Raw genomic sequence first — 144,179 nt, forward strand, 5'->3', positions numbered from 1 at the left:
ATCAATGGGACCAGATGGTGTCCCGGCTCGTCCTACATGAACTCCAAGAAGAGCTAAACCCAAACATAAAACTACTGTTCAATCTTAGCCTTACTACAGGATATGTACCCAAAGAGTGGTGTACAGCAACAGTGGTCCCTCTCCACAAAGGTGGTGCCTCAACGGATCCTGGAAACTATCGCCCCATAAGCCTGACTAGCTTGGTCTGCAAAGCTATGGAAAGGATCATCATGGACCTCATAAATAAAGATATTGGGGACCTACAGACACTGGATCCTTCCCAGTTTGGCTTTGTTAAGGGCAGATCCTGCCTCTTAAACCTGGTCGATTTCTTTGAAACAGTCACCAAGGCTATTGACGAGGGGAAGGTGGCCCACACAGCCTACCTGGACCTCGCAAAAGCCTTCGATACAATACCCACTCGGGCATTATACATAAGCTCACCAGCTTAAATATAAACACCTATGTCACTAGATGGGTTGCAAACTGGCTCAAGGACAGAACCCACATGGTTAGAATTGCTGGAGCCATGTCAGACTCCAAACCAGTTACAAGTGGCGTCCCACAAGGCTCAGTCCTGGGACCTCTCTTGTTCGGTATATATTTCTCGGCAGTACAGGCCAACACGGAAGGACTGTGGCTGACCAAGTTCGCAGATGACTGCAAACTGGGCGCCATAATCAACTCTCCAGCCGACACAAGCATCCTCCAAAAGGGCCTCATAGAAACAGACAACTGGTGCCAGAGCCATGGCCTCAAGCTAAACGCCAAAAAGTGTATAGTCATCCCCTTTGGCAAAAACAAAGTGCCCACAAATTACCACATAGGTGGTAATCCATTAAGTACAGAAGAAGTCATTAGGGACCTGGGGACCCAAGTTGATAGCAATCTCTCATTTGACAACCACGTGGCCAAAGTGGTTAGAAAAACATTTTATATAGCCCACCTAATCATGAAGGGATTCACATCTAGATCAGGGAGGTCATCGTACCTCTTTACTCATCCCTCATCAGGCCCATAATTTAGTACAATGCCCTTTTGGGATGTGCCTTACCAGACACCTGCAGCAACTGGAAAGACCCCAAAAGTACCTCACCAAGAGGATCAAAGGGCTCAAACAGATGCCATATGCTGCCCGGTTAAAGAAACTCCAGCTCTACTCAGTGGCATACCGCCTGCTCAGAGGCGATCTGTGCCTGGCGTATAAAGCCATGTCCAACCCGGAATTAATGGACATGCTGCACCTCAGAAAATCCAAATCCCATCGAGCTACGCTCGAGACTTGAACCTCAGCACTGAAATAAATAGGACATGCTGGAGGGACAGATTCATAACCCAGAGGCTCCCTTCACTCTGTAATAAAATCCCAGTCCAGGTTAGGCAGAGTCCCACATTGACTCTCTTCAAGAGGAATCTTGATGAGTGGATGGGAGATCGTAGGTTTACCCCGGCTATCACTTCTGTGTCACTGTTAGACAGAGGCACAGTATACTAACCTCAAAAAAAGGCATAGCAAAATTAATTTAAAATGGGTGGCGAAAGCCAAACACACTCTGGCTAGGCTTATAAATGCCCTAGGGCAGATAGCCTAGTATGAACCTATGAACCTATGAACAAACTTAAAGAATGAGGCAGGCAGATCCGTTTATAGCCACTACATCTCTAAAATCTGGAACTCCCTTCCAGCCCACATAATAAGTAACAACTCCACAACCCAATTTAAAAAACTACTTAAAACACACTTCCTGAATCATAGATTATGTACCTGTACCACCCCTGGATAGTAACTCATTTTTCTCTGTTTTCAGCAACTAGAGTAACAGCTAATATACTGTCTTTTTTATTGTCTGCATGGGTTAATGGAAACTCTCAACACTGTAAAGTAAACCAAATGGACATAGAATTTCTCTCGTGTAAAAATGAGTTGTGTAAGTTATCTATTCTACCTTCTTGCTATACTTGCTGTTATATACCTCTATAAGGTGTATAAATAAATGTATAAATAGATGTATCCTGTGAATGTTGGCAAATATACCTTTTGTTAAACTCACTATCTTATATGTTCTATACTTCTATAAGCAGTATAAAAATGTATCCTCTGTATGTTGACTAATGTACCTTTTGTTAAACGTGCCATCTCATGTTAACAATTTAACTGCTCTGGAGCTTTTCTCCCCGGGCGTCCACTGAAAATGGACATATATCCAGTTGGACTCTCCCGGTTATCAAATGCAAAATAAATAAATAAATCTGTAACCTGGCAAGAGGAATCATGAGAATCACAGAAGCCATGAGCATTAAGAACCCAGATATTCCATGGCCAAAGTCTGATATTGGTCGGAGAAGCTCAGGAAAGTCTCCAGATAAAAATCCACCTTTTGCTAGGTAAGGAAAGTCTTTTGCAGAGAAGTATCTCAAAGGCAGCCCAGAAATATATTCCTGTGTGACAGAGACAAGGAGGACTTTTGAACATTTATTTGGAACCGACTGGTAAGGAGAGAAAAAACCCATGTTAAGGATGCCTTTTTTTGTTCCCTTCCCTGTATTAATGTCCCTCTTTTATCACATTATTTGAGGACCTGAGTAGCAGAAGGGCTTAAAAAAACTCCTTATCTAAAGTAGAGTTTAAAACTCAGAGTTTACGTCAAGAAACTTTTGATTACATACCAGGCATACCCCCTCAAAACAGTAGCAGTAGCAGTAGCAGTGCAGCGGCCCTAGACACAGTATTTGGACAATTATACACACTCCAAGGCATGCTTAGAAACCTGAGACAAGTTAGAAATGATAGGATATGAGCTACTAAAAATAAACTTCCACATATGTGCTTGATAGTTAAGAATTACATTTGTTAAAGTCAAAGAACAGAAAATTATCTTACCAAATCTGTCAAATATCTGACCTTCTTTATCTACAGTAGAAGGGTTAGTAGTGACTAAAAGTTTGTTTCCAGCTGGCAAAGAGGTTGAAATAGCTGCTGGATAAGATCTAAGATGAGAAAACAAGACTTTGTTAGCTTGATGTACATTATCAAGTTTATCTGCACTATTGAGGACTGAAGGCTGGGTAAGGGTTATTACTGGCAGCATTTAACACATTATCCAAGGCTGACAAAATAGAAACGATGGATCTAGTATCTGCCATATCCACTTGCAACATATCATAATATCTCCTCATTTTAGGGGGAACATCCACTTGTTCCCATAAAGGATATATCATTCATCCAAGAAATAGTTTCAGAAAAGAAAAACACCTGAAAGGAAGTTGGATAGGACAAACTTTCCTCATAATCAAATGACCAGGCTTGGAAATATCCAGGATAAAAAGCCCTGTTCCTGTCAATGTTATAATCCTCTGACAAACTTTTCTCAGGAATTTATTGAGATTAAACTCTGGTAAGGATTTCTGAGTTCTAGGATTAACAGTTTGCAATACACTCCTGGCTAAGGTAAGGGAATCATCTTTAAGAACTGGCACTATGCTCTTTAATGAACAATGTCTTATCTTTTGTTTGTTCTTTATTCCCTGCCAGAACTCAAGGTCTCTTTTCTTAAGTAAACTCCGGTTCCTCACCCATTCCAAAGACATACAGTAGGTGGATTGGACACTCTAAATATGCCCAAGGTGTGAGTGTGTGCATACGAGTGTGTGGTGCACCTTCTGAAGAGGGTTGGGCATCGGGCTAGCAACCCGATCCTGTAAAACCCATACCTGTTATGGAAACAAGTGCTGAAGGGTGCTCATTGCTCGATGTACTGAATGCATGGGAGTGAATCTAGTATCCAGGCTATCACATAACAAAACTAGAAAATGTTTCAACAAAAAGTTACTATGAAAGGTGTCAGCTGCTTAAAGGGACCAAACTAAATACTTATCCTTCCAGCTTCCCAGGAAATAATTTCTTCAAACAGAACAAAGATTCACTCTTCACATTTCTACACTTCTAGTAAATACAAATCCTGGGTATTGCATAGTTATCTCATACTCTAAGAGGGTTCACAGACGTGGAAATTGATAAAGTGAAGTAGTCATCAGAATGTGAATTTCTTCAGCCAACATTTGCATGCGAATTCACACACACATACAAACATGCAGATACAAATAAACTCGTGCACACACACACACACACACACACACACACACACACACACACACACACAAACATTACCTTACCTGTAATGTCCTGCAGCAGGCATACCAGCATAGGTCACCTGCATACTAAAACAAACCACTTCAACATCAGAAACTTTTCTTCAGCAGTCTCATGTCATCAGGTTTTCAACCCCCCCCACCCCTGCACACATACATACACAGAGCAGCTGTAAGTCCATATGATCTGCAGTTCCATTAACAGTGTGGGATCACAGGCATTATTCTCAAATGCATGAGGTGATCTCTCATTACTCAATGTCATGGAGCTAATCAGTCCTATTTATTTATAATGCACTTATTTTAATAATATGCATGTGTAAAATTTATTGTATGATACAAGGTAGTTCTTTTAACAAATTTGCTTTCAATATTTTATTTTCATATTAAGCATTCCGTATTAAAGCAATATTTTCACTACTCAGCATTCTATTTATTTCCAGACCCCAGTGGCATTAGTTGAAATGAGAACTAAATCAAGGATTAGAAATGTAGCACAGGCTTTGCCAGCAATAATGTGTCCTGCCTCAGAGTATTGTTAAGGTCAGCTAACTTTCCAAGGTTCTGTGATTGATAGGTCGCTAACAATGATTGCACAGATACATGCACAACAAATGAAAGTACATAAGCAGAAGCAATATAACTGTGGGCCATGAACATCAAGTATTTATAGAGTACAGTTCAGACCCAATAGCTCTGATGACTTCCTTTTACTGTCTGCATGCTCTGTGCCCCCCTCCAAATCCTAAATGCTGGAGTCAGTTAATTAGGGTCATGACAGTAACTGTGCCTGTTGCTTCGTTAAGGTCAAGAGAAATGGCATCACACATTTTTCTTTGATCCAAAGCAGTGAGGTATATGTCTGCAAATTGAGATGGAACGGTTGCAGAAGAATGCTATGGCTTGAAGCCAAAGAAGAGTACCTGTCACTTGGTAGATGATTCTGCAGTAAACAGTCATCGATCTGATTGTGGACTGCCTGCTCTATCATTTCAGACACGACGGGGAGGTAGGATAATGACAAAGTGCGGTGCATGTGTCATTCTGTCCCAGCGTGCAGCAATGTGTGTGCCTGTTAGTGCTGAGATTTGTACCAGCATGCACCTAAGTGATGTTATATATCTGTGTCACAGTTTGTGTATGCAAGATCTGCAAAACAAGTTCCACTGCCAAGCTAATCTGTTTATTTATCTGAAACAAAACATTAACCATAACACACATTTTAGCACAATCGAGTATTTGGGGTAGGGAATTTGTGAACAAGAAGCAATACAGATATTTTTAAAATAAATCCATTCATTGTTAAAAGCAGTGTCGGAATCGCCTCGGAAAGGACAGTGATGATGTTAGTGATGTAAGCGACATATAATAAATAGCATCAACACTTTACAAAGTCTGCATCTTAGAATCATAAACAGCCATTTAGGAAAAAAATAACTTTAATTTCTTGTTTCTTTTCACACCATTGCCTATGAAAATACTATTGTAAATTTCTCTAAAACATGCCTCATGATAATTGCTTTTCTATCTGCATTTAGCTATACCACATCTTTTTCTTTAATTGGCTACTTGGAGTTTTCTTTAGTGATCTTTCTACTGTTTCTGCAAGCAAAGAGTGTTATTATTTATTTGTAGGTGAACATAAAAGTGAAACATTTTTCTTATTAATGTCTGAAACAGTATATAAGAAAACATTATTCTTGAAAACATATTACTAGGTACTAGAGAAAAAAATGACATTATTTTAGGATTTGTTGTAACATGGCATATATTAGATTACAAATATATATATATATATATATATATATATATATATATATATATATATATGTATATATGCTTCTACAGAATGAATGATGTGTTCAAGTTTTGCACATTCTCCCATATACAGGGAGTGCGGGAGTTTGCTGTGCATTTGTGTACACACTGCAGTGTAAGTCTGATATACATGTTAAAGAATAGCTGCATACATGTGTGCATAGTGCTTTGGGGTGTGTGCTATAGGGCAGGCCTTACCACACTTTGTACAGTCAGGTTTTAGACTTTCCAATTCTATATGCAGCTATTACTCTATTCACAAAGCCTGTTCTTCAAAATGTAATATGCAGGTATCCTTCCCAATTATCCTAAAAATCCATTCATTCCTTGGTACACTAGACCTATAGCCTATTAACTCCCTTATGAAAAAATTCTAACCAGGATCAGGAGCCCTCATCTACACATTAGGAGGTGGGATTTTTATGTTGAGGTTTTCTTCGCTTTGCATGCTTTTTGCCATCCAGACTTTGGAGTGAAGTGGGCTTTTGCAATACAATCCTCACCGCCAACTACCCTTTTGGAAAGAAAAGTACATCTGTAAGATCGTTAGTCCACACTGGGAATTCTACCATGAAGAGTGAGATTCGAGCATACCCCCCATCCCCCTCCCATACATCTGTGAGATCCCTAGTCTACACTGAGAACTCTACCATGAAGAGTGAGGTTTGGGCATACTCCCCATTCCCCCTCCCATATATCTGTGAGACCCCTAGTCCACACTGAGAATTCTACCATGAAAAGTGAGATTTGAGCATACCCCCCATTCCTCTTCCCATACATCTGTGAGGGTCTATATTACCAAAGCGAAAAACCCTATTCCCGAATACCAAAACATTGACACCTATACCGCGAACTGTGAAAATCCTGAACGCACTAAGCCACGAAAAAAAATATCGAACTGTCATAGTCGGCCAACCCCACCACCTGCTACATACTACCTACCCAAAGAAAATAAATAAACCACACACATACACTAACCAAAGCCTACTTCTAACCTAAGGTAAAGCACCAAAACCCTACCTCTAACCCTACACTAAACCCCACATACACAACTAACTATGTACTATCCTTAACCCCTCCCTAACCCTAAGGTCCGTAACTACCGCACACACATACACCCAAACAAAATACATAATCCACATACATACATTTAACAAAACCCTACCTCCATCACTACACTAAACCCCACATGCACAACTATCTATGCACTATCCTTAACCCCTCCTTAACCCTAAGGTCCATAACTACTGCACACTTCCCATACAGACATACACCCAAACAAAATAAACAATACACATACATACACTTAAAATAACCCTACTTCTAACACTAAACTAAACCTTACATACATTACCTAGCTATACACTTACCTTAACCCAAATCCTAACACTAAAGTCCTATCTATCGCATACTTACCTTATGGAGCTATACTGCAGACGGGCCAACCAAAACAAATCGACATTTTGGAATTTGCGGTTTTGTACGTTCGGGATTTCCATACTTCATGCAATACGGGTCGACGTCTTCGTATTCGCTCATACACTTTTTCGTGTTTGTAATACAGACTCCATCTGTGAGATCCCTAGCCCACACTGAGAATTCTACCATGAAGAGTGAGATTCGAGCATACCCTCATTCCCACTCCAATACATTTCTGTTCCCAAGTCCACACTGAGAATTCTATCATGAAGAGTGAAGTTCAAGCATACCCCGCAGTCCCCCTTCCATATATTTGTGAAATCCTAGTCAGCATTGAGATTTCTACCATGAAGAGTGAGATTTGAGTATATCCTCACATTCCCTTCCCATACATCTTTGAGATCCCTAGTCCACATAGAGAATTCTAGCCTGCAGAGTGAGATTCGAGCATATCCCCATCCCCCTCCCATACATCTGTAAGATCCCTAGTCTACACTGAGTATTCTACCATGAAGAGTGAGGTTTGGGCATACCGCCCCCATTCCTCCTCCCATACATCTGTGAGATCCCTAGTCCACACTGAGAATTCTATCATGAAGAGTGAGGTTCAACCATACCTATCATTCCCCCTCCAGTACATCTCTGAGATCCCTAGTCTGCACTGAGAATTCTACCATGAAGAGTGAGGTTCGAGCATAACCCCTATTTCCCCTCCCATACATGTGTGAGATCCCTACTCTACACTGAGAATTCTAGCATGAAGAGTGAGGTTCGAGTATACCCCCATTCCCTTTCCCATACATCTGGGAGATCCCTAGTCCACACTGTGAATTCTACCATGAAGAGTGAGGATTGATCATACCCCAACATTCCCCCTCCCATATATCTGTAAGATCACTAGTCCACACTGAGAATTCTACCATGAAGAGTGAGGTTTGAGCATAACCCCCATTCCCCCTTCTGTGCATCTGTGTGAATCCTAGTCCACACTGAGAACTACCATGAAGAGTGAGGTTTGAGCATACCCCCATTCTTCCTCCCGTATATCTGTGAGATCTCTAGTCCACACTGAGAATTTTACCATGAAGAGTGAGGTTCAAAGATACCTCCCATTCCCTCTCCAGTACATCTGTGAGATCCCTAGTCCACACTGAGAATTCTACCATGAAGAGTGAGATTTGAGAATACTCCCATTCCCCTTCCTGTACATCTGTGAGATCCCTAGTCAACACTAAGAATTCTACCATGAAGAGTGAAGTTTGAGCATACCCCCCTATTCCCCCTCCTGAATTCTACCATGAAGAGTGAGGTGAGCATACCCCCCTATTCCCCCTCCTGAATTCTACCATGAAGAGTGAGGTTTGGGCATACCCCGCTCCCACCCCCTTTCAAAAAAGTGTACATGGAAAACATTGTTCCTGTCCTACACACCAGCTCCAGTGGGTGCCAGAGCTACTAACTGAAATTAAGTTATTGGGATCTTAATAAGGTCTTTAACCCTCTGCTCTAATTAAGAGGGATATGAGAAATATTAAGAGTTGTGGTAGGCATGGAGTAAAACTCCAGTCATGCCCACCAAACTACTCCTACCAGACTTATGACTCCAGAATTTATTAATGAAAATAAATAAACAAATGAATAACAGAAGCATTATTTAAAGCTGTCCTCTCAACCCTTCCACAAACCATTTTACAATGTACACAGTTATAACTTTAGGATTTCTACTCCCACAAAAGCAGCATTTGAACTAAAACTGCAACTCTTCCCCAGCCAGGAGACAAATGCCTCTACTGCCAGACCTACACTATAATCAGTGCCATAATTTAACTTACACATACAACGTCTCAAAAATACCAAAACAGAACAAAATATTTTAATAGTTTACCTATTAAAACTATTAACCAAGACAGTCAAGACATATTCCGAAAGCTGGCATGCCGATGTAAAACCCACTGCACTGTAACACACAAACCAGAAACTGGCAAAATGTGCACCAAAATGACACTAGTTAACTATGTGCAACTATTTATTAAAAATACAATTTAAAACATGAACATACAGAACTTAGTGCTTTCGTCCCTTAACAAATTTTATAATACAGGACTTCCTCAGAGTTTGTTAAAATGTCTGACATCACTTTCTTTTGTATATAAAACTACTAACCATCAAACTATCACATAAATAATTAATCTGTTTAAGGAATCCATCTTGATTGAAACCAACAATAAACTTTATGTATTCATAAAATGTGCACATTCCGCTTTTTGTGTATACCTCTGAGGCTATTTAAGTTCCAAGATAACATGGAGAGCATAGCCATTATGATAAAAAGCTACTGTTCTCAATTACTATCCATGAACATTTTTTTTCTGTTTTTCTTTTTTTTATTTCTTTTTTTATATCTGTATTTCTAACATGCATGCATTAATATTTGTCAGGATGATCTTTTACACAATTGTTTCTTCTCATCTCCATATGAACCTATGTCACATTTTAAAGACTTTTATTTTAATGAAAACTCTCATATAAAAAATAAAATACATTTTCAAAATACCCCATTCCCTATTCATTTAGTACACACACACATACACAAAACTATGTATATCTTAATAAAATGAAGTTTAACCCTCTAGATAGGAACAATTGCCCCAAATTAATAGCTGCAATGACAGGCATTACCTAACCTAAAATGAAGGTTACCTCTACTAAAGTGTTCCCACTTACTACAGCCTGTGTTCCCACTTACACTGACTGTCTGTTCTATTCGTATCTCCTTTCCCATACCAGGTGTGAAAAACAGCTTGTATGCTTTCAGAAAAAAAGTCATGTTAGCCACAAGAAAAAGTGCAATGGATATCTTTTAAAAAAGTAAATGTACATAATTCTAGTATTAAAGTATTATGCCTGTTAGATTGGCTGCTATCTTTTATTTGCTTCCCAGAATTTCAAACATTATTTTTCACTGAACTGCTTGCCATTGGACCTTTAAATTTCCCTCAGCAAAGAATGCTCAGAAATCTCAACATTAATTGCTTGCAGCTGCATAAAGCTCATTTTCATGTAAAAGTAGTCAGCAATGAATCTTTGTAAATTTCACTCACAACAAAATACACAGCTATCTTAAAAGAAGATGACATCTTGAGTCTCACAAACATTTGCTAATGGAAAAAAATAAGCTAATATCTTTGCAGATGTATGAAGCTTGGCATTTTTATACCTTCCAGCATTCTGTCTTATTTTTCAAGCCAACGTGTTTATAAAAACAAAATTTGTTCATAAAGTAATACATATAATATACTAAGTGCACTTTTACACCCCATTCAGCCCCCGTAATGCAAGATCACAGCACTTAAACATTAAACTTGCTTTTGCCCAGCCTGTTTTTCTCTTTTTATACTGATAAGCCTATATTTCTTATAACTTAACATGTACAACAGTCATTGAAAAGATTGTCCCCACATTTAAAATACCCCTGACTACACAGTGCACAAAACTATAAGTACATATGACATGTAGTTTATATCATGAAATGTTTTATACAAATACTAATAAGAACAAAAATGTTTTATTTACAGTTACCTTTCCCTTTTAGTGTCCTTTTAAACAATAATGACAGAAAGTGGGGTATATGCTTTATATTCCACCCATAAGCTTAACAAAGTCAACAAACGACACTTTTTCTTGCAAAGTCATACTTCACAAATGTGATTGATGTTCTGCATCAAAAATGTCTTTGACCCTCCAGGAAAAAAATATTCTGATGACAGTTAGATACAGCAACATGAATTTCACACCTGCCTCTTGACATTCTCTGATTGCTACAATAAATTTGCTTTTCATCTGCCTGGTGTACAGTGAATAATCATTTTCTACAAATGCTCTGCTGTCTCCAGCTTTTAATATTTTTCCCTCCTTCAACAGCTTTGCCAGGATCATCTCTTTCGGCTGGTATGATTGCATCTTTACTATTACAGGTCTTGGCTGCTTTCTCATGGCCAGGTTAGGAGAATACACTGTATGTGCCCTTTCACTTAACAAATCCTGCTGTGGAACACCAGTCCAGTTGCTTATTTGTGCTTTCATGAGATGAATTCAGTTTCTTCCTTGCAATTTCTCTGGTACAATAGAAAATCTTAGGTTTTCTCTGTGTGCTCTTTCTTCTAATTCTACCATTGTTTGAAACAATTTTTCTTTCAACCAGCCTTTTCTTCATTTCAGCCTCTGATTTTTGCAGTCTTATCAGTTCATCTGAATAGTTTTAAATTCTTCCATATTTTCCAGCCTTTTGTTATATGATTTGATATACTCCTTCAGTGCTTCATTTATTTAAATCTCCTCTGATTACATTTGATTTATTTTTTCCTCTAAATTACTGAAAGCCATCTCTTGTACCAAAGCTGAAACTTGAACTGTTTTAACTGAACAGCTGCAGGATTCTGCCCAGACAGTGTTTTCTATTCACCTTTTCTGGTTAATTTTCTTTCAGGTTCTCTAAATGCTTTCTTTGCTGGCATCAAGGCAGTTTACCTATGGCCAGTAACTGAATTTTACCCAAGTTGTCAATATCACTGACTTTTGGTCTCAGGTTATTTCTGTCACTGGGAGAGATGAAATTATGCTGTTGATCAGTGTTTAGATATCTTGGAAGTCCCAAGTTATTCGTCAAGTTTGTGATGTAAAAGGTGTGGGTAATTTCATTTTTTTGGATTTTATTTTGTTAATGAGATAAAACTTTTTTCAGAGCTGAAAACTCCAAAACCCACAATGCTTCACTACCTTTATTAATATATGGGCTACTGTGCTTCCATGCTAAATGCATCAGTATGGGCTTCTTACTTCCTAGTAAGACAAGTTGTCAACTAGGTCTTTGAGTCAAAACACCTTTCATCGAAAACTAACGTGATGATGTAGTATTGAAACTATAATGAAAGTAAGAAGCTGGCTCGTCTAAAGAACTAATCTTCTTAAGAAAAGAACACACTGTGAACAAGCACCAACACTTCACTCAGCTTGATGAAAAAATAAATATAAAAAGCTGTTTTTATTCACTTTAATACCAAAACAAAATAAAATTAAGCACTTTTCATTTGGGAAATATCCAAACTTCTTCAGATGTAGAGCAAGAACAAAAACAGTCAGCCCAGCAAAAATCCACTCTATATCATGAAAAGTTAATTGATTAATTGCCTACAAGTGGATCACAGCACTCATTTAAAATTACACTTCACAGTTGCATTGTTTTGCTAACAAGACCAAAATGAACCTAAAAACTTCAAGACTTTACAAACATCATGACACAATAAAAATTATTACTTTTGCTAAGAATAAATATAAATATATGTGCATATGTAATAAAAAATAAAAACAATAATAATACTAACACCCATCACTAACCTAATTACTATGCAGTATTATGAAAACATAATTTATACAAAACAAGGTATATAAAAGACATAATATAAAAAATTGTTAATTCATGACTTCATTATTTCATATTAATACTTTGTCAATAAAATAAATAACCAACCATCCAACTGAATAGCATGTGAAAATACCTAGGAGATTACCTAAAACATTATTACCTAAGCAAGCTTTTTAATTTTAATATACTTGCTAAAGAATAAATTGCATTGATACCTGGGGGGCACAGGAGTTTAGTAACAACTGCCATTTCAATTCATGTTCTTCGAGATGTAACTTAACAATGTTACTATCTAAATACCTCACATTCTCATGTGCAGCTATCTGTGTTATGACTCTAAATTTAAAACCATGGTCGTGGTTATCTTTACAGTGCCTAGCTAGAACATTATCCATTTTTTGTTTACTAATAGCATAGAAATAGCTTCTCAATTTAATAACCATTTTACTAAATCCATCTTAGTCCTGTCCAGTCAAATAACCAAAAACAGCCTACCTCAATCACAACCTAACCTATCCCACACCACCCCCTCTTTCAGCCTATCACCAGTGCCCACCTCAACTATCAAAAAACTCCTCCTAAAACTAAAGCCAACCACACTGGCAGCTGATAACATACCTGCTGCATACCTAAAACTGGCTAGTGACTCACTATCATATCCTGTCTCCATCCTTATCAACCGCTCCATACTAGAATCCTACATACCAAAACCCTGGAAAGTATCTCACATCATTCCTCTTCATAAAGGAGGTAATTCTTATGAATTCTCCAACTACCGACCTATTGCCATCCTTTGCCCCTTATCCAAAATTCTTGAGAAATGCATCCACTTACAAGTGATGACATTTCTTAACACACACAATCTACTATCTGCCACACAACATGGTTTCCATCCACATCACAGCCCTACCACAGGCCTTCTATCCTTCACTAATGATATAAACCTTCACAGGAATGATAACAAATATGTATCAGCCATTTTCCTAGACCTCTCAAAAGCATTTGATATGGTCTCCCACTCCATTCTACTAGACTCACTAACATCATTATCCTTCACCTCCTCTACTATAGCCTGGTTCAGAAGCTATTGTCTGACAGGCAACAATCAGTCCAGTGGAAAGCAACTCTGTCTACACAACTTCCAACCACCATAGGAGTCCCACAGGGCTCTATACTGGGCCCGCTATTGTTCTCTATTTTCACAAATAACCTCAAATGCTCTACACAACATGCCACACTCATACAATATGCGGATTATTCAACCGTGATCTGCTCTGCCTCATCTCCCACCACCCTACATACACTCACTCAAGATACCTTTATCTCAGTAGAAAAATGGATATTGGGTATCCAACTAATTCTAAATCCCAAAAAGACAAAACTGCTACTATTTACCCCTAATAGATAAAAAGAAACCCTCTCCTTTACCATAACATCTAAGGATGGCACCACCATCTCCCATTCTCACCACACCAAACTTCTGGGCATTGAAATAGACAATAATCTCCACTTTGATGTTCACATCTCAAATACCATAAAACTAGTACACAAAAAAACTAGGCTCCCTATACAGGTATAAGTCCTTTCTCTCACAAAAAGCAAGAGTCGCTCTTGCACAAAGCCACTTCCTCTCAACTCGATTATACGCAGCACCAATCTTTACCCAAATCAGACAATGTGACCTAGACAAACTAGAATCATGCTACAATAAAATAGCCAAGTTTGCTACTAACTCAACCTATAGAACTCATCACTGTGCTGCACTAAAAGAACTAAAATGGCTTGAGCTACCACAGGTACTTAACTATCACCAGCTGGGCACAGCTTACAATATTCTCAAATATCCTGAAAAAAAAACCTCATTATCCAACCTACTTACTATCTATACTGCAAACTGGTACCTAAGATCCAGTGAAAAATCTCTCCTCTCCATCACCAAGGCTAACAACAATGCAGGGAAAGCATTGTACTCCCACACCGTTGCCAGAAATTGGAACTCTCTTCCCTATCTGTGTCCACTGCCCCCTCCACATCCATATTCAAAAACTCCCTCAAATCGCACCTTCTTAGTACCTGGTTATGCCCTTGTATCACATAACCCTACCCATACTACTATTAACTCCCCAAATTCCTCTCTGATCACATGCTGGAGCTCTGATCCCCTGTAGGCTTGGTCATCTGAAAGGGTACTTTTAACTGTAGAATCTTACATGATATATTTTCTTTTCTTACCAATGTATAACTGACATTGTCTTTTTACCCATGTTACATGTCTTCTTTTACCTGGAGTGTTTTTATTAATTTCTTGTTATATTACTATGCTCAGCATACATGATTTAACCTGTTTTGTGTATTATGCTGGATGTATTGTATTTGTATAACTTGATGTTAGAGCCTTTCTCCCCGGGCCTCCGCTGAAAATGGCCCTGGTCCAGTCGGAATTTCCCAGTTAACAAATGTTAAATAAATAAATACATACATGTGCTCGTAAATCCTGTCACGCAATCTACGATCGGTCTTAGCGACGTAGAAAACCGGACAGGTATTGCACTGTGCAAGGTATACCACTGACCTGGAATTACAATTGAACTTGCCCTTAGTATAAAAATTGTAGTTCCTTTTTACCTGTTTCAGTATAAATACAATATCTGCATGCATCACACCTATACATTACTACGTGCCTATTGAATGGTTTTATGGTAGTTTCCATCAACTTCTTTAAGTTCTGTCCCTTCCTATATGTAATAGTCGGAGATTCCCCCAATTTAGCAGAGATCTCCTTATCCACTGAGAAGAGGTGCCAGTATTTTTTAACTATTGACCTAATCTCCTCAGCCTCAGGGCTGTATGTAAAAACAGATGAAATTGAGAAGGTCCTGTTCTGATGATTCCTTCCTTCCCCTAGTTCATTAACCACATTTGTAAGGGCAGGACTCAAGGTGCCTATATTAAATGGTTCACTTATAGGACAGTTGTTCAAAATAGGCTTGTATACATCTTGGGACCTTTTAAAATGGACATCATTTATAATACCAACCAAAAATTTGGAAGGGTAAAAAGAAGTTATGTACCTAACATAATGTACCATGTTAGTTGTCTTCATCTTGCCTTCTTTCTTGCTGGTCAGGAAGATCGGCTCCGACTCGGCCATCTTCTATAGCTTGAGAGCTGTTTACTGGCTTGAGGCTACCCCTTATCCCATGATGCCTACCGCTAGCTACCCAGATCTTGTTTGAAATAGCTAACCCCAGCCATAGCTATATAATGAACCCCTCCAAGCAAAAGGTTGAGCATACCTGTCAATCTCTCTATGTCAGTAGAGGAAACAAACCAGAAAACACTCAGCCAGTGAAACCTGAACTCCTCTCGGTCCAATAGGACAGGGGGATGGAGGGGGGACGCAAGAAAGAAGGCGAGATGAAGACAACTAACATGGAACGTTATGGTAGGTACATAACTTCTTTATGTTAAGTTGCCTATCTTGCCTTCGTTTTTTGCTGGGTTGGGACAGCATCCCTAGCACCTACAATCCTGGGCGGCTCATTGGAACAGACTTTTCAGAACAGTGGAACCAAAGTTAGCTCTACTTCTGGAGACCAAATCTAACTTGTAATGAGAAATAAAGGTATGAGGGTTTGCCCATGTAGCAGCTGCGCAGATAGAGTCCATGGGCAACCTAGACTGGAAAGCTACAGAGGTGGCCAAGGCCCTAGTAGAATGACCTTTCAGTTTGATAGACAACTCTTTGTTTCTCAGTTGATAGATGAAGGTAATAATGTGAGACAACCACCTGGATAAGGTCACTTTGGAAACTGGGAGACCTTGTTTGCCCCGAGCACAGGAAAGGAAAAGTTGGTCCGACTTCCTTATATCCTTCGTTTTATGCAGGTAAAAACGCAATTGTCTATGAACATCCATTTGGTGTAATTTGTATTCTGCCTTGTTGGTGTGGTTAGGGAAAAACACAGGGAGGTCTATAGATTGGTTCAGATTATTTTCTGAGCAGACTTTCGGAAGGAAAGAGGGATTAGTCCTCAGAGCAACCCTGTCCTTATGAAAAACTAAGTATGGAGGACGAACACTTAGTGCCTGAAGTTCTGAGACATGTCTGGCTGAAGTAATAGCTACCAGAAAGAGAGTTTTCCAAGATAGAAACTTAATAGAGCCGGATGCTGCTGGTTCAAAGGGGGGCATAATTAAGGAAGTTATTACCAAATTAAGGTCCCAAGGAGGAGGGGGATCTCTCACTGGGGGCCTAAGGAGAGCAGTTCCTCTGAGAAAAGCTTTACACAGCTTATGAGACATAATGTTTACATTAGACAATCCAACATGAAAGTTAGTGATGGCCGCCAATTGAACCCCGATTGTAGCAGAAGCGGACCCAGAATGAAAAAGTTCTGCTAGGAACTCCAAAATTTTGTGTACTGGGGCTGAGAAGGGATCTATGTTCCTAGCCTCTGCCCAACAAGAAAAACATTTCCATTTGCTAGCATAAGTCTTTCTAGTGGCGGACTTGTGAGAGGAGACAATAATCTCACAAACAGCCTGGGAAATGCTGGGAAGCCTAGCTAGGGTTGGAAGTGGAGCAACCAAGTTGTGAGCTGGAGTGTTTGGAGGGATTGATGCAGCCCGTCTGATTGATGAATCAGCAAGTCTGGAATAGGATCCAGAGTCCAGGGCTGCTCGAGAAGGTAACGGTGCAGGAACGGGAACCATATCTGTCGAGGCCAGTAGGGGGCAATGAGGATCATTTTGCAACCCAACAAAATAGCTTTCTGTATGATTTTTGGTATAAGAGGAAACGGAGGGAAGGCATAAAGAAGTCCCTGAGACCAATCATGGACTAGAGCATCTCTGGATGAGTGACCGGGAAGTGGAAGAAGGGAGAAGTAGTTGCTGCGTTTGCTGTTGAAAGGGGTGGCAAAAAGATCGCAGCAAGGCTGTCCCCACTTGCAGAAGATCAGATCCGCAACTACCTGATTCAGAGACCACTCGTGAGGCATGAGAATAGCTCTGCTGAGCCTGTCTGCTAAGACGTTGGACCTCCCAGGGATGTGCGTCGCAATCAGAAATCATTGGGAGGAGATTGCCCACTGCTAGAGTCTGAGTGCTTCTCGACACAGGTGGTAGGACCTGGTTCCGCCTTGCTTGTTGATGTACCACACCACTGACATGTTGTCCATTTGAATTACAATGGTCCCAGAAGGGAGAGAGTCCTGAAGAGCTTGCAACGCTAGGAGCACGGCTCTCATTTCTAAGAAGTTTATGTGCAGATGGTACTCGTGAGGCTGCCAAGTGCCTTGGACTGTCCTGCCCTGATAATCCCCCCCCCCACCCTATCAGGGAGGCATCTGTGGTCACTGTGGCAACCGGAGGGGGCTGAATGAATGGTCTGCCCTGAGACACTAGTGGGGAGACCATCCACCAGGAAAGGTGCCTTTTGCATGTTTCTGTAATCATGATCATGTGAGACATGGGCAGCTGTTGAAAAGACCACAGTGTGAACAGAAGTCACTGAATAATTCTCATGTGAAAGTGGGCCAGAGGGATTAGAAAAACTGCCGCTGCCATGGAACCCAGTGTTTGAAGGACCAACCTGACTTGGACCCTTTTGCACTGCATTAGAATTTGTACTTGCTGTCAAATTGTGGTCACCCTGTCTGGCGGTAACCTTGCGGACATACTCCTTGTGTCTAAGTCTGCTCCTATATAAGTAATAGACTGACAGGGCAACACGGCAGATGTTTCGAAGTTTATTGTAATGCCTAGCTGGGAGCAAATTGTGATTGTGTAGTCCCTGGCTTGTAGAAGTTGATGCCTGGTAGTAGCAGTAAGGAGCCAGTCGTCTAGATATGGAAACACCTGGAATCCTCAACGTCTCAGGTTAGCCTTGACCACTGCCATACATTTGGTGAATACCCTGGGGGCTGTGGTGAGACCAAAGGGCAGATCTCTGAACTGGTAATGACTGGCTCCCACCCGGAAGTGAAGGAATCTCCTGGAGCACCTGTCCATCTTGATGTGACAGTATGCATCCTGGAGATCTATGGAGCACATCCAATTGTCCTGACCCAGGAAGAGTAGAATGGACTGTAGCGTGACCATCCAAAACTTTGATCTTTGAACAGACTTGTTTAGTCTACTGAGATCCAGAATTGGTCTCCAGTCCCCTGTCTTTTTTGGTACCAAAAAGAACCTTGAGTAAGTTCCGGATCTGTGTTGGTCTGCCGGGACTTTTTTTCTAGCAGTTTTGAAACTTCTATGACTGCTTGGTCCCTCAGATTGGGTGGAACATCTGGAGGGGATTTGCTTGACGGTAAGGGGGGTTGAAAGAAGGGAATTCTGTAACCTCTGGATATGATTGAGTGTACCCATTTGTCTTGCATTAAATTCTGTCAGGCTTGTGGGTACAGTGATAGTCTTCCCCCGACTGCCTCCAGAGGCGGGCAGCCAGGCAACCCTTCAGGGATGCTGGAAGGGCTTCTCAGAGAAGGATTCTCGGCTGCCTGGTTCTGCGGACCCCCTCTGCCACGAGGGCGGCATCTGTTGTTGTTGTTTCCTCCCCTGCCTCTGGAGGAAAAATCGCTATGTGTGTCAGGTGAGGCTCCCTGGGATTTTCGAAACCACATTTTACCACTCTTCTGACCCTTGGGGTATGGTCTGGAAGGAGTGGAAAAATGGACTCCCATGGCAGAGAGAGAGTCTTGCATTCTTGTTCACACCTAGTCAGAGTGTCTTTCACCTATGGTCCAAAGAGAAAGGAACCATCAAAAGGGGTGTTGGTGAATGATGCTTTAAAGGGTTCCGCAAAATTACACAGCCGCATCCATGCATGTCTCCTAAGGGCCATGCCTGTACCTGCGGCTCTACTCACACCATCGGCTGCATAGGAAATGAGCCTCATGGAGGAGTTAACTACAGAATTAAGTGTCGCCAGCTGAGAAGCCACTTTAGCTTGAGCCCCTTCAGCTGATGGATCCTGAAGGGTATCTCCTAGTTCTTTAAGGAGATCCCTCTGAAGCCGGGTAAAATGGCATAAGTAATTCAGTGACCTCATAGAAAAGGTCGCTGAAGCAAACATTCACTTCCCGTATATATCCACAGTCATGGACTCCTTGTTAGGAGGATGGACAAACGAAGAAGTTTCCTCTAACTCTTTCTTAGTGGCTGCTGCTACCACCATGGCATCCACAGGGACACCTTTGGTAAGGAACTGCTTATCAAGGGGTGCAGTGATAAACTTGCCGGGTCTCTTCGGGGTTGGTTCCACTGTATCTGGGGCTGACCAAGCCTTTCGGGCCACCACTGACATGAGTGGATCAAAAGGCGGAGAAACCCAGGAGGTGAATGGTTGGGAACCGAACGCATCCAGGAATACAGACTTATCCTTGGTAGGGGCTAGGGAAGTCCAGTTCCCCCTCTGCTTAAGCATTTCTAGGATGTCTGAGAAGGAAACATCTTCAGAGGAGGATCTCAGGGACCCTTCCGATTCATCTAAGTCTGTATTAGAAGTGACAGACTCAGGGGAGTCAATGTGCTTCCTCTTGCACTTCTTCTTCTGAGGGGGCTCCTCTGAATGATCAGAGGAGGCCTCAGAAGAACAGAAAACACCCAATGGGTGCCCTGGAGCACCAGTTTCCCATGTTTGGGGTTTGGAGGAGGAGCAGAGGTTGACGCAGGCACTACAGGGGCCGGAGCCGGTGGGGTCGAATGTGGAGCTGACTCAGTGGCCAGGACACTCCTCATGACATCAAAGGCATCCCTGCCACGATGCAGAGAAGGCTCTGGTTCTGAGGAAATCAGAATCCTTCTCCCCACCGAGGGAGATGGCTCCGAGGCCAATGTAGGAGCCAAGCTCACCTGCGCCAAAGCTCCGAGAGGGAGAACAAGGTCGGACAAGGGTCCGATGCCACTCGCCCCCTTGGAGCCGATGAGGGAGCTTCGGCACCCAGATCTCTCGATGGATGGCACAATCGTGGGAATCGGAGCCAACAACGGAACCAAAGGAGAAATAGTTATCGGAGCCGACGGTTCCATGACTCGAACCCCAACTAACTCTGGCTCCGAGCTCAGGTGGACGGAGCTGACACCTGTTGAGGAGGGCTGGACAACATCTTGGCAAGTGCCTGCGACTTCAGCAACCTACTGACCACTCTCTCCACGTCATGATCTGAGAGCCTAGAGGACTGAGAGGAGTGGGAAGATCTGTGACTGCACTCACTTTGCAGCAGGGGAGACTGAGGAGCCAAATGTATGGATTCCAGAGAAGGGGACCTCAGCCTCTTGTGACTCTGCAATGGCTCTGAAGACACTGATGGAGCCAACAGGGAAATCCGGAACCGAAGTAGCAGGTAAAGTTTGAACCAATGATGGCTCCGAGCTTGGAGCTGACAATTTGGTTGGTCTTGGGGATTTCACAGGCTGAGCCTTAGCCGGTGAATCCTGGGGCTTAAGAAGACCCCTCAGAATAAGCTTATTCTTGCGCTCCTGCAGAACTCTTGGGCTAAATGCATGGCATATAGAACAAGAGTCCTGCAGGTGCACCGCGCCTAAGCAATAGACACAAGAAGTGTGCCCATCTGTCAGAGACATTTTCTGACAGCATGAGTCACACTTCTTGAATCCAGACACCTTGGATTCTTTAGACATATCCAACAAAGTACCTGTAAGATACTACACTGATTTTTGGCCAAAATGCCGAACAGCGACAACAAAATACCACAACCCTAACAACAAAAGGCAAAAACACACAGTATACTACAGCTAAAGATTGTTTTTTTTTTTTTTTTAAACTAGGAAGCCTCTAACTTAAACGGCTACCTAACAATAAGAAAGAAGGAAAGGCTTAAACTAAAACTCTAACCTACAAGAAGGGATAGGGGTGGGGGGAGGGGGAGAACTCTCTAATTTAAATGAGTTCTAAGGGAAAGGACTACCAACACACTAAACTAACACAACAAGTTACAAACTACAATTAAAACAACAAAATCCCAGAAAAGGCACTAATCTGACAAAAAAAGTTCAACACGAAACTTATATGAGCCTGAGCCATTAAGAACGACACCTCACAGCTGAAGCGGCAAACGAGATCGGGGTAGCTAGCGCTAGGCATCATGGGATAAGGGGTAGCCTCGAGCCAGTAAACAGCTCTCGAGCTATAGAAGATGGCCGAGTCTGAGCCGAGGATCAGCTCCGATCCCGACCAGCAAGAAACGAAGGCGAGATAGACAACTTAACATCCCTTGTTAAGGAACATATTCCTAAGATTTAAACAATACACGCAGCAACAAGAGATTATAGGTTTAGAAGTGCACAACCCAGCAGTGATGGAAGCAGTTCATCAATGTAGGACAACAGTAAATAAAAAAGGTGATTTTAAAGTGTTTAATTACACTGAGTATCCCATCGATGAACAACTAGTGGAACTTTTTGCAAAAGGAGTGACATTTGTACCTACAAACAAAAGTAATTTATCTGAATTATTGATTGATTTCAGATTGTTTACTAGAACATTAAATTTAACAGTCCTGTTGGCTAATTCTGCTTATAGTAATCAAGAATTAAGAGTTGCTAGCACTTTCAACCCCGCTGTTAATCCCTTAGTTGGTATGTTTGAATTGTTATGTGAACTTGAACTTCGAAAGTTGGTCTGTTGCAGTAAAAAAAGTGTTTGCAACCCTAATATTTCTCTTGAAGAAATGCAGTTGTTTTCCAATTTTAGGAGACTCCCTATTCGCATCATGCAACTGGATAAAGAGGGTTCATGGACATACTACATTGCAACAACAAAATTAATCAATTATTAGAGAAGGATACTTATGTGGAGGTCAGTTTAAACAAAATGAATATAGCTTATAACAGGATCAAAATGTTTATTAATGATTTATTTATTGATGGTTTAACTGACATTAATCTTAATCATTATTTGTCCATGCTAGCACCCAGGATTCCCTTACTTTTTGGCATTCCCAAGATCCACAAGGGGATCTCGGATCCACCTATGCGCCCACTCGTGGATGCCAGGCAATCCATTACCTACCCATGTGCTAAAGTAGTGGATTCCATCCTTAAGAAATCTGTCAGTAAGGAGACCCAGATTTGCTGGGATTCATGGTCTTTTTTGGAACAAATCAATGCTTTGGCGTACAAAGAGGAAAATAATTTCCTAACAGTGGATGTTTGCTATCTTTATTCATCCATCCCCCAGGATATAGGTACAGAATGGGTACTGGAATTTATCAGGTCTAGGGGAGCTACAGAAAATGAGTTATATCTTATTGAGGACCTTTTGGGGATCATCTTGAAAAACAATTACATTTTGTTTAATGACAAGTTTTACCTCCAAAGGATAGGAGTGGCAATGGGGTCCCCTTGTGGAGCCAGTTTTGCAAATTTGGTTATGGCCTCTTGGGAATCAAATTATGTATTTGCTAGTCAATGGATGAAAAACATTGTTTTTTATACTAGATTTCTGGACAATATTTTTATGATTATTGATGGTGATATGACCCTGGCTACCAATATTGTTGATTTTTTCAACCGTTCGGTTGAGTTTTTGAGGTTTACCAAGGATTATCAGGAATCTTCAGTCCATTATTTGGATGTGGAACTTACAAAAAATATTCAGGAATCAAATTACACTGCAAAGATTTATAGAAAGAGTACTTATTGAAACTCTTTTTTGCATTTCTCTAGTGCCCATCCTTTACAACAGAAAAAATCTGTTGTTAAGAGACAATTGGTTCGAGCAGCTCGGATGGTTTCTGGTGAAGTTGACTTTGAACAGTAATGTTTAAATCTTAGGAATATGTTCCTTAACAGGGGTCACCCTTCCAAATTTTTGGTTGGTATTATAAATGGAGTCCAGTTAAAAAGGTCCCAAGGTGTATACAAGCCTATTTTGAACAACTGTCCTATAAATGAACCATTTAATATAGGCACCTTTAGTCCTCCCCTTACAAATGTGGTTAATGAACTAGGGGAAGGAAGGAATCATCAGAACAGGACCTTCTCAATTTAATTTGTTTTTACATACAGCCCTGAGGCTGAGGAGATTAGGTCAATAGTTAAAAAATACTGGCACCTCTTCTCAGTGGATAAGGAGATCTCTGCTAAATTGGGGGAATCTCCGACTATTACATATAGGAAGGGACAGAACCTAAAGAAGTTGATGGAAACTACCATAAAACCATTCAATAGGCACATAGGAATGTATAGGTGTGATACCTGCAGATATTGTATTTATACTGAAACAGGTAAAAAATTTCGAGTAAGGAACTGCAATTTTTATACTAAGGGCGAGTTCAACTGTAATTCCAGGTCAGTGGTATACCTTGCACAGTGCAATACCTGTCCAGCTTTCTATGTCGGTAAGACCGATCGTAGATTGAATGACAGGATTTACGAGCACATCTATGCTAGTAAACAAAAAATGGATAATGCTCTAGCTAGGCACTGTAAAGATAACCACGGCCATGGTTTTAAATTTAGAGTCATAACACAGGTTGCTGCACATGAGAATGTGAGGCATTTAGATAGTAACATTGTTAAGTTACATCTCGAAGAACATGAATTGAAATGGCAGTTGTTACTAAACTCCTGTGCCCCCCAGGTATCAATGAAATTTATTCTTTAGCAAGTATATTAAAATTAAAAAGCTTGCTTAGGTAAAAATGTTTTAGGTAATTTCCTAGGTATTTTCACATGCTATTCAGTTGGATGGTTGGCTATTTATTTTATTGACAAAGTATTAATATGAAATAATGAAGTCATGAATTAACAATTTTTTATATTATGTCTTTTATATACCTTGTTTTGTATAGATTATGTTTTCATAATACTGCATAGTAATTAAGTTAGGGATGGGTGTTAGTATTATTATTATTATTGTTTTTATTTTTTATTACATATGCACATATATTTATATTTATTCTTAGCAAAAGTAATAATTTTTATTGTGTCATGATGTTTGTAAAGTCTTGAAGTTTTTAGGTTCATTTTGGTCTTGTTAGCAAAACAATGCAACTGTGAAGTGTAATTTTAAATGAGTGCTGTGATCCACTTGTAGGCAATTAATCAATTAACTTTTCATGATATAGAGTGGATTTTTGCTGGGATGACTGTTTTTGTTCTTGCTCTACATCTGAAGAAGTCTGGATATTTCCCAAACGAAAAGCGCTTAATTTTATTTTGTTTTGGTATTAAAGTGAATAAGAACAGCTTTTTATATTTATTTCTTCATCAAGCTGAGTGAAGTGTTGGTGCTTGTTCACAGTGTGTTCTTTTCTTCAGTTTTTCGTTTGTCAGTTCATTTTCAACTAATCTTCTTAACCAGAAAGCATTGCAGTTGTATTAAACCACTGCCCTATACCTACCATGACATCTTTTTATGGGTGCAGGTATATAGCAAAAATCCACACACAAACAATATATAAATAAAAAGGCACACTATATTTTCTTTGTTTTATTTTTTTGTTTGTTTGTTTTTTTTTAGCAAAATCATTTGCAATTTTGACATAAGGACTGTCAATGGAAATGAAATATTGAAATATAATTGAAAAAAGTTCCTTCAAAACTGACCTGTAAAATTTAACGTAACAAGAACAAGGCAAAGCTCAGTTGTTATGGTTGCCAGGTAAGACTGTTCTATGACTATTTTTGATTTTGGATTTATACCTTATTTGTTGTACTGCTTTCCTGATGTTTGCTCTTGTTTTATTGCAATGCTGCTTTACCTTTACATTTGTTTTTATTGCAAACTTATCATTTCTTGGTTAGAGCCAGAAAACAAAGTATTCTGTTCTCTGACTCCCAAAAGGAATAACTGTATTTGATTTGGGGAAAATCTGAAAAATAGCATTTTTATTTAAGGTAAAGAAAACAGGACAAAGTTTCACTGTGACAGCTTCCAGGTAAAATTGCTTTGTAACTATTTTTGATTTAACTCACCATAACCATACTGTCCCCGTTATATTCATAAGTTCCGTAGCTCTTGACCTGCCCACCTCTTATATAAATGTGGCCTAAGAAGCTCCTCCATGTCTTACTGCATCTGTCTGTACTAGGTAGCAGTGCAACGTGATATCAGGAATGTATTTGAATGACCCACTAACTGCAGAATACAATGACCATAGCACTAACTCACTTTTCAGCTTACTTTTAAAACATGTGACAAATATATATATATATATATATATATATATATATATATATATATATATAATGTTAGGGATCCAAGGCTGGAACATGAAAGAAGAAGCATGGGCTAAGAGTGATGGAGAGACGATGTGGAACAGCTGTTTAGCTCAGGAAGATTTGGGAAAGTTGAGGGTGTGGGATCTGCAGGAGAAAAGGGCAGTTTCACAGTACAACATGGGAGCTAGAGTTGAGATGACAATGGATGGGTAAGTCCGGCTTAAAAGGGTAGAGTTTTACTGGAGAAGAGGAAGCAACAGGAGGCCTGCAGACATGATGGAGTGGTAAACGCTGAGCAAAAGGCAAGAGAAAACAGGCACTGGCTGTCAGACAAGTACACGCAAGTGGGATGGCACAAAGTAAGATTTAGAGAAAAAGTGAGAGCTGCATCTATGAAAGGAAGCCAATGAGGAAGTAGATATAGAAATTATATTGAGAAGTCACTAAAAGTGAGAAAAAAAACAGGGATAGCCAGGCAGTTACTGGCACTGCACCCTGAAAAGAAGGGGGCTGTGCAAGGAGGGGCACTCAACAAGATGGTAGGCACAAAGGGCAAAAAAGTCAGATGAGATGAGAGATGTTCCAGAAGGAGCATAACAAAGTTAGAAAAGCACTTACATAAGCCAGCAGGAGGAAGATGACCAAATAATCCAGGGGATAGGGGTTGGCATAATATTTAAGGTGTTTACCTCACAAATACAAGGTATATGGTTTGATACTCACCTTTGAAAGGTAAATTGGCTAAGTGTTAAATAGCCTACAAGGACAGCTAGCCTAGTACTTATCTATGAACTTAAAAAGGGCAACAAGAAAGACTGAGAATGCTAGAACAGGGGGTAGAAATGTCACAGACAAGAGGAGTATTGGGCATGGGGCAGGGAGCAAAGGCCTTGGTTTATCTCACATTATTGTGGGGAAAGAGAAGAGGAAGACTCGGGCATAAAGGGGCTCAGAGCTGGATCATGGTAAGATGGGGCCCTAGACAGGGCAATGGACCAGCCCATCCCCAGTCATTCCAGTGTCCCATTACTTGGCTATCTCTCCCCAAATACCATAAACACTATTCAAACCTGTCAGTGTACATACTATTTTCTTCTCTACTTTTACAATGATTACAGAGATTTGCAATCAATTTAAAACTTTTATTACAATTTTTATAGCATAAACACTGATGGACATTTGCTAAACAAAATAAAATAGTCTCACATTGAAAACAGACTTAACATGTGCAACTGCAAACTTCTCTTCCCTTAAAACTCACATTAATTCAAATGCATTGAAACTCACATTCATTGAAAATGCATCTAGCAACCCATTAAACTACAGGAGATGCACGAGGACGCAAAGTCAAACAGCATATAGTGAAGCATTAATTATCAACTTTGTGAAGGGTGCAGGAATTCAAAAGACAACTGTCTATTGCATTTGCTAGCAGCCTTCCACAGCCCACTGGATGCAAGTGTCCTTTTTCAGGGATAACCCAGGAGTTATACATTAGACAATGTCTTGGAGAATCAAATTCTATACTACAGCAGCATTCATTAACAGCTGATAGCATAAACTCATCTTCACTAAGTAGCAGACAAACTGTTTTGTAACTCAGTGCAATGAGTTTCACACCCATCTGCCTGCAATAAGCAAGATATATTAAAACTGAATTTATAGCAAAAAATATTAACATTACATTTGTAATCATCATGCTGTCCAGTTTATTCAAAGTCAAATAATAAGCATACTCTTAACAGTCAAGAAACTAAGAAAACCGGTTATCCTACTCAAATAATATGGCTGATATGATGATTTACTCCTGTTTACTAGAACTGATTGCTTCCTTTTACACCATACAAACTGTGGGATGGTGGAAACAAATACTTAAAACACACACACATGCACATGCACACACACACACACACACACACACACACACACACACACACACACACACACACACACGTGACTATCAAATACAGCCCATTGTATGACTGCATACATCTCAGATGTTTGCTTGCTATCAAATGAATGAACAAGTAAATATAATATGACCTACAAGTATACTTCAGCTCATTACTGTGAGAGCCATACAGTGCAACTCATTGTACCCCATGACCTCCAATCGTTTAGTTCACAAATCAGAGAAAAAAGACCCAGAATCAGGAACAGGTTTTAAATATTAGTCTTATGTATAGAAAGTCACTAGTAAAACAGATTTTGTGTTGCCCTCTGCTCGTATGTATGGATACACAAACACACACACACACACACACACACACACACACACACACACACACACACACACACACACACACACACACGTGACTATCAAATACAGCCCATTGTATGACTGCATACATCTCAGATGTTTGCTTGCTATCAAATGAATGAACAAGTAAATATAATATGACCTACAAGTATACTTCAGCTCATTACTGCGAGAGCCATACAGTGCAACTCATTGTACCCCATGACCTCCAATCGTTTAGTTCACAAATCAGAGAAAAAAGACCCAGAATCAGGAACAGGTTTTAAATATTAGTCTTATGTATAGAAAGTCACTAGTAAAACAGATTTTGTGTTGCCCTCTGCTCGTATGTATGGATACACAAACACACACACACACACACACACACACACACACACACACACACACACACACACACACACACACACACACACACACACACAGAAAACCATCAATTACAATCACTTGTGTTACTGTACACCTCATATATTTGCTTCAGGTCAATTGAATGAATAAATTCATAAGTAGTAAGCCAGAAATGTATCTTAGCTCACTGCTGTCCAAACCACGTAGTGCAACCTATTTAAACTCTACTCCTTTCTCTGCCATCTCAAATTCTTAGCTGAGGAATCAGAGACAAAGACCCAAATGCTTATGAGCAGGTTTTAAATATTTCTCTTACTTTTTTATACTTTGTTAACCATGTTAGTCCCACTAGACCAATGGCCTTTGTTCAGGGGGAGTCCCAAAGAGGCATTCATATTAATTAGTGGAAATCTTGCAGCGGGTACTTTCTCTACTCTTTTCAAAGTTCCATAGGATCTTTTACATCCACCTGAGCTGCCATCAACTTAAGTAGATGGGACCTTGGTTTATCATCTAAAGAACAGCACACTATGGAATGCAGAACTCCCCTTACACTGCAGTAACACTATTGAAAATTAATCCAACTACCTGTTGTGGGAAAAGAACCCAAAACCTTCAGATCTTCCAGCACCAAAGGGAAATGCACTATTTTTTGAGCTACTTAGAAAACTGCTAGAGTAACAAGTTGCTAGAACAAGTTTTGCATTAGTAATCATTTTCTGAAGGATCCAAAGTCAGAAACTAACATACTTGTCATTATTTAATGACTGCAACCCACAGCAGTTTTCCAGAAAGCCACACATTTTACAAGGGACAGACAAAATACCTATTTCCTTCTTTGCTCAAGAATTCTGTACAGATCCAAAAATAATGGGGGGGGGGGGAACAAAGGCCCAATAAGGGATAAGTCTCTAATATTATTTTCTTTCTCAATTTTTTAACCAGGTAAACCCACTGAATGCAGGGGCACTGTCTCAGTGTCTTGCTCAAAATCACACAGCAGGCATATGGAGGTGGAAGGATTCAAATCCTGTACTTTTGACTACAGTGAGCAGTTTGTTAATAGTGTAGAACCTTAAGTGGCAGACAACTCTAATTCACTTAAAACTATTAACAGATCAAGTGCTGCATTGACCAGAACTTTGAAACTCTAATGACTGGCATTATTGACTTATTGTAATCCTCAGTGATTTGTCAAAAACTGAAAAAGTTAAGGAAAGGCTGGCAGTTAATTTAGAGTTTTAAGCCTATAAGCTCTTATTAAGATGCTTCCTGTAGTCAGGGTTAAAGGATTTTAGTCTTTTACTTCTATTTGCCTACTGTGTGACTCTGAGCGAGTCATTTGACCAGATATTAATCCTGGGACTTGAACATTTTCTGAACATTGTTTGCAGTGTGTATGGTTTGCAGTCATCTCTCTTTTATTTGCATCTTCAGGCTAGGGACAAGCAAATAAGGTCTGAAATTCTGTAATCATCTCTCAGTGATGTGTCTTTTAAGCTCAGGGACAAACAGAAAAAGTTTTTTGGAAAACACATACACACACACACACACTCACACACACACAAACACACACACAATTTTACCATGTTGAACACCTAATATCAAAAAAGAGATAGAACACATGTCTGCTTCTTCCATAAGCCTCCTAGTCTCCAACTATACTTCTCTGTCTTTCACCTTACAAAAGACTTGTGATCTTTCACCCATTAACGTTGGTATTATTTTCTGTAGACCACTAGCTAGTACTATTGTCTGGATTTTTGCACTATTTATCAATTAAATGTTGTGGAAATTGACTTGGTCTAACCTGTCCTGGCTACCCTTGGGGATAAGAACCACTATAGCCCTGGAATAGGACTCCAAGAGCAACTTTGTCCTTCTAGGTCCCTTAAAATTGTACAAATGAGCTTCAATGTTTCCTTATATACCCTTTTATAGAATTCTCCATTACATGAATTTTCCTCACAGCTTTACCTTTATTTAACTTGTTTTACTGCCATCACAATTTCCTCAACTCCAACTGCCTGACCAAAACTAGTCTACCATTTTACCCTCAAACAGGATCTCATCCAAATCATTCCTACTGCCATACTATTTTTATCAAATTCCAAACTCCTTTGCCTAGACAGACTTGGAAGCTTTGCTATAAAAGTACTTTATAACTTGCAGAATTCCTTTACTATTATAATTCATATACCCTTTCACCCTCCTTAAGACTAGAATATATATCTCTATTCTCTTCTCCTTCAAATTCCATGATAAGAACATCCTGTGGTTATCATCCTGAATTTAACAGTATGCTTCTGCCTCAGTCTACCCTTCTTCACTTATGAAGTTTCTAATCCAATTACCTTTTTTTTAATTGACTGTATCTCCAGGTCCAGCTTTCCTTATCTATTTCTTCCTTAGTCAGACATTACTATTCTGCAAACTTTTTGATCAGTCCTCCCATCCTGTAGTAACACCCTGTTCTGTTGCCTTACAGCAATGCTCTTTGATCATTATCCTGCTTGTCAATGCAAGTTTGACAGCACCCCATCAAACATGATTTACTCTACAATTTCTACTCAGAATATTTAAAAGGACCTCCTTGACAATTCTCCCACTTCCATTGTTCTGTCCTCACTTACCCACAACAATTGTTTTACCTTCATTTTTTTTTTTTTGGTCCTATTTCACACACACAACACCAACCAAGCATGTTCATGGTTTCATAAGAATTTCTCACCAATATCTGTAAGTTTTGCATCTAGTAAAATAGATCCCATTAAAAAAATTGCTACTTCTACTACTCAATCAACTACTGTCAATAGAAAAAGTATACTTGCTGTCCTTCGGGAATTGTCTTCTACACAAGTTCACCCAACTCTCTTCTTTCCCTTTTCAGCAAGGTCTTCGGAGCCTTTCTATGTGATGCTGCCCTATCAAACTCATGGTCTAGCCAACAATTCAGTATCATGCTAAAATGTCCTAACTAGAAACTCCAGAAACTGAGAAGATTCACAGTCCCCCTTCTTCAAAACTGGGCCAGCATTATCTGCTGTCTCCCACAAAACCTTTGTAGAAACTCTGAGGATATCACTCACAGGAAGACTGCTGATGAAGAATGTCGGGTGGACTCTAAAGTCTTACTGTGTCTACTACAGGGAGCAACACAAAGTCATTTGTCCAGCTCTCTCTCTCTAATGCATCATTTCAGGACCTACACAAACTTAAGTTTGGAGTCATTGGAGGTGGGATTGCATGAGTGTCATCATCCTTTTCATCATCAAGCTCAGGCTGTAGGTGACTCCATGAGTGTATCAATCTGCTTTTTCTTGCATGATGTCTTACTGTGCATCTGAAGTGAGGCTGAATCTGCATGGTAATGAAGACCTTCTCCTGGGAGCCAAACTGGTAGCGGAAGTGACTAAGAGCTTCAGTCCTTCTGTCTTGTATGGAAAACTGGAAGGCCTTTGTCTGAACAACAGAAAACTTGGAAGTTAATGATGAGGCTGATATCACCACCTGGTATGAGGAAGCACACCATATTACAGTAGTTGTTGACTCAGTAAGGATACTATAATCAGTCCTGCAATGACTCCAACCATGGTCCCAGCTATTAAAGCAACAGGCCTAATATCTGCACCAAAAACAAAGAGGCTGACACTGACATCGAAAACAGTATCAGGCTCAAGATCATTGACACTGCAAGGGTTAAGACAGATATCAGTATGTAAATCCTCAGCACAAACCCCAATGTAGCCAATATTAAGCTTGACGCCAATGTCTCAGTAATTGACAGGTGTTGATGTGTCAATATCGGTAATATATCTTTTGAAGCCATGATATGATAATGCATAAGCAAGCAAATTTTAACTGATGCAGGACTTTATCAATAGCCAGTTCTGTCCATCTATCCATCCACCCATCAATCCATCTATCCATTTTTTAAACAAAATGCTTATCCTGGCCAGAGCTGCAGTGGTATCAAATTTAGCATAGCAGATAAAGATGCCCCTATTTCCAGCAAGAGTTCCAGCTCACCCTGGGGGGGGGGGGGTGTCTAGGCCTTCACATGCTAGCTGAAGAGAGAGAGAGATATAATCTCTTGATAACATTTTTTTTTTTAATTCTGAAATTCATTAGTGTGAGTCCCAAAACAGCAAGGCTTAATGAGTGAATATACTGGTTTACATACATCATGTCCAATACTGCTTTGTGTCTCACATTGTTCCCTTTTCCCTGAGTTATGGTGATGTCTGAGTTAGTATATATAAGTAGCAGGGATGGGGGAGCAATAATCAATTTTAAAGAAGAACATATTTTTTTATAATTTGCTATTCTCCTGTATTTCTATTTTTCATAATTCCAGGACTGGAAAATCTTGCCAAAGTATACTGGGTCTGCCCAAGGTCCTCCTCTCAGCAGGTTGTACTTGGTAGTTCGCACACAAGAAGCACCCAAAGGGCATCCTCAGTAGATACCCAAAGCATTTCAATTGGCACTTCTCAATCCTGAAGAGCAGTGGGCCTACCCAACTCTCCTTCTGGTCTCCCAAGCTCCACACTCTGTCCCCAAGAGTTGCTCAGCCATTCTATGAAGGAACTTAATTTCCATCATTTACATCCATGACCTCATCCTCTCAGTCACTACCCAAAGTTCATGACCATGGGGTGGGGGACATAGGTTGATTGGCAAAGTGATATCTTTAACCAGGAGTCAGTTCCCACTTCACCATAACAGGAAAATACAAAATGCAGTCATTGTGTAGCCAATCTCTTGATGTATTGTACCTTTGCTTGAGAACACATTCCCAAAATAGTTATACTCCTCCACTTAAAGTAGTTATTGCCACTCACCTACAAAACACCATCCATTGTTTTCTGGAAGACAAACTGACCTCTGATTTATACATGTTGATTCCTATCCCATCTACTTCACACTCAGCAATGAACTAATCTAGTGCACACCAAACTTCATAGTCACTTGAGGCCAAGAGGACAACATCAGCTGCAAGCAACAGAGATGTAACCATCATGTTCCCAAACTAGATACTCGCTAAATCTAGGCTGCACCTTGATAATCTAGCCATGAAATTCTAACTGGTGGGAAGAGACGGCACATGCCAGGAATCTGGAATTCCTATTTAACAGTAGCCTCCAAACAGGCTTTGTGCCTCATGAATGGAGAAAGGCAACAGTCATCCCTCTGCATAAAGCTGGGCCATCTACAGACCCTGCAAACTACAGACCTATAAGTCTCACTAGTCTTCTATGTAAAGCCATGGAAAGAGTTATCATGGAGATGATTAAGAGAGATATAGTAAATCTCCAGACACTGGACCCAACCCAGTTTGGTTTCGTCAAGGGCAGATCACGCCTACTCAGTCTGGTGGACTTCTTTCAGAAGGTCACCAAAGCAACAGATGAGGGCAAAATCGTTCACACTGACTACCTTGGCCTGGCCAAGGCATTTGACACAATACTCCACTCAGGAATTGTTGACAAACTCAAGAGGTTAGGTACAAACCCGTACGTTATCCAGTTGGTAGCCAACTGACTCAAAGACAAGACACCGGAAGTTAGAACTGGGAAGTGCACCTCTACAAAGAGGCCAGTCACAAGTGAAGTCTCTCAGGGATCAGTCCTTGGACCACTCCTTTTTGGTGTTTACTTCTCAGAAGTCATAGCCAATGTCAGTGGTCTCTGACTGACTAAATGTGCAGATGATTGCAAATTAGGAGCTGTCACTGAATCTCACACTGACACAAATGTTCTCCAGGAGGGGCTGACACAGACAAACAACTGGTGTCAGAGTCATGGGCGAAACCTAAATGCCAAGAAATGCATAATAGTATCCTTTGGGAAGTCATCCATCCCTGTTAACTATCATATTGACAACACACCCCTTCGAGCTGACCCAGTAATCAGGGACTTAGGAACACACATAGATAGTAATCTATCCATTGACCATCACGTGTCTACAGTGATGAGGAAATCATTCTATGTTGCGCAACGTATAAACAAAGGTATGACATCTAAGTCCAAGGAAGTCATTGTTCCACTATATTTGACATTCATCAGACCTATCATTCAATACAGTGCCCCCTTTGGTATGTACCTAACTAGGTATATCCAACAACTGGAACATCCACAGACATTCATTACTAAAAAAATACAGGGAGTAAGTAAAATGTCCTATGCAGACCACCTCAATGCCCTATCCCTATATTCTGTGTCCTACAGGCTTTTGAGGGGAGATCTATGCCTGGCATATAGGGCATTGTCAGACCCCAGTCTGACAGACCTCCTGCATATCCACAAAACAAACAACACCAGAATTACCATTCTAAAGACTTAAATGTTGCCTGCGATATAAATAGGAACTGCTAGAGAGATAGGTATGTATCCCAGAGACTACCCTGTCTATGGATCAGGCTCCCCATCCATGTGAAGCAGAGTTGCTCCCTAACCAAATTCAAGTGCAACTTGGACAATTGGATGGGAAACTGGAAATTCATCCCTGGTTTAGCACCTATGTCTCTAATGGACATAGGTGACCTGTAAATGGTTAATCTTCCAGGCCCATGCTTACACTTATCAAGGGTATCAGAACTTGTCAGAGATTTGAGATGCATGGCCAGGCTTAAAATGGCCCTTGTGGTCATTAGCCCAGTAAACACCTATCAACCTATGAAATCCAATGCCCACTTTAAATGTATTTGACATATTACTGAGAATGTGGACCCAACCTTCTATTCACGAATATAAGGACTATATAGTATATAAAACAGTGGCTCCAGTAGCCCATACTCTTGTAGTACTTCCCAAAGAACATTCCAGGGCATATGATTATACGCTTTCTCTAGGTCTACAAAACACAATGAGACAGGCCTGACAAATCCCCACAACCCTTCCAATATCCATGCATGGGTAAACAGCTGATCTAATGTTCTATAATAAGGATGGAAATAACATTGGTCCTCCTGAATCATAGATTCAGCTATTAGTCAGAGTTTTTCTTCCAGCACTCTAGCAAAGATGTTCTCAGAAAGGTTGAGGATGCTAATCCTTATACAAATAGAGTAAATCCTCTGGCCAATCTATTTGAACATACCAGTTAGCCAAATCTGAGATGATTCTCAGCCTTCCATGCATCATTAAAAAAGAATGCTAACCACAAGACCGCAAACATCATGTAGTGCCTTCAGCACTTTATACAGATTTCATCCACTCCCACAGCTTTAATACTTCAGATTTGTTTAATGCCTGCAGTTATCTCATCAACAAAAATGGATCTAGTCTCATCAGCTGCTTCTGGCACTGCCTCCTTAGAGGAGGATATATCTACTGTATTCAATGTCTACTAGATTCAACATTTCCTCAAAGTGTTCCTTCCATCTTCTGACAATGTTCTCAGTTGAGTTAAGCATTTTGCTACCCTTGCTAAGAAAAGAATGAACAATGTTCCTTTTACCCCTCCTGAGTAAACAGATGCTTTGTCAGAACCAATATGAGACAATATGAAAGTCATTCTCCATAGCTCCATCAAAATCCTCCCACACCCATGCCTTTACTTCACTAACTCCACAACTGCTATCTTCTCTGCTTGTGGTTACCTACTAGTCACATCTGAAGATTCCCCCAATAACACCACATGGATGACTTATTTTTTTAACTTGATGGCTTCCTTCACCACTGGTGACCACCAGCAAATATATGGCTTACCACCAAGACAAGTTCTACCCATCTTTTGGCAACAGCTCCTTGCTGCTACTTCAACTACTGATTAATTGAACAGATTCCTTTCAGAGTCTATGTTCCTTACACTCTCCATAATAAAGGAGTAGATCATCAGGAGAGACAGTTGAACTCACCCAACATAGAAGTATATGCTAGACATTCCCAGGACACCGTCAATATTTATTTGGGTCTCCGGCATCTCTCCAGCTACTGCCCTGCCACCTGATCCAACTTAGTACCAGGAGATGATCAATTGAAAGCTCAGCAGCATTTTTGACCTGAATCTCCAGAACATACATCGCCAAGTCTGATGATAAAACTAGAGAATTTATCATTGACCTTTGTCCCAAGGTGCTCTGATACCAATTATATTTATGAGAAGCCTTGTCCTTGAACATAGTTCTCATTATAAGGCAGCCATAACTATCAAAGAGTAGAACAATAACAATTCACCACTCAGGTTTAGACCAAGAAATGTTTTCTTCCCAATCACACCTCTCCATGTAGCTCCATCCTTCATTGCATGAGCATTGATATCTCCTAGTAAGTCTAAACAGTCAGTAGGTAGGACCCTAATGAGAACTTCCCCATGGTTTCTAAGTAGGCAAAATAGTTCAGTAGGGGTAACCTATTTAGAACTATCCCTATGGTTTTCAGGAGCTGCCTCCATAGCTTCCAAAAAAGACAAAATTCTCTGAATACCCATTAAATGCATATACTAAACAGAATCAGAGTTTTCCGTTCTGCAACCAGCATCGACACTGAGGCAACACAGTCATGCACTGATACAAAATTGTGCAGTAATCTTCTGGGTACTTGTGAGTATTGCCCACACCTACACCAGATAAGAATCATGGAATAATGAAAGCCCTCAACCACAACAAGGTGATAAACCCTTGGAGAATGATGGTTTTGTATTTAAGTTAAATAAAAAGGTCAAGGTAACTGAAGTGTCCAAGAACAAATATATTTTTCAATAAATGTTCTTGGAAGGAGTCAGTTCTATATGAAGGATAAATGAGAAATTCAAGAGTTAGTTGAATAGGATATATTGTTTTTTTAGGTATTTCTGGATAAGCTACCATTTATCAAGTTTAGATTTATTTATTATATGCCCAGGATCTTGAGAAACCAATGCCCATTAATTGACAGCTAATTCCCATTCCTCCTCCTTTTATACAGCCTATCATTTCTATTTAACAGACATACTACACTGCTCTTCTGCAGCACTGCCCTGTGTTATCACATGCATTTCACAGCTCCTTCAGTTTTTGAACATAAGGAAAAGTAACTTTTCCTGAAACTGGAAATCTTACTGAAGGAACTAGATTATTTTAAATAATTATATATATGATACACATAGTAATTTTAAACAGATGGCCATGTTTTTATAGTACTGGTTCAAATATTATAGCAATAACGGTTGCTAGCAATGTAAATATTCTGATAAATTCTCTGAACTATTATCCCATTGGCACTGTTTTAATCATAATGGTGACAATGCAATGTTACCAGTCTAACACAATCAGATACGCACATTTTAGTAACACGTATTTCTTTTTGTCTTGAAGAAAATGCTTCAGGGGCCTTGATATCTCAAGTTGTCAGGATTTATTATAATATTTCTTACAAAACTGCTGGAAACTATGTTTTAGGAACCTTGGTATAAAAGAATGTCAGGATTTATTGTATGATTTCCTGTGCAACTAGTGGAAATCATGATTTAGGATACTTGCTATCTCTGTCAGGATTTATTGTATGATTTCCTATGTAATTCCTGGAAAATATGCTTTAGGGTACTTGCTATCTCTAACTGTCAGGATTTATTGTATGATTCCCTATACACCTGGTGGAAATCAGGATTTAGAGGCCTTGGTATCTCAAACTATCAAGACACATGTTAAATAAATTTGTTAGAATCGGACTGTAAAAATCATTGAGTTATTCAAAAACAATGTCAATCAATAACAAACAATAATGCAGGAAAACTCAGATATCTTATTCTCTAATGTACATTAGGAGGCAAAAAACCATACACAAAGTTGTATAGAATTTTGACTGCTTTATTGACAGAACACACCATTTTTATATATGTCATTATCAGTTTTGCCCACCTCACTGGCGTGGTCAGTGACAGGGTCTTTACATCATAGTAATTCAAAAAAGTGCTGAATTTGTGTTTTTCAAAAAGTCCTTTTCCCATGAGAATGTTGCAGCCTTGCAAGCAGCTGGTCAGTCACGATGACCTCCTGAGGATGTAGCCAATTCAAGGTTCTCTGATTAGTTCAAATACAATAGATGTATGTCTTCCTTAATGCCTCCCTTTGTCTTTCTTGTTCCCAGCTGCGCACTATCAGAGATAGTGCGCACAAGGCTACTCTCCTGGTGGAGGCAGGAAAGAGGACACACATGCGAACAGATTTATTATTTTCTAACTTTGCAAAATAATCTTTACTTGAAAGACATGAGCCAGACTGTGTTTGCAAACTGCCAAGGTCAAATTTCTGATTACACTGCAGCTTGTGCTTCAAGCAATAATATGCAGGTTTATTTCTACTATTATTCTAGTAAGACAGAATTAAATGCATTACATTAACTTTGTTCTATTATGGATTTAAGTACATTTATTTCTAACTAAAGCACACATTTCTCTATATATTTGATCACACAACTTATATGTGTTTGAATGTTTAAATACACATCTTCCTAAGCAGCACACATTGTAAATATATTTTTCTAAGCAGCATGTATGTAAATATATTTTTCTAAGCAGCATGTATAGATTTTTCTAACATTCTCCCTCCTGTTAATGCATTTTATTCTGTTTAAAACATAAACAATATTATTTCATTCCTCAGCCTTTCCCTTTCAAGGGCTTTCAGCTAAGTAAGTCATTGGTTTTATATTTCAGAAAAAGCATCATTTGAAATTAATCTTTTAATTTCAACACTTTGGTAAAAAGTTTTAGTAGCAGATATATCAACAAATTTTTGATTAATCTTTTCATGCAGGGAATTTCACAGTAAACACATGTTCCTATTAGGAGTATACCCACACAAATAGCAATTAAATGTTTAATAGGATGGAACCCCACCCCCCCCAAACAGATTCTGGAAAAAGTCCGTCAGTGGGTTTGGGCCTGGTTTAGTCATTGCTGATACTTGCTGAATTACCTCTAGGTGGTCATTGATTTCATGTTGGTTGTCTGGAATGTACGCACAGCATTCTTCTTCGTGTACCACCTCTTGCCGCTAGGGTGAAGTAAAGAGCCATTCGATTTTGTAGCACAACAGTTTTTATTGCATTCAGTTCATTAGTCACCAATTCTAGGGTGGAAAAAGTTGCATTGCTCATGACTTTTTGACAGCTTCCTCAGCTCCCAGATCGATTTGACTGCTCCATAGGCTGGTGGCATTCCTGCCCTGGATATAACACTGTTGCCCAAGTTCATATGAGTCAATTTACTTTTGTCTTTCACTGAATTATGGCCTTTTCAACCAGCTTCGATTTTACCAACTGGATTCACAGGTTTTTTTCACTGGACCTTCAGATTCTCGAGCTGTTTTCCTTACGTTTCGTATTTTACCCAAAGGTAATTCTGCAGTATGTCTTATTGCTGAAACCAGATAACCCAAAAAACAACTGCCGGACCAATTCTCAGGTAACCATTTATATGCCTTTTTCCCACAGATAAAATCATTACTTTGGTACTGATACGTGTTATCCCTGCATGAAACATTTTTCATTCTTAATAGACAATTGCTTAGTTAAGACTGGATTATCACATACTGCATTTAATGTAGTTTTCATTGAACTCAGATATGAATCATGGTTGGTATTACAAACAGTACCCCCACTTTTGACTTTAATGTAACATTTATAAGACATTGTTATATTACCATTACTCCAGCCCACCTGGAGGGTATTACTTTGTAGAGACATACAACTCCTTTTTGTGTGAACAGGTAAAATAAAGCAATTTTGTCCTGTGATCTCACAGTTTCTGTATAAAAAACTTTCCAAAGTCTTATTTTATCCCCAGAGGGACAGAGGACCTTAAAGTCTATTATATGTTGTTGGTATAGCTGTACAAACTCAGCAATCTGAAATGTGCATAGTTTCTGTATACACTTGCTTCATGGCCAGGTACGTGTTAAAGTTTGGATGCCAGTCTATAAACAGTTCATCACGTCTTTTCACTTTCACTTGTGTGGTTGAGTGCAGGAAAAACCACAATAAGAGAAAAATTGTCACACTTATAGTTAACAAATACATAGTTAAAATAATTATGCAATAGTTCTTGGGTTGCTCTGCTTTTTGTCTTCTTTACTCTTGGCCATTTTGCCCTTGTGTATCAGTCACAAAGTTTTATTCAGCTGAAAGTTCTTTTGTCTGAAAAAGAGTTAAACTGCAAAACAGATTTATTCATAACAGTTTCTTTATTTAATTAGCTAGTGAACTGTCAGCCTCCAGCCCTGCAGGCATGAGAGCTTTTTACTGAGGCACATAATATGCCCTTCCAAATACTACTTTAAAGGGGATTAAACCCTTCACATTTGTTACTGTTTTCATGCTCAGCAATGCTAGAGGTAAACAGCAAATCCAATTCTTCTGAGTCTTACTCATCAACTTTCTTAACTTGTTTTTTTTTAAAATCCCATTGTACCTCTCCACCAGTCCTGCTGACTGTGGGTGGTAAGCACAGTGATTCCTTAAGGAAAAGCTTCTACCCATTTTGAAAACATATCTATGATCACTAAACAGTATTTTTTTTCCTTCACATTTATTCAACTCTATGAAGTCCATACAAATAGTATGGAATGGATATGGTGGTGTAGGGAAACTCCCTTGCTTGTTTTAAATGCTCCTTGTGCATGGTGCTTGTTACAAGTATGACAAGCTGCACAAAATTTTATTGTATAATTTATGTATCCATATGTTTGGAATATTTTATTTACTAACTGTACCATCCCCCCTGTTGAGACATGGCTCTGCCCATGGCTCAACAAAGCTGCATTTTTAAATAAATTAGACGGTAATATTGTTTTTTTCCTTTGGAAATGTACAGTCCATTTTTAAAAATTGCACCTTGTTTTACCCAGTTTTGTTTTTTTGCTGTTGTAGTAAGCATTTGCATTGTTTTTAACATGTTTAAATCTAAAATCTCAAAGGGCTGTAATTTTTCATTAAAAAAAATAAAGTTTCTGAGTCTGAGGCTGCTTGCTTTGCAGCTGCATCAGCTCGTGCATTACCTTTTGAAATCTTATCCTGTTGTTTTGTATGAGCTACACATTTACAAATAGCTACTTTGGTAGGCAACTGAATAGATTCTAATAGCTCCAAAATAAATTGCGCATGATTAATAGGTTTTTCACTGGATGTAATCATCCCTCTATTTTTTTATTATTGTGCAAACACATGCACTGTAGAAAAAGCATACTGATTATCAGTATATATGTTTACTTTTTTTGCCTTTTACTAAAATACATGCTTCTGTCAAAATTACCAGTTCTGCTGCTTGAGCATACAAGTTGTGTGGCAAAGTTTGTGCTTTTAAATTTTTAGTGTCTGTAACTACTGCATACCCCACCAGATTTTTTCCTGTAGGACCCCTTCTGCATGAGCCATTCACGTAATATGTCACCTCAGCATTATTCAAGGGCATATCTGTAAGATCTTGTCTAGGTAAAGCTAACTGTTTATATGAGGTTGACTCAGCAGTATGGTCATACATGAAAGATGTCTAGCAGGAGAAAAGTATGCAACTTTTTCTTGTGGCAGAATTATTGCAACTGCATGAGGCATTCTCAATGTGAGAGGGTGGAATAACACCATTGAGGCTGAAGCCTGTACTGCCATTGCTGCTGCAACTACTGCTTGTACACAGTGAGGCAAAGATTGCACCACTGGGTCTAACTGTAATGAATAGTAAGCTATGGGGCATTGCTTATTCCCATGTTGTTGCTTTAATACTGATGTCATGTACCATTGCTTACAATCTATGGTCTAAAAAAAAAAACGTTTGTGATAACTTGGAAGTCTTAAAACTAATGAAGAAGCTATTAACTGCTTCAACCTGCAGAAAGCCATTTCTGCTTTTGTTTTTCATTGTAAAATAATTTGGTACCCAGTTCCAACAAAAATTAGTTGTACCTAGGAAAGACATTATTTCTTTTTTAGTTGTTGGTTTGGGTGCTTGCAAAATTGCTGTTTTTTTTTCCCCTTTTCTCTTTCCTACTATTTAGTATTTTACCTTTACTGAATATCACATATTCCAGGTATCTAACCTGTGTTTTTTTCCCAAAGTTTGTAACTTACTCTTGTTTACTTTGTGTCCTTGTATTACTAAAAATTTTAACAATGCTACTGTATTCACCCTGCACTGCTGCTGGGTGCTGCTAGCAAGATGTCATTTACATAAAGTAAAATTTGACTACCTTCTGGTGGGGCAGACCCTGCCAGATTGCTAGCCATTTTTTGTGCAAATATTATTGGGCTCTCACAATATCCCTGTGGTAGTCGTGTATATGTATACCTTTTACCCTGAAATGTAAATGCAAACCAATATTGACTATCAGGATGTATAGGTATTGAAAAGAAAGCATTGCTTATATCTACCACAGTAAAATACTTTTGTTGTGGCTTTAAATCATTTAACAAGGTATGTGGGTCTGGCACCGTAGGTGCTTTAGGTATTACTGCATTATTCACAGCTTATAAATCTTGTACCATCTGCCATTCCCCGTTTGCCTTTCTTTAACAGGAAATAGGGTGTATCACATGGTGAATCAGGAGATTCTACCAGTACTCCTTTTTGAGTAATGCTGCTTATTATAGGCTTAATTTTACTTTTGCATTCTTTCCCAAAATGTATTGTTTTTTCTGTGTTCTAAAAGCTGACTTTGGGGTAATTGTAACTGGTCCTGCTGCTTGAATAAGCCCTACATTTAACTTGCCTGTTGACCACAGAGTTGTTGGAATTTTACACAAGGCCTTTTCTTGTTCTTTTAATAAAAATGCTAATCAGCTGTCCTTACTAGATTGCAAGTGTACAGCTGTATGTGTCTGTGTCAACCAATTCAGTTTTGTTTTTATATCCCTTGTCCTGACATTTTTAAATCAGTCTGTTTTCCCATTTTGTTACCTTTTTTTCTAAGTCTGCCCATTTAAAACTTTTGTTTTTGTCAAGCTGACATGTGGCAGTCTATTGGACTTATACAATCTCATGAACTCCTGAGGTAATGAACAGCTTACTACACTGTTTCCCTCAGTATCCCAGCATAAAGTTTGTAATATTAATTTGTCAGCAGGATTTTTACTTACATTTTTATTAGGTCCTGGTGTGCTACAGTAGTATGGAGTACAATGTAACAAGTGCTGCTGATCAGTGTCAAGGGAGGGTACCTTACTGATGGCTACGTTTATCAGTTCTTTGGGTACTGCCCTGGACCAATCATAACTAGGTCCTGGCTGTACCAATAATAGGCTTCACCCTCTGATCACACCACAAGAGCATTCATTTGTCTTTGTGCTTCCATACCCTGCATGGTAGGAACTACTGCTATGCCAAATATCTGCACAAGGTCTTTTCCCAGTAAGTTTACTGGATATTTTGCAGAAACTACAATTTTACTTTTCTGAGTCATACCTGAAACAGGGTCAGTTATTGCTATATTATGGGAAAGTGGTTCCCTGTATAGCTGTCTATTTGCTGCTTTTACTAATATATAATTAGGTGATTTAGAATGTTTTGGTAACTTGGAGGGGTGTATCAAAGTCCGTGACGCTCCTGAGTCACACAGGAATTTGACCTTTCTTCTCTCCACCAGAAGTGTTACTTCTGGTTTTGTATTTGCTAGGTAGAGCTCCAGGCTCAACAATGCTAAATCTAAAATTTTATTTTCATTTTATTCTTTACATCTGTTTGTACTTCCTCTATTCCTCTACTACATTCACATTTTCTTTTTGTTTATTAACCTTTCCTGATGATTTTTGGTTATTATCACTATTATATAGTCAGTCCACATCTCCTTTATCTTCTGTTATTGCTTTCTTATTTTGTTTATAGTCCCTAGCTAGATGCCCTTTTACCTGACTGTAATACAAATACTTTAGCTCCGTCTTCAACAGTGAAGACTTGTGCCCTTTTTTTCTTTTTACTATTAAGGTGTCTTTCAGCACGTCTAGCATACTCAAGTAAGGCTTGCAGCCTGCTTGTTCAGTGATTTATCATATGCCTTGTAATAAAACTACTAACAGAGGCAATGCAACCTTTTAAAATGTATATATATATTTTTTTAATTGTTATTTTAAGCATTTTAATAATCTAGCATAATATCCATCTACTGTCTCATTTCCCTGCTGTATGCATTAATTAATGCAAGTCCAGTCTGCTCTAAGTTTTCATTTTTCAGAGATTTTGTCTGTTAGACCTTTCACTCTGTTGTCTAAAAATGTTTCAGAATTTTTTAAGCTTCTGTTTTTCTTTTGCCTGACGCCCTGCATCAGATTAAAGCTTGTTTAAGGAGTTTAACTAGTGAAAGTTTATCTAGTTTACTATCAAATTTATAGTTGTTAACACATTTTGCAAAATATCTCACATTATTTGCTTACTGTAATTGCATATGCTTCACATTATCCGTTAGGGGCGGATCTCGTGATCTCTTAGTGCACTGATTTCCCATGTCTTAAAAAGACTGTTACGTAACCCTTCTCTTGTACCACGTGGTATCTTATTTCCCCATATCCACAGTAGTGTCTAGAATGACTGTTTACTTTGCTTTGTTATTCCCTGATCTATGACTCAAGATACAATACTTGACTCTCTCTCTCCCTGCTATCACAAACCTTAGCAATAGCACAGTGTAACCTGGTCCCTGATCTAAAACAAAGACAAAGAGGGAAATTCTTCTTACCTGAGCCTCCTGCTCTTATTGTTTCTCCTTGGGGCCCAGTCTTCCGCTTTTCAGCCACAGATCAGAAAGTGGACAGCCTCTTTACATACAACAATTCAGTCGGAGGTCTTTTCACTTTAAGAAGAACCATTCTTTTTGGCAGCTTCTCCTGCGTAGATTTATTAGCACTTATGCACTCTGTGACCTGCAGCTTACCAAGGGAATTCCGGCACGATTAGGACCAAAATGTTAAATAAATTTGTTAGAATCGGACTGTAAAAATCATTGAGTTATTCAAAAACAATGTCAATCAATAACAAACAATAATGCAGGAAAACTCAGATATCTTATTCTCTAATGTACATTAGGAGGCAAAAAACCATACACAAAGTTGTATAGAATTTTGACTGCTTTATTGACAGAACACACCATTTTTATATATGTCATTATCAGTTTTGCCCACCTCACTGGCGTGGTCAGTGACAGGGTCTTTACATCATAGTAATTCATAAAAAGTGCTGAATTTGTGTTTTTCAAAAAGTCCTTTTCCCATGAGAATGTTGCAGCCTTGCAAGCAGCTGGTCAGTCACGATGACCTCCTGAGGATGTAGCCAATTCAAGGTTCTCTGATTAGTTCAAATACAATAGATGTATGTCTTCCTTAATGCCTCCCTTTGTCTTTCTTGTTCCCAGCTGCGCACTATCAGAGATAGTGCGCACAAGGCTACTCTCCTGGTGGAGGCAGGAAAGAGGACACACATGCGAACAGATTTATTATTTTCTAACTTTGCAAAATAATCTTTACTTGAAAGACATGAGCCAGACTGTGTTTGCAAACTGCCAAGGTCAAATTTCTGATTACACTGCAGCTTGTGCTTCAAGCAATAATATGCAGGTTTATTTCTACTATTATTCTAGTAAGACAGAATTAAATGCATTACATTAACTTTGTTCTATTATGGATTTAAGTACATTTATTTCTAACTAAAGCACACATTTCTCTATATATTTGATCACACAACTTATATGTGTTTGAATGTTTAAATACACATCTTCCTAAGCAGCACACATTGTAAATATATTTTTCTAAGCAGCATGTATGTAAATATATTTTTCTAAGCAGCATGTATAGATTTTTCTAACAACACATTATATAATTTGCTATGCAGCTGCTGGAGAGCATGCTTTAGGGGGTTTTGCATCTCAGATTACCAGGTTTTCCTATAATATTTCCCATACATCTGATGAAAAGCATGCCACATGGATCTTGGTATCTCAAACTGTTGAGATTTACTGCAAGATTTCCTACATAGTTTTAGGAAAACATGTTTTATGGACTTTCATATCTCAAACTGACAAGATTTTTTGTAGAATTTCCTATATATCTGCATCAGTCAACATTTCCCAGATGGTACCTCAACAGTGCATTGAAAAAGTAATTGTTTTAATTTTTATAGATTTAGACTGAAAAAAATAATCAGAATTCAATTCACCCTGTAAGTTTCCCTTTCATACCACCTGCAATTATAACTACCTTCATACTCACCGCACCTTAGATGAATGAATTATTCCCATATTGTAACACTACCCACTTCTGATGAATTTGGCTTTGTGCATTTGATACACTGGTTGAAAGCAGCAATATTACCAAGTAATTTCTGACCAACTCACTTACTTAATTACCAAACAACTACAGTAATATTCAAGCAAAAACAGAAAGACATTCTTTATGCCTTTAAACAGTACAGAAAAATTAATAACTGGGAAAACAGCTTTAGAAATTGTATCAACTAATTCTACCAGCATTAATGTATGTTAATTAAAAAACATCAATAACATTATTAAATATGACATCAAAAGGAAATCATACTCTGCTAAGCATCTTATCTTAGAAGTTACTGTTAACAAAAAAAGCTTTTGAGAAGTTGGGTAAGTATGCTAATTAAATACTTAGCCCTTGAGACACTGTGATGGTATTGTGACAAACAGGAAATACATAAATTTAATGCACAATTTGTTAATGTTTTTTATAGTAAGAATAACAGTAGATGTAAGTTAATGACATTCCTTGATCTTACGTAATTTGATGGTCTTGCTACTACTCATGGCATTTAATGAAGAAAAAGATATTCTTGTTTGTACTGGATGGGAAACAGCACCTTGAGCCGGTTGTTTACATAATATGCACAAAAGTCTTCAAATAGTCAGATATGTGCTTTTTATACAACCTTTGGAATTATCTTCCTAAATTTATTTGAAACTTGAAAAATGAGCAGTGAAAAATGTGTATACTTTGCACAGATATTTGAAATGCTACACTATTGCTTGCCTTCCATCTGTTATAAATTTGAATTACAGTTTATCAGTATACAAAACTGCAAATGATGCATTTTTGAGTTTGACTATATGAATGGCTAGGGAAATTCCTACCACCTAGTCACAGTAACTTAAGAATAAGCATATTAGCCATAGGTTCATTGTTGAAACCAGGCAGTAGTTTCCAAAATGGCATTTTCAGTGCTTTGGAGATATTTAGGAGATAACTGTTTTAAGCATTACTGTCACACTCCAGTGGCCTATATTATATCTTCTCAGATGCAAAGTACATGACACAAAACTCTTTCTCTCTCTCTCTCTCTCCCTCTCTGTCTCTCTCGGTTTGGAGTCTGCAAAGACAATGAGATGGTCTGTCAGTTTTGTAGACTGTATATCAACACCTACATTTATTACTAGTTCTATCTACACATTCCTTCTGTAATGCTGTGATAAATGGAAAAGTCACACTTGCAATTGTATAGTCATCAAACAGAACACATTGTTTGGAATCCAAGAAGTTCCACAGCCAGGGCTGCTTCTGCTTTTCCTCCAGATGTAAAGTTTGAAAGTTAAGGTTTGCTAAATTCACCATTTACTGATTTTAGCTAACTGGATCTTACATGCAGTTTAAAGACTACATTACCTTGAGAAGAATATTTTTTTTATTTTGGTGTAATGCTTATTATTCTTTAAGATTGTACATGAACATACTGGGAACTTTATCTGGAAGCACAGAAAATTCTCTGGCGTGGTTACTGTAAGTACAGTGTTAATAAAACCTTAACACTTCTGAAAGATTACAAACTGTTGGGACAACACATCCTATATGTAAGAGAAGAGAAAAACAGTAGTTTAATAGTTATGAAAGCTGTACTTAGGCCTGAAAGGCCATTCAAAATGCAAATAATAATAATAAGCTAAAGGACCCATCCAATTGTCTAGTGCAGTTTTAAATTGTGCAATGGTACTACTATAGGTTAGTATTAATGGCAACTTATTCCAAAGTTTAGTAAGACACTGTGAAATAAATCTTATATGAGTGATGCTTCTACAGTTACCAGGTTTAAAGGTGACTTCTGAATCTCCAGAAACGTGCTAACAATTAACCAGTTCCATGCATAATAACTGTTCTCCATCATGAGCTGCTCTAAATGCCAACACAATTTTCCTCTAAGCCAAAGATAACTAATTTAGAATTGAGACGTGACCAAGCTGCTCATATTTATTCTTTAAGATAGATCTTTACAATAAGCAATCCCCTCAGTGAATTTTCTCTGAACACCCTATAAACTTAGAAGATCAGATTTGAAGTAAGTGCAAAATGTAGATTTGATCTAACATGCATTATAAATAGTTTAACAAGACAATCAGAGCAGTGTTTATAAATGTTTTCCAGAATCCATCCAATAATATGTAATTTTTTATTTTAAATAAATAATATTTGCATTTACCTTGAATTTGAAGGTGCTGGTAATTTTCCTACTCAAGTCCTTATAGTACTTAACCTTACAAAATAGAAATTACCCATTGAGATTATAAACTCAGGATTAAACTAAAAACATGAAACTGATCTTAACAAAATTAATATTCAGCCTCTTTGTCATTAAGTCCTTTGGAGAGTTCAGATATGAATTTGTTGACATAACTGCATTTGCAGTCTTCCAGCATGCTATCATACCTTTACCAAAAGTACTCTCACTCACATAACCCACAGATTACAGTCTTATCTTAAACCTCTGCTCATTAAACAAAGTTTTGAAAAATAACTTTACAAATGGCTTTTCAGGCACATAAACAGCTATGACTTACTCTGCAAACAGCAACCTTTACAATTATTAGTGGACCTGGCCTCTAAGAAAAGTACTGCAGTGACTAAAACGGTAATTTCTAGTGGCAGTGACACTAAAATGGAGATGGGGCATGTCACTCATCCAGTCAGGATAAAATAGCCGAGTCTTTGTGGGTTCTGTTCAAGCAGCTTTATTATGTACAAACACATCAGGATTATGACTTAATAACTTTAACTCAGATAAACTTATAAGCAAACTATCTATTACACTCATACATGCTCACTCTCTGGCTGCACTCCCAAAATGGCACTGAAACTAGCATGTGCTTGCTATTTATATGCAGATGCCAACCTTGAAACACTTCTTAAAGGTACAACATGTAAACACTATTCTACAGGGCATAATATAGATTCTGGTCAGGACAAGGTGTTCTTGGGTAAGATGGCTCCAGGAACGGTGATGTCACATTTGAGTACCTTTACAAAGGACTTTCTTGATTAGGGAATATCTGCCTGTAACTCTCTGTGTTTTTAATTAGATCAAAGAAGAACCACAAAGCAACACAGTAACTAATAATAAAGCAGCTATTTCTGCTGATCTCAAAACATCTTATGATATGACCTTTGTGACTAAGTCATATCTGAAGGAAAGCTGCATCTTTGCTTTGGAGGTAAGTTCCCTCTGGCTGCTTGGTTTTCCACTACAAAAAAAAAAAAGAAAGAAAGAAAACATGATCGTAGCACTGGCAGTCTAGTACTGATGTTAACTTGGAGTTGTTATTCACAGTGGCCAGAATGACTATTACCACCCCACTGATCATAATGGCATGAATGTTTCATCAGCAGGATTCCTTAACTTAAAAGGAATGATATTTTCGTGTATGTGTCATAGACGTTTAAATAACAACTTGGGAGCTCATATGGGTTGTACTTGCTGACATTATTTGCTTTGTCAATGATAAGGTGAAGGTCTGCCTGTTTCTTTTCTTCTACCTGTATTAATGGTTACTCATGGTATCTGATATTTAATGCAACTCTTTGCATAACTGGTGCAATAGTTAGTGTCAGATTTTCTAGCTATCCCCTCCTGAAATGTACTTCTTTCCATATTCCATAGCAGGTCAACATCTATGGAAGAGACTGAAACTATCTTGAGAAACAGATATGTTTTAGTCAATGGCCTTGCTTCATTAAGAAGGGAATCAGATATATAAAGTAGGAGGTCAGCTTCTCACTCCATATAGGGTCTATCATTGATTTACCTACATCTACAGAATTCTTTGCCTTATTGAAGGAGTTCCATCTTCTTGAAACTCCTGAGATAATGTGAATAATCTTCAAAGTTAAGACAATCTTCTGTACTGTGGACACTTGTCCTATGTCCTCAAAAGAGTTTAGAATGACATGTCCATACTGTTACCCAGGCAATTCATGTCTGAGTAGTAGCACTGGCACTGGCAGGTCTGGACAGAGGGTACGATGGTAATGAGTGGCAAATGCTAACTCACCTGTCCTGATTGGAGGGAGGGAAGCTGCCTAGGCTCATTGCAATAGCAGTGCTAAGAGCCCAGCAAGGTCCTGGCTGCAAGTAGTACCCGAGTTGGTTGAGAAATTGTGCATGTGTTGAAGCATATACACCTCTTGAAGACATCAACTGCAGGGCTCACAAGGCTGCCATGTTTCATAGGTTCATAGGTCTATATTACACTAACAACCAGAGAGGTCTTTTTAAGCCTAGCAAGGCATCCCCAATTTTTCTGACAAGCTTTAAGAACCTTAAGATTTTTCTAAGGAGAATATGTAGGCTTAGGATTGGGTGATCAAGCACTTACAGGATGCCTCTGCCAGTTGGGGACATAGGTGCCAGATCAGGGGTGAATTTGTAATTCCCTATCCACTGGTCCAAGTTATGTATGAATTGGCATAGGGAAGAATGCTGCTTCACATGGATGGGAAACCTGTTTTTATTCCCTTGATCAACAGTCTGTAGGACACCAAATACAGGGATAGATCTTTGAGGTGCTCCATGAAGAACAAGTTGTTTATGCTCTGTATCTTTTTTATGAGCTCCCCTAGACATTTCAATTGCATGTAACTCGTCAAATAAATACTGAAAAGAACATTGTTCTTGATGACTGGTCTGGTGAGAGCCATATACAGTGAAAAGATGATTTCCTTGGACCTAGATATCACACCCTTGCTTATAGGTTGTGCAGCATAGAATAATTTCCTTACTACCATAGACACATGATGGTAGGGGTCTATATTAGTTTTCAGAAATTTTATTTTGGCGAACACCTATTCATCAACCACACTTCAGTGAAAATCATTTCATTGATTCGCTGAATTTACCAAGGTCAAGTAAATACTTGCCCTGCAGCACAACAGACCAACATGTAAGTAAATCGACCCCCCCCCCCAACTATAAATACCAACTCCAACATTGCACTACAGTGGAGAAAAAGGCAAAGTTGCATAGTTGGCCAACTACTTCTTTGTCCTTGGTAAATTTAGTGAATCTCTGAAACATTTTTTGCTGAAGTGCAGTCGATTTGGCAAACTAATATAGACCCCTACCATCATCTGTTTGCTGTAACTTAATTAACAAACATTGGGGGATACTCTTGTCTGATAATAGGTTAGCCCACGTATTACCAACAAATTGTGCATTTACATATAGACGGGGGAAAACTATTGGTAATTATCTGAATCATTTTTTAAAAAAGTGTTTAATTCTGATTCCAATGTGTAACTTTCTATTGAGAGGACACAAATAGAGGGTTGTTATCCCTCTGGACATTACTTAGCTTGCAAATGTGTTAATAAGTTTCATCTTTAAATACTTCTTGTGTATTTGATATACACTGTATGGATACTTGTGTATCTGAATGGGTAATATATCTGGTGGAATGTAGTTGCTCTGCTTTTTATGTGGGTCAAACCTCTAGACAATTTAAAGTCTGTATTTTTGAGCATCTAAGTGACATTAGGAATTGCCGTATGCCTAATGCAGTATATAAACATACCCTTGAGCATTCTGCTGCATCTTTTAGGTTTACTGCCATTAATTGCATTTGTTTCAAGGGACTAAACAACTTGGGGTGGCATGAATTATTAAACAAAAAAGAATGTACTTAGATTGTTAAGTTAGGAGCTTTGTTTCCTCCTGGGTTAAGTGTTACATTATGATTGGTTCTTTCAATTTGGGGGTGAGGGGAAAAATATATATACTTGTGACTCACTTTGCATTATTTTATTTATATCTTTTGTGGCAGTGAAGAAGGCCTTTGGCCGAAACTAGTTTGCCTTGTTTTCTTCTGTGGTTGGTACGTGTTTTTATAAGGTTTATATCACTGACATAGACTACTGTCCGCTTTTTGAATTTTGATTTTGCCTTTTTGGCCTATGGAGCATTTTTCATGTACGTAGGTCTCAAGACCCCCCCACCCCACCTACTTAAGTAAAGGTATCACTAGCTTGCACAGTCCTTCCTCTTCCATTATTGTGTCTACAAATGTGCATAGTGTACAGTGTCTAAGGATGGACTATGCAATCATTATGTTCTCAACTGCAAATGGGGAACCAAGATCTATTCTGAAATCTGAAGTGCAATCTGAAGAAAACAGGCTCATCAACATGCCTCATTCAGTATTACAGCATGTGAACTACTTTTGCATCTCATGAGTCTAGCTTGCTTGTGAGATCTTAGCAGTGCACTTCTAAACTGTGTAGCATGATTACATTTTGATGCCCAGGAGCCAACATGTACAGGGACCTGATACCAGCTACTTTTTATGTACCAGGTTTTAATGTTGTGTTATTGACCATAATGTGTGTGTCATCACGGGTTGATGTCTTCAAACATCGACCTTATAAAAAGACCAAAAAAAAGATACCCTAACGGGTTTAAGCAGGGGCAAGCCCCCCTGCACCCCCCACACCCCCCACTACTTAAATATACCAACTCCGAGACCACACTACACTGCAGTAAATGGAAATCTCCCCTTACGGAGATTTTCGTTTACACGCTCGAGATTCTGAGCGTTCGATATTCTCATGTCAACAATGTCAGATTCGACATTGTCGGCTTTTGAGAATATAATATAGACCCATCATCTCACACACACACACACACACACACACACACACACACACACACACACACACACACACACACACACACAGCCATAGTGCATCTCTTCTAATTGTAATTGTATATGTGACAGATTTGTCAGGCAGTTTGTTTCATGTGGCAGCACCATCTAGCTAATCTGTTTTGTTTGTCTGCTGCCTTGTGACAGTGTCCCAGAATTGTCTTGGGTGTTTAGCTTCTGTTGTAACATCAGGCTTGGAAGACTTCAAGGATAGCCGTGTAGGGTGGGTGCCTAGAAACAGGTACATGGAGACAGATAACTGATATGAATCAATCACTGAACAATGTCCTGAGGAAAAAGAACATTTTGATGGGAAGTTCCAGTTATAATTATTGGGATGGGCAAGTGCTACAGTTTTACATAGTTTCACTTGACTAATGCATGTATGGGTTGGACAATGACTGTTGCAGGTAATTTTTTACCTCAGAGTCCATAGGCACTCCCATTCCCAGGTTGTGCTGTGACAACTATGCAGGGATGCTGCATATAGTTGGTAAGAAATGGTGTATAAACTAAGATGTTACCAGGTTCTTATGTGTGCTTCTTTGTTAGTTTGTTTGTTAGAGGGAGATAATGGCCACGTACTGTAAGGCACAAAACTAAAGGCAGAGGCCCCACAACCAGAAAGTCCATTATTTCAATATAGCACCCACGCTGGAGTGCATTATAGCACTTTGAAAATGGGCTATCTTTTAAAATGCCTTGTATTTGTTTATCATTAGGAGATATTTTTGTTACATTTTTGATGCAAAACAATTCATTTGTCTCATGTTTGAATGTTGGGGTAAGTGTTATTTCTGGAAGAAGCATTTTACATGCAAAATCTAAATGTTATATAATAATTGAACAGATAATGCATATACTTTACATAATGCATAAATACACAAAGACACACAAAAATATACTCACATAGCACATGCGCAGACACATACACACACATGTATAAATATACACACAAACATGGAAAACAGTAGCATTTTTCCAACTACATTTGAGTGCCTCCTTAAAGAAGGCATCTTAAGAACATCCTTGGCATATGCAGCATCAGTGTATTATGTGACAGAATAAAAGAAGTACAGGAACTGCAGATGTGAGATGTTTTTTGTTTTTATCTTCCTGTAATAACTCTGAAGCAGTTCACAGGTAAACAGAAGGCTATTGGTCTGAAGACTATTGCAAGCCTAGCCAGTAACCGTTGGTCAGAATCAAGCTGTGCACCTTGTATCTTTGAGGTTAAGGCCCCACACTCTATGCAAATGACATGCTTAATGAAACATTTCTACAAACTACTGATGAAGTGCTGAGTTACTACTAACATTAGTTTTCCCTCTAGTGCTGTGATCACTAAGACCTGTGTGCAGAATAGGTGTTATGCATACAAACTAATAGCATGGGGCAAGTATTTGTTAGTTATTATTTATGCTGTGACTCAGTCTCGCAATTGAGCAGTATAAATCTAATGCTGGGTCTAGTCCTTTCTCTGCCAGATGAGATTCTTCTTGAATCATTGCAAACATCTTTCTAGGAGACTAATTTTAATATTAAAGTTAAAAGTTCAATGCTTGGTGGAATAGGTGAAAATTCTTAACAACTGGAGTCTTCCTGATAAAAAGGATTTCTGTAAAAGATACTAAAGGTCAGAGAAATGTATTTATCAAACTGACAACTGCTGTTCTAGAAGAATATTGCCTGAAAAGGTATGCCAGTTAACTGTATGAAAAATGTGCTATTTTTCACTTACATCTTGGTTTTTTTATTTTTGTTTTTTTTTTGCAAACTGTGAGACCTCACCTGATGGCTTGTCTGGCTACACCTAAATGGCCCATTTGTTCCAGCAGGACATGAACAGGTATTTCCAGGCTAGCTGACAGCCCTACAGCCCACTTGTTCCTGATCAAGAATCCCAATTAGCCTTCTTTTCCCCAGTAAGAGACAGATGGCAGGCAGCAGGACAGCTTCTTGCTGGTCCTTAGGGATAGCTTACCCTCATTTGTATGGAGCACCCCCTTCAAGCACTTCTGAACTCCACAACTGCTGTGTCCTGAAGGAAAGCATGCTTCCAGTGCTTTGTTTCTCTTGACTAACAAGTAAGAATGCATTCAGGCAGAGAGGGCTTGATAGGCTTGACTCCACCAGACCTCTCAACTATCACTGTTTTGGAAGAATGTTCTCATTTTCAGGCTTGATTTACCCCTTCACACAACTTCATGAATCCCTATCATCATGTGCAATTTTTGAAGCTGTTTAGCACACAGAAAACCATAGTACATGACCAACATATTTTACTTATTTATTTATTTTTATTTTACATTCGATAACCGAGAAAGTCCAACTGGACTAGCAGTCCTTTTTCAGCGGAGGCCCGGGGAGAAAAGCACCATAGTTATATACAGTCTTAGAACAACATAAGAACAGATATTAACATAGAATACATACAACATACTAGTGGCAACAACAATTTAAAGAAAGAGGGTACACGTTACATCTCCCTTTTTCTGAAGCAAAAATAAATGACACTGTGTGATAAAATTTTACCATGCAGTTCATGAAAATCTACAGATTTTAGTCTGTCTCATTGATAATATATTTATATTTTTCCATCATTTTTGCCAGTGTTTTTTAAAGATGTATTTCTGAGTAATATCTCACATTCCTACTGGAAGTGGGAAGAATTATGTGATGTTTGGAACTGAAATGTTAAGTTAATGAGAGCTGCATACTTTTGGGTGGATGCACTTACTTTTCATGTGCCTTTGTTTCCATTTTCAATGTCTGCAGCTTGACAGATCACTTCTGCTACATCTCACCTGTATGGTGAGTCAGAACCACCCACATCCCCACAGGATGGGCAAACCTGCAACAGCCACTAACTCCCATCTTCCCTGACCAGCTCCAACTTGCACCCAAGCTTGGGACACCTGCACAATAGTCAGGGTTTAACCCTCTATGCCACAAAGCTTGTACATCTTTACCTGAATCTTAAACCATGTCGGTAAATGACAAGCATTGCTTTACAAGTCAGAATTAAATACTACTGTATCATTTACCATGTTTAATCCCACTCAGAGATGTTAGCTGTCTTTCTTCCCATATAAGAGAAATAAAACGGAAAACAGATTTAACTGCTAAAGATGTACACAAACACACACTCACCCTAATCTTTCCAAAATTCAGAAAAACAAACATATTTGTTTTACTCATAAAAACTGGAAGACTTCAAAAGACTTAGACATAAGCATGCTCCATTACCTGTTCAAATAATGTTTTTTTTCAGCTTAAGTCTTGAAAAAGTGCAGGCTGCAGCTCTCATTAATCTGCCCTTTTGCTGATTCCTCAGTTAGTTCAATACAGGAGGTATTCAGAAACAAACGACACTGTGTTACATGCAATAGCATGGTGAGCAGTGACATGTGGAAGAGGAGCAATTCAAAGAAGAAAAGTAGCATGACCACAGGATGCATCACATGCTAATGACTGCATAATAATGAGCAACATGTTAATGAGAGCAATAGTGTATGCAAATAATAAACTCACAATATACAATAGCATGTGCAAATGAGAAACTCAAACTATAGTAGTGCAATTCAGAAACTACATGAATAGCTTGATGAGCTGCATCATTCAGCTATTGTTAACATAAGCATTTTCTGGCATACAGGGGTATTGCTTGGACTAAGAGGCTAGCAGAAGCAGCACCTCCAGTAACTGGTAAGCATGCAACAGTGGCTGCCTTGGGAGCTAGCCGCAGAAGGGTCCAGTAAAAGCTGACACTGCCATCACCTTTCTCACATAGAATCAAGGGGCATGCACAAACTGCCCAGCCCAGTGTGCACAAAGGTTTTGTAGAATTTACCATCCTTGCTATGGGAATCTGCAAGGTTTGCAGGCATCAGCCTCATGACTCCAACACCAATTGCTTGACTTGATGCTGCATCATATGGACAACATATTTGCCTTTGCACAGATGATTTCATTGTGCACTTGATTCAGTTTAAAACTGTCATGGTATATTGTACATTGCACAGTTAAAGACCAGCAGATTCAGTGAGATATTGGCACCAGACAGCTATACTTTTAATCTAATACCTTCATAGTATGATGCAGGCTGAATGGCTAATTTTGCAGCATTCAGAATCTGCTTAATAATGTCTTGGAAAAGTCTACATTGCTTGGCTGATTTGACTGAAAAGCAGTCGATTCATTTGAGCACTGGCATGGTGTGACATTGCCTAGGATTCACAATTGATTTTAAAGCACTTCACAGTTAGTTTAAAACTGCCAGAAATATTCTAAAGTGTGCTCTTCAAAAACAAATAATTTGGCCTAGAACTGACATGGCATACCCTAGATTGTGAGGCTGATTTTGCAGTCAAAATAAGTATATATTTAAGACTGAAAGGCTTTCTGTACAACAGAAAGTTTAAGTTTTTGAACAAATGTTTACTCTTCCTCGCTAATCCAATCTGGCAAACAATATTACCTACCCAGAGACTAAAAATAAAAGAACAATGTTTGCACAGTTTTAAATTATCTTACAGACTATAATGATTTTTCCTCAAAAAGCCATCATAGTTTATAGAAATCTGAATGATTTATACCACCTATTGGTTAGAAGGTGACATATTACTGGATGAAGACAGGAAAATAGCAGTCTTAAGAGAAAACTAAGAAGTTCATATTTGCCTGACTACTCCAGTTCACAAGATAAAAATGCAAGCAATGCACATAGCACAAAAGGCTGACAGAGTGTATCATTTATTTGGTTATCTGCATACAGCCAACTACATTCTTATTGCTGTTCTCCAAGTTTAAATTCATAGCTATTTTTGCCAGGACATAGTATGTATATATATATATATATATATATATATATATATATATATATATATATATATATATATATACATATATATATATATATATATATATGTATACATGCATGCCCATATATGCAGACAAAGAGACAGAGACTTTATTAGCTGAGAGCTGAGTCAAGAGTAAGGGACACAACAAAAAATATTGAATTACTAACACAATTACGGTTTCTTCTATAGCAACTAGCCATATTAAGATTTAACATCCAAGATGCTGTTAGCTGTAAATACATCTGAAGTATTACAGACCATTTATTAGTCAATAAACTGTCTGACTAGCTACAAAATAAATATAACACATCATAAAGCATTTATATGTTAATAAATTATCTGTCTATAAAATGTAAAACATGCAGTGATTGGAATTGTCTATTCAATTTTTAAAGCAATAGAAGCTGTCACATCTATACATATTTTATAGGTTGTGCTCTTTTTTGTGAGGATGGAACAGGAACCCCAAGTCTCTACCCTGCCATTAGCATGTTTTCATATTTCCACTTAATGTAAATTAAATTTCAAATTAAAACAGTTAACTGTTTAACTTCACGATGATTTGTTCAACAAAAGCAGATAAAACTAGTCAAATGAAAGCTACAATACTATTTCACAGATTCTTAAGTAAGGAAGTCATAGGTCAGAAGTAATTTTTTTTAAGGGGAAGCAAAAGGTAATGGTAAGCCAAAACTGCCTTATGAATTCACAAGAATATGTACCTAGGCAGGTAATCAGGTAGCATGGTTTTATTACCTTGGAACATCAATGGGGATAAGAATTCTGATCAAGATCATACACACAAAACATGCTTGATTTTGTGTAATGTTGTTATTATATGTATACATGCAGACATGTCAAGGTGTATGGTGTTTCGGAGGGAGGGGCTGAAGGCACTTGTGCACTGAGTGACACACCATTCCATACATGCTACTCTATGTCTATGTCTAAAGCCTAGGGCTCTGACAGTCTCCATTAAGATTCTGATACTGAACTGCTACAACCCTATGCCAATACCAAAATAGGAATCAGGTTTGCAAGGCAGAAACATTATGGAGTTGTACATTAGTAACAGTGTGCCCCATTGGTCAATAGGGTATTTCAACAAATTAACAGCCCCACATGTATGTGAAAGGTGGTACTGCAGGCAGTACCTGGAAGGAAGCCAGATTACTTGAACTAGCAATTTCAATGTACAGATGGAGCTGTACTGTACTGTGTGCGAGCTGTGTGATGGAAGGCTGGGGACTGGGACAATTTACAGCTGGGTGGTGTGCAAGTCATGCAAGAACAATTTGGAAGATGGCTCTCACAGACACATATGCCAAAAGTTGAAGACATTCCCAAGTAAACTGTTGGTATCACATGCTTGGCCCCCGCCATGGACAGAGAAAATCCGGGCATCGTCATAATGTTGCTTGTCATACATGCATTCTCCCATCTGCCCTACAAGAGGTGCTGCTCTGTACGATGGCCTCATGGCTATGCAGCTCTACCTGTATACCAACTCTAATATTGCAGGCAGGGTGGAGCTGCAGTACAGGTGGAGCTGTGGTGCAGGACATCTTCAGCCAGACTCAACAGGGCCACAGAGTCCTTGGGTAGGTTTGAACTGTGCTAGGCATAACTAACAAGCTTCATTACCCTAGGATGTCTTAGATTCTCATTACCTAGCATAGCAGGACTCCTAAACATTCAGTACCACCTGGATGATTTCAATTCTCAAGGGGGGAGGGTGGGAAAGGAGGTTTGGGGCAGCAACACCAGTATGGCCGAGAACTTCCACTTCACTAAACTCAGCATTATGGAACTTTGTGTGTGTGCATGTGTGTATATATTTTTATCATAATGGGAGATCAATAAAGGTTATAAGAAACACGTATCTGGTTCACTGGTTAGATCTTTATTTATTTATTTGACATTTGTTGACCGGGTTGGGCCAGCTAGAACAGAGCCCTTTTTCAGTGCAGACCTGGGGAGAAAAGCTTCACAGTAAATACATACAATTAAGATGACTTAGTACAAAGATAATAATACAAGATATCATGCAGACCTATGCAATAGCAGGTTTTATATACATGGCAATTAGAATCTACATTTCAGCACATGTAGGTACACTGCAGAGTACAGAAGATAATATAGATAAAATTTACAAGGCAAAGAATGCTGCTTACAGTGTAGTTAAAGGTAAGTGAGTAAAGGTTTCTAAGCTTAGTCATTTAACTGTTGAAAATGTATATACCAGAACAGATTAAACTGGCTGTGAATGGGAGAAGAGGTGGTCAAGTATGAAAATAATTTTATAAGAGTGTAGGTTACAGGCAGAAAGGTAGGAAAGATGGCTTGCAGTGTTGAAATGAAGAGTGATTAGGAGAAAGGCATGGTTTCCCTCATGTAGTAGAAAGGTGAGAGATAGGATAGCCTAGAGAAATGGGTCAGTCAGGGGGGAGATAGCACAGACATAGTTTATTTTTGCATAAGTGATTTTTTACTGCCTTTCCGAATTGGGGTTTGGGTCCAATGTGTCAGATGTCTAGTGGTAGTTTATCCAGTTCTCAGCAGGGTAACAGCTATAGGGGTGTTTTCCTATGTTGATCTTGGGTTTGTGAATGGACAAGCGATGTTAGTCAGAGCTCCGGAGTGTTCTTGCTGGGGTGCAGGGGGAGATGATAGATGTGATGCTGGGGTAGAAAGTGGGCTGGTATAGAACAGAATGAATTATCTTAAGCTGAGGGAGGAAGAGGTTATGGGGGAATTCATACCAGTTCAGTTTTCTGAGTGCTAAGCAGTGATGAGAGGAGTATGGTAGTTCAGCAGCAAATTTAGCTACCTTGTTATAAGAGGACTATAGTTTAGAAATAGGTGTGGCCTGTAAATTGATGAGAATTTGAGAGCTGTAGAGAAGGGTTGGTAATAGGTAGGCATGCAATAGAGCTGTTTTAGCTTTACTTGAAAGTTTTTGTTTCTGTAAAGGAGACCAGGTTTTTGATGGGTTTTCTTAATGTTACTTAGAATATGCAAGTCAAACTTTAGCTGGTCATCAATAATGACTCCTAGTAGTTTGGTGTGGCTTTCTACTGTAATGGGTGTGTTATTGTGGGAAATGATGGTGAAGGATGGTTTCAGGTGCAACACTGTTTTTGGTATGAAGAGAAGAGTTTGGTCGTCTTTGGATTTAAGATTAGATGGTTTTGGTTGAGCCAGTTTTCAATAGACAAGAATGAGTCCTGTGTTGTAGTATGGAGCTTGGGAAGGATATCAGCAATGGAGATGACAGTGGAGTCATCTGCATTGTGCACTAGTGATGAGTGTGGGGTAGAGGTAGATAATCGATTATTAAAAATATTAAACAGTATTGGTCCTAGAATTGACCCTTGAGGTACTCCCATCTGTATAGGGAGTTCAGGGAGATAGCAGAGCTCCATTTGATAGACTGGAAACAGTTGCTGAGGTAACTAGAGTACCAGGAAATAGTGGGGGCAGATAGGTTTAATTGAGAGAGTTTGTCTAACAGTAGGGGGTGTGGGCCTTTGAGAGGTGAAGAAAGAGACATGAGACTAGTTTATTCTGGTCTCTGGCTTGTGAGAGCAGTAGAGGTACTATGACCAGGGTGAAACCCATGTTGGGTGGGGGTAATTAGGTTCTCTTGTATAACTTATTGTAGAATTTGTATGTGTACACATTTCTTCAAGATCTTAGAGAAGGGAGATAGAATTATTATGGGCATATAGTTGGATAGTTCGGTGGAGCTGCCTCCTTTATGGATGGGAAGAGTGTAGAACGTTTTCCATATAGATGGGACTTTGGCTTCAGTAATAGATCGGTTGATGAAAATAGAGGTGGGTAAGGGTAGGAAGTTGGCAGATAGTTGGAGAAAGAGTGGACGGAGACCATCTATTGAGGGAGAACATGGTTTAAGCTTAAGGAGCAGAGATTTTATGTATCTGGTGGATACAGTTTTTAAGCAGAAAGCAGAGGAGGTGTTAGTGGGAATAGCAGGGAAGGAGGGTGGGGTAGAGTTACAGTTTGGATGGCTGATAAGTTTACTGATGGAGTCTAGGAAGTAGGAGTTAAAGTTAGTAGGAGTTTGGAGGGGAGTGATAGATGGGCTTGGTTGGGGAGTGGATGGGTTACCTGGATGAAGGATTTGATTAATTGTATGCCAGAATTTCTTTGGGTTATGTAGGTGTGCTTTGGGGGGATTTGAGTAGTAGTTTCTCTTGTCATTAATAATTGCTTTCTTAGTAAGGTTACGAAGTTGTCTATATTGTTCTAGGTGAATGGGCAGTTTGGCTTTGGTCCAGAGCTATCAATTTTTGTAATTATGTATGTCTTCACGCGTGGTGAGTCATCAAAAATGTTTATATGACCTTGGAGTAACATCATAGTGAATCCAGACACAAAATGCAGGCACATACACAACCCCAAATCAAACTAGCCCATCAAAAACAATCATCCAAATCTGCACTTAGTTTAAAAGACAAATTTAAAATTAAATAAGATAATGAAATATGGATCACATTGGTCATGAAGCTCAGCATAAAAATTAACTTTGCACATAAGGCTGCAGTCAGATATATTATAACATGCATTCCATAGCTTCTCTCCCCCTGCACCACCTTCTTCCTGTGTGCTAATCCTAACCCTACTTCCACACATAACCCCAACCCTGCACTTTACCTTCTGAAAAACCCTTTCCCTTATAATAGCATTACACTAGATATAACACACACTCACACACAAAAAATGCTAAAACTATCACCTTGTATAACCTTTACTCTAAATCTGACCTGCAAACACTTGTAGATAGATAGACTTGCCAGTTATCTCTGTTGAGAAAATTAGCTGTCAGTAAAACAAACATTTGGTAAAATAACACTGCAGCTCATTTTGTCAGGAAAACAAACCATCAATAAAGTAAACTGCATTGATATATTTTTATCTACATCTATATCCACACATGCACACACACGTATATGGTGTGTGTGTGTGTGTGTGTGTGTGTGTGTGTGTGTATATACATATATACATACACATATTAATATATATATATATATATATATATATATATATATATATATAATATAAAAAATATAAAAGTCAAAATAGTCAGTAAACCGGGGGATAAAAGCTCCGTAGTCACAAAAATAAACAGATAAAAATATGTAGCACAAACCAACTACAGAGCTACCATGTAGCAGGTAAAGCAGAAGGACACTTCCAAATAACAATCAGGCAGAATGGTACTCAGCTTCAATCCAATTATATATATATATATAAAGAAACGCAATCTGTCTAAACATCATAGTGATTCACTTCTCTACACAGCAACATAGGTATGCACATTCATTCTTGTTTTTTTTGTTTTAATAAAAGTGTTCATGTCTACTTTAAATTACTTGGACTCAACTGGCTTTGGTGATTTATATGGTATTTTATAGTTTTTTCAATGGGTAGTTGCTTATATAGGCATGCAAATATTTGAAATACTTACATATGGATATAGGCATGCAAATATTTGAAATACTTACATATGGTACTGGTATAACCCAGCCACTGGGGATGCACAAGCCAGTGCATTTCTTTGTGCCGGTCCCAAGCCCGGATAAATGGGGAGGGTTGCGTCAGGAAGGGCATCCGGTGTAAAAATTCTGCCACATAACTTATGGTGCGAAAATTTCATATTTCCATACTGGATCGGTCGATGCCTGGGTTAACAACGAACGCCACCAGTACTGTTAGCCAACAGGGTGCTGGCGGAAATTGGGCTACTGTTGGCCGAAGGAGAAGAGGAGGGTGAAGGCATGCCTGAAGGCAGGAAGACAGGAGGAAGGTTAGGAGTGTAGCAGTGAGGGTAGGAACTTTGAATGTTGGCAGTATGACTGGTATAGGAAGAGAGCTAGCCAATATGATGGAGAGAAGGAAGGTTGATATATTGTGCGTGTAAGAGACAAGATGGAAGGGAAGTAAGGCCAGGTGTTTAGGAAACGGGTTCAAATTGTTCTATCATGGTGTGAATGGCAGGAGAAATGGGGTAGGGGTTATACTAAAGGAACAATATGCAAAGAGTGTTTTAGACGTGAAGAGAGTGTCTGACAGAGTGATGTTTATGAAGCTCGAAATTGATGGTGTAATGATGAATGTTGTAAGTGCATATGCTCCACAAGTTGGGTGTGCGATGGATGAGAAAGAGAAATTTTGGAGTGAGTTGGATGAAGTTGTGGTGAGTGTACCCAAGGGTGAGAGACTGGTGATTGGAGCGGACTTTAATAGGCATGTTGGTGAAGTGAACAGAGGGGATGAGGAAGTGATGGGTAGGTATGGTGTTAAGGAGAGGAATGCAGAAGGTCAGATGATTGTAGATTTTGTGAAAAGGATGGACATGGCTGTGGTGAATTTTAAGAAGAAGGAGGAGCATAGGGTGACGTACAAGAGTGGAGGAAGATGCACACAGGTGGATTATATCCTATGTAGGAGGGCCAGTCTGAAGGAGATTGGAGACTGTAAAGTGGTGGCAGGGGAAAGTGTAGTTAAGCAGCATAGAATGGTGGTCTGTAGGATGACGTTGGTGATCAAGAAGAGGAGTAGGAGTGTGAAAGCAGTGCCAAGGATTAAATGGTGGAAGTTAAAAAAGGGTGATTGTGAAGTGGAGTTTAGGGAAGAGTTAAGACAGGCACTGGAAGGCAGTGGAGAGTTACCGAATAGCTGGGTAACTACAGCAGAACTAGTAAGCGAGACTGCTAGAAAGGTGCTTGGTGTGACATCTGGACAGAGGAAGGAGGACAAGGAGACCTGGTGGTGGAATGAGGAAGTACAGGAGAGTATACAGAGGAAGAGGCTGGTGAAGAAGAAGTGGGATTGTCAAAGAGATGATGAAAGTAGACATGATTATAATGAGATGAGGCGCATGGCAAAGAGAGAGGTGGCGAAAGCTAAGGATAAGGCATATGGAGAGTTGTATGAGAGATTGGACACTAAAGAGGGAGAAAAGGACCTGTACCAATTGGCTAGACAGAGGGACAGAGCTGGGAAAGATGTGCAGCAAGTAAGGGTGATAAAGGATAGTGAAGGAAAGGAACTCAAAAGAGAGGAGAGTGTGTTGAGTAGATGGAAAGAGTATTTTGAGAGGTTGATGAATGAAGAGAATGAGAGAGAGAGAAGGTTGGATGATGTCGGGATAGTGAATCAGGAAGTGAAACAGATTAGCAAGGAGGAAGTAAGGACAGCTATGAAGAGGATGAAGAATGGAAAGGCTGTTGGCCCAGATGACATCCCAATGGAAGCATGGAGGTGCTTAGGAGAAATGGCAGTGGAATTTTTAACTAGATTGTTTAATGAAATTTTGGAAAGTCAGAGGATGCCTGAGGAGTGGAGAAAAAGTGTTTTGGTACCTATCTTTAAGAATAAGGGTGATGGGCAGAGCTGCAGTAACTACAGAGGGATAAAATTGATCAGTCACAGCTTGAAGTTATGGGACAGAGTAGTAGAAGCTAAGTTAAGAAGGGAGGTGATGATTAGTGATCAGCAGTATGGTTTCATGCCAGGAAAGAGCACTACAGATGCGATGTTTGCTCTGAGAGTGTTATTGGACAAATACAGAGAAGGTCAGAAGGAGTTGCATTGTGTCTTTGTAGACTTGGAGAAAGCATATGACAGGGTGCCTAGAGAAGAGTTGTGGTATTGTATGAGGAAGTTGGGAGTGGCAGAGAAGTATGTAAGAGTGGTACAGGATATGTACGAGGGTAGTGTGGCAGTGGTGAGGACTGCAGTGGGAGTGACTGATCTGTTTAAGGTGGAGGTGGGATTACATCAAGGATCAGCTCTGAGTCCTTTCTTATTTGCAGTGGTGGTTGACAGATGAGATCAGACAGGAGGCCCCGTGGACTATGATGTTTGCAGATTACATTGTGATCTGCAATGAGAGTAGGAATCAGGTTGAGGAGACTCTGGAGAGGTGGAGATATGCTCTAGAGAGCAGAGGAATGAAGGTCAGCAGGGCTAAGACAGAATATATGTGTGTAAATGAGAGGGAGTGTAGAGGAATGATGAAGATGCAGGGAGTAGAGTTGGTAAAGGTGGACGAGTTTAAGTACTTGGGATCAACAGTTCAGAGTAATGGTGAATGTGGACGAGAGGTGAAGAAGAGAGTACATGCAGGGTGGAATGGGTGGAGAAGAGTGTCAGGAGTGATTTGTGACAGACGGGTACCAGTAAGAGTGAAAGGGAAGGTCTACAAGACAGTAGTGAGACCAGCTATGTTATATGGGTTGGAGACAGTGACACTGACAAAAAGGCAGGAGTCAGAGCTGGATGTGGCAGAGTTAAAGATGTTAAGATTTGCACTCGGTGTGACTAGGATGGATAGGATTAGGAATCAGTGTATTAGAGGGTCAGCTCATATTGGACAGTTTGGAGGCAAAGCAAGAGAGACGAGATTGCGTTGGTTTGGACATGTGCTGAGGAGGGATGATGGGTATATTGGGAAAAAGATGCTAAGGATGGAGCTGCCAGGAAAAAGGAAAAGAAGAAGGCCTAAGATAAGGTTTATGGACATGGTGAGAGAGGACATGCAGGCGGTTAGTGTGACAGAGCAAGATGCAGAGGATAGGAAGAAATGGAAAGAGATGATCCGCTGTGGCGACCCCTAACGGGAAAAGCCGAAAGATGATGATGATGACATATGGTAGTGGTATGCAGAATGCTGCCATGGACAGCTGCTGATTACAAATAGTTTTCTATGCTGAGTACACGACAATGCTATCAGCATCATGTATATGTGGAAAAATATGTATCAATAACCACAAAAGATGCCAACGGCAAGTATTCCTGTAAAAGTACTGTAATCTACATTAAATGGCTTCCAAACAAAGCCTGTCACAAATATGGGCAGTGTCGCAACATACAGGTTGTAGTACCCATGGAAGATTCCAAACCACTGCATACTAGTGAAGTGCATTAGTGATGTATGACACTGGAAAGCTAAATATGGTACTAATATGTCATACAAGCTTGAAATATTCTGGGACAAATATATGGGATTATACTTACACTGGGGATAGTGTGGTTGCCTAATAACAATGTATGTCCACTTATCTATTATATGACATCTGCTTGATTGCATCACATTTTAGATCTTTTGTAAATGTACATAACTATAGTGCTCTTACCATGTGTCAATGCTGAGAAACTCTTTTGCATAGAAGGTACAACCTGCATTTTGCTATTCAGGCTACATCTGTGAGGTCTCCTTTGGAAGGCATTTTAATGTAGATAGCAAAACTTCCATCGAATGCTCGGTGTGGGCACATCTTGTGGGAACTAGTGCATATTTTCCAAATATGTGTGTTCTCCATAGCTATGTTATCTTCTTAGCATATGAAGCAGTTTGATATCAATGACTCTCCATGATAGTGTGCTACATACCTGTTCCATATATCAGTAGTTGCATATCTATGCGGTCTGCCAGTTTAATGTCTCCAAGTCATTTGGGTTTTTATTACAATGATGGGAATGGACCCCATTCCTAAGTCAAGGTATGATTAAAGTTCATGAAAGTAGTATTGTTTTCATCTTTGATGTTAGCCAAAAATGCTATTTGCAGCACCTGCAATGTGCCCAGAACTAACTCCTTCTGCAATTCATATGGAGCTACATGTACTGGTAGCATATCTACATATGACTATAAATTCTTTTTTATGAGACCTATTGCTCCTACTACTATTGGAACTAAGTATCCTTCTTCCACATTGCTTTCATCTCTGCCTACAGATCCTGGTATTTTATGACTTTGTGTCTCTCTGTACATAAGACATTGTAATCGCTGGGTATAGCAATTTCAATGAGCAATGATACTTTTGTCTTCTTTTCATGGACTACTATATCTGTTTTTTCACATCTATTTTCTGAACTGTTGGTAATGCATGATCCTATGCGATATAAACATTCTGTATAATGCTTTCTAGCTCATGTTTCCAATGCTTCTCAGATACTTCAATATTACAGTGTTTGCACAATCCCCAGTGCAAGAGTATTGCCATATTTATGCCTTTCAGTATACAGGCCTTCTGCCATTACAGTGTGTCATACCCAGCAACAAGATGTTTAACTGTTTCTAGTTCTGTTTTATAGAACCAGCATTTATCTGTTTCTCCCACATGCCCAATGGACTTCCTAAACCAATGCGTACATAGTCTGCTATCTTTGGCCACCAACATTAACCTTTCGTCTTTTGGCTTAAATTCATCTGTCCTTAACCATTCCTGCATCAAATCATGATCAACATGCAACTGTGGAGAAAAGTCAATGACCATGATGTTCAGATAGATTTTTCTTACATATATATATATATATATATATATATATAAATAGAGAGAGAGAGATTGAGATTTAGGTATATGTCAGTACATATGCATGTGTACATATAACCATAAAGTAAGCAAAGCCAGGATACACTGCATTAATGCCTCAGACAAAAATTTGACTTGTCAGTGTTACAGCTTGTGTGCATACAGTTATACTCATGAATACTGTTTGTTACATTGCCTCAAAAACTTTGGAATACAATAGTGTAATAATTTTTGGTATTCCCACTTGTGAATATGTACATATAATGTAAGCAATGTCAACATACACTACATTGTCATTCAATAAACTCTACCTTGTCAGTTTTACTTTGCATATCACACATGATTACTGTTTGCTACACTGACCATTAACTACACAGAAAACTTTGGAATAGCACAGTGTAAGATGTTTCAGAATCCTACACCATGACTTATACTTTTCAAAATGATACCGATGCCCAGAATCAGGATACATTTTTAAAGAACAGGAAGACATTTGCTGTGGTTATAACCTTGTCACAGAGTGAGTTCATTCCAAAAACGGTTGAAAATGCAGCAGATAAAGTTTGTCCAGTGTTTCACTGCACCCATGCTCCTTCTGAGTTTGCATATCATCCTCACAAATATATCAAAGCACAAAGACAATGACAATATTGGGATAAACTTTAGCACTACTTTCCAGGCAAATTAAAGTCAAGGCCAAAGACAGTCCAACAATTGACAACCTACCTTCTGTGCTTCTGCACCAGTAGCCAGTATCAGAAATATCCTAACAGAAGAAAGAAATACAGCCAACAGAGCAGCAACTAGGTAATGTGAATTTGTAATTTATGCACTTTAGAAGTCTACAGCTTTCCATGAGTCTCAACAGCTAATAATTAAGTGCCACAGTTGTGTCGTAATTAAAAAAATACTACCGTAAAAAGCTCTTTCATGTAAAAAACAGGTGAGAAAACCACACAAATATGACCACAAGTGCCCCAGATTTGTAGACTGATTTCCCTTGTTTATAATAGTTTATGCTGAAAATGCTCAAATCTCATCTTAAATAAGACAATGACCCAGAATTCTTTGAGGTAAAACATGCAGTGTGCTGGGCTTATGGAGGTAATGACAGATCTTCCTAGCAATCTGCAGAATTTATTGTGCGATACACAATGATTTGGTGATTTACATGCTGCATCACCAGGACCTGCTTACACAGAATCTTCACTGAGGAAATGGTACAAGATGGGGTAACATGAACAGAAATGCTACATCTATTCATAAAACTGTGAAACAGACACATTTGGAGTAGAAAAGTATGATGTACAGGTCTGTTGGAGGGATTAGTATAAGTCTCATATCTATGTAAAAATCCTGAGCCTATTTTTATTTATTTATTTATTTATTTATTTTTGTAATCTGTATCTGCCAATCTATCTTTCTCTTTCTCTCTCTCTAATTCTCTCAGTATTCAATGTTATGCTGGTAAGAACTTTTAACAGACTATGTGTATCTATTAGAACTGTTCCAAGTAATATCTTAATAAATCACAGAGAACCTGAAATAGGAAAAGTGAACTTTTATATTATCTAACCTACTTTCCTACTTTTTTTTTGTTGCTGCTGCATTTTGAATGGGCTATTAGGTGTACTAGATGAAGAACTATGAAAAATTCATTCTATGTAAAAAATATCAGCTAATAAACAATAACGGCAGAAGACGTGGATGCGATAAGAGAACTCATTATTAGTCCCATCTGGTCAACACGGTTCTCAAGTATGCCATGCAAAAGAAAGGTCACAGTTTAATACAGAAGATCTCTCCTGCTGAACCGATAGTCATTATGTTCACAGACGAAAGCAGGGGCTTACTAGAATTTAACTTTATAATGTGTGCTGCATGAGCTGGTGACTTAACGACTCAAAGAAGTAGAGCAAATCAGAAGTCCTGCTTCTCTTCCACTCCCTTTCTTTTCGCTTTGCCTTCCAGTAATTTGTACACCTGCTTGTTGTCATCATTCTCACATTTCACATTGAAAAACGTAAAAACAGCTTAGAATTATGACTTCTTTGACAATATAATTTATCATAATATAGTTGCATTTAACAAATCATAAATACATAATGCAGTCATAAAAATCATATACTGTAACTATAGCTAAGACTAGCTAATAGCTACACTACTAGAGAAAAGGTGAAAATCCACTCCACACACTGAAAAAAGTTTTAAATGTCACTTCTACAAAGGCCAGAACTGCTTTCTTGTATTTTCAATAAAATAAAAAACTATGAGTCAGCAATGTGTGAAAACAGTTTAATAAGCCTTCACACAATTTATAATGCTTTGTTGTTCAAGAGTCATAAATATTTTAAATGAGTCACCTGGCAATTTATCTTACAAACATTACAGAATAAAAAAAAAAAAACTGTGGGCTGTACAGCTGAGAGTAGCTTAATGCATTTAAGAACAGCTTTATGGCTAACTGCTTTCTACTAGAGAATTATAAATAAGGAATACTACAAATGTTTCATGAATTAAATCTAAACTCTAAGCACAGGGAGATATATAATTCCTAAGGGTTAAGCCTAAGGAGTTTATTGGAGATTCCCACATCAAAAGCACAGTTAAATTCTCGTTTTTCAGATGTTTCTTCCAGTATTGTTCAGAATTGCTGGTTTGCATAATTTCTCCTTTAAATACTAACGAGCACCAAAAAAGACAAACACGTGCACTCTCACACATGTAACATGAAGACACACATATGCAGAGCTTCAGTTTTCTTGGCATCACTTTTAACACTTTCTGGTTTAGAAGAGAGAAGAGAAGAGGGCAAGAGTAAACACTGATTCTCAATGGACCGCAAGGAATCAACATCCTTCACAAGAAATAGAGAAAATATTACTAGGAAGAAATAAAGAAAATCATTCTTTCGTGAAATCAAAAATGTGCAGGTTTAACAAATATGTTTATCAGTGTATCAGTCAATCAGTCTAGCTATCTGTTTACTTACACACACACACACACACACATACACACATTGATATGTGCCCTGTTCAAACAACCATATTTTGGAAATAAGCAAAACTGTCCTTTTCATCATGATTTTCATTATATCTAAACCCACACATGATGGCACTGAGTGCTGAACCCCAGTGCCAACAGTCTGTAAATGTAAAATTGTAACGGGTAGTGTGCCACAGGGATCACATTCCATGGCTTTGCATATAAGGCTCGTGAAACTGAAGCTGATTTTCCTATAATTACCTGGGTCTGTGGAGTGGTTACTTTTGTGTAGGGGAGTCACAGTGGTTGTCATACTGGCATCAGGCACAATCCTTGCAGATCGTCTGATGCTGAACAATTTAAGTAGAGATTCAGAGAGTGCATATTTGGCATATATAAGAATGCAAGATGGTATGTTTTCTGGCTCTGTAGAAATATTATTTGTAGCCTTTGACAGGGATTCTAAGACTTATTCCTATTTTTCTGCACGGGGTCAATGTGTCACATCAACTGTCTCCATGTCTCTTGATTCAGTGCTGCTCTTGTACCTTCTTTGACCACCATAACTGACTATTACAGGTCTTCTCTCACAAAATCCATCCATCTGTTTGCTGGACATCTTAATTTCCTCTTCCTTTTCCTGTCTCTCTGATATTTTCTTAAACCAAATTTTTTTCATTACCACTAGAGGTCAAACAAAGTACCACTTTATTGCTAGTTTTAATGCCTGCATGAGTAGACACAAACTTACTTGAGGACTGTCAAGTACAGTCCTACTCAGTTTCACAGGTAATACTATTAAGTGCTTGGAAAGGGGACCATGAACTTTTAAGTACGTCCACTTAAAGGTGTATATCGCCACACATTTATGGTCCTCACAATCGCCTTCCTATGTTCTGCCTTCCTGCACATGTCCAAACATAGTATTATTTTTGGCAAACCGTAATAATCTGTTTTTGATCTTCTCCTAACCTGGGTCTACTTTGGCAACTGCTCTGATGTCTTCATTTCTTTATCTGTCCTACAGTGTGCATACTACCACCCATCTCAGGTACTTCATCACCTCAAGTTTACTCACCTGCTCTGTTTTTACTGCCCAGGTTTCTTTGCCATATAGAACTGGCAGCACCAAAGTTTTGTTTACCTTACTCGTCAGCTTCTTTGGAATTTTTCTGTCACATACTATCCCTGACACTTTGCACTAGTGCACTGCAGCACGTCTGATTCTGGCTTTGCCCTTCTTATTTAGATTTCCTTTCTCTTATGTATTTATTTATTTATTTATTTATTTATTTATTTATTTATTGGCATTTGTTGACTGGATTGGTCCAGCTGGGCTTGTGGCCCATTTTCAATGGAGACCCAAGGAGAAAAGCTCCAAAGGAAAAAAAAAAAACACAATCAGTTTACAGAGAATCAAACATTTAAGTCAAAGATATGCTCAAAATCAGTTATACAAGAATGTTAGAGAAACAAAGCAGAAATGCAAACACGATATATACATATCAATATTTTTACAGCTAAAAATATATATTTACATATTTACAAAAAGAGTTAAGTTCAACAGTTTGATTATAGAGTTTAATAAGTATCCACAATAGTGGAGTACTTAGCTGTATGTGGAGGGATTGAAAAGGTATATAGTACGGTTGTGGGGAGCTTAAGTAGGGGCTTGACAAGGACATATTTTGGAGTTGAGTAGATGAAGTTTGAGTTGTTCTTTAAAGTGGGATGGTTGAATGATGGATCAAATGTCTTTTGGTATTTTTTCCAGGCTTGGGCGATGGAGTGTTTATATAGGAGTTTGCCAGCTATTTTTTTGGGTTGATTTTGTTGTTATTCATAGGTTCATAGATAGGTGCTAGGCTATCGGCACAAGGGCCTACGTAAGCCTTGCCAACAAGGTTCCCTGGCTTATGCCACCCAAGAAAGTTATTTTCCTGTGTCACTGTCGAGCAGAGACACAGAAGTGATCCCTGGGGTGTATTTCCTATTTCCCATCCACTCAAGATTTTTCTTGAAGAGTGCTAATGAAGAACTTTGCTTGACATAGATGTGTAGCCTGTTCCAGAGTATGGGAAATCTCTGGGACAAGAATCTATCCCTCCGGCATGTCCTGTTTATTGTGGTGACAAGGTTTAGGTCCCTAGAGCATGTAGCTCAGAAGGATTGGGATTTCTTTAAGTGTAGCATGTCCAACAGCTCTCGGTTTGACATAGCTTTATATGTTAGGCAGAGATCACCTTGGAGTAGGCGATAAACTATGGAGTAAAGCTAGAGTTTTTTGAGATGGTCAGTGTAGGGCATTTGTTTGAGGCCAGTAACCCTCTTTGTGAGGTACTTCTGTTGCCTTTCCAGCTGCTGCAGATGTCTTGTGAGGTACATTCCAAAAGGGACGTTGTAGTCTATAATGGGTCTAATGAGTGTCGAGTAGAGAGGAACAATGACCTCTTTTTTCCTGGATGAGAACCCTTTTATGATGAGGTGTGCCATGTAGAAGGACTTCCTGACTACTGTGGCGATGTGGCTATCAAAGGAGAGACTACTGTCCACCTGGATCCCAAGGTCTCTTATCACACATTCGGTGTTAAGTAGATTGCTGCCTATGTGGTAGTTCATGGCTACCGAGTTTTTACCAAAGGGGATGACACTGCACTTTTTGGCACTGAGCTTGAGGCCATGGCTCTGACACCAGGCATCTGTCTCAGCGAGGCCCTTCTGTAGGATGTCCACATCATTTGGGGACTTGACTAGGTCTCCTAGTTTGCAGTCATCTGCGAACGTCATTAGCCCAAGGCCTTCTGTGTTAGCCTGTACTTCAGAGAAGTAGATACCAAACAGGAGAGGCCCCAGGATGGAACCCTGTGGTACTCCACTTGTCACTGCTTTGAGGTCAGATTTGTAGTCTGCAACTTTTACAGTGTGGGTTCTGTACCTAGTTTAGTGAGTTTAGCTATAATTCCAGAATGGGGGATGGTGTTGAAAGCCTTGGCGAGGTCAAGATAGGCTGTGTGAACCACCTTACCCTCATCTACGGTTTTGGTGACTGCCTCAAAGAAGTTGATCAGATTCAGGAGGCATGGTCTGCCTTTCACAAACCTGAACTAGGTGGGATCCAGAGTTTGGAGGTTACCAGTGTCTTTGTTAATGAGCTCCATGATGATACATTCCATGGCCCTGCAGACCAGGCTTGTCAGGCTAATAGGTCGATAGTTCCCGGGATCAGTGGTGGCTCCCCCTTTGTGGAGTGGGATAACTGTTGCTGCACACCATTCAGTGGGCACAAAGCCTGATGCTAGGCTATTATTGAACATGGTGCTTAAGTGGGGAGCCAGTTTGTTCGGAAGTTCATGTAAAACGCAGCCTGGGATGTTGTCTGGTCCCATGGATGCTGTGTTTTTGACTTCAGAGAGTGCAGCTTTTACCTGTGTAGTTGTGATTACAGGGACTCTGCATTCTTCCTGTATAGATATGGGCCCATTAGGGGGTGAGGGGGGTAAAGTTAGCACTGAACCTATCTGCCAGGATGTTGGCAATATCAGTTGGTTCTGTAATTTTCGTGCTGTTGTGCTGTAACTCAGAGCTGATCTGGGTGTTGCCATCGAGATTCTTGACATAGCTATGGAATGCTTTGTGGTTGTCTTAGAATTAGTGGCGATTTTGTTTTCATAGCTAGCTTTGGAGGATCTTATAAGGGATCTCAGCTTCTTACTGAGGCTGACCAGGGAGCTCCACCACTCATGGGATTTTACTCTCTTTTACAACAGTTTCTTCCTTCTGTTGTAGAGTTTGTTTATAGCAGGGGACCACCAGATTGGCTTCCTTTTTTTGGAGGATAGCGTCTTAGTTCTGTTTGGGATAGCATGATCCATGCACCTGTGTAAGTGCTTATAGAGTGCATATTTGTAGGATTCAGCAGTCATAACTGTATTGTCCATCTGCATGGGTGTCATGAAGTTCACCACTTCTGTCTTAAGAAGCATGAAGATAGCTTTGGAGAAATATTTTACCATGGTTTCCTTAATGAGGGGGTGGGGGCAGGATGTGGATATCAAGGGTGATTAGCTTATGGTCGGATCGGACCAACGAGGAGTTGACTTCAGGTGTGGAACACTGGTCACTCATGCTGGTAATCACTAGGTCTAGGATACTGTTGCCCCTGGTGGGGGTGTGGATAAGTTGATCCAGGGCATTTGAGTTTATGAATTCCAGAAAGTGTTGAGCTAAGGAGTTGGTACATGAGTAGTTTTCCCAGTTAATGGTGGGGTAATTGAAGTTGCCCATTATTAGGGTGTTTGGTTGAACCCTAATATCTTCCAGTACATCAAGAAAAGAGGAGTGGGAATCCTGGGGCATGGTGGGGGATGTGTAGCAAGCTACAATTTGGATTGCAGTTTTGCCCAGAGTTAGTTGCACTTGGGTAACCTTGGATACATTATGCTGTGCAACTAGCCTGGCGGTGTGGCTATCCTTAATGAATATGGACACACCTCCGCCTTTAGTGTTTCGGTCCAGGTTACATGGCTGAAAAGTGTGGTATGAGTTATAGTCTGGTAGTGCAGGGGCGCTCTGTGGAACCTTGAACCCGGTCTCAGTCACTGCACAAATATCGATTTTCTCCATTTTAAGGAGTACCTCGAGTGAGTGCATTTTGAGATTTAGACTTCTAGCATTGAGTAGCATTACCCTCAGTTTTTGCTTGCCTGTTCCTGCTATGGTGGTGAATTTGTCATTTGAACCTTGCCTAAAAAAGGCACTATAGGGGCAGTAAGAGCCTTAGCCAGTATCTGGAATCCTAGGGGTGACAGGTGCAGGCCATCTGTGGCAAAGCATCATGGTTTGTCGACCATGTCATCCCAAGCAGACAGATACTGGATCCCCTTAGAATGACACCAGAAGCTTAGCCAATTGTTGAAGTCAATAATTTTGTCCTTGTACTGCTGTATCATTCTGGGCGATGGCAGAATGCTACTCAGGGCTAGGGTCATACCTGCCTGGGCTACAAGATCGAAGAGCTCTTCCATGTCTCTTTTCATGTAGCCCAGGGAGGTATGTCTCAGGTCATTCACACCAACATGGAAAATGACGGAGTCATATTTGTACTTGTTGTGGAGTGACCTGAGTCCGTGGGTTATGTGGCAGATCCTGGCACCCGACAGGCAGCTGACTGTAACCTTCTCCTTGTTTAGCCTGGTGAGTGGGACATTAGTGTGCCTGACTATAGAATCACCTATGACTAGTGTGTTGGGTACGTTGTTTTGCCTTATTGGCTGTGGTTGAGTGGCTATGTGTCATTTGGGTTGTGTTGGGGGATGGAGGTTGCTTGCGTTTCTGCTTTGGAGGTCTCTGTTGCTTAGACAGATTATTATTGAGAGCCTCCGTGAATGTTTTTGTGTTACTATGTGTGGATTTTGGTGGTGTAGATTTAGTGAGACTATGTGATGAGTGTAGTGTGGTTCAAATGTTTACCTTCTCCTCATGACTGTCAAGTTCAGTCTTAGTTGGAGAGAGCTTTACCTCCAGTTTGGCTAGATAAGTGCATCTCTCACAGGTTGTAGTGTTGGTTGGTAGGAGAAGAGGGTTGTCTGTGTACATGAGCAATTTCTACATTGCCTCAAGATTCCCAGATTCATCAGATAGACAGGAGAGAACACTGGGAGCTGACCCTTGGGCATGCCGGAATAAAAAACTATTTTCCTCAACATAAGTGAGGAGTAGTAGTTTGTAATTTGTAGTAGTTGCTGATTAGAGGTATGGAGAGTCCACAGAGGAGTGTAGATAGAGACGAAGAAAGACAGAGCAGGGCAGGATGAAGGTTTGTAAAGGTTGAAGTGTAACATTTGAAGTTGTGACAGCAGTAGAAAATGGGGGAATTCTAACCAATGGAGAGTATTTAGGGCAAGGCAGTGATGTGTATTGTATGGAGAGTTTGTGATAAATCTAGCTATCTTGTGGTAAGTTTATTTAAAGTAGTAGTTTGGATGTGGTGAGTACTATGGCAGCATATAGAAGGGAGGGGAGGAGAAGAGCTTGTGCAAGGGAGAGTCTGACATTTGTAGTAAGAAATTTTTTGTTGCGATACAGTAAACCAAGTTTCTGATGAGACTTTTTTATGCTTTGGAGGATGTGCAAGTTGAATTTGAGTTCATCATCTATGATGACCCCAAGGAGTTTAGTGTGACCTTTAGGTTGGATAACAGTGTTATTAGAGGAAGTAATAGTAAAGGTGGATTTGAGGTGAGAGAGAGATCAGGGAAAAAATAAGAGTTTGGTCTTTTTAGGGTTGAGAATGAGTAGATTCCTGGACAACCACTGTTCAGTGGATAGGAAGGCCTGTTGAGTAAGAGTGTGGAGACATTTTCTGAGATGGAGATGAGAGTCCAGTCGTCTGCATATTGGATGAGGGAGGATTGTTTACAAGAAATATAGAGATCATTGGCAAAGACATTAAACAGGAGGGGACCCATAATGGAACCTTGTGGTACCCTGGTTGGGACAGGTATAAATGGAGAAGTGGAAGAGAGCCATTTAACAGATTGCTGCCTGCAGGATAAGTAACTGAAGAACCAGACAAGGGAGGAAGAAGAAGATAGATTGAGATCTGCAAGTTTAGATAGCAGTAGGGGATGGGAAACTGTATCAAAGGCTTTGGAAAGGTCAAGGAAGAGACAATATGAGTTTGTTATTGTCTAGGGCCTCAGCAATGGTATTTGCAAAGGATAACAGGGTGGTAGTTTTGCTGTGGTTGGGACGGAAACCATGCTGAGTAGGAGTAAGGAGGTTATGCTGGAGGAAATAGTTGAGTAGTTGTGAGTGGATACATTTTTTGAGAATCTTAGAGAGGGGAGACAGAATAGCTATAGGTCGGTAGCTAGAGGGATCTGCAGAGTTTCCACCTTTATGTAGGGGAATAGTGAAAAAGGATTTCCATAGGGTAGGGACAGTGGATTCCTGAATAGATCTATTGATTAGTATAGATACTGGATAGGCAATGGAGTCAGCAGCAAGTTTGAGGAAGGTAGGAGGTAGATTGTCAGTGGAGGGAGAGCAGGGTTTGAGTTTGTGAAGAAGACAACTGATGTAGGAAGTAGGAATCAGAAGTAAAAACAATAGATGTTTGTTAAAAGGATTGGGAGGGATAGGCAGAGAAGGTGTGTTAAAGTTGGAAGGTATGAGTATTTGAATGGTTCCAACAAAGTGTTTATTGAGAAGAGTAGCAGTTTCCAGAGGAGATGTATTTGGGTAGAGACAGGGAGTTGAGGGGCAGCCTGGGGAAAGAATTTTGTTAATAGTATATCAGAACTTGCAAGGGTTGGAATTGTTATTGAACTGGGCAGAGTTATAAAAGGAAGTTTTGTCATTATTGGTTTGTTTTTTTGTAAGATTTCTGAGGTGTCTATAATTATGTAGCAGAGGTAATTATTTTGTTTTGATCCAGGTTTTCCAAGCTATATCTCTTTTTAGCATAAGAGACTTAGTTTCTTTTGAGAACCAGGGAGCATAATTGGGTTTTATTCTAACCTTCCTAGAGGGAGCAAGGGAGTTCAGGGTATTCAGGAAGATGTTATTGAACATAGTAACTGCATCATTAACAGGGATTTGTTTAAGGATGGCCAGTCAATGGTGGAGAGAATAGAGTTGAATTGGACTACATTAAAATTAGAGAGTTTTCAGCAATCTCTATAAAGGTGGAATTTGGGGGGTTGGATGGTGTAACTAAGGACCGAGGTGGGGAGATGGTCACTAAGTTAATCTGGTAGAGTAATGGGGTTGTGGAAGTGGTGAGGGGAGTTGGTGACTATCCAGTCAATTATGGAGCTGGAAGATGGGTTTTTAAGGAGACGAGTGGGCAAAGATATCAGTTGATGGAAACCATGCAGGTTGATGCTGCGTTGTGGAGAGTCACTTTTAAGTTTAGGCCAATCTAGATTAACATCACCTAAGCAGAGGGCTTCATAGGGGATATTGTGGAAAAAACAGGATAAGATATTCTCTAAAGTGGATGAATTGTTTTCAGTAAGGATAAAGATGGTGGTAACAGCTATTTTTTTGTGAAGTTAAGGTGGCAATTAAGGAAGATGAGTCCAGCTGGGTGAAAGTCAGGGTTGGGTGTGGGGAAAGGTGAGATATTGGGGCTATTAGAGTGGAGGATGGCTACACCACCCCCTTTTTTGGGACTCTATCAGAGCAATATATATTATAGCCTGGTGGGAGAATTTCATTGTTAGTGATATGTGGCTTAAGCCAGATTTCAGATAAGGAAAGGATGTGAGAGTTTGTATGCATTATCCAGGCATGGAAATTGGTGATTTTGTTGGTTAGGCTTTGAATATTTAGAGAGCATATTGTCAGGTGCTTGGATATGGATGAGTTTAGTGTAAGAGGCTGGGTATGGTGAAAAGTGTTTGGGAAAGGAAGGGAGGAAGAAGATAAGGGGGTGTTTGATTGAGGGGGAGGGGCCTGGGTTGGGATGGACATCCCCAGATATGAGTAAGTTATTAGTGGGAAGGGGGAGTACAGCAGTACATAGATGCAGTTTGGGTAACTTGGGTTTAGATTTGTAGGTAGGAGGGTGGATTTGCAATATAGACAGTTTGTGAAGAGAAGAGGTGGAGAAGTTGAAAAGGGCTAGGGAGATATGAAAGTAGGAAAGTGTAGAATGAGTGGCAAAGGTATAGGGGGTAGGAGAGCATAAAAGAAAATAAGGAAGCTGTGACTGATAAGAGGTTAGAGCAAAGAGAAGTAGTAGGAGTGAGGTGGCAATGATAAGGTGTTTCATTTTTGATAGAGAGTGTAGGGGTTATAGACAGGGTGTAATAGTAGGGGAAAGAAGTGATGTTTTGGAGTCTGACAGGAAGTAGTTTGTCAGTGGATGTTGGGGAAGGAAGGGGAGGGAATGGATGGTATAAAGGAAATTGTAATGGGGTGGGTGGGAATGGGGGTAGGGTAGAGGAGTGGAGTGAGCCTGAGCGGAGCAAGGGGGAATGGAGTGGGCAGGGCTAGGTCAGCAGTGTGAAACAGCACTCTAGAATGTGGCTGGCAACATTAAACCTACATATACAGGAACTATTGAGAGTTAAAATGATATTAAACTAAAAGCTATTGGTACTATTGTTAATTAAAACAACAAGGGATATGGTAGACTGCTGGTGTTGTGCTGCCTCCTGGTGGCCAAAGTAAGTTACTACAACTAGAAAAAAACTAGCCTGCGTGTGTGATCATCTGCCCTTTAGTAATACTTTAAATGATAAGGAGCAGTTCATGCTTTAAAAAAAGGAGATAGTCTTAAAAACATATTCAAAGTGTGGATACATTACAATAGAATGAACACCTACAGTTGAGCTAGAAAGCTGTGGTTTTTAGTTTGTTTTTGGAGCTGCTTCAGGCAGGTAGCTTAAGCAGATTTATAACACTTCCACAAGGTATTTTGCTGAGTGAGTCTGTTGGGCAAGGGATGACCACAGAGTGTTTAACCCATTGGGAAAAGTTGCAACAAATAAGGGGGAACACATACAAAAGGTTATACCAAGAAAGTAAGAAAAGACATATGAGAGACCAGACCTAGAAAAACCCTACAGAATCAGAAGGATAAGTGAGGTATAATACAGACAAGAAATAACCTTCAACCACACCTCCCAGATACTTGAAGCTGTTAACCACTTCCACTATTTTCTCTTCTCTTGTCTTCTCTTCTCTTCTAAGCCTTCAACTACATGTGATTCTCCTATTTGTTACAATGACAACTGTCTTGACTATATTTAGTTCTGTCCCATGTGCCTTCAGCTTTGCATTCCAGTCCCACTATCTTTTACTGAAGTTCCTGTTCAGAGTCTGCTTGTAGAGCATACAGTAGCATTTATTTGCACCCTCCACCCTGTTTTCTGATATAGACTATTTCCAATATGAACAGCAGTGCGCTCAGAGGTGAACCCTGATGTACATCTATTCCTACTTGGAAACCCTCTGTGAGTCCAAATACTGTTAGTGCTTGTGTTATTCGGTCCATATACATTGCATACACTAATTCTACCAAAGTTTCCTGTACTTTGACCCATTGCAGGACTGTCCAAATCACTTTTCTGAGGCTTTGTCATATGCTTTCTCCAAGCCTAGCAAAGCTCAGTCGAACTCATTCCTCATCTTCAGTTTCTTCTCCACTATCTGTCTCACTGCAAACATTTGGCCAGTTGTACTATAACCTAATCTTAAATTAAATTGTTCATCTCCCAATTACTTTCTTCTGCTTTGCATATTCATTTATCGTTCACCTTCTCCTGAACTTTCTTACAGTATGACAGGAGTTTGATACTGCTCTACTGCCCACAATTGTGAATATCTCCTTTGTTCTTGTACCCTGGTACTAGACAGCTTACTCTCCAGTTTTCTGGGATATGCCTTTCTCTCTGTATCACAGTGAGTAGCCTCAGGAGTCATTTCTCCCTAATTCAATTAACATCTTGATCATATCTGCCATGACTTAATCTAAGCCTGCTACTTTTCCTGACTTAATTTTCTTTACTGCTGTTCTAACTACTTCTAGGGTGGGTTCTTCTTCATCTTTCATTATAGGCTGTGCATGAGACAGCACAGCTTCTGTTGGGTTTTCTTTATTCAGAAGTTACTATAAGTACTCCTTACACCTGCCTTTGATGTCCTCTGGACTGGTGGCATCCCTTATGTATGTGTCTGATGACCATGTTCTTGTCTTTCTGTCTATGCCTTCCTACCTGGTACAGCTTCTTTGTCTCATCTGCTGAGTCACATTCCAGAATCTTATAGAGTTTCTCTGATACCTTGCTCTTTTTCACTGCGACTACTCTCTTACCCTCTTTGTTAGCCAGGTCTGTCTTTTCTATCTCCCACTTCTTCCTGCACTTCTTTCTTTTGATAACTTCCTGGATGTCTGCATTCCATCACCAGCTTTTCTTACATACTTAATTTCCATATCTGGCTTGGCCACATATCTCTTCTATAGTTTACACACAGGCTGATTTAGTATGCTGCCATTCTTTGACTCTATCTGTTTCCTCTTCTTCTTGAGGAGCTAGGGCCATGAGTATTTCTTGGACTCTTGTGCTTTCACTTGAATCAACTTCCAGTTTTTCAGCATGGTCTCTTTTGACCTTAGAGCTTTCTCTGACTACTGATTGCAGCTGATTGTGGCTACTAGTAGTTTATGCTAGGGGCTAACAGTTCACTGAGGAACCTTTCTTTTTGGTTAACTTTAGCCTGTCTGTGTAGCTATAAACTTAGAATGCACGTCCTTATTAGGAAGCAAACACTTTTATTTGAAGATGTACACAGTTGTGTGGGTTATTGTTAAATTCATAGGTTTTAGGAGGGTTTTTGGGGTTGCTTGTTCTGTCTGAGGGTTTTCAAAAAAAACACAAAGTTATGTAAGAAGTGACAATAGAGATAGAAGAGGAAAAAAAAAGATAATAATGGAAGATACATAGTACTAAGGGGCTATTGGCTAGGGAGGAGGATTACACTTGAATCCATTTGCATCCCCCCTAAAACTGCTATAATGGAGCTTAAGAAAATTCTGGTAGAAATAATCAGCTTTCAGCAAGGAATATTACTTATAGGTGGAGCTTGATATTTGGTTTGCAATGATGAAGATGTGCCTGGGGGCCCTAGAAGAGAAAATATAACAAATGAGGGTAGATTTTTGAAGAAATGTATGAAAGTGTTTGGCATGGAAGATGTGAATTCAATACTGCGAGTTTAGAGTGAATTTACATATTACTCACCAAGATACAAAAACTGGGCTAGACTAGATAGATTTTATATCTCACAGGAACATGTGCATTTAATTGAAGGTCTTAAAATGCACCCAATAACTATTTCAGATCATACACCTATAATAACTAAAATTAAAACACAAGGTAATGAAATAAAAATGAGACACTGGTGCTGAAAAGAGAAGAATTTGTGCCTTCTGTGAAGGTTGGGTGCCAGGCTAGGAACTCAACACCATAAAAACAACACTGACAATCAATATGCGGACCGGTGATCCACTGTGGTGACCCCTAACTGGGAAAAGCTGAAAAACAAAGACATTGGTTGAAAAGAGAGTAATTCAAGGAATGGGTTGTAAAATGAATTCAGGAGCTACTAGAGAAGATAGAATTATCTTCCGATAACATAGCTAAGGAGTGGGAAAATAATTAAAGTGGAGTTTAAAACTAGGCTGGAAATAAATGAAAGGGAAATATGGTTAAACAGTAACAAGAATTATTTAGAGGGATTGACAAATATTAAAGTATTGCAAAATAGAGGGAATCTTTCAGAACAAGAAAAGGAGCAACTGCAGAATGTTAAACAGAAATAATGGATTACCTCGATAATATGCATAAGTTTAGAAAGATTGCTGTTAAGCAACTGTTTTTTGTAATAATTCTAGAGCACAAAAGCTTTTAGCACAACAATTTAGACAACAGAAAGTGGAAAGGGCAGTCAACAAGCTTAGGGAGCCTATAACATGTAAGATAACAACAGACCCTGCATAAGTATTAGACATATTTCAGAAATATTATGCAAATTTGTATAAAGCAGAGAAATATGGAAATCAAGAAAAGTTACAAATGGAAATGTTTATGGAAGAATTAAATATGCCAAAGTTAGAGGTAGATGAGGTTCAATTACTAACAGTTAGACTAGGAAGGGATGAGATAAACGTGGCTATGTATAACCCATCTACAGGGAAGTCCCCAGAAATAGACGGTATTCCTGTGGAAGTTTGGAAGTTAGGAGGGAAAAAACTAATAAAGATCTGGAAGGTTTGTTTAACAGTATTTTAAGAGGAGATGTACCAGCATCCTGGAAGAAGGCGGTGATAATGGTAATACCTAAAGAGAGTAAACAACCATTGGATCCAGCTTCATACAGGCCCATTTCAATACTAAACTATGATTATAAAGTGTTCATATCTATAATGGCTAAAGGAATGGCAAAAGTGATACCAAAATTGATAAATATGGATCAGTGTGGTTTTGTGGTGGGGAAGCAAACATTTGGCAATTTTAACAGAACATTGACGATCCAGAGGGAAGCAAAATGTAAGAAAGTGCCACTTTTATTGGTGGGTCTTGATACAGAGAAAGAATTTGACAGAATGGACTGGGAATTCATGAGCAGGGCAATAGAAGCATTTGCTTTCCTTGATACAATTATAAGGTTGATTAGAAGAATATATGAGGGATTGGAGGTGGAAATTAAAGTGGGTGGGGTCGTCTCCGATAACTGCTGCTTGAGTAGAGGAATTGGGCAGGAGTGACTGCTTCCCCTTTGTTGTTTGTATTTTATTTAGAACCATTGACAAAGAAAATAAGGGACTCAGAAATTCAAGAATATAATTTGTATGGTAGTCAAGAAAAGCTGGCTCTATTTGCAGATGATATTATTTTATACATGACAAAACCAGAAAGAGACATTACAGTGTTGTGGAGCATTTTAAGACAGTTTCAAATCTTTTCAGGTTACAAAATTAATGAAGTTAAAACAAGGGCAATAGCGATAAATTATGTATCCACACATGAATTGGTGCAACAATATCCATTTTTATGGGGACATGATAAAATGAAGTATTTAGGGGTATTGTATTAGAAATTACTCTGTGGTGGCAGCTAAAGATATGTGGGAAGACAGTAAACAAAAGATAATACAAAAATTGAGAAATTGTCTTATACACAGGTCAGGCGTACTTTTATCAACTGGTGAAGAAGTTGTGGATAGCAATTAAATAGGAGTTGAAGGGTTTTATCTGGGATGGGAAGACAGTAATCATGTGGGATAAGCTGATTCTACCAATAGAACAAGGTGGACTAGGATTACCTAATTTGAAGGGGTATTTTAGAGCAACAGTTAAGGATCTTATACATAGCACAAGCAGAAAACTATAATTCAAAGTAGAAAGAAATTATGCTGACACAGGGAGGAAGCTCAAGAAATAAGGAGAGATTGGGATTTTGGATCCAGACTCTTAAGGAGAACAACCAAAATTATACAGAGTATTTTATTCATAAAATAGCAGGGAGTATTCTAAGAACCAAACCAGCACGAGAATGTAGAAAAGAGATTTTGCAGAGAGGGATGACTGTGGTCAGGGATATAGATAATAGGCAAGAGGGGGCTGGGATTTACTGGAGAAAACTGGCAAAGGAACCAAGGTATTGGGAGCAAATAACTAGAAAGGAAAAGGTACTAGAGTGGGAAGAGGCCAAAAATTTATTTGGAGTGCAGGTTACAGATTGCCTTCCCTATCAAGGATTGATATCAGAGTATAGGCAAAAAGAAAGAAATAGGGGGCTCCTAAATAAAATACCAGCACTGGTAGAGTTTTTAATAGAATCTAGAAGAAAAGCTGCCATTAAAAAAGGAATGATTAGTAAAGCATATAAAATATTGCATGATAATTATAAGAATCAATCAGAGGAGCTTGGAAAGGATTGGGAAGAGAGACTGGATAAACAATTCACAAAGAAACAATGGGGATATATATATATATATATATATATATGTATATATATATATATATATATATGTATATATATATATATATATATATATATGTATATATATATATATATATATATATATGTATATATATATATATATATATATATATATATATATATATATGTATATATATATATATATATATATATATATCTCCCAAATATGCAACAAAGCCTAAAAGATTTAGGATCTTTGCCTGGAAGTGTTTACATAGGTATTTTTATACCCCAAGTAGATTCCAAAGATTTTTTTTCTCAGGTGGATAGCAAATGTTGGAGATGGTGCAAGCAAGAAAGAGATAGCTGGGAACATATTTTTTGGGAGTGTAATGAGCTGGTAGACTTTTGGGATTCCCAGAAGACCACTCTGTTGGAGATGCTAGGTGAGCAAATTGGACTAAATGAAAAGATGATTTTTTGAGTTATGCTACAGAATTAGAATTGCCTAGACAAAGTAAAGCCTTGCTGAGTCTAATTATGGTGGCTGCCAAAAAAGTGATTACCAGAAAATGGAAATCAAAGTCTAGTCCAACTTTACTAGAAGTAGTGAATATAGTAACAGAGATAAAACAACTGGAATTGGGGTCTTTAGAAAAGGGAAGGAGAAAATTACATAGGAAAAAATGGGAATTGTGGGAATAATATATTCAGAGCTGGAACAAGGTTTAAGAGGCAGGATTTGAATGAGCCATATAATGCTTAACTGACAATGACTGGATGTTTTATAAGTGATATATAATGTTTGCAACTCCTGTTGTTTTAATGGTGTCTGTGATGCAAACTGTTTGCAACTAAAGTGGTATCATTTTGTATGTTTTTCATTTATGTAAATGTAAGATTGCCTTTGTCATATGTGAAAATTTAATAAAGATGTTTGGAGAAAAAAAAACAGTTTCACTGAGGATGATTTTACAACCTCTGTTTCTACTCCAGTGCCCTTTCCTTACTAGCAGGAAGTCTATGTAAATTAAAGGTTGACCACTCTTGTATGCAATTTTGTGGCTATGAACATATAATATTTATATAAACAGAGAGACTGAGATAAGGAGAATTACAATATGCATATAGAAAGAAAACCTGCACTACTTGAACCTACAGTAATTCCTTTTTCTACACAGCTATAGAGCTACAGGGATATGCAAGTACTTACAGATGGGGTGGGGATATAGCATACTGTTATGGACAGCAAACAACTTTTTGTGCTAGGAATGCAACATACCTATATACAGTATACAGCTGTGAAAAGATATATCTCAATGTCCACAAAGATGCTGCCAAGTATTAATATAGACAGTATCGTAATATATTGGTATTACCTTCAATGCCAAGTCTTCAGCTTGAATGAATGCATGCCAGGAGCACTATAATGAAGAACATATTAAACACAGACCTAAAAAGTGCTACAGCACAACTGATGTGACATAAAAGAGGTGGATATAACTTTGTATCAGACAGCTACACTATTTCTCCATGTAGAGATAATCCTATACATGTCAGCATCTCAGAATACTACATACTTACAGCTTGCTCTTCATCACTGTATATCACTAGTGAAACTCATTAGCATGCAATGTTTCTGAATTTCAGGGACTGACTACATAATATGTCAGTGTTTGCTATCCCTTGTTGAATCTAAAGGTATATGGCAAAATACAAAAGCCTGCAGAAGAAGCCAATTCTGTTGATGTAGCGGGATAATATTATTATCATGACCAAAGGAGTCTGGTTTCAATTAGTCCAAGCACCTATAAGAGCTGGTGGGGGAAGAAAGGAATGATGAGGCTTTGGTTGCACATCCCTCTTCAGAGAAGAATAGGGATTACATATTGGTGTAAGGTAGACCTTTCTTAAAGCATCAGTGAAGCCCAGAGCCACAAACTGTGGATACAGTAGTTGAATATGCAGGTTATGAGGGGATGGCCCAACATCAGGAGGGGGTGGAGACATAGGTAAAGAGATGCTCATGACTAACAGCTTGTAGTGGTCCTCTGAATGACACCAACACAGAAGTTATAAGATTACATGACAGGAGAAATGTGATACTCGGTGTATATCAGTAGGTGTATACACAGGTAAAACAAAATATACTTAGCATGTATTATGTTTACACAAAATGTTTAACAACCACGTGTGTAGCAAATAATAATAATATGTAAAATAAAAGGTTGTCCACTTCTATTTATTCTCTCTCTTTTGGTGTTTTAATGTGACTTTGTTTAGTATGTGCTTGTAGCTAATGGGTTGCACTTATGGGGCTGTTGTTGGCCGTGTGCATCTGCCATGAATGCATGACTTCTAGAGGTATGCAAAACATTTATGCTCCTTTGACTTTGCTTTATGTTATGAAGTGCTTTATGGGAAGTAATACTATGCTGATGATATGTGGTCAAAATTTAGGGAAGAACCTTGAGGATACAACCTAACACTGAGTCTCTGAGGAGAAAAAACAGCACCAAAAACTTTTGAGCCATCAAGAGCAACCAATAATCACAAAAGTAGGCACTGCTGAGAAAAAAAAAACAGCACCAAAAACTCTTGAGCAAGTAGTCAGCTTAGGGGTGTCACCATTATTAATATGCATATTACTCAGGAGTCTATGAAACCTACCTAACACAATTTTCTTATAATATCAGTTATCTATCACTGTATTTCTAGCTTAGGGATATACAGTTGTATGTATGGATGGAATACCTTCCACATATGGTAAAAATTGAATTGTGTGGTCACCACATATATGATGTGGACTAAAATACATATATCAGTATTCTGTTAAAAAAAGTAACTTTTTTTTGTTTAGTAGTACTTAAATTGTTTAAAGGCTATTGCTGTTGGATAGTTTTGTATAAGTGTGCATAAAGTATAATGAGACTGCAGCTATTCTTTAAATGGAAGGTGCAGTCTTATTTCCCATTTCAGGCATATGTACTTTTGTCACAACAATATTTAACTACTGTATATATACATAAATACAGATACCATCATATGGCAGCCAATATATATGTAAAACCTTAAAGTAACAATAAATGATGCTTTTTTTCTTAATCAGCCTTACAGTTATACTTTGACTATATGCAATATTAATTTAAACTGTGATGGTGACATTATCTGATTGCACAATGCCTTATACTATACTCCAAAATAGTGGCATTAAAGTATATTCTGAATATACATTAGAATTATGCAAAATATTTCTATTGCATCTCTGTATTCCAACATAGGAGGCCCAGATGGATGTGTGAATTGTGCTACCTTTACTTTGAAATGAATGCCAAAATAATTTTAGTTAAAAAGAGATCCTAGTAACACAGCAATGCAACATCACAAATACCTTTCAACAACAGGTTTTAACAAATGTGCGCATCTATTAACTACACAAATATTTTGCAAACACCAAGCAGAATAAAATGACATAGTGCTGTTTAGAGCACATTATAGTACTATGATATTCAGTGCACATGTGGTTACTACTCTATTTGGTCAACATAATACATGTGGAACATACTTTATATTGCCTGTGCTTGCTGCTGCTGCTGTTATCACATTGTTTAGCACTTGTTTACTATTATGTAGTCATATAAACCTTTCTGCAAGTATGCGACTAGTACTCAACGATAAGCTGGTAACGCATTAACCACAAGTGTTAATGTTATATTCCAAGTTGCTAGTCGTATAACTACAGTTTACCAGCATGACAAGGCTATCATAATAGTTTTAGCTAAGGGATAATATTGCTTCTGGTACTGCTGAGGAATGGTATGTGAGAGTATTCTTACAGTTTCAAAATCCACCACAATACTAGCATGTATGAGCGTATGAGCCACAGCTGACGTAGTAGTGCATTGCTTACATGGTACACTGTTCAATACTGACCACACATGTCCTTCTATTCTTCAGCCTTTGCTAACAGATAATAGTTATACTTGTACCCAGGCATGACTATGCTCCAGGGTAGTTTATCTGTGACACTGTAAACATATCTGCATAGTCCAGGTTTGTGCAATTATGCTCACTCTAGTTGTAAGTCCTGCATCACATGCATATTCCTCTACAAGAGTGTTTTTTTCCCTTTGCAAACCTATGCAGTTTGCATGAGCTTGATTGACATCTGTGGGTATATGCCTCCTCTAAACCATCCTCTCCCTGATAGAAAGATATTCAGGGTAACGCAGGTGATTAACTTCTCTATGATGAGATCACCAGCTGGGTGCAAGAGAAGAGTGATCCTGGAATCTATCCCTTATGCCCATATATGATGGTTTGAAACAGTGCTAACTGGTACTACTGTCTGTGCCGGCATGTTTCAGAAGGCAGCTGTGGGCTATTATATATGGCCACTCTTTAGGTGTGCCCCCACTCCTTCCAAAAGTGACAATATCCCCTCATGGCCTTCCCATTCATTTAGTCCTGAAGCTATCTATGGTTCTTGTCTTGACTAAGGCCCAATGACACAAGTACCAAATGCCCTACTCTGGCATACTGTCATTATCTCTCCAGTCAAACAGTGGGGAGTAGGCAAAGCCTCAAAATTATTCTCCCCTGCCAGGACTTATAGGTGCCTGGACTACCCAAATGATCCCAGGTCTGTGTCACTGTAGGGGTCTTCATTCCACTACATCAGTGTAGCTGCTCTTCTGTGCAATACATGTGGATTTTAGTTACAAGCTGTTAGACAGTAGGTGTTTGTGGATCTTGGCACTGTGTGCTATCAGTCTCTGACAAGCTACATATTTTGAAGAAAATAAGATTTTGACACAATGCATTCTAATGAGGCCCATTAGTGCTATATGGCACTAGAGAACTAAATATGGTGTCAATGTGTTATACACATCCGTGGTGTTCTGAGACATGGACATATATGAGATTATTACCTCTACATAGTGAGATGGTGCAGTTGTTTGATATCAAGGTATGTCCACTTATCTGTTATATCACATCCAAAAGACAGCTCTGTGTTGTATATGTATATGACTTGAGTGCTTCTGTATTGTTTGATGTTGAGGAACATTTTTGTATGAAAGATACATGCTGTATATTGTGATGCTGCCTATATTTTTGAGGCTTCCTTTGAAAGTTGCTTACCTCATTGCTTCCTATAAAAGTGTAGTTGTCAGGAAAGCAGAGTTCCAGTCTATCCTGTAAGAATAAGCTCGTCTTAACAAGAGACTTCCCTATACTCCTGAAACAAGTAGAGTCAGTGTTTTGAAAATCTTATTACTGAAGTCCTGTACATTGCATATCTAAGTCTAAGACAGCAAGGTGGTATCAGCAAGGTAATATGATTTATTAAGCATGCATAGTGAAATAGCATGAGTTGTACAGAGCTGGAGTTATTACGAAGTATTTGCAAAAGGTTATGAAGAATGTGAGATTTTCCTTGTTTGCACTAATAAAGCAAAAACAGAGTGATACTTATACTGAGGGTCATGTCTGCAAGCAAAGAGTATTAGTAAAAAATGACTTTAAAACAAAACATAGTGGGTAATGTTAAAACATTCTGATATATATATATATATATATATATATATTATTACAGCAGTTATGACTATTAAAGTTTCATAACCGCAATAATTTCATAAAAGCTGTGTGACCTACTGTTGAACAAATGACATCTTATATAAAACATTATGGTACAAAACATTACCACTGATACTTACTATTATGGGCAAATTAATATTATTTTGAAATATTGTGAAAATATTATCGGTATAATTTGCACAGATTTTGCAGTATCACAAAACAGCAGTATATTACCCGCTTATCACTGAGAAGCTTTCAAACAGCTGAACAGTTCACCCACTGATACCTTGGATCTAGCTTGCATATTTACATATATATAACCTATTGTTTGACTATGACACTAGTTATTTTTGGCAAACAAAATATCATTTTTATTTCATAAATATGTCATACAAAATCAGCTTTTACAATGAGACCACAGATATTAACATTTGTGTGTAGCCCGTTGTCTGTCGAAGAGCTTTCATATTTCATATATTGCAAATCTTATGAAGTATATTTTCAGCACAGGTTTTGAAAGAAAAGCTCTCAGGTTTTTTTGTGGGTACTGGTGGATATTTTCCATATATGTGCACTGCCCATAGCTATGTTATGTTTTTAGCACAGAATGCTGTTCACTATCTGCAAGTTTCTATGACAGTGTGCCACACACCGTTTCCATATATATAAGTAGTTATATGGCAATGTGGCTGTGTCAAAAAGCAAATCACTTTGATTTTCAGCTAGAGTGTGTTTCCTCAAGTCTGTGTGTCTCAATGTGTGTCTGTGTGTGTGTCAGTGTGTGTGTGTGTGTGTGTGTGCCTGTGTGTGTTTATGCAAGTGTACCTATAGCTTTGATGTTACCAAAGCCAACATACACTGTATTAATGCATAGGAAAATAATCTGTGTTGTCATTGTTACTATTCATGTGCATATCACACATGAGCACTGTTTGTTAAAGTGCCCATTTAATTACTCCCAAAACTTTGGAATACAATACTGCAATAAGTTTTTTGGAATGCGGTGGTGCAGCAGTTAGCATTGTCGCCTCACAGCAAGAGGTTCTCCCGTTTGATTCTCAGCTGGATCGCCTTCTGTGTGGAGTATGCATGTCCTCCCTGCAGCTGAGTGACATTTAAAGACATGCAGGTAGTTGTGTGCATGAATGGGTGTGTCTTCCTTGAAGGTTGGGTATAGGGCTAGCAAACTGGCACTGTAAAAATCTGCCAATCATTAGCAGACCGGAGTTCCGCTGTGGTGACCCCTAACCGGGAAAAGCCTAAAGACATTACTTTTTTTACTTATTTGCATATGTGTACATATAACCATAATGTAAGAAAACTAAACATATATTGCCTTGTGCATTGGATAGAATCTGGCTTGTCAATATTACTGTTCCACTGTACATCACACATAAATATAGTTTGCAAACCTGGCCCTTCAATTACACCGAAGAGTTCAGAGTAGACCAGTATAAGACTTTCAGAATACCATCCCTAGTCTTAACTCCAAAGCAGCATTTTTCAAATGTATACTTTAAAACAAAATTGAACCAGATATTTCCCTATAAACCAGATAGACGTTATCCCCAAATTTAAGTTTTCCATCTTGATTTTTCTGGCAGGGGCTCACATCTTTTAAAGTTCTTTTATGTAGCCTTTTCAAAGGTGCAGACCACTGTATTTTATCCTACAATGGGTTGGATAAATGCAGTATAAAGTGATGTATTGATCTTGCTGGAGTGACTAGACATACCCTTCTGAATTAGATGGGCTACAGATTATTTATTCATTTGCATTTGTTAACTGTAAAGTCTGACTGAGCTCAGCAGAATTCCTATTTAGTAGAGGCCTAATTGCATTCTCTCATCCTATACATCAATCTGTTTGCCTTCATTAGTTGTAGAACTAGTGAGGTTGTGCTGAAGCAGTGATTGAAGAGGTAATAAAAATTAGGTGTAGCTGGAGCTTACAGAAAAAAAAAACTAGATGAGGTTAGAAATGAAAATATTAATAGTGGGGGATATATTTATAGAAAAAGAAGAGTTAGCAATATTGGTATGTAATCAGATTTAACTTTCATAGTTTTGGTCGATAAAAGTACACTGATCCAGGTGTAAACTGTTAATCTGTCATTATTCCTAGAGCTTTAATGATGATGTTATTTTTTTAATTTATTGATAATTTATTCCTTAATCCGTGGTGGTGGTGCTGCGGTAGCATTGTCGCCTTGCAGTAAAATGCTGTCCGGTTCAATTCTCAGTTAGAGCGTCTTCTGCGTGGAGACATGTGTGAATGGGTGTACCTTCGTTGAAGGTTGTGCGTCAGGACTGGCAACTCAGCACGTAAAAAAATCAACTGCCAATCATTAACAGACTGGAGTTCCGCTGTGGCAACCCCTCACCGGAAAAAGCCGAAAGACACAACAACAACAACAACATTGATAATTTATTCCTTAATAATAATTTATGCCCTTTTCACCAGATCTCTGTAGTGTAAGACCATTATGAGGATAGTGGGGCTGCCTAGGACAGCTTCGGGCTGCAGTCTTATTTTGTTTAACACATTGGACTCAGATGATGTTCAAGCATGTAAGAATTTTGTTGGTTACATTGATGTGGACATTTATTTTACTCACTGTAAAGGTATTTGTTGCCTTCATTTTTACTTGCTCTGCACAGGTATCTTTAGGTGCTGTTTTGTTACTCTTACTGTAACTTTTGTTGGATTCACTTTATAATTTCGAAATACTGAAATACCGAATTTCAGTATTTTGAAATCATAAAGTCGAATATCCATAATCCTGACAGCACACAATTGCGAAACACACAACCATGAACACATACACACCATATAACACCACATCGTCCAACCCATACTACAACAAACAAAACAGACACAAACACAAAAACACAAACAAAGAAACCTACACTACATGTAAGCAGGGGGGCAAGTACCCCTGCACCTCCCATGTGGGGGGCTGCACCCCCCTACTTATATATACTAACTCCGAGATCGCACAAACAGACACAAAAAGGAAACACACACCCACACATTTCACGGTCCCTCGTACACACACAAACATCACACATATACATACATCAACACATCCAACACTTACACACATTCAGACACACTCAAACTCCCACACAAAACCCTTACAAAACACTCACTTACCTTCAATTGCACCAACATCCACACACGATACACTCCCAACACCGCACACCACGCACCGTAAGCCATAACCGCGAATTCGAGATATACGAATTCACGATTATGCACTTTCGCGATTTTGAGTTTTCGACTTTATGATTTTGAAATACTGAAATTCGATATTTCAGTATTTCGAAATTATAAAGTGAACCCAACTTTTGTTACATTACTGCACTGCTCGTGTGGGATTTTCACAGTTCGGCAGAGTGAAGACTCTGGTCTTCATTGCTGTTATTGCTGTGGCATCATTGCTGCCATCATCTCCATTAATTTTTATCTAGGGTTTTACATTTTTTCACTGATGAAGGAGTCTTTGTCCTAGGTCATGGGTGATATTATAATCAGCATCTGGAACTTCTGAATTTATCATTTTTGCCACTACGCAGACACTGTGCAGAACACTTCTGTAAGACTTTTTTATCCTATGAATGATCTCACACCTGGCTTTGAGGTGCTGAAGATGCTGAAGTTCCACTGTTGCTAATAACTGTCTTTCTGCTAGCTGGGTATATTTGAAACTCAGAGGAAGACTTTGAATTCTTTGGCTGAGTGCTGACCCAGCTATTGGGATTCTGCATATGGTTCCTGAAGCCTACTTTTGGTATTATTTTGGACTGCACCTGGCGAAAAATGTATTTGGTAACTAGAATGTGTACAGCTGGTTATTTTAAACAATACTGCAGCTCTGTTAAGTGGACTTTGGTTGCTTCTTGCCAACACTGTGGATCTTCTTCATCAATTATTCCTGGAGCTGTTCTTGGAACCACAACTAAATGAATGTTTGTTTTAAGATTAGCATGACTTCAGACTGTTTCACATTAATTACAGAGTAAACTGCTTATATTTATTTTATAATTGTTACTGTCCTTACGACTTTACATTTTATATGCATGCCCATTGTTTAATACATTTTCCTTAGATAATATTTCAGACTTTATAATACTATTCTTTATACCCTTTTGTCATCTTCATGTATTTTTCTTTGATTTTGCAAAGGACCATAGCAAAATAAGCACCAAAGTAAAATGGACATTGAAGATGATGTCACACTTATTGACATTAAAGGTGAGGTCATTATCCCTGTACAAAATATATATTTGGATTTTTGTAGACCACCTTGAAGAATTTCAACAAATTCTCTTGAAGGAGTTATCAGTTTGCAGCCATCAGTATGTTTGTCAATCAACAGCATATTTCTCACTTTTATACCTGAGAAGAATAGCCCAAAAAGAAGTGGATGTTATCTACAGGCCCGCGGGTATCACTAGTTAACCCTTTTTGAGAGAGATGGGTAACTCCTGACATAACTGGTTGTGTACTGTTCCTTAACAGCATTTTACACATTAAATTATGTGTGATTAATTTATTTTATTTATTTATTTATTTATTTTATTTATTTTACATTTGTTGACCGGGCTAGTCTAGCTGGATATATGTCAATTTTCAGTAGAGGCCCGGGGAGAAAAGCTCCACATTAAAACAGACTAGACACACAAAGTATTAAGTAATAAGTTACAGAACATTAAACTTTAGATGCAGATAGGTTGCTAGACAAAAACAGGTGATTAAGGTACTTTAGCAAAACATTGATGGAACAGAAGAATAGCACAAAAATAAGATAAGGTAATTATTTTTTTTTGTGTGTTTTGTTTTAGTGACTGCTGTGGGAAGACAGTCTTCTGCAGAATATGGGAGATCAGGTAGTTGATAACAGGATTGGAAGAGTAAGTGGAGGGGGAGAAACACAGGAGAGAAAAAGTGGTTAATTACATCTTAGGTGTATATGAGCAACTAGAGCATCTAGATGGTAGATGCCTTAAGTGGCAATAGAGTGAGTAAGAAACATGGGAAGACTGATTGTGATTTAAATAGACAGAGATAGTCTTAGTCAGGATTTGAACAGGGACATAGCCAATGGTTTTTAAGGTATTGTTTTAGTTTCTTTTTGAAGAGCGAAGTTGAAGATAGTGATGTGAGTTCACTGGGAAGTAGGTTCCAACTTTTCCCCACAGTATTAGAGAAAAGGGAATCTCCTGCTTTGTTGTTGGGTTTATGTATGGATACCAGAAGTTTATTGGCTGAGCGTAGGTTTGTAAGATTCTTATATAGGCAGATTAGACTAGTGAGAATTGGTATGTTTTCTGGGTGGTAAAGGGTTTTATGTGCAATATTCAGTTGATGAAATAAAATTTGATTGTGGAATTCAAGCCAACCAAGCTGCTTCAGATTTAGGCAGTGGTGTGTTCTAAAAGGGGAGCTGGTAGCAAATCTGGCAGTATTATTGTAACAGACTGACAGCTTGTGGAGGTTGCATTTGGATAGATTTGTATATATAGGGGAGGTATAAAAGAGAGTAGAGATAAAGTGCGTTTGGGCAATAGTAGTTCTAGCTATGGGAGTAAGGAAGGGCTTTATTTTGTTGAGGGAGCCAAGTTTTCGGTTTACTGATTTGATTGTGATGTTGATGTGCATATCATAGTTAAGGCAGTGGTCAATAGTTACTCCTAAGAGTTTAGTAGTAGTGTCAGGAGATATGACTGTACCATTTTTAGATTTGATAGTGAAGTTAAGTGGGGTGGACTTTTGTGTAGGAGTAAAGAGCAAGAGTTTAGTCTTTTTGGGGTTAAGGAGGAGACACCGCTGTAGAAACCATTCTTCTACAAGCTCAAAGGTATTCTGGGTAAGGGACTGCAGTTCAGACGGCCCTGTGGCTGAAGAAATTAACGTGGAGTCATCTGCATATTGTATAGTTACAGCTTGGGGAATACTAATAGATAGATCATTTATGAAGACAGAGAACAGAAGAGGGCCTAATATAGATCCTTGGGGTACTTAATGCTTAACGTTATCAATTTCTCACTTATTCTCTTAAATAAAATAGTGTTGAACATTTTAATAAGTTCAAGATAAGTAATGTGCTGTCAGCTGTTACTTCATCAAAGAATTCCACAAGATCTCCCCTTAAAGAACCAGTAGTATTCCATATCTAACAGAAATTGCCTGTATCATTTTGGATATGCTCTACTGTAATTATCTCCAAGATTTTATTTAGAAAATGCCAAGGCTAATAGGTCTATAATGCCATGGATCTGAAGTGACCCCCTCCTAACACTTTGTGAACTTGTACCACTACAGCCTGTAGTCACCGGTCATAGACATTTCTACATGCTAATATTTGATTTAAAATTATTCTTACAGATTTAGTCCCATGTAGAAAATGATCACATATATTGTCTGCGCCCATGGATCTTAACTTTTTAATTTTACTTGGGGCAGCTATTTGCATGGGTGTAGTTATAAAGGGGATGTTTCCTTTTGTCTCTATAGCACTCAAACATAACTCATTGCTTATTGTCAAATTTATACAAATGTTTACTGCAAGCATATTTGCTATGGTTTATGGTTGAATGATCTTGTGATTATTTACTGATAACATGCTACAAACTTTTACTTATAATTCTCTGATGCACTTAAAGAATACTTTGTTATTGCTTTCAACCTCTGATACCAAACTGAGTTTACATGTAGCTCTGGAAGATCTGATATAAAAATAAAGAGTTTCTGCATTTTATTTAATCTAGACTTGTTTTTACACCTAAGTTCGTAGGTTCATAGATGATTACCAAGCTAATGACACAATAGCCTTTACAAGCCTCACCAATAATACCCAGGATATGACAATACTAGATCTTAATTCCCCAGATATGGGATGGGGTAGTATCATGGTCGTGGATCTTCAGGTGTTGGAGCCCTGTATCATTTTACAGATTGCCTCTGTTTGTAAGGGACATGGGCAGTACCCCAGGAGTGAATTTAAAAGCTATGTGCTCCTCTTCATGGAATCAAACCCAGTCTCCTGTGTGATAGGCAGGATATTCACCACTATACTAACAAGGAAGACAGAAGTACCTCTTCTTTTTTGGTAACATTTGAAATGTTGGGACCCATTTTAGAGACAGTCCCAAAATATGGAGAATGAATGACCGAAAACCCCAGAAGCAAACCCACATGGTGGAACCATAATAACAGGTTTTACAATAAAAGGAAAATTATTTTGACCAAAAGAAGAACAGTAATTCTCAGAATGTTAGAACCCTTGTCACTTAAATAAACAAACAACTCAGAAGCTTAATAAAACACGCCAAAGCCAAGTTTGAGGCTAAAATGGCTACCCAAGTCAAACAAAATCACAAGACCTTTTTTAGTTATAATCATAATTTTAAAAGCAAATGCAGCAATGCACAGAACTGATTTTGAACTATTACCTACACCAAGTCTGAAGACATAGTGTACCTGCTGGCTGATAAATTTAGTTTGAACTTTACCCCTCTCTCCACTCTCTACGTCCTTCAAGATATGCCTGAAACTGGCTCACCTCCAGTTATCACATAAGACCAAGTCCTAAGAGTGCTATCAAAAGCTAGAAATACTGTATCAGTGGGTCCTGACAATATTCCTGGATGCATCTTAAATAGAATAAAGGATGATTTAGCCACAACTTTAGCAATGATTTAGCTGTTGCTCAATCTGAGCCTTCATACAGGTTTTGTACCAAGCGAATAGAGAACAAATATCATTCCCCTTCATATAGGAGGACCTTCCAAGGACAGAGGCAATTAAAGACCTGTAAGTCTGACCAACCTTATATGCAAAGCCATGGAAAGACTTATCGTGTAACTAATCAGTAAGGACATAGGTAACCCCCAAACACCAGACCTATATCAGTTTGGATTTGTCAAGGGCAAGTAATGCTTACTTAACCTGATGGACTTTTAAGAAAAGGTCACCAAAGTACTGGAAGTAGGTAAAACAGTGCACACAGCATACCTTGACCTGGCCAATGCTTCTGTCATAATTCCCCACTTAGGCATAGTAGAAAAGCTAAATAAACCGAGAATAAATCCCTATGTCACCCACTGGATTTCCAACAAGCACACAGATAGGATGCAAGAAATCAAAATGGGGAAGTTACCTCCAAAAAGAGACCAATCACAAGTGGTATCCCCCAGGGTTCTATGGTTGGACCTCTCCTGTTTGGTAACTGCTTTCCTTAAGCAAAAACCAATAGCAAAAGGCTTTGGCTAACTACTTTTGCAGATGACTGCAGCTAACCTTGTACTTACCAATAAACCTATGAAAAAAGAGACTAACATAATTCAAGTCTGAGATGGTCATTCCTCAGAATATTCAAGTTGATAGGCATATATACATATATATATATATATATATATATATATATATATATATACACACACACACACACACACACACACACACACACACACACACACACACACACACACACACATACATACACACACACAGACACACACACACACACACACACACACACACACACACACATATATATATATATATATATATATATATATATATATATATATATATATATCAATCAATCTTCTGCAGTTTTTGTCTACTTTTTCACTGAGGGTGAAGTGGGGGTGCCTTTTTCCAAAAAAAAAAAAAGTTTAAAGGTGATGACCAATGTTCAATATTCAGTCTTCTCCTGCATTTTTTATCTATGTTTTTCATTGTGTCAGCACTAAGCATTTCAATTGCCATTATTTTCAAAGGAAACACTTTTTATTTGCATAGTTTAAAAATTTAAATGCATCAAAACCATTGCAAGGATGCTGAGAATGTAAGGTTCTGCCATCTGAATGCATAAATTGACATTTCACTGAGTGGTACCTTGGTTTCTATATATTTCTATATTCCAGTCTCTGGGAGCCTTTATGTGTAAGTTGGCTCACAGTCACACTTAGAAGAGAGACATGAGATAGAGTAGAACTGTCCCACAACACCATGGCACTTTTACTGTTGGGAACTGTATATGGTTTCAAGGCTTGTACTGGAATGCCCTAAATGCACATATGCCCAGTGAGAGAAGCACTTTGATTTCCAGTGGGAAGAAATTACCATGCTGGCTTTATGAACTTATGTGAGCTATGTAAATTCCACATACAGCCACTACCAGCTCAGTCTCCAGCTGGTACCTATTTGTAACTTCCTTGTCATATGTTTGGTCCAAAAGCAGCTGCTGGTCTGCCTGGTTGTCTTCTCAATGTAGAACATAAAGCAGCTGGTAGCAATTCTTGGGTCATCAGAATACTTGCCTGCATAACAGCATTTGGCATGCAAGGCAGTATTCTCTGCTTCTCTTTCTTAACTTCCATTGGTCTACAATAACAAAGATGTAAATGATGTGATAAATTTTACTTGTGCTTTATGAGGATGCTGCAGCACAACATTCACATACAGTAAAACATTCACAATAATACATATAGACAAATGAAACACAAACACACATTCTTTTGGTTGGGGGCTGGCATAATGGTTCATGTTTACTTTACAAACATAAGGTGCAGGGTTTGATTTTCTTTGAGGGAAATTGGCACGGCTTAAAATAGCCCCCAAGGGCAACTAGCCGATTATTAACCTATGAACCTGTACATAAATTAGCAGGCAATGATACAACAAAATGAAAGATAGCTGCGTACAATGGACAAGCAAAAGCACTCAGAACTGAGTAGACTACCTACCTGCCTGCAACTAGAAACACACAGATAATAAAGAAATCTATCTTAACTTAGATTATTTGCAGAGCATAATAGATACAGAGTGATATAGGGTAAAACTGGTAGACACTGAGTCATCAAATAAGAAAAATGAGTGGAACTGCTTGAATGTTGAATGGGTCAGGTGCATGAACAAATTAAGTTGTATTTCTGACCGCTCAAGAACTGATCTCTTAGGATGACTTAAATGAGGTCCTCTCATGTTTCTCTTCTACAGCTGAACTATTTCAGTTTCTCGAAAGATCAGTCACATCCATCCTTTCCATAATAATAAACTTCATAATGTCCATTTTAAAATTCCCCATTCCTCCCATCCTTCATTTTGACTTCAAAACCTTAATTTTCATTATCATCACATATATGCCCATCATATCTTTTCTCTCATTATTTAATTTTCCAGATTTAAATGAAGCACTCTTTCTTCAGAGTTTATACCACCTAAACTTTAATGCACTTGGTTGCCTTCCTCGCTATGCTCGCCCTGCTCTCTCCCTCTTTTCTTGTGACCACCAGAACTAACACAATACATAGATTCAGGCCTCATCAATATCCTGCAGAAAAGAAGTAAACCACCCCCACATGATGAATTAAATCTCTTCAGTAAACACCTTCATACTCTGTTTGCCTTGGTCACTGCTTTCACATCCCTGACTACTGTGCTTACACCTTTGGTGTAATCCAAAAGACCAATAAGCCACAGTTGACCCTAAGAGCCTTGAGCTTGTAATGTACCACTTTACATTTTCTCACATTAAATGAGTTCCTGTAAAAGTGAGGCTTTGGAAAATTAGCACTGCTGACAATCTGTTTTGTTTACAGTTTTTTTTTTGTAATCATTCTGCAGATGGCACAGTGGTGTAGCAGTTAGCACTGTTGTCTCACCACAAGAGGTTCTCTGGTTCAATTCTCAGCTGGGGTGCCTTCTGTGTGGAGTCTGCATGTCTTCCCTGTGTTTGTGTGGGTTTCTTCCAGGTGCTCTGGTTTCCTCCCACATTCCAAAGACATGCAATAGGTTGATTGGACACTCTAAATTGGCCCTAGGTGTGAGTGTGCGGTGCACCCTCTCAGGAGGGTTGGGCCTCGAGCTACCAACTTGATCCCATAAAACCCGTACCTGCTACAGAAATGACAAGTGCTGAAGGGTGCTCATTCCCCAATGTGCTGAAGAGCACGGGAGCAGATCCAGAAATGATTCTACACCTATCTGTGTCCCCTTTATTTCCTAAATGTTTTACTCAAGCTTTCTACCTGATTCCATGGCATAGCATTACATTGTGAGATATCAGTGCAGATTCTTTGGTTGTTCAAACTGTGGCCAGACCTACAGTAGTTTGTTTGTTTCTTGTTTATTTTTCTACCAATCATGTGCAAGGGGACCATATTAGTGATCTCTTCTTCAGGATCATTATTATAAAGGTTAATTAGTAGTATTAGCAATTCATATTTCAGTTCTCTGTGGCTTTGAGAATAATGTCCATCATACCTCAGTTTTCTTGTGCACCTTTAGTTTTTTTTTCTTCAATATTTTATGACTCTTTATTCTGAGAAATGGAATGTCTACTGTCTGGACTTAGGAAATTACTTGTTTTGGCTTTCATAAATATTGTAAAGTATTAACTTTGCAGCATTATTTTTTTTTTTGCATTCCTTTCTGATCAAGCATGTACCCTTTTAACTGTCTTGTCTCTGTTCTCTGCCTATCGAATACTTCCTTTACTCTTCTTAGATTAATTGACCATCCTTTCAGCACTTTGGGCCTTTCTGTCTCTCCTCCTTCTTTTGTGTTCTAAACTATAATCATTCTGTTTCTGCATTTCCTAAAATTTCTTAAATAATATATGATTTTTCCAAGAGATAATAAATGTTACACTGATGGAAGATAAAACACTCAGTTCTGAGGTTCTTAAAGGTTCTTCCACTAAAGGATTAAAGTATAGCAGGTATGATTTTGACCTTGCCATAGCCCATGTAGGGGTAAACAACATATTACTCTCTGCTCTGAGGGAATATAGTGTGCCATGGCTGCACACTCCACTTACATCTCTGAGGCAGGAAAGGCACATTTATTGAGTTTTTATCCTTACCTAAGATGACACTTGGCTACAGGGCAACATAACTGCATTCAACAAATGTCTATGCATCTGATGCTATCACCTATCATGAGGGAATTCAGATTGTGCCTGAATGGGATGACAGGCTTTACCTCAGCTTTATTAGAGAGTGCTAGTCTCTGACTTTGTGGTCATGAAGTGTGTATTCTGAATAGAATATTTTCAGCACCCAATGCCTTTTTTTATGCAAAGGAAAACTGATGGACACTCCAAATTGATATCTAATGAGTAAGGCAATGGGAGGGTATCTCTGATTAACACAACAGGCCTAAAAATAAAATATGTAACCTGGAGGTTTTCCAAATGCTCAGTGGTGTGGGGAGTTTTTATTGTCATTGAAATCTATCTCAAAGATTAAGCAAACATTCCCTGTAGTATGGAATTTTAATGCTTGCACTTACTCAGATCCTGTGGAATTTGTGGCAAACCGTTTATTTTTGCCCATAAAAAATCTAAAAACTGCCAACTCAACCTACATCCTAAGGGTAAAATGCCAGCTTTCAAGATAACTCCAAATACCATTGAGTGCCATGTGATAGGGTGTTACAGAACTCCCTCATAAACTCTTCAGAACGGGATAGTCTAATAATCAGCTCTACTAGAATAATTATGCAGGGCTTCAGCTACCTCACTCATTCACTATGCAATTCAGACCTAATTTTAAAGCTAAAAATCACTAATTTCTTGGCTTAATAATTACCTTCCACAACAATATGTCCAAATGGTAAATCACTGACCCATCTTCAGCGACCATTTCCCTTTAACATTTCACATACAAAAGCTAAAAACAGAATATCTCCCTACAATTATCTTCTACAGACCAAAAACTCCACAGAAAATAACCAGACTGAAACCCATCTTGCCATAACAGACTAGTCACCAGTTTTCAGTCTTACTGATCCGAACTCTGCTGTCCACGTTTTGTCACAGTTTTTTACTAGACTTTCAAAATGTACTTTCCCATAATCCCTAGGCTATTTAAACATAACAAGGCTGACTGTTTCTCTAAAGAATTCCACTCCTAAGTCAAGGGACCAATACACTAAGTTATGGAACATTAATAAACAAGCCACATGTTTGTATAAAACTAAGTACCTCAAATCAAAACAAATAACCCTCATTCATCCCACCTCGCCAAACAGTTCTGGCAAGAGGTAAATAACATCTCTGGTAGAAATCAGCCTAGAGAGCTACCCTTTCTTGGCCACATTCCTTGCTCTACTGCAATCCTCTCACCTGATGATTTTCTCAAAACAAAAATCTCGAATCTACCAATTCAGCAGAAAATTGAATCCTCTTCCAAAAAACAAATCAACCAAATCCCCCCAGAATACCTCCAATATTTCTACATCTGCAAAATCAAAAGCATACAAATTGCACCTCTACTAGAAGAGATTCCTCTAGACTATCCCTCTGGTCATGATAATCTCTGCCCTTGGTCTCTCTACCACTGCAGACATGCCATAGTGACACCACTAAAACACATCTACAATATGAAGCTCACAACGAGTATCATGCCCTCTATCTGGAAAACAGCCTTTGTCAGACGTCTAACAAAAGATCACAAAACCTCCTTAGCCTCCTAATCCCAACCCATTCCTATACTTCCTACCCTTGGTAAAATTCTCTAAAAAATCATTTACAACTAACTCATCACTTACCTTGTCAAATACCACTTACTTTCTTGGAAGCAGCATGGCTTTGGGCAAGTAGAAGTACCATGTCTACTCTCTGGACACTCACAGATGACGTCTTTACTAACATGGCCAAAGGTAACCTCAGTGGGACAGTATTCATTGACCTTAACTGGGTCTTTGACCAAGCTGATCACTCCATCCTATTATCCCACTTACAAGAAATCAGTGTAAGCTCTGACTCTACCCAACCAAACTTTCACAGTTAAAAATTAGCCTGCCGTATCATACAAAGCCTTCAATTTTTCAGGGCTTTCTCATGGATTAATATTTGCACCAAGGCTGTTCACCATTTTCATAAATAAACTGTCCCATGATCTACTTCACCTATAACTCTTTTGTGATGATGACATGGTTATCTATAGATCCAACCTTTTTCATGACATCATCCAAAAACAACTTCAAATTGACCTTCAATTGCTAAACAATTAGCTTTGTTCTAAAATACTGTTAGCTTTCTTCTAAAACACAACTCCTCAACCTTAAAAAAGTCCATGCTGTCTGGCATAAAGAAAAAGTCATTAAAACCACTAGCCCTCACCATATCAAAGATCTAGGCAACAACCTAAATGAATCCACCACAAAATTTAAATACCTTGGCATTTGTCATGACCAGTCCCTCAAATTACAAGACCAAATTCAGAAAGTCAGATAGAAAGGCAACTACTTCTTATTCTGAACCCCAAACATATTTAATTTTTAACCAGAACTTGCTAGAGCAGCCTTAGGCAGAGGTGTTGCACAACTAGAATATTGCTTACCACTATTCGTCACTTGCTTACAAAAAAATTGCTACCAATTTACAAACTCTTTCTGATAAAATCAACCATTTTATCGCCAACTCCTGCCAGTGTGAACATCACTGCAACACCTTGGAAAAAACAAATTGGCTACACATTAAATGCAAAGCTACCCTCCTTCTTGGCTCCATGCTCTTCATACTCACGTCAGGACATACCATCACCCCTAACCATGAGACTAACTGCGTCTAATCCACATTACAACCTAAGAAGCAAATCCATTAATGGCCCACTAAACTTCATTCTAATTATTTATTTATTTGTTTGTTTGATATTTGTTAACCAGGTTAGTCCATCTGGGCATGAGCCCATTTTCAGTGGAGACCCGAGGAGAAAAGCTCCAGTGCATGACATAATGATATATAAAGCTTGAATCATTTAAAAATGTACAAAGTATGAAACATTTCAAAACATACAAAGCTAGAAATATACTTTGGCATATGAACTGAGACATGAGTTACTACTTAGCATTAAAGCAGAGAATAGAAACATATTAATAAGCAAAGCTGATACATAGGTTGAAACAGATTGGGGCACGATATTAAAGCAAAGTTGATACCTTGCTTCGTTGTTAGAGGCAGATGTAACACAACAATGGAAGAATGTAGATAGAGTTTAAAACTTATTATATTGAAATTATGGATGGGTAATTTATGTAGGGTCCTGGCAGAAGCAGATCCAGGAATTTAAAAGGGTGTCTTTTACTTCCATTTTGAAGCTATTTGTGTGGGTAATAGTTCTTATAGTGAGTGGTAATTTGTTTCAGGATTCGGATACAGAGTGTTTTACAGAGAATTTTGCAGATGGTTTTGTTGGGCCTGTATATATCCAGGAGGTGTTGATCAGAGCTTCAGCACATTTTGGGGTGTAGTAGGATACTAGAGAAGAGAGGGAAGGCAAGATAGTGGGTTTGTTGAGGCTGGAGTGCATTATGTGAAGTTGAGATAGAAGGAGTTGATGGGGGAATTCTAGCCACTCTAGTTTCTTTAGCGAGAGGCAGTGGTGAGAGGTATAAGGTTGGTTAGTGGCAAATCTTGCAGTTTTGTTATAAGTTTGTTCTAGCTTGGAGATTAAAGTGGATTGTAAGTTTGTTAGGATTGGGGAGGCATAAAACAGGCTAGGAAGAAGTTATGCCTGTGCTAGTGAAAGTTTGGAGTCTGTGGTGAGGAACTTTCTGTTCCTGTAAAGTCGACCCAATTTCTGGTGTTTTTTTTTTTTGATACATTGATGAATATTGAGGTCGATTTTTAATTGCTCACCTATTATATAGTACCAAGGAGCTTTGTGTGCGATTCTACTTTAATGGTTGTATTATTAAGTGATGAGATAGTAAAGGCAGATTTGTGGTTAGATAAAGATTTAGGAAGGAAAAGAAGGAGTTTTGTTTTATTGGGATTTAGTATGAGTTGGTTTTCTGTAAGCTATCTTTTAACAGTGAGGAATGAGCTTTGGGTAAGTATGTGAAGTTGAGAGAGACTGTAGGAAGAGGAGATTGGTGTGGAGTCATCTACATATTGAATAATAAAGGAGTGTATGCATGCTGTATAAAGGTTGTTGGTAAATATGTTGAATAATAGTGGATCTAGGGGAGCCCTGGGGAGCACCAGTTTGGATAGGTAGGAAAGGGGAGAAGGAGGTTTACCATTCAACAGACTGTAGCCTGTTGGAGAGGTGACTGGAAAACCATTCATGATGGGAAATGGAGAGACTGAGGTCAGATAATTTTGATAGAAGTTTACAGTGTGATACCATATCAAAAGCTTTAGAGAGATTGAAAAACAGACAAGACTCAAGTTTGCTGTTGCCTCTAGCTTCAGTGCAGTATGTGTGAAGGATATAAGGGTGGTATGGTTGGGCCAAAAACCATGTTGTGTTAATGTCAGAAGGTTTTCTTGAATAAGATAGTTAAGACACTGTGTGTCCAGACATTTTCTGTGGATTTTAGAGAGTGAGGACAGTATGGTTATGGGCCTAAAGTTGGAAGGGTCCATGGAGTTTCTTCCTTTATGTAATGGTATGATATAGAATGTTTTCTAGATATCTGGGATTACTGATTTTTAATATAAAGATAGGGTAAGCTATTGAGTCGGCAACAAGCTTTAGAAAGACAGGGGTAAGTTATCAGAAGGACAGCATGGCTTTAGTTTGTGGAGAAGTGATTTTATGTAAGCAGTGGGAACAGGCTTAACTGAAAAGGGGGTTTTGTGAGTTGGTGGGGGGGAGGGAGAGGAGTTGATGTTAGGGTCTATATTGGTTAGTTTATGGATGGAGTCAATAAAGTAGCAGTTGAGAATGGTGGCAGTTTCTTGTGCTGAATTGTTTGGGTAAGGGTTAGGTGTTGTGGGATTTCTAGGGTGAAGAATCTTACTGATAGTATTCCATAATTTTTGGGGGTTAGGGTTTAGGTTAGTTTGGGCAATTTTTCTTGTCTATGTTAATATGTTTTTTGGTGCAATTTCTAAGTTCTTTGTAGTTTTGAAGGTGAGCAGGGGATTTGGGCTTTAGCCAGGATTTCCAGGTGCTATCTCTTTTAGGCATGAGACAGCGAGTATCTTGTGTAAGCCAGGAAGTAAAGTTAGATTTTATCTTAACATTTCTTGGTGGTGCCAAGAAGTTGAGACATGGTTGAATTTTAGTACAACATCATTGAGGGGGTGGTGAAGAAGGCAGGATCAGTCTAGGGAAGATATTTTGTTCTTAAATATCTCAGGGTTAAAACTGGAGACTTTAGGTTGTGGGTGGGCAGGTGGTCACTTAAGGTGCTGGGCAGAGTACAGGGGTTGTGATAGAGGTTTGGATCTGATGTCAGGATCCAGTCAAGGATAGAGCAGTTGTTGGATTGCTTATTCATGCATGTTGGGGTTGAGATTAGTTGAGAGAAGCTATGAACATTAATGCTAAAGTTAGGAGAGTCAGTGGTTATTGTTTCATAGGGTATGTTATGTGAGATCCATTATATGATATTTTTGAGGATGGGGATGTTTTACCTGGTGGAATATAAATAGTAATGATTGCAAATTATTTATGGGTGTTTAAATGACAAATTAGTATTAACAGTTCTGCAGGATGAAAGTTAGGGAGTGGGGTAGATAAGGGGGAGAGCTTAAGTTGATCAGAGCACAGTACAGCAATGTCTCCTCCTTTTTTTAGAATTCTATCCAGATGGAAGATGTTATATCTGGCGATATGATGTCTTGTTCGAGATATGTGGTTTTAGCCAGGTTTCAGATAAGGTTATGATATCTGGAGTGTGGTGGGCTATCCAAGATTTGAATTCTGTGTTTTTATTAGGTATGCTTTGTATGTTCATGAAGATGATGTTTAAAGTTTTGGAGGTGGAAGATAAGGGGGTTGGAGGTAGGGAACAACTAAGGGTTAGGTGTGGTTGTAGTTGAGAAGAGAGGAGTGGATGCCAGGCTTGGGGTGAATGTCTCCAGAGAGTAGAATAGTTGTAATATGTAGAGTAAGTCAAGTGGAGTAGGGGTGGTAAGTGTGGTATTTTGGCTTGGGTTTTGGATGGAGTGAGGTGTGTGAGAATATTTAGATTTTGAGGTGGTATGTATAGGAGACATTTTATTATGAGGGTATAATTGTGAATGAGTAGGCTGTTACATTACTACTTGGCGAATGTGTCAGTCTGGGTGATTGTTTTAAGTATTGTAGGTTAGTATGGTATACAGTTAAGCAGGAGAGAAAAAGAAGTAATGATGCAGTTTGGGAGATGAGAAGCATGTTGAGGAAAGTTCTGGCTTTTTATGGTGGGGAACCTTTGTTGATAGAGTGTAGTAAGTAAAGTTGAAGAATGAGAACAGGGAAATGATTTAGGGCAGAGGGGGAAAGCAGGAGCTTGAATCAAGTGTACTGATTATAGTAAAAGTTAGTTGAAGTTATAAGTGAAGAAAGTGAACGGGAGGAAGAGGGTGTGATAAAATAGATTGAGGGATAGGCAGTGGGAGGACTAAAGGTGGGGTGTTTGATTAAGTAGCAGGGAGGGATTGTGGATTGGATGGTTAGGGTATGTGAAGTGGGGTTAGACAAGGTGGCTAGAGTATAATGTTAGAGTATATGTGGGGTGGGAATTGGGGGTAGGGTAGCGGAGCAGAGTAAGTCTGAGTGTAGTGATGGTGAACAAAGTGGCTAGAACCAGCAGGCAAGCTGGGTGAAACAAAAAAAATCACCAGCTAGCAAACCTCACAGTTTTTAGCCTCATGTCGGTATGTATGCTTGAAGAATATAGGTTAGAACAATAACAAGTTATTTTAGAGTACGGAGAGAATAAGTTATCTATTAGGGCTTAGAGAGGAGGGGGTGAGTTTAGTGGGTCTGAGATAGTGTGCTTGCCACTGACATATAATTATTTGTTAAAAGTAAGGTATTTGCCATTAATATAAAATAGCAAAGGTCAGGTAGGACATACACTGCTGTTACTTTGTAGGGTCATATCTTGGAAGACTGAAGCTAGTGTAGAGAAGGAGGGAAATCCCAGGCTATCAGTTCAGTTAGGGAGTTCAGTTAGATGTACACTATTGGGAGGCAATGGACTATAAAAAAAGTAGATTAAAAAAAATTTTGCAGTGTGAGGTAGGAAGTCAAGGCATAGAAGCATCAATTACCTTGTAAGAAAAAAGAAAATGTAAAATATATACTGTGCATCACAATAAGGTCACCACTTAATGTTGGAGAAAATTCCCTGTAAGCAGGTATCAGCTTAAAAAATTAGATATGTAATGTGTTTCACAATGAGGTTGGCAAATTAATGTTTGTGTAAACAAATTCATTATAAGGTCTATTAGCTTCTAAACATTTAGTTGAGCATCCAGTAATAAAGCAGGTTTTAGTTTAGGCATACCACAAAAAGTTAAATGAATCAGCTGTAAAGTATTAGCAACTGGATGTTGGAGTAGCCGTTAAACAATCCAAAATAATGCAGAGCTTTGGTTACATTAAAAAGCAATACTGTACTGTAAGATATATCACAACTTGTCCATTTTTGCATCTAATCTGTGGCAGTCTTTGCTACCTGTTCTTACTGAAATCAGACAGCACAAACAGTTCAAATAATACCTAACTGAAAAATATAAATACATGTCAGAACACAGGCCACATCCCCAGCACCCATGGCTTCAGCGGACTAAAAGTCAGCCTTGAGCTTAAGCCTTTCAGAGCTTTCATGCCAACTGAGAGAGGGAGGCTAAACCATGAGAGGACATTGTTTAGAAAAGAAAACAAAAATACATCACTTCACCCTGTCATAAAAAATACACAAACACAAGGGAGATGGAGGGAGGGATTTGCTACTGCAGCAGTGACCCTTTGAACACATTCATTATTAAGATCAGTGTTGTAGTAACCTAAGCTATATGGGTGAATAATACAGCTTAAAAGAATTAGAAGGTGGAAAGGGAAGTGTTAAGGAGCCCCTGGAGAATGGTCCTAGCAAAGCCTTTCCTAGTCATGGAGGAGGAATCTAGTTTATAGTGCTTTGTAAAACTATACACAGAGGAAGAAGCTGCTGCTTCTAGAATACCTTTAGAGTCCAACTCTTTCCAAAAAGCTATAGATGAAGGCAAGGCCCTGGTAGAATGAGCCTTAACCCCTCTTGGAAAAGTTTAATTGTGGTAGGAATAACAAAAGGTAATAGCGTCAGAGAACCATTTGGAAATATTCAGCTTTGACACAAGTTGTCCCAAGAAATGAACAACTGATCACATGTTCTAAAGGATTTTGTTCTGTCAAGACAGTACTTGAGATGAATGTGGACATCAAAAAACTAGAATAACCAGGACCAAAAATGGCTTCAGGTTCAAGTAAAAACAGATAATTTAATGTAGGTAAGCACGTTCATGCCTCCAAGAGGCTTGCGGATTTTAAAAATGCCCACATATGGATCCAGTTTTCCGGAGTTACTTCAGAAATGGCAAGAGCTAAATATGGAATTAAGCTTCGATTAAGTGAGACTGTTGATTACCTTCTTCAAACCAGAAGAAGATAAATTATCTAAAGACGTAGATGAATTAATAAAGGAAGTTAACACTAGACCTGGGGCTGACATTTATAGGGTCAAATTAGAGGATGCCCTTATGAGCGTGTCAGCATATGAGAGTAAATTAAAGAATGTGAAAAGCAAGAAGTTGAATTGTGATTATAATGATTTTATACAAGGACATATTTTTGTTTGGCCCCGTAATCCTAATGAGGAAAGAATAACTAGGAACATCGGAGATGCACGAGTACCTCTTAACCAACAGGAGCACACTGAGGCTCCATCTACCAATGAGCAAGAGGGAGCACAGAGTGACATCAGGCCATTAGCATCTTTGGATCTTGAGATAGCTGCAAGATTTAATGAGAGCGAGATGCTAGGAGTGAGGAAAAAGATGCCGCTACCACCAACACAGAGCGCCAACCCTTTCCCGATGCTACCTGTTCCAATAAAAGAGATGGCTATGAGGAACAACAAAAGGAAAAGGAAGCAGTCATTTGAGATGGGGTCAGGGAAGAAATTGGTGCCTAGACCCATGAGGACACTCACCTAGTTTTCAATTTGTCCTCTTACCAGCTTACATCAATACAGGTCAGTGTATTGAATCTTGGGCTGTCCTTTATACCTGCGAAAAGGGCAGATTACACAGAAATTGTGATACAACTTAGGTTATTTGCTAGGAATGTCATGCTTAGACAAATATATAAAGACCATGGTAATAAAAATGTATATTATTATAAGAAACCTAGCATTTTTGTCCACAATTTTCCCCATCTGTGGAATTATTTTTGAACAAATGCGAGTGAGACTTGTTTGTTATTAAGCAAGAAAACTCTGGGAATAACTTTGTGAACTTGACTGTAGCACAACAGGAAGCACTAAAGACTTTAAAAGACAATCCGAATATAAAGATATGCCCAGCTGACAAAGGGGGTGGGATTGTCATTTTTGATAAGACTAAATATGATGAAAAAATGTTTTTTATGTTATCTGATGACTGGTTTATGCCAAAATGAAAGCAGGTTTTATGGGTAGAATGATAAACTTTGTCAAGAATGAATTATATGATCTCTTGATGAATAGGTTGCTGGATGAGGAAATGTAAATACTTTATGTTGAATATCCACTGATACCCATGATATATGGCGTGCCCAATATACACAAGGATCCTATAGATCCACCTTTGCGACCTATAGTTTCAGGCAGTGGGTGGCTCACAGAGCCACTGTCTACTTTTGTAAAACACCATCTAAGATCAGTTGTTAACACAGTTGATACTGTTTTAAAGGATACACAACATTTTCTCAAAGATTTGTATGAATATAATTCAGTGTATAACATATCAAGTTGTTTGCTGGTTACGCTGGACATTAACACACTTTTTACTACGATACCCAATTTAGAGGGAGTAGAGGTGATTAGAACATTTTTACACAAGCATAGCACATATAGTAATGATGTAATATTTTTGATATGCGCTCTTTTAGATTTAATTTTAGAAAACGTTTTATGTTTGCTGAACAGGTATATTTACAGAGGTTTGGTGTAGCTATGGGCACAGCTTGTGCCAATAGCTACGCCAACCTAGTGATGGCTAAATGGGAAGAGGATTATGTCCATATACCACATGCTTTTTCTACACAATTAAAATTTTTTAGACGTTTTCTGGACGATATTGTTTTGTTATGGGAGGGCACTCTGTTATATTTGGAGTGTTTCATCACGTATTTAGAATCAACAACTAATTTCTTAAGGTTTACAAAGAATGTCCATGCCCAGCATATAGATTTTTTGGATGTGCATTTAGTTAAAGGTGAAAGAGGTATGCTGGATACATCAATGTACAGAAAACCTTGTAGAAGAAATACACTATTGCATCGAAATAATATGCATCCAGGGTTTGTGTTTAATAGTATAACCAAAAGTCAAACACTTGGGATTTCTAGATTACATACGCAGGAAATAGAGTTGAATGAAGCATTAGAGACTTTCAAAGAAGAATTAAGGGCTAGAGGATATCATGATAAGGATTTAAAACAAGTCACTAAAGATGAAATGGTGAAACCTTTTTTCTCTAAAAATAATTATAGAAGAAAGAAAAATAACATATATAATGGACAAGTTAGGCCCACTATAACTTATACAAGTGATGTAGGGAGGATATGTAATGTAGTGAGAGAGAATTGGTCTGTCCTTACCTCGGATGATAAGGTGCATGAGGTGTTGGGTGACATAGCAAAATTTTTTTTAAAGAATGCCCAATCACTTAAGCGACAATTGTGTTATAATGATAAAGATAAAAATATGAATAAAAGACCACAGTTCTCTAAATATGGTACTTTTCCTTGCAAGAGATTTACAGCATGTCCCTATATTTCTAATGTTAAAGTGTTTAAACATCCAATTTCAGAATATACTTTTTCACTGAAGTCTTACTCAAATTGCCGTAGTAGGTATTTAGTCTATCTTGCCCACTGTGTTTTATGAAGTAGTTTTTATGTGGGTAAGACTAGTAGGACTTTAAAAGAGAGAGTGTTGGAACATATAGGATACATCAGAAATAAAGACATTAGTAGCCCACTATATAGGCACATTCAAATACATAAGGAACATTCTTTTGTATTTTTAGTTCTACAGAATGTCATTATAAGCAAGGGGGGGGGGGTTATACATAATATTATAGAGAAATGTGAAACTAAATGGATTTTAATGTTGCAGGCACATAAACCTCCAGGACTGAATGGCTATATGCCTTTAAAACCAATTTTGAAGGAAAGGAAGTTATGTCATTGTTTGTATAATTTATTTAATATGATATATATATATATATATATATATATATATATATATATATACACACATAGTTTTAAATGTTTGTTATTTTTCTGATGAAGTGCCTGTAAGGCATGAAAGCACTTACCTACATTAAATTATCTGTTTTTACTTGAACCTGAAGCCGTTTTTGGTCCTGGTTATTCTAGTTTTTTTGAGTTACTTTGTGTTCTACAAAGTTTTTATCCAGGAGCTTTACTGCTGCAGAACGGTTCTTATTTCTAGGACTTTTGATGAATGTGGACATCCACGGTATGACATATCCTTTCTCCTTCATTTTAGGTTTTGGAAAAAATGACAGGAATATGAACAGACTGACTAAAGAAAACACAAATACAACTTAATTTGTAGATGAAGTATTATTTCTCAAAGAAAACCTATCACTTTGGAAAATGAGAGAGGCAGAGAGAGAGAGAGAAAGAGAGAGTGCCGACCCACTGTAAGAGCTTGCAACTCAGATGCTCTTCTTGCTGAAGTTAGTACAATGAATAAAACTATTTTTCATGTTAAGAATCACAAGTCAGCCTGAGAAGCTAGTTCAAATGGAGAAAGTGTCAACTTCTCTAAGACAAAAATTAACATCCCAAAAAGGAGACACAGTTTTTTTTTTTTAATTTGGGAGGCCTCTTATGTAAACCCCTTTGAAAACATTTTACATGAGACTGCAATGAAAGAGGGAGGATCCATGGGCAGACATGCTGAAATGGCCAATAAATGAACTCTGATTGTGGCATAAGGCAGGCCATAGGACAGTAACTCAAAAAAAAAAAAATACAATAAAACCAGATAAACACTAACCGTGAATTAGTGTTTTTGTTTTAATTTGGGAGGCCTCTTATGTAAACCCCTTTGAAAACATTTTACATGAGACTGCAATGAAAGAGGGAGGATCCATGGGCAGACATGCTGAAATGGCCAATAAATGAACTCTGATTGAGGCATAAGGCAGGCCATAGGACAGTAACTCAAAAAAAAAAAAAACAGTAAAACCAGATAAACACTAACCCTGAATTAGTGTTGGTTATTTTGTTGGCACCAAATAGAAAACTTTTCCATTTGCTAATATAGAATTTTTCAGCAGTAGGCTTTCTTGTCTCCATTAATACCTGGTGCATAGCCTCAGAAAACTGGTGTCTAAAAGGTATTCAGATCCTATCATTCAGGCACTCAGTCACAATTGTTTGAGGATGGTATGTATAAAATACCTCTGACTTTATGTTAGTAAATCCAGTCTGTGAGGAAGCTTGTAGCAATTGTCTCTGGCCAATTCCAAAAGAAGGGAGAATCACTGTTGCCTGGACCAGAAGGAAGTCACTGCAATTATTTTTGGGGAGCCCTTCTGAAGCTTCAGAAGTACCCTGGATATCAGTGGATGGAAAAGTGTACAGGAACATTCATGTCTAAGGAAAAGAAAACACATCTGTCTTTTAAGTGTTGTTGCATGAAGTTATAGAACCAAACTTTGCTAGTTGATTGTTTAGAGAGGAGGCATAATGGTCTACCTCTGGAATTCCTCACATAGGAATAAAATCTAGGAAGACTCCCTGATGCAGTTTCCATTTATGAGGGTCTGTCCTGGTCCTGCTCATCCTGTCTGCCAAAGGAGTTTGCATTGATGGAATATAAGAAACCTGTAGATTGAAACTGTACTATAGAGCTATATTCCATGCTAACATGGCTAGTCTTCAGAGGAGGTAATATCTGGTTCCTGCTTGCTTGTTTATGTACATCATTGTAGTATTGTCTGTAAACACTTGAAGAGGTCACAGGAAACATAGGTGATTCAGAGGGTTGAGCACATTTATATAAATTAGCATATGTTTTATCTGTTTTGGTCTGTCTTTTTGTCCCAAAGATCCTGTACTTTTATGTCCGTTGATGCTGCTCTACAAGCAAAGGCTGATGTATCTGTTGCGACTGACTGCTTTGGAGCAGGTGAGGAGAAAGGGGGACCTGAATTTAAAAAAAAATGATGTCCTCTCCAGATGATTTCCATTTTTCCAAATCTCAGAACTGGAATTTGAAGAGTCACTGGGTGCAGGTTATGGGAAAAAAGAGATTTCAGAAACCATTATATCTTTCTCATGTAGAGTCTTGCAAGTGGTATCATGAGACTCATGGAAGCTATGAGACCTGGAATCCTGAGGTATTCCCATGCAAAGACTGAAATCTGAGTGGAAAACCTTAAAAATAGATATAACAATAGATGTATTTTTTCATGCAAACGAAAAAACATTTGTACTGAATGTGTCCTGTAGGTAACCTAGAAACACAATTCTGTGACAGGAAGTTAGAAAAGACTTTATACTGTTCTCTTGGAATGCCAGCCTGTGTAGGAGATCTCTGATCCAAGAAAGAGACTCCTGACACTTTAAAAAAGACTCTGCAAAGATAAGCAAATCGTCTAAATATGGAAAAAAATGTGAATACCCTGCCTGCTGCATTGGGCTATCACATGACCATGAACACTCATGGAGCAGTTGATAGCCCAAAGGATAAGGCAGACAACTGGTATTGATCCAGACATACAAAACCTTAAGAAACATCTAAAATGTGGATGACTAGGATTGCAATGATATGCATCTTTTAAATAAAAGGTTGCTAAGTAACTCAAATGAAGAATAGGGGGTAACAGATTGTGAAGTGAAAGAATTTCAATTGGGCACTATCAGAAACTGGTTCAGGAATGAAGCAGTCAAAACTGGTCTCCAAGAATCTTTTTTCTTTGGCACTAGTAACATTCTTGAGGAAACTCCTTCCCCTAATTGACGAGGAGGAATAACTTCGAGTATCCCCTGCGATAGCATATGTTGCACAACTGGAGGAAAGTGGTATGGCAGATGAGGAAGAATTCCTTGAAAAGGAAAAAGTTTCTCCACTCCAATCTGTAGCTTAGGTGAACCACATTCAGGACCCATTTGCCAGAATCAATCTGTTGCCAAAGAAACAAATGGAAGCTCAGCATTTATGGAAGGATTAATTGACTGCCAGAGTGTGTGTATGTGTGTGTGGCCCCTCATATAGTCATTCTGATTTATTTGCCTGCCCTTTATTCTGGGATATTCCTATTGTTCTTTTTGGAACCTCTCTGCCATTGCTTTTTAAATGTCTGCTTACCAGCAGTCTCTTGAGATGGTTTACTTTGTTTTTTTGCCAAATTTAGATGAGGGAGCAGAGAATCCCCTGGAAAACGTTTGAAAACATCTGCATCAGAAAGTCTAAAAATTAAATTTCTACTCAAGGGTGAATTCATAGTTTCATTTTTGACATTTTCTGGGAGGTTCTGAGAATGCAGCTGGGCAAACCTCTTTAAAACATTTCCAATAGCAGCAGAACCGGAAATATAACTACAGAGTCATAAACATATTTTAAACAATGAGTAGTGACTTCAGAAATAGAAGAAAATAAATTACAATTGCACAATGCATGCTTTTCCTCACAGGAGGTAAGTGATGCTAAAATATTCTTCATAATCTCACAATCAGTTATGATAAACTTCAACATATCAGCCTGACAGTTAAGAATTCTAAAATATTAAAGGTGCAGAAGTAAACACTATTCACCCTAACTTATCAAATGTTCCTCATTCTTATCAGAAGGGAAGGAATTATAATTAACAACATGTTTAGCAGCAGCTGGATTTGCTAAGGTTATAGCTGCTGGCAGGTCTGGAATTGGTGTATAAAATCTTGAAAGACTAAGGAAGTTTATACAATCTGTCTGCTTTTTTAGAGTCAGCAGGCTTTTTGCTAGGGAAATTGTGGGCAGTGACAAAACATACTCCAACGGTGACAGAACTTAAGGAATAGGAGAAGGTTTGGTAAATTCCAGTTGCAACAAATCATAATCTTTTTTGAAAAACTGAGAGACATCTGTATTCTCCCACTGAAAGCACTGGTTCTTTCTGGAAATTATATCAGAGAAACAGAATGCCTCACACGGAAATCAGATATAACACTCTCCTAAGAATCTCAATCAGAAATCTGAGGAGAAAAAAACTACATCTGTCTCTTCATCTTCCCTACAGATTCCATTTCTAGAACCTCTTTAGAGAAAGAGGAATCACTTTTTTTCTTTTACCAAACACAACATTATAAGAAGGATCAAGAGCCTGAGCATGACCATGAGCCAAGTCCAATAAATTACTCCTGCCCAGAGTAACTGACATAGGAGAAGATAAATGTTTAGTTCCATGGGTACTTATGTATTATCGCAACCACACACTGTCAGTATTCAAGGAATTCTGGGCAACATTCCGTTCTCAATTAAATAACATTTTGCTGAGAATGCCGTGAATGCTGACAGTACGTGGTTGTCATAATACATTAGTACTTTTCTCCCCCACATCTGTAGAAGTTTGCTCGCTGCATGTCTAGACAACACATAAAAAAATATATAAAACAGTAGCATATTATGTTCCCTACAACATCTAGTCTTCTGTGGTCCAAAAAGAAATGGCAAGTATTTTTTATAAGCCCATGTACGCTACCAAACCTGCCAGTCAGTAAAGGAAAGCCTAATACACTGTTATCTGATTACTTTATGCATGATTACTGCTAACTTTATAAAGTATCTAACTGGTCATTTTTGTTGTACCTATCAATTGCTTATTTCTCGAGAAGTTTAAATTATTTTTTTCAAATGTAATGTAATCAACACCATTATTGACCAGTCAGTTTTACAGACACTGTTACATTCTCAAAGTGTATTAAACTGCTATTGGTCTCTGCTGTTCAAAGTGTAGCTGAGAGGAAAACAGCTTTACATGTACGACATCTTGATCTTAGTAGTGGCATTTTCAGTTTCACAGCAGGGTACAACAGTTATATGTAAGTATCAAAACAGAAGTCATGCTTCTATTATTTTTGTTTTCTTTTGCTATGCATTGATTTTCTAGTTAATGGCTTTTTTTAAACATTTTTTCATCTGTCAGAATTCACGGCATTCTCGACAATGTTCCAATAACAATAAACTAACTTCAGCCGAGACTGCCATGATTCTGACAGTGTTTGGCTGTGATAATATGTAAGTACCATTTCATGGCTCTTTTTGATAGGACTTTGCTCAAAAACAGATCCAGTATTGCCAGCAACAACTTACCCATAGATGGGCACAACATTCTGACTAAGCAATGGCACATTCCCTATCCCTTCTCCCAGGGCTCTGGGAAGTAAGAGAAGACTAGAAAGCTACAGGTGAGGAGTGGGGGTATGGGAAGTGGTAAAATTTACTGATGTCATGAGTAGGCAGTGGAATACCCATACAAGAATGCTACACAGTGATATCTAACATCTACAAGGAGAGCAAAGGCCATTGGAGAAGGCAAAGGGAAATGCAAGTGATGAGTTACTTAAGGCAGAAATACTATATATATATATATATATATATATATATACACACACATAGATAGATAGATAGATATGTCTTCTGGGAATGAGAGTGGACAAAAATAGCCTGGGGGACAGAGAGACAGAGATGGAAGTGCGCAGAAATATATAGAGGAGGAATTTTCAAAACAGCTGGGAGTTATGCTTGTTAGGGTTGGACACAAACCAGGAACCCAGAGAAAGGAAAATCCAAAGACAAATGCTAACAATGGGCAGGGGTGCGTGAAAGCTACAATAGCTACCAACTGGACATGGAAAGCAGACACAAAGAAAAAAAAGACCCTAGTGTCAACAATGTAAAAACTCTAAAGAACATAAAAAGAAAGGGAAACTTACAAAGTGAGGGAGAGAAAACAGTAAAGGACAAATACATTGTTCAGTTTGAAAGGGTAAAAGGCTCATAACTAAAATAATTGATTGATGTACATGAACATATGAATTAGCCTAACATGTTTAAGAAGTACAGCTGTGTAAGTAAACTTCCTATAAAACTAGATGTTTGATCACTATTCCAGTAGCATAAAGCTATATGGGGCATGTCCTGCCAAGAATCTGATGTCCTACCAGTATGCAAAACCTTTTGAGTGCCTTCCACATGCAACATATGAAGCATTAAGGTGTGCTTATTTAAAATAGAAGTACTTCTGCAAAAAATCAGAGCTTTCTTCCTTCTCTCCAAAAGGGAAGCTGTAACATGTAGAGAACAGGACCAAGCTCCAAATTTGAAATGTTATGTGCCAGAAGAAAGAAATAAAGGGACAAGGAGTACTCTACCCTAGCCAAGGAATAGAAGAAGTGTAAACAGAATCTAGAATGGAGGCAGGAAAAGTATAAAATGAGGAAGGTAGTGGGAGGGTGTTAGTACTGCAACAGTGATGTTTTTGAACATCTACTGTTTTGTTAAGTTTACTTACACAATTGTACTATGTTCACCTTCAGGTCACTGTTGCAGTACCATAACACTAGATGGAACAATTACCAAAGTGTAGAGAGCAATGGAGGAAAAAGAAGGATTATTGTCCAGGAGTCCCTGGAGAATAGACCTATCAGTTCCTGTTCTGGCCCTGGAGTAAGAATACGTTTTGTAATACTTAGTGAAGGTATGTACAGAAGACCAAGATGATTCCTGTAGAAGAGTTATAAAGTCTACCTCTATCCAAAATGCCACAGAAGTAGCCAAATCTCCAGTACAGTGAGCTATTATCTTCTGAGGGAGGGATTTTCCATTACAAGAACAACAAAAATGGATGGAATGGGATAACCATATAGAAATCTATTTTGCAACCGGTTGTTCATTTTTTCCATTAAATTAAACGATAAACTCTAAAGTCCTTTGTCTTGTCAAAGTTGCCCATGGACATGTAGAGTATGTAGAATTCTCTATCCTCTGTTTTTTCATTCTGGAAGGAATATGTAAAGATGAACAGAGTGATTTAAAGTAAGTTCAGAGACCACCCTAAGCATGAAGTATGGTTTAGTTTTTATTGTTATCCTGTCCCTATGAAACATGAAAAAATTTGCAGCTCAGATACTTGCCTAATCAAAGTCAATGCATCAGTTAAGATAGTTTTCCATGCCAAAAACTTCAAGTCAGCCTGAAAATCTAGTTCAAAATGTGGAGGAGTGAGTTTAAACAAGACAAAGTTAAGAGCCTAAGGAGGAGCCACTTGTGCCTGAGGTGAGCAAATATGTAATGCCACTTTCAAAAATTATTTTACCTGTAACAAGGAAGACGGTGGAATCTAACAGCAGGCAAGCATAAATGGCCAGATGTTGAAACTTAACAGATGAATAAGAAAGGCTTGATTTGACCACTCCACACAGATACTTGAGAACCAGAGTGGCATCAGCTGTGAACTGATCCAGATTCTTCTTGTGGTACCAACTAGAAAATCTTTTCCAAAGGACTAAACATGATTTTCTAGTGGCAGACGTTATAGCCTTCTTTAATCCCTGCTGCACTTACATAGAGAAAAGATACTTAAGTGGGATAAAAATCCTATCATTGAAGCTGTCAGACTTAGTTCAGCAACTTGGGAGTGGATCAGCAATCCCTTGTCTTATGTGAGTTAATCCTATTAAAGTTATACTACACTATTCAGGTAGTGTGTACCTTTACTCAATAAAGACACTGAGACAGTTCTGCTGTTACATTCATTTACTGCATACAAGGTTTACATCTAGCTTAACAATGAAAGGTATATACATTAAAAATGTACTTCAACTTAGAATAATCAAAGTCTCTCATACAAAAGAAAAAGTCCCAATCTTTATAGTGTATTTTTGCCTGCATCAGCAGTTTTGAGAATTTGCCAGATTAATAAGTCTTTCCTTTCAAGCTTGTCTGCTGACAGTTTGTTTTCCATATTTTAAACTTTCTGTTCCTGAAGAATAACTCCTTTCATTCTTAGCCTATCTTTGTGGATCATATTGACGAGACACAACTGCATACAAGAGTTCATCTTGACATGCTTGTAGATAATAATTTTCCAAAGCTGCATAGTTTATAAGAGATAAAATATTTTACTTCTGATTCTTACTAACAATGAATGCCAAGCTATATGTTTTGCCAAGTTAGGTAACTGAGTTCCAGCTGAGTGCACTCTACACACTGAAATGCAGAACATTTATTTCACATTTTCAGAAAAATCCACAGAAATCAATTTTAACATGTTCTTTACTCTCACAAATCCATCCTGTGGAGAAGTTTGTGGCAGTTGCCCTTGGTCATTTTTAGGAGAAGGGACAACCAGTGTTGTCTGGCTCAAAAGGAAGTTATCAGTAAGATCATTGGAGAGTCCTTGTGGATCTTTAAAATAACTGGTGATCAGAGAAAAAGGGGGAAGGCATATAGGAACATTTCCATCCATGGGAAGGAAAAGGCATCTGACTTCCAGGTTTTTTGCAAGGCTTTCTAGAGAATAATTTGTTTAGCTGTCTGTTGAGGATGCAGGCAAACAGAATATACGGGGAATCCCCTACAGGTGAAAAATCACCTGGAAGACCTTTGGGTGTAACATCAATTAGCGAGGCTCTGTCCGTTATCTGCTCAATGTGTCTGTCACAACACTTTGCTCTAACAGGATGTTAGTAGTCTGAAGGGAATGATTGTATTGAGGTACATTTCTACAGGCTATCATTGCTAATCTGCATAAGAGGTAAGACCCGATCTCCCTGTTTGTTTATGTACCACATCACAGTGTTATTGTCTGTGAATAACAGAAGAGATGCTGGAGCCCACAAATGATACAGCATCCTTAATGAATTCACCAAGATCATCATTTACTTGATGTATATGTGTTTTTCTTGAATTAATGGTCACATACTCTTTGCACTTTGATGCCCTTTGATACTGAACCCCACGCAATGTCTAATGTATCTGTAGTGACAGACTGAGTAGGGGGAGGGTGTGGGGACATAGGCAGGTATGTCTTCAAAATTTGCCCACCGTAAGAGCTCCTTCCTGACAAATTCCAAAACATGGACAAGAAATGACAGAGGATGGGGATGCTGAGTCCACACACTGACTTGAGAAACAACTGTAACTTTCTTATGTGGTGTCTGGCCAGTAGAAGGATCGGGACATAGAAAGCCATGTATCCCAGAATCCTGATAGTCCTTTGCACTTGTCATAGTTTGACAGGAAAACTTTAGGAAATGGAGATGGCAGAATGCAACCTTTTCCTGGGAAGATAAGTCAGTAGGCATCCTAGAAATATCAGTCTGTGAGAAGAGCAAAAGAAGATTTCTCCAATGGGTAAATAAGAAAACTGAAAATGTAAACCAAATCCAGAAAACCTTAAATAGGGTCTAAAGTCTTTGTGAATAGGAATATGATGACAGATGTCTTTGAGATCCAGAGTAACAAAAATGCAATGTGGATGGGTGAGGGAGAAAAAAAAAAAAGAGTATGAAATTTTGGAACCTTTATGACTAGATTGATAAGAGACAGATACATCACACATCTCCAGCTTCCCTCTTCCTTGGATACTAGAAACATTCTTTAATAAAATCCTTTTCTTTGCTGGGATTTTGGAACTACCACTATGATGCCTTGTGATAACATTTAAGAAGGAATAGAAGGAAACAGATGAGTTTGAGTTTTTAGGTGTGAGTGAACTCCTGTGTTTGGAAAGAAAGAGTTCCAGTGCCACCTGTATCCTTTCTGAACTATTTCTAGAACCCAGGAATCTGTTATGAACTGTTTCCAAAGAGGGGAAGGTGAGAAAAAGACTGATTGCTGTAGTGACTGGATGTCCAGGGTAGGAAGGGGAGGGGGTTGGAACAAGTAGATAGTCATGTGTTTTTCTTGGTACTGGATGGAGTTTGGGCTCCACTTCCTTTATTCTTTGAGTCTCCATTACATGTTTTCTTGTATTTGTGTTTACCAGATTTTTGGTGGGATTGCTTGAGGGATTTCCTGAAAAAGGTCCCAGAATTAGAAGTATAGTTCCTGATGTACTTTGAAATGGGTGACTGGAAAATCTGTTTAACCCCTTGAATTAGCTTCCTTCTTTCATCAAACCTTTTTAAGACCTCAGCTAAGGAAGTGCCAAACAAAACCTCTTTGTCCATGGGAGCATTAAATATCTGGGCCTTTATATCTTAAGTGAGATTTTACGGGTCTATATTAGAACACCGAACTTTCAAAATTTCGAGTGTTCTAATATCGACCTGTTTTCAGCAAATGCTGAAAATATCGAATAAACAGAAAACGGAATTTTTTCCTAGGGAAAGAATTCGGTTGTCCATTTCTGTTGCTTCGGTATTTTCAATGCTGTGGTGGAAAGTTACGGGTCGGGTTCAGGTAAGTGTGCAATTGTGTGGACGTGAGGGTTAGGGCAGGTTAGGTGAGTTAGGGTTAGGGCGCAGGTCAGGTAAGTGTGCGATTGTTTGGACGTGAGGGTTAGGGCGAGGTAGGTGAGTTAGGGTAAGGGCACGGGTGAGGTGACTATGTGATAGTGACAGACCTTAGGGTTAGGGTTTGGGTTAAGGTAAGTGGATAGTTAGTGGTGTATGTATAGTTTAGTGTAGGGTTAGGTGTAAGAGTTTAGGTGTATGCATGTGGATTGCTGTTTGTTTGGTGTGCTTGTGTTGTGTGTATGTGTTTTGGAACAGCACATTTTTTCCCTAGGAAAAAATTTGCTGTTCTGTATGTTCGATGTTTTAAATTTTCAATTAATAGGGTTCGGTATTAGAACACTCAAAATTTTGAAAGTTCAGTGTTCTAATATAGACCCGATTTTACATTATATGCCAAGCATATCTGTGGATAAGGAAATCCGGGGCAGCTGCCCAGGAAACTACATAAGCTGCATCATAACAACATTTTTGGGTGTGTTTGTTTGAGAAAATGAAGAAATATTATTAAGTAGGGTGGATTTTGCATCAGAAGGTAAATCACCAACAGTGATACAAATATCTGCAAAGGTTGCAAACAGATATTTGTCCATGTAAGCTTCACATTTGATTATCTTAAAGGTTAATGTACAAAATGAATGTACATATATACTTTTCTCTGACATCTGTCAAAGGCCCTTCTATTCTTGACAGATGGGACACAGTAAGTATTAGTAATAGTAGTTAACTGTTTAGAACTGGAGTTTTGGGCCAAGGAAACAACAGTGGATCTGACAGAGAGTTATGAAAGAGAAACTGGTGTGTTTGAGGTACTTTGTAAAGCCTATCAGGCTTTTTGGGTGCTGAAGGGTGTCTGTTGAGGCACATACATAGTTAAAGGCATCCTCCAGAACTCCATTTACATGAGGAATGGCAATAGGTTTTAGAGCATCCATCTGACTGAGTTTATACTACCTTCTTTTTGTGTCCAAGATTTCTTTCTCTTCCCATTGGAAGGGGTCCTTGCTTCATTATAGCAATTGTCTGAAAAGGATATTTACTCTACAGGGGAATCAGAATAAATATTCTCCTCAGCTTCTGATTCCAAAGTGGCAGGAGAGGAGACCTATGAAGCATAGTCCAGTCCCTCCTCATCTCTATTTGAGGCAGAGGAAGACTTTTTCCTTTTCAAACAGGAAGTGGCTGGAGAAGAAGACTGTAAGAACTGAAAGGCTTTGAGAAGCCCCATTGCAAAATTGTACCTCTATTCCTTAGTATCTCTGACAGAAGGAGAAAATGGAGGAGAAACATATTTAGACTGTTGGATATTTCTATCTTGGGGTATCTAATATGATAGACCTGGAAGTACTGGGCAACAATACTTCCATCTCCGAATCCACTGCCCCTTCCCAGCAACTGAGGTGACTCCAACTGGCCATTCTGAAAGTGCAAAGTGGGGCTCTCCCTTCTCAGGTATAGTAATATATCCAGTCTTTTGTGGAAACACCAGGCTCCCAAGTCTTAGTGATATCTCTCAGAACAGCACCAACGGAGACCAGGAATATCTTACAGATCCAAGGATTTTGAGAAGACCACAGTAGAGTCAACCATCAGTGACTAGCAAAGACAGACTGAAGGCACAACAACCTCTTTAGTAGATTTTTGGTTCTTATGAATGAGAAGGGGGGTGTACAAAGAAGCCAAGCTATTATACATTGACATATAAGTAAGGGCCTTTACCCATTGATTTTCAAGAAATATACTAAAGGCTATTTAAGCATCTTCAAGTGGTCTTGTGAGTAAAGGACACGCAAATCTTACAGGAGTGAACATCATAGTTCCCTTAGACAAAACAAACTGGCAATGTGAGAATCTTTATATGTTATCTGTCTTCCACACACATGCTTTCCTTTCACCTCGACATAAGAAAAAAATTATCTCAAATTTTATTCAAAGAGGAAGGAAAGTCCCCTGAGGGGGTACTTATCTACCCAAAAGTTGAATGAGTCTATCGTTGAATCAGTGAAAACACAGCAAAGACAAGGCTGACTGAAATCTTCAGTGGCAAAAACATTCTTAATGTTGTTGCTTGTGCATCTACTTGTGCACTAGCATGCCCATGTGCTTCCTCTGGTGCACAGTACGAGTGGAAGGCACCCAAAGGCTTTAGTATTCTGGCCAGACATCTGATTATTTGCAAGATATGTCCCATATAGTTTTATACTACTATAACAGTCATCTAATGATAAGCATGTGCCTGTGTTCCGGGTTTTACATTAGCTCCATACATGGAAACTTTGGCTTACATGATGCCCTCCCTCCTCTTTGAGATACTATGCCTTGAATATACTGAATGGAAGGTCAACACATGCAGACATAATTAAGGTTTAATTCAGAGTTAACATATGTAACAAGTGGGGGCCAATTCATTAGCCAGTATATTTCTTGTCACTGGAATGAACCCCCTCTTTGCAAGAAGCAATGGCGCTCACTATCCACCTTTAAATAAGAATTAAATAAATGCATGGTTCTGCATAAGTTCCTTAATGGGGCAAATGTGGTCAAGCACTGAGATTTGTGAAAGCTCTCACACAGCATTGTTTTTCCTGATATTTAAAAAGTCTCTTTATTTGCAGTTTCATCTTTTTACAGGCTTGATTAATTATTTATTGTGTGTGTGTGTGTGTGTGTGTGTGTGTGTGTGTGTGTGTGTGTGTGTGTGTGTGTGTGTGTGTGTGTGTGTGTATGTGTGTGTAAATATGTTTTTATATATACACGTTCTCTATGCATTCATATTTTTATGTGTTTTTCCTTTTGGAGCTAATCAAGTAATTTAAGGTGAACTATTTATAGCACTTGTGATATATCTATTCATAATAGCAGTGAAGAGGTCACTAGGGTGAAACCATGGTCTGCTTTTTTGTTGGTGATCTAAATAAAAGTAAAGATTTCTTTACAGTTTTTGGTGCTGGATTTCTCTTTTGTTTGGTCCTATTTATGTTCACCAGTACACCAGTGGCACAGCAGAGCCATATGTCAGCGACTGCTGAAGGCAGTCTAAAGGCAAAACAACTTCAGAAGCCTCTTTAACAGATTTATGTTTCTTATGAATCAGTTGCAACTAGTTTCAAGTTTCAAGCTGCAAATACACTAGGATTATTGTAAAGCAGACTTTGCTAAACCAGAAACCAAAAGGCAATGAGAGGCGGAAAATAAAACAATAACTTAATCTCTAGAATGAAAAAATGGTTCAGCTCACTTGCCTCTCCTGTGGCAACCACTCAGCAAAGGTGCTAACACAAACATCAGACAGTTTCAACTGCGCCTGTAAAAACAGTTATGATCAGAGATCATAGTCTGTGGTACAAATTTATACAATGGTTGGTTTAATTGTCTTTACTCACCAGGCCTTGCACTATGAAATACAAAATCCTTAAACAGTGCCTTTCAGATAAGCAAAAAAAAGTCTCTGGCACACAAATAAACATTTCTCCAGCACAAAAAGGTTGAAAGCCACTCTATTATTTTAACTTGTGGTTAAGGGCCAGTAGTAATAAAATGATTCTGCTTTCTTGACTGGCTACACAGATGATTACACACTGTTTGATGCTAAGAGTGGGAAGGCAGCAGCAGAATCAGTAGTGTATAGTCATTAGGAAGGGATTAAGTAGTCAACCTAAGAAAAAATTAAAAAAGACAAAAAGCTGAACATTCAATCCTACTTACTCACAGCAGCAAATATTAAGTTAGTGGCAAATTATGACACCAGATGATCACCTACAGCTATAGACATCAAATGTCTTACGCTTTTGCGTGTGGCTTGTAGCATGTGGCCTTCCCTCACTTTTGTGTGCAAGTTCAGGTTTAATGACTCTCAGTGATTTCTGGGCATGTGTGCATGTGGATACCATGACTGACAGGATAGCTCAATATCACAAAGGTGCAGTGAACGTAGAGCTGATTATAGTATAGTGCAGGAGCACAGGGCAACATTGCCCAGTTGTCTATGTTAAGGGGGCTTTGCTCCATGAAAAAAAATTAAAAACTTTGCTCAGATGTTCGGGATCTATGAAATGTATAAGACAGTTGCAAACTATTTGGTCTGCCAGCAGTACAAATGTCATTGGTGGGGCTCACTGCAGCACATCCTGTGGGTAATTAAATTGAATTAACACTATATTTTGACCCTATGGAGGAGACCATCATCTGACACTGATGCCTTTTATTGATTTCAAATGCCAGGTAACACACCTGACCCTTCACAGACAATCCAAAACTGTTCAGTTGCCTGTGAGGATATTGACGTGTCACACTGCAACATCATAGTCATAGTGATGGGGATTTTTATTTACATGACCTGTCCATTTCCCCACCTAACATCAGACTACAGCAAAAATGTCTCTCTCTGTCTGCTCTGGTATGGTATGGATACCCTGATATCATCATCAGGGCTGCTATTCTTCCTTTTGACTCCTCCCCCATGGGATAGGCAAGCCAGCAAAATACTGCTGTTTTTTTGCCCCCCCCCCCCCATTCCTCCAGTGCCACACTCACTGATGAAACCTAGGTCACCTGGTTGGAGTCAGGGGTCCCTCCACCTGCTCCATTCAGCTGACATTTCATGTTTGTTTCTTAGTTAGAACATCTGCACTTTCTTGGATTCTAATTACTAGAATGTTTTTGATCATACAGCTTAACGTCTAAGTGCAAAAAAGTCTGGACTAAGCTAAGAATAATGGGGGGACAAATGCCCCAAATCAGGAGCAATTTTTGAATATTGCTCTTATAATCCTAGAAATTTGCTAATAATTTGCTAAAATAATTGGTGTTGTGCTATCATGAATTTTTCTAAAGGATATGAAGTTAGAAACTCAAATTTATGTTATTATTTAGTGACTTCAGTCCTCGATGATTTGCCACATGTGCCAATTTTGTGAGGATTAGAGAAAAATATGAAGGCAAAAATCTGGACACTTGAGAGAGAGATGTTTCTAATGCATCTCTTAAGGCAGCTTCCCCCAGAACACACACACAGACACACACACACACACACACACACACACACACACACACACACACACACACACACACACACACACACACACACACACACACAATAAGGAATAAGGCAGAGTTTTGAAGAGCAAAGAATACTCTCAAAGCCCAGTTCCCAGTTTATCCACACGTAGTGGTAGCTGTGAGAATGAGGAATGGGAAATCTTATCGGTGACCTGTTGAAGAAAAATGTCAGCCATCTATTGTGTTACCTTTTATAGTAATTATTAGGAACTGTAGTGAAAGTTGGGGTTGTCTCTTGGTTTGAACATTCTTGAATGTTCCAATGTAGACTGGTTTTCTGAGATCTTGCTTGCATCATGCACTTTGTAAAAGAAGTGCTGTCAGTCAGAACGGATAGCTTTGCACTTCACTGAATTGAAGGACACAAAGAGCATCAGAAGCACTCAGGCTATATCTGCTGTAATGTGTTTCTTCATTCTGTTAGTTCCAGATGCTGCAACACAATTCATTTTCACTGGAAACTATCTTACTTGAGTTTTATTTAACTCTGTAGGAACCAGTTTCTTTAAGGCAAAAACTGATAGGGTTCAAAGCCACCTACTGCTGCAACGGCATATTATTTTTATTTCTTAACATTACTATAACTGTCACTGTGGGCCTTTTATGAGATGAGAGAGGTGGACTTATTTGTGAGTACTTTAGATATCGTATTACTGCATGAAGAACACCTGCTGCAAACTATTTACTGAAAAGTGCTCTCTAGCTTATTTTTGAAGAATGCCTTCTCAAAATATTTGCAACAGTTTTTACAAGAACACAGAGTTGGCATGTATAAGGCTCTGAAAAAGACATTTGCCATGAAAATGCACAGTATCGAATATAGCATTCTTTTCTTTCACCTTCATTCATGCATGATGCCAAGTGAGTGAGCCCTAAGGTCCTGAACAGGAAATGGTCCTATTATACTAACTAGAAAATATGTTGTTCATAATATTCACTGAAAAAGGACTGAATATGATTTTTTGCACCGTGCTTAATAAAACAGATCACTACAGTGATTGTTGCATTGCTAGCATGAGTAATTAAACATGGACTTGTGATGTTGGCTTTACATAGTCTACTTTACACTTTTTACCCTTTATGTCCATGTAGACACTGCCTTCTTGGAGCAGAACAGGTTCAGTTATTAATTGCTGGTGCAGACATACCTGAAAATAAACAATGTCAGCTTTGAGAAGATGTAGAACTGAAAACCCTTGAAAAGCAGCAGTACTTCTTGGATTTTCTATAACGTATTCTGCATTCTACAGACCTGATAACAAAACCAGTAACAAGTAAGTAAGCAGATGCAGTGTGCTTATTTTCTTGGCAAGCAGGTGAACAGCATCAATCTGCTTCTGTGTTTTCTGCAATGTTGCTTTATCTCATCTCAGTGAAAGGTACCATATCCATATTTGTACACGAACTTCAACTAATGGCAACACCCTGCATATTTTCTGGGCAAATAGGTAGGTACTAGGCTATCAGCCCTGGGGCCTATACAAGCCCAGCCAAAAAGGTACCCTGGCTTTTGCCACCCAAGAAAATTATTTTCCTGTGCCACTGTTGAGCAGAGCCACAAAGGTAATCCCCGGGGTGAATTTCCTATTTCCCATCCAGTCATCGTAATTTTTCTTGAAGAGTGCTAATGAGGAGCTTTGTTTGATACAGATAGGTAGTTTGTTCCAGAGTATGGGAAGTCTCTGGGACAGGAATCTATCCCTCCATCATGTTCTGTTTATTGTGATGACAAGATTTAGGTCCCTATAGCGGAGGGATTGGGTTTTTTTTAAGTGGAGCATGTCCAACAGCTCTGGGTTTGACATAGCTTTGTATGTTAGGCAGAGATCACCTCTGAGTAGGCGATATGCGACGGAGTAAATCTGGAGTTTTTTGAAGACGGTCTGCGTAGGGCATCTGTTTGAGGCCGGTAATACTCTTTGTGAGGTATTTCTGTGGCCTTTCCAGTTGTTGTAGATGTCTTGTGAGGTACATACCAAAAGGGGCGTTGTACTCTATAATGGGTCTAATGAGTGATGAGTAGAGGGGAACAATGACCTCTTTTTTTCTGGATGATAAACCTTTTGTGATGAAGTGTGCCACGTAGAAGGATTTCCTGACTACTGTGGTGATGTGATTATCAAAGGAGAGACTACTGTCCACCTGTATCCAAAGGTCTCATCACACTTTCAGTGTTAAGTATACTACCGCCTATGTTGTAGTTCAAGGCTACAGAGTTTTTACCAAAGGGGATGACAATGCACTTTTTGGCATTGAGCTTGAGGCCATGGCTTTGACACCAGGCATCTGTCTCAGTGAGGGCCTTTTGTAGGATGTCCACATCGTTAGGAGTTTTGATTATGGCTCCTAGTTTGCAGTCATCTGCGAGCTTCATTAGCCAAAGACCTTCTGTGTTAGCCTGTACTTCATAGAAGTAGATACCAAACAGGAGAGGACCCAGGACTGAACCCTGTGGTACTCCTCTTGTCACTGGTCTGAAGTCGGACTTGGAGTCTGCTACTTTCACCGTGTGGGTTCTGTCAGTGAGCCAGTTGGCAACCCATCTTGTGACATAGGGATTTATACCTAATTTAGTGAGTTTATCTATAATTCCCGAGTGGGGGATGGTGTTGAAAGCCTTGGTAAGATCTAGATAGGCTGTGTGAACCACCTTACCCTTGTCTACGGCTTTGGTGACTGCTTCAAAGAAGTCTATCAGGTTTAGGAGACATGATCTGCCTTTTACAAACCCGAACTGGGTGGGGTCCAGAGTTTGGAGATTACCAATGTCTTTGTTTATAAGTTCCATGATGATACGTTCCATGGCATTGCAGACCAGGCTCGTCAGGCTAATGGGCCGGTAGTTCCCGGGGTCCATGGTGGCTCCCCCTTGTGGAGTGGGATACCATCGCTGCACGCCATTCTGCAGGCACAAAGCCTGAGGTGAGGCTATGATTGAATATGGTACTTAGGTGGGGTGCCAGTTCATTCTGTAGTTCATGTAGAATGCAGCCTGGGATGTTGTCTGGTCCCATGGATGCTGTGTTCTTGGCTTTGGAGAGTATGTTTTTTATCTGTGCAGTCGTGATTACAGGAACTTTGCATTCTTCCAGTATAGAGATGGGCTCCTTAGGGGGTGAGAGGGGGGTAAAGTTAGCACTGAACCTATCTGCCAGGATGTTGGCAATATCAGTTGGATCTGTATATTTAGTGCCATTGTGCTGTAACTCAGAGCAGATCTGAGTGTTGCCACTGAGATTCTTGACATAGCTATAGAATGCTTTGTGGTTGTCTTTAGAATCAGTGGCAATTTTGTTTTCTTAACTAGCTTTGAAGGATTTTATCAGGGATCACAGCTTCTTACTGAGGCTGACCAGGGAGCTCCTCCACTCATGGGATTTTACTCTCTTTTGCAACAGTTTCTTCCTTCTGTTGTGCAGTTTGTTTATGGTACGGGACCACCAGATTGGCTTCCTTTTTTTTGGAGGATAGCATCTTGGTTCTGTTTGGGATAGCATGATCCATGCACTCATGTAAGTGCTTATAAAGTGCAATTGTGTATGATTCAGTAGTCTTAACTGTATTGTCTATCTGCATGGGTGTCACAAAGTTCACCATTTCTGTCTTAAGAAGCATGAAGTTGACTTTGGAGAAATTTTTTACCATGGTTTCCTTAATGGGGGGTGGGGGCAGGATGTGGATACCTAAGGTAATTAGCTTTTGGTCGGATCAGACCAATGAGGCGTTGACTTCAGGTGTGGAACACCGGTCACTCATGTTGGTAATGACTAGATCTAGGATATTGTTGCCCGCGGTGAGGGTGTGAATAAATTGATCCAGGGCACTGGAGTTTATGAATTCCAGAAAGCGTTGAGCGAAGAAGTTGGTACATGAGTAGTTTTCCCAGTTAATGGTGGGGTAGTTGAAATCGCCCATTATTAGGGTATTTGGTTGAACCCTAATATTTTCCAGTAAATATTTTTGTTATGCCTCCATCTTTGTGAACATACCTCAAAAGGCACAGCATTGTCTGCACAAATCAGTTACTAAAAGTAATCTGCACAGTAGCCCCCCCCCCCCAAAAAAAAATATACTGATAAGGAACTGAGTAATATATATATATATATATATATATATATATATATATATATATATATATATATGTATATATAAAAACTTTCCCATCCCCTTCGGTCTGCAACCTATATTTTTTCATAAATCCTGTCTACTGGAAAACAATATAAATATTCCTAAAAACAATGTGTGGTAGAAGTTATAGTAAGAGCTATGCATACAATGGAAAGTAATGAATATAGATGCATCAGATTCATAACATGCAGCAGCACTTCTTTAATGACAGGATGCCTGAAAAAATAACTTAATAGAAACCTTAGAAATGCAACAAACAGCAAAAATATAGAAAAATAAAATGCAAAATTGATTGTGCTTTTTGAGGTACTTTATTCACTTCCTACTGTGACAGTTTTCATTTTCATAATCCCTGGACATCCACAAATACAAAACTTTTAGTCTTTACGCCCTATCAAACTGTAGCATGAGGCCCAACCCCATATGACTAGTGAAAGTCACAAGGAACCCTTAATTACCCTTTACTGACTAAAACTCGTTCATTAAGCCAGAACTAAATTCTTACTCAGTTATTTCTACTTTCTTAATCCCAACTGATAAATTTTGATATTTTCGTTTTGCATCTTCACCTGCTGACCACCAACTCTTCCCCACAGTGTCTTGAACCTATTCATTCACTTGTACTAGCAATTCCCAGTAGAAGGGTAAGAGATGACTGGAGGAGTCATCTTCCAGTCAGCATGGAGGCTTTCTGCACTCTTTCCAGCACCACCACAACAATGAAGGCTTTTCTACTGGGCCCTATCCCTATCCCTGGTATCTCACCTGAGCATTCATATCACCACAGAGTTCTCACCAAACCTATATTGTAGTCTTTGCCAGGTCAGTGTCATGCAAGCCATGGACTGCATGGTATCAATCTGCTGACGTGAACCATTTGTCCCTCCCAACAGGATGGGTAAACTGTCAAGAGCTGCTAACTGCCATCCTCTCCAGTCCAGTGTTTCCATCATCTGAGCCAGTAGTTGAACCCACGACACCTGTGTCATAATTATGGTAATATCCCTATACACCACTGTGCCAGGCAACAACATGTTGATAATGATCTCTGGAGCATGCACCTCTTCCAAACACTTACCTTTCCTATCATTTCTCTCGTGTCCCTACCATCAGACCACAATGACCTGGAATCCTCTCCTTGCTTTCAGCCTCTGCACTCCCCCATCCTATCATTATATAAATTCACTCCCATCTTTCCCACTTCACACTACCACTTTTTTAGCAAGTGTATTTACTAATCCATTTATCTCATTTATTCTTACATCTTCCAGTTGCTCTTCCACTCTTTAGCTGTTATCTTCTTATTCTCCTTCTTCATCTCTTCCTTGCTGTTAATAGAAGCTCACTTCTTTCTAGACTAGCCCACCTTAGTCCCCCTACTGTACTTTACAAAGGTAAAATAATCCAGTATTTTTAGACTCATTCCAAATGCTCCTAGTTCCCTTTCAGCACTTCTTGGCTTTTTTTTTTTCTTCTATTTTTTGCTTCTGTTTCTGTTAGAAAAATATGTATTAATGTGTGTATGCTTAATGCTAATTAATAATCAAATGAATTAATATTCTTTTCATTCTATTTTTCATGCACTATGTTAAATATAAATTGAGTTTCATATGAGACTGAAAAAGATGCTTTTTTGAAAACTGCAGTATGCTTTCTGAAACTTGCAAGATGCCCTCTGACCTAGTAACTGCTAGGACAGCAATATTCATGTTTATGCCTTTTGGAAATGTACTTGAGAAGCAGGTGCTTATCTGCTAGGTCAGGAACGAATGAATGAACAATACTATATTCTGTAAATGTAATGATTTTAAACAATCAGCTCTGTTCAAAGCATGAGAACATGTGCAGCTGCAGTAGCTTAGAGATAAAGTGGACAAAGGATTATTAGAGAAATGAACTGTTAGCATTGTGCTTGAATTAGCCATAGTACCTTGAATGATAACAGAACATGTATCTGGTAGTAATCAAGGCCATGTTGTTTTCCTCAGGAAGTTTCACATAAAAATTGATAAATCAGCAGAAAATCATGGGAATGATGGTTAACAAATGATGATGAAAAAGGTGGTAATCTGTTACGTCAGATTGGTAGGCCATGTCTAGTTAGAGAATATATAAAAATGAAAGTATTTCCTGTTTCTAGTTAGACAAACTCTGTAATAGCACGTTTTTGTCTCCTTGCTGCAAGATTAAAGTGCCTTAACCTGAACCTACCGTGTTTTGATCATTTTTAAAGTATATTTTTCCTTTGACAGTTTGGTCCTTCGGACCGGAAAGTACCTGTCGCTCTAGGCCTAGGTCAGAATTGGGCCCGGTGGCATGCATCTGTACGGAGAAGAGGCCAAATCGGCTCTTCTGTTTTGAAAGACCTCCGACTGAATTGTCGTTTGAAAGAGGCCAGCCACTGTTTCTGATCTGGGATTGGAGGACGAGTCAACGATCCGGTGGATCAACTCACGGAGGGTCAGGTAAGGAGGAATTACCTTATTTCTGTTTTAAGATTAGGGACTAGTTACAGAACTGTTTTTGTCAGGAAGATTTGCATGTGCAGATCAGGGACAAAAAAAGGGGTTACTGTTTTGTCATAGATCAGGGAAACAGGATAGGTAGGCAGTTATTCTAGATAAACTGTGAAAAGGTATAGAACTGTGGTACCATGTGATAAGAAGGGTTACGTAACAATTTACAGCTTAGCTAAGGCAACAATGGGAAATCAGTGCACGAAAAGTTCCCGAGACACGCCTCTAACTGAAGACGCGAAATATATGCAATTACAGCATGTCAACAATGATAAGTACTATACAAAATGGGTTGATAAGTATAAATTTGATGGTAATTTAGATAAACCTGCACTTATTAAACTTGTCAGGCAACTTAAAACAGACGCAAAAGGTCAATTAAAAAAGCAACGACAATTAGGAGTCCCTCAGGCACACAGGTGGCTTGAGGAAGCAAATCGCAGGGAACAAAAGATAAAAAATTAAAAAAACGATGTTCTTAGACAAAGAAGATAATAACTTGGTAATAGCGACGGCCCCTCCTTCGCCCCCTCCACTTCCCTTACCATAATATGAAGGGAGTGGACAAGCTGATCCACCTCCACTATACCCAGCTGTTTCTACAGCACTAAAACCGTTTGTCAGGGATCCTATCGAGAAAAGGTCTCGAACACGCAACTTGAGAGGGGAGATTGAATTATATGAAATAAATAGAAAATCATGAGCTATGAGTGAGGAAGAAATATGTCCACTCATAGAAGTACCAAATCCTCAGGCAGGACAGGATCCGACTCTTTTAGTCTATAGACCGTGGACACCGGAAGATATCCAGAAAGTCACGGAGGGAATTCCCCATCCGAAAGTGAATTTATGAAAATTTTTAGGAGACTTACAGGGTATGAGATTAAGTTATCATTTGAACGGAGAAGAAGTAGAAAAAGTAGTTAGACAAATTGTAGGTCCAGATTGGCACATGATCAGTGGTGACTGGAATCCCCGTGACGCGGAGCTTAGACCACTCCCACATACTAATGCAGAATTAGATGGCAGAGTAAAGGGTCTGACGGACCGAATCTCTGAAAAATGGAAGCCTAGGGCTGATTGGACTTGCATTAATCAGTGCATTCAACAAGAAGGTGAAACAGTTGATAGATATTATGCTAGATTATTAGAGTGTTTTAATAACCACTGCAGAATGCAGATACCAGAAAACCAGACACAAGATTCCCCTTATGAGCAACAGCTAAAGAATGCATTCTTGAAGGGTAGTATAACTCCCATTAGCAGCTTTATTACAAAGCACATGGTAGATCATCGTACGAGTAGACTGCAGCCATTACTCGAATATGCTAGACATGCAGAGAGACATTTTAATAGTAAAAAGAAAAAGAAAACTCAAGTATTTTCAGCAGAAGATGGGTCAGAAGTATTTGCAGTACAAACTGGGAGAAAGGGTAAGAAAAATAAACAATCTGACAAGCGATCAGAAGATTTTAAAGAAAGGAAGAAAAGAGGTGAATTTTTTAAATGCGGGAAAAAAGGACATTTAGCAAGGGATTGCAGGCTAAATAAGAAGGTGACTACAGAAAATAAGGAGGATGAGGAATGACTATATGATAGTCAGGAATCATTAAATGGAAATAAACAGGAAAAGACAAATACAAATGTGATAGCAAGGGTAGAGGATGTGACAGAAGGGGTAGAGGATGTACATGAATTTGTAGACATTGAAGAAAATGAAATTTTGGACTTAGCCTTATTGAGCCTAGAGCTTTACTTAGCAGATACAAAACCGGAAGTGACGCTTCTGGTAGAGGGGAGGGAAGTCAAATTTTTGTGCAACTCAGGGGCTTCACGGAACCTGATACACCCTTCCAAATTACCGGAAGATTCAGAATCACCAGATTATATACTAGTGAAAGCAGCTAATGGACCGCTGTATCGGGAGCCACTCTCCCATGACATAGCGATAACAGACCCCGTTTCAGGAATGACCCAGAAAAGTAAAATTGTAGTTTCTGCAAAATGCCCAGTAAACCTTTTGGGTAAGACTTAATGCAGATATTTGGCATAGCCGTAGTTCCAACCATGCAGGGTATGGAAGCACAGCGACAAATGGATACATTTGTAGTGCGACCGGAGGGTGAGACATATTATTGGTACAGCCAGGACTTGGTTACGACTGGTCCAGGGGCAGTAACCGAAGAACTGATGAACGTAGCCATCAGCAAGTCCTCCTCCCTCGACATTGACAAACAGCATTTTTTGCATTGTACTCTATATTACTGTAATAGACCAGGACCTGATAAAGAATATGAGCAGGAATTGTTTCAGAACCATGCAAACAGACTAGTGTTACGAAACTTATACTGGGACGCAGAAGGAAACAGTGTAGTAAGCTGTTCATTGCCCCAGGAATTTTTAGCACTTTACAAATCTAATCGATTGCCACATGTTAGCTTAACTAAGAATAGAAATTTGAAATGGGCAGACTTAGGAGAAAAAGTCACAAGGTGGGAGAAGCAGACAGAATTGGAACTCTCCGAACAAGGAGTACAGAAACATAAATTGAATTGGATAACACAGACACACCCAGCTGTGCACTCACGGGCTGGTGAGAATAGCTGAGTATTACTCTTATTGGAAGAAGAGGAAAAAGCCTTGCGAAACATACCAGAGGCTCTCTGATCAACAGGGAAATCAGATGTAGGACTTATATGAACAGCAGGACCAGTTACTATTATGCCAAAGTCAGCATTTAGACCTCAGAAAAGACAGTATCCCTTGAGAAAGGATGCAGAGAGAGGGATTAAACCTATATTAGCAGCCTTACTTAAGGAAGGAGTCTTAATAGAATCTCCTGATTCACCATGTAATACACCCTTATTTCTTGTCAGGAAAGCAAATGGGGAATGGCGTATGGTCCAAGATTTACAAGTTGTAAATAATGCAGTTATACCCAGGGCACCAACGGTGCCAGATCCGAACACCTTACTGAATGATTTAAAACCTCAGCAAAAGTATTTTTCTGTGCTAGATATTAGTAATGCATTTTTCTCAATACCGATACACCCCAACAGCCAACATTGGTTTGCATTTACATTTCAGGGGAAACGGTATACATATACAAGATTATCACAGGGATATTTTGAAAGTCCAACAATATTTGCACAAGAAATAGCAAGCAACCTGCCGGGATTTATCCCACCGAAAGGTAGTCAGATTTTACTTTACGTAGATGACATTCTGCTGGCAACCCCCACCCACCAAGAATGTAAAGAGGACACCAAAGCATTATTACAGTTTCTAGCTACTCAAGGACACAAAGTAAACAAAAACAAACTACAACTTTGGAGAAAACAAGTTAAGTATTTAGGATATGTAATATCCAAAGAAGGTAGAATATTAGGTGAAGATTGAAAAACAGCAATATTACAAGGACCTAGATCAACTACCAAGAAGGAAATGATGTCCTTCCTGGGAACTACTAACTTTTGTCGGAGTTGGATACCAAATTATGCTTTGGAATCTGCTCCACTGGCCAATTTAATATTCAAAAAGCCGATGGCAGCACAGGATTTATTACAATGGACACCAGAAGCAGAAGCAGCTTTCTGCAAGCTGAAACAACTGATAGCATCATCCTTAGTTTTAGGATTACCAAACTATCATAAGCAATTTTTTCAAACTGTAGACTGTAAGCAGGGTTATATGACATCAGTATTGACACAGCAGCATGGGGACAAGCAACGCCCCATAGCTTACTATTCATCACAGTTAGACCCAGTGGCGCGGTCTCTGCCCCACTGTGTACAAGCAGTAGTTGCAGCTGCAATGGCAGTGCAGGCTTCGGCCTCAGTAGTGTTATTCCACCCTCTCACATTGAGAGTGCCTCATGCAGTCGCAATTATTTTACTGCAAGAAAAGGTAGCATATCTTTCTCCTGCTAGACATCTTTCCTGTATGACTATACTGTTGAGCCAACCTCAAATGACAATTGAACGATGCACAACCTTGAATCCATCAACCTTGCTCCCAACCCCTGCAGACGGCAAACCGCACTGCTGTCTGCAGGAGATTGAGCAAAAAACATTACCTAGACAAGACCTTACAGATGTTCCCTTGGATGATGCCGAGGTGACATACTATGTGGACGGCTCGTGCAGGAGGGGTCCTACAGGACAGATCTTAGTGGGGTATGCAGTCATTTCTGATACTGAAACTTTAGAAGCAAAATCTTTACCACACAATTTATCTGCACAAGCAGCAGAATTGATTGCCTTGACAAGGCATGTACCTTAGCAAAAGGTAAGAAAGTGAATATTTATACTGACAGTCAGTATGCTTTTTCTACTGTACATGTTTTTGCGCAGCAGTGGAAAAATAGAGGAATGATAACATCTACTGGTAAACCAATTAATCATGCTCAATTCATTTTAGATTTATTAGACTCTATTCAGTTACCTCAAAAAGTAGCTATTTGTAAATGCGTAGCTCATACCAAGCAACAGGATAGAATTTCAAAAGGTAATGCGCGGGCTGATACAGCTGCAAAACAGGCAGCTTCAGCCTCAGAAGCTTTTCTTTTGAGTGAGGAATTACAACCCTCTGAGATTTTAGATTTAGAAATGTTGAAAACAATGCAAACACTTACTACAAATTTAAAAAAACAGAAGTGGATAAAACGAGGAGCAATCCTTGAAAAGGGACAGTACATCTCTAAGGAAAAGAAACCAATTTTGCCATCTAACTTGTTTAGATATGCAGCTTTGTTGAGCCATGGGTAGAGCCATGTCTCAACAGGGCGGATGGTACAGTTAGTGAATCGAGTGTTTACAACCTATGGATTTACAAATTACACAAAAAATGTTTGTGCAGCATGCCATGTTTGTAACAAGCATCATGCACAAGGGGCATTGAAGCCTAAGCAAGGGAGTTTCCCTACACCACCGTATCCGTTCCATACTGTTTGTATGGATTTCATAGAACTGAATAAATGTGAGAATAAAAAGTATTGCCTTATCATTATAGATATGTTTTCCAAATGGGTGGAAGCTTTTCCAACTAAAAATCCAGATGCAGCTACTGTTGCAAAGGTCCTTGTTAAAGAAATTATACCCAGATTTGGTATACCGGAAAAGATTTATAGTGATAACGGTACACATTTCGTGAACCAAACAGTACAGCAACTTAGTCGTTATTTTGGAATATCATTAAAAAATCACTGTGCTTACCACCCCCAATCTGCAGGGTTAGTAGAGAGGCATAATGGGGTGTTGAAGAGTAAGCTTAGGAAGTTGATGAGCGAGACACAAAAGAACTGGGTGCACTGTTTGCCTTTAGCACTGTTGAGCATGAGAACTGTTCCAAATGCAAAGGGATTGACTCCTTTTGAAACTTTGTTTGGGAGGGCATATTATACACCTCACTGGAAACCTCTCATGTCTGCAGACCAAGAGGCTGATAAGTTCACTTGCAGGGTATATGAGACTATTTTTGAATAACAAACTTTTGCAGTTAAATTCTGTTTCAGATAAAGAGCAACCAAAATCGGAAGCACCAGTAGCCCCAGGCACCTGGGTCTGGGTGAAAATTGTGAAGCGAAAGAACTGGAGATCTCCGAAGTGGTTAGGACCATACCAGGTACTACTGTCGACACCCACTGCAGTCAAGATCATGGAGCGAGCTTCCTGGATTCATTTGACGCACTGTAAACTGGTTAAGAACTTTGAATTGGACAAAAGCTTTGTTACTGTTGTATAACGAGAAAATAATGGCCAGGTACAGAGTGAATAGAGACATTGAGCAACCTCAGAAAACTTGTATGATCATTTTGATAGCTATGCTAATCACATTTTTCTTTTTGTTGTGGCCACTTCTTTTTCCTGCCACAAAAGTTGAACTGATTAAACGTAATGAACCAAACATAGACTGGCATCTGAACTTTAACACTTATCAGGCAATTACACGTGTGTATGCTGAGACTTTTAATGTTTCGAACTGCTGGGTCTGCACGGCCATACAAACAGCATATGGGGGTTTATTGATGGCTGCTATCCCCCTAGGGCTCAATGAGACCTGGGAAAATCTGTTTTTTGACACAGTTGCTATTAAAGCACATGATAAGGTAGCACTGTATTTACCTGTAACACAAAAATGAATTGTATGTTTTTACAAAAATGATACCATCCAAGTGGGATGGAGTAAGTGTAATGTCACCGTACAGTATAAATGTTATAAAAAAACAAATGATTTAGGTGGATCTTGTAGTACAGATTATGACTCATTTCTGAAATCTATGTATAAGACTCTTGATCAGGTACAATGTAATCCTGTACTTTTCAAACAGTTATCTGTAATAGGAAAATGTTTCATGCAGGGCAGTCATTTCGTAACAAAGTAACAACTAAAGTAGAGGACTGTTATTTTGTGTGTGGTAAAAAAGCATATAAATGGTTACCTGAGAATTGGTCTGGCAGTTGTTTTTTGGGGTACCTGGTCCCGACCATCCGACACACTGCAGTTTTGCCTCAGGGAAATATTCGAAATACCCGAGATGTGACCAAAAAGACTGTTAAGAAACCTGAGAATCCAGTGGGACAAATCGAAGCGGGCTGGAAAGACCATCGTAATGTGGGAACCAAACTTGGGCACATGGACTTGAGTGATGCTGTCATATCCTGGGCAGGTATATTACCTGCATATGGTGCAGTTAAATCGATATGGGAGCTGCGAAAACTGTCAAAACTTCTCGAAGTAATGAGTAATGTGACTTTTTCTGCTCTTGAACTGATAACTGATGAACTGAATGCCATGAGAACTATAGTACTTCAAAACCGAATGGCTCTTGACTTCACCCTAGCGGCGAGGGGTGGGACGTGCGCTTTAATCAAAGAAGAATGCTGTGTGTTTATTCCTGATCATCAGCATGAGATTAACAACCATCTCGAGGTGATTCAGCAAGTGTTGGCCATGACCAAACCAAGCCCAAACCCTCTGACAGACTTTTTCCAGAATGTATTTGGGGGGGGTGGGGTTCCATCCTAATGAACATATTGATTGCCTTTGGGCTAGGATTACTCCTAATAGGAGTTTGTGTTTGTTGTGGAATCCCCTGCATTAAGAAATTAATCAAAGTATTCATAGATGTATCAGTATCTGAGACTATGTATCAAAGTACTGAATTTGAAGAGCTGCTAGAATGCAAAACACTTTCATAAAAGTTTAAACTGAATGACTTTTTTAACTGCAAATCCTGGTTGGAGGAGGTTAGGAGAAGAATCAAACTGTTTATCCTTTTTTGAAAATAGAATTAAAA

The sequence above is a fragment of the Protopterus annectens genome, chromosome 11.part0 (assembly GCF_019279795.1).
Source record: "Protopterus annectens isolate FY-2018-M chromosome 11.part0, PAN1.0, whole genome shotgun sequence".
NCBI classification, from domain to species: domain Eukaryota; kingdom Metazoa; phylum Chordata; order Ceratodontiformes; family Protopteridae; genus Protopterus; species Protopterus annectens.